Source organism: Cinclus cinclus, chromosome 5 (assembly GCF_963662255.1).
Source record: "Cinclus cinclus chromosome 5, bCinCin1.1, whole genome shotgun sequence".
NCBI classification, from domain to species: Eukaryota; Metazoa; Chordata; class Aves; order Passeriformes; family Cinclidae; genus Cinclus; species Cinclus cinclus.
The window spans coordinates 12,966,738-13,110,916 of NC_085050.1; the positions used below are offsets into that span (position 1 = coordinate 12,966,738).

The following is a 144,179-nucleotide window of genomic DNA, read 5'->3' on the forward strand; positions in this document are numbered from 1 at the left end:
CCTCAGTATGTCAGTGCTATAATTTCTTTAATCTGTGCAATTAAGGTGCATAAGGAAGAGTGTAAAAATCTGGTGCTATGTATTAAATGCATATATTCATTGTGAAAAGCTGATCTGTGGTGACTTGTAACATGATGATACGGAGGTGACTCTTAGTGAGTCAAACCAAAATCTGCTAACATGTAAGTACAAGAGATGTGGGAGCTCTACTTTCTGCTAAATGAAAGTATTAGCAATATTTTTTTCGAATATAGAGGTACCAAGTTCTACTATTGTTGCCCATTGAATAAAGATAGTTTTGTACAGTGATGAGACAGCTGGAAATGGGCCCGAGAGACAGAAAGCTTAACTTCATACATAAATATTTATATACCATGTAGTATCTAATAGGAAATTTTTCGTATATGTTAGCAATGCTCACACTGCTTTACATATTTGCAGAATGTTTTGGTTTGTTTTTAATCTTTTAGTATCTTCTTTCAGGATATTCAGGTGATGGTACCAGCCTGCAGACATCTGCAGAGCAAACTCCAAAATTTAAATGTTTTGCCTATGTACTGTTTGAAAGAGAGGTGATGATACCTCTGCTTGAATATGTTCCCATGATAGCCCAAAGACCTGCACCGGGTAAAGCTCAATATCTCAAATCTGCACTCTTCCTGGATCTGTACACACCCCAGTAGTGCCCCAGCTTTGAAAGGAGGAGACAGTGCCCCTGCTCACCCTGCTGCTCTCCTTGGAGGTTACAGAAGCTTAACCTGTTTTCAGCAGGATCTCTTAACCATTAGAGTGTGATAGACATTGCAAATAACTCTCCTTACTGGATGTGTCTGAGTCAAGCCAAATGTCAGGTTCTGGGTGTGCTCAGTAAATCAAGTGGGAGCAGTGCAGGAACACCTGGTCTGCAGGTGCCAGAGCTGGTGGGAAGACACCTCAGCAAAAATGAAGACCAGTGGGATGTATGTGATGGCACAGATTTAGGCATATGGAGACAATATTGCCCTTAAAATCATCTGGGTGTGGAAACGATTTTTTTAAAGACTGTTGTGCTGCCCTTAGGCACCTAAATGCCATGTAAATGAAAATGTAATAACTTTAATACCTTCTAGGTTATAGATGTATTTACCCAAGTATACCTGTAGATATTACAAATGAATCTGGATCCCACCTGGTCAAGATTTTAAATACAGCATAAGTGTTTATGTAGAAAGTGGATGACTTTGTAAATTCGGATTGGGCAGGATCATTCCTTCTCATTGTGAGCATCACCTGGTTCAGCATCTGCTTTAAATTCTCTTACAGTAAGCTGAAGCAAACCACTGCCTCCCACATACTGCTGCACTGATTCATGTGCAGAGTTTTTAAAAATACCCTGGAGCAGGATTTTACAGCTCTGGGACCAATGGAAGTAAAATTGGAGGACCTTCCTATGTGATGTGGTCCGCAGCTTGAGCTGGCTGAAGAACAGCTTGTGTTACATCAGTGCCCCTTTGCACAGTATTCAGGCAGCCTTGGGGAACCAAAGAGATGCCCTTAACTTCACATTTCTGGGCTGAGAGGTTTATTTTGTGACTCAAAGAGGCACAACTGACATTCAGTTGCTTTTTTAAAAGATAGTATGCCTCAGTGCCTTGTGTATAAAAGCAAATGGAATGAACACAGCAATGGCAGCAATACAAACTTTATAACTTTAATCTACTAGGACAGATCATTCAGTGGTGAAGCTGATTTAAAAGGGGTCACTGCCATTCTAAATTTGTCTTCCCTCTCCCTCTCCCTCTCCCTCTCCCTCTCCCTCTCCCTCTCCCTCTCCCTCTCCCTCTCCCTCTCCCTCTCCCTCTCTCCAAGCATATCAGCTGAAACACTAGAGACAGTTGTTTGGTACAGAAAGAAATTTTTTTTCCTACTTCATCAGATATGATAAACTGTTCTGAAAGTGTCAAATAATCTCTTTAGGGACTGCTGATCAGTAGCTGGAAGAAACATCTTTCCACATCTTTCCTGTAGCCAAAATCTCATCTTTCTTCTCTCTGTGCTCCCTTCTTCTTTCCAAGATGACTTCTTTTTGGGAACTCTATTTTTCTGCATCACCTCTGCTTTCCAGAGCCCCAAGCACCACAGAAGCACATTGCATGATCAGCCAGTTGGTGGCTGGTTTACACTTCTTTATTTCTGGAGTATTTGGGATGTGGCACTTTAGTTCAGTCCAGGTTTTATCAAAATTTATCTGTCTGTATTGGTTGCAGTAACAGACTTCTTGCTTGAGATTCAAAAGTTTGGATTCAGATGCTGGCTTTCCATACCAGTTTTATGCAGCCTATTGATGATCAAGTTGAATTTTCTTCTTTTGCCTTCAAGGTCTACAAAGGATTGTCTGCTAGGAATTATCCTTCACAAATTCTTTTTTCCTTGTGAAGGAACTCCAGATTCAGAGGAGACTTAATTCTGCATGTCTCATTCTGTGTTCAAGTCAGTAGCTTCCAGGTTATATGAAAACACCTCTTGGTGCATTGTTTCTAGTTGGCAAGCAGGCATGATCTCAGGCCAGACTGGAATTGGGTTTCTGGCTTATCTGCAACTGACCTGTGACTGAAGTGAGGATAGAACATTTGAGGTCCATCAGGGTTGTTTTGTCCAGTACTGGAGCCAGAATATATAATTTTTAGGAATCTGTTCTCCTTTGAGAAGACATGAGCACATGTTTATGAGCCCTTGGAGGTCTCGTTGTTGCTTGTGTAAGGTTTTGAAGTTCCTGCTGCTCTCATCTATTCAGTGAAGTGACTCTGACTCTGTTGGAGGAGGGGGCACCTGCACCACCTGCCTGCACTGCAGACTCAAATTGTATCCATCAAGGCTCTGAACAGTGGAAGTGTCTTCCCATGTGCTCCCTTTCTGCCTTCTCTACAGGATAAACTACATAATATGGCCAGTGGCCATCTTTGTAAGTTAAATATATGTACAAAAAGAGATAATATGGGAAAGAAGGATGAAGTATAAGACAAAGTGAACAGCTGCACAAAGACTTAACAATTTGTGGTCCCAAGACCCCATGCAACACTGGGTTTTCATGAGCTGGTTACACCTATGTATCTCCTTCCTTCAAGGACAGGCTTGGAGGCAGCTCCTACCCAGACTAGCTTTGGCAGCAATTCTCAGTCCAGCTGTCCTCTCCCAGTGGGCAGAGTTCAGAAGGTCATGGTGTAAATAATGTCCTTTGCAAGATTAGCCCAGCTACAGTTCCCACCTGTTCAAACACCCAGTTAAGATCTAAAATCATTGATATAAGTCGTTGTCTGGTATTCCCACCCTGTAACTTCCACTCATTTTTGCTTTTCCAAAACTGAGAGTTAAATGGAAATTGCAATGATTTTTTACCCTCTTGACTACTGTGCTATGCAGCCCATGTTTTTCACACCACTGGCTTAATTTCCTCCCTACTGGTAAAACTCTGAATTTGATTAGAAGGAAAGATGAGATGTCCAGGCTGACAAACCTATGCTTAAAAAGTTAAAGGGAAAAAAAAGCAGCCCAACAAAAAAAAAAAAAAAAAAAAAAAAAAAAAAGTAGGCTTAGCAAGCAATAATTGGATTGCTTTCTGGCTTCATTTCAGCCTCAGCTGCTTCCTCCCACTCTCACCTCTTAGCCAATAATTCATACAGCAACACAAAATACCTAAGAAGGTGGATTATACAGAATATCTCTGTATTTGGCCTCTGGTTGTAATCCAGACGTGGCTAGTGATTACAGGATCAATGAAGTCCATTGAGTGGCCTATATAAGATACACTGTTGTACTCCCACAGCATGAAGTTCTTCCTGTAGGGAGAAGTAGAGGAAAAGCACAAAAAAGTGACTTAAATGTCACTTGTCAAACTTTTAATAAGCCCTAACGTGGGTGTGGTGAAGTGTTAGTTTTAACTTCTTCCAGAGTTTATGTCCTAAGTTTATGTCCTGTCTCCCAGTCTGCTATTGAAGGCATTTGAAAATGAGCCAATATTTCTTTCATGGACTGAGGAGGGAGGTTCCTGATGTCTTCATGAAGATCTTGCACTGAAATCCCAGACAAAAGAAACTGTAAGTTCTGTGCATGGTTTGTCTAACCTTTTCAAATATTGTAACTCAAAAGGAAGACATTTCCTTTTCTATAACTGCTCCTTGTTAAAATCTGCTTAAAATACTGGTGTCTGATGCATGACATTTTACACTCCATCTCTGATTTTTGTTGCTATTGTGTATTATAAATTTTTGCTCTGTATCTAGTGAAGCAACCTGTGTGTGCTTGAAAGTCTCTGTTTTTCTTAGAGGATAAATGATATCCTGATCTGCTACAAATATTGGTGTGCTTGTAGCCCTGATGAGCAGAGATTCTTCTACAGCTGTTACAGCTGTTGTAATTATTGCTGAAGATTTTGTAAATCCACAACTTGGTCTTAAAAGTTGACTACGGTTTCCGTTTCAAATCTGAGGATGTCAAACTGAAAAATTAGTTCCTGTTATCAGCTTTTGATTTACTGTCTTTCTGTTTCATCTTATGCTTCCCTATTTCTTATGTCACACAGCAAAGAGAGCAAACCCTCCCAGTCTAGTGTACTTGTGAGCTTCTGTGTTTTTAAAACAAACGGTTCCAAATTTTTCAGTTACACTTTACCATGGAATTGTTAATGACTCTCATAGTTCTTGTGCAGAACCTGTGCCCTACTACAGTTCTACCTCCCTAGTTTATGTAAAGTGTCTTGTGCACACTGCAGGCCTGTGTTCAGAAGTGAATTATGGCACTTTTACACCATCTTAAAAGTGTAAGATGTAAATTAATCTCAGTAAAAGCACAGGTGTAAATTTGCAATAGATTATCAGGAATCATTAGTTGATAACAAAGCTGCAAGGAGACAAACCAAACAAAAAAAAAGAGAAGCGGGGAATGTGGGCCAGACAGAGTTTGACTCACTGATGCAACTCAAAAACACTGAACAGAGAATTAATTGTTCTTTCTCCATGTATTTTCAATCTTACGGACATTTTGTGAGTAACTACCGTGTCCTGTGCAGATCTGGGAAAACATTGTTTTTAAATTATACATGTAGGGGGTGAAAGGCCAGATAAAAGAAAATGGCGAATTTTATTTTAACTCCCCATACATCATTAACAATTCGAGTCAGTGCTGTGCAGATAACACGGCACTAAAAAACCTTCTTCAGCCAGTGTTCTTTCTTTGCCTGGGGGATTATAGCTGGAGGGTTTAGGAGGGGAAAAAAAAAAAAGAAGTATTAGGCTGAGGAAGGAAAGCACTGGTTTTTAATGACAGAAGGTGCTGCAGACAGTGCTCCATGGGAGCCCGTCCGGCGCTGGTGGGTGTGGAGTGGCAGGAGCTGCACGTGTGCAGCTCCCTGCAAAGGACAACTGCTGTTTGCCTTCCCATGGCTGAAATGAAGAAGACCATTTATTTCAGTGTTAAAATTTGGAGGTAACTACAACAACAAAAGAGTAACTGCAGCATCCTGCTCTAGTAGGAGTAACTGACTAGTTTTGTAACTGAGTGGGTTTTTAATTTCCATATCCTTCTTAGGACAAATCTGGTTCTAAAGCTGGTGACGTATGACGAAAGTGAACTTGTCACGCATCCGTATCTGCACTTGTCACGGATCTGTATCCACAGATTTGGAGGTGCAGCTGACAGATGAGTCTAGATGCTCTCCTCCCCCTTCCCATCCCAAATCACAATAACTCGGACTCCAAACAAGGCACTGAAATGTGAGGATTCAATTCACTCAGATGCATTTAAGTAATTGGTGTTTTTCCAACTGATTGCCAAATTTTTAGGACAATCCATCAGCAGTATTATGTTTCCCCTAGCTCTTTTCCTCCCGCACAAAAAAATGCAAGTTAAAGACAACACTGTGAGGGGCAATTGCAGCTGGGTGGGATGGCCCCAAACCCAGGGAGTTGTGTGAAATCAGTGGGGCTTGCAGAACCCTCCATGTCCCCATCCTCAGGCAGAGGCAGCTGTGACTGGGCTGGGCAGGGCACAGTGTCTCTTACCATGAGCTTCTGGGACCTGTTCTGTGCTGGTTCCTTGTGGGCAATAATGGCCCCTGTCACTTTCCTGCTTGTACAGCAGTGTATCTAATCTTAGCCCAGCGGCCTCCCAGAACTGGAAACTTGCCTTAAAAAGAGGAAAAGGAAACTGAGAAAGTGAAGAACTGACAAATGGTGTGTTTTGTAAGTGGGAAGAACAAGATGAAGGTTGATTTGAAAAATTTGCTGTTTGGATGGATGATCTGATGAAATTCAAGTTTTTGAATATGCCTCAAATTTATGGGTCATTATTATGTCTTTAGTGATGCAGACATTTTTCTGAGTATTACCTCCAATCATGCATTGAGAGATCTTTAATGCCAGTGGAATTATCATTGTGTTACGAAAAGAAATCTATTTCTTTTGCCAGTTTGACTCACCACTCTATTAAGTTACATTTGTTCTTATTTAGAAGCTATTTTTCAGATACCCATTTCAAATCCAAGTAAAATTATTTTCAAATTTTTCTTTCCAATTCAGATAAAAATGACACAGGCTGACAAAAGTAGACACATTTCCAGGTAATGTTTGTCTTTCTATCTTTGTTAATCCCCTGATGATACCATTGTTTTCCCCTTACCAGTTGGTCACACTGTAGCCATCATTACTGTTTACTGAACAGTAGAGGAGTTAAATCACTTGTTTTAGTGCAGTACCAGGGGCAGAGGAGACTGGGTGAGAGCAGGGTCAGACATTTTGTGCAGTCATGCAGCTTCACAGTGAAGTGCAAACAAAGAGTGGACTATGCACGCCACACACACACACACACACACACATATATATATATATGCACGTGTATCTGGTAAATCTCACACTGGTTCTAAGGAAAAAAAATTAAAATAGAAGCAGCAGCCAGGATAGAAAACTCATCAATTTTTCATTCATATCTATTTTTTCAAGTCTCTACAGACAAAAAGGGTCATGTTCCATGGCAGGAACTTCTGAAAAATTGAAGCAATTGCTGTTGTTGAGGCTTGTGAAAGATCCCAAACATTGGTCATATTACATGAGTGCCATCATGCTGACCTTGGTCCTATGGCTGCAGGTACAGCTGCTGCTCAGGACAACAAAGGACTGGCTGTAGCTTGGGGGATCAGCGTGCTTCTTTTTCCCTTCAATGTGAATTAGGGATATGCCCATGGCCAGTGAGGAGGTGAAGGAGGGAGGAATGGGAGAGAGCAGAGCATGGCCCTCAGGTGAAGGATTTGCTGTTGGATTGGCATTGCCAGGGGCCTGACTTGCAGGCAAGGAAGAGTATGGAAAAAGACAGGGGGATATTGGAGAGGATGTTCACACACTGGAGGTAAGAAACTAAGAAGGAAACTAGTCAAGTGAGTAATTGAAAATTACTGTAATTTTCTTTTGAAGGGAATAAAAGTAAACTCACCCTCTGTGCAATTAGCAAGGAAACGTGTTAACAGTTATCACAGCTATGTGGGAAAGGAAGGGGAAGTAGAAAGGTAGAGAGACTAGTGATGAAATTTGATAACTTTTTCACCATCCTAGCTTCCCCTAGACTAGAATGTGGTTTTTCTGCCTCATGATTGTCAGGTTTGAGTCATGATCGGAACTGAAGAGCTGGCAACACAGCAATTCCTAGCTAGGGCTAGAAAAACACATTTTTTTCCTTTAGTTTGAAGAGATAAAGATCAAGAAGACACCTGGGGCATGTCCCCAGAACCCTCAGCAATATTGTAGAAATCTTTAGCAGCTTTGTCTATATTTCTCCGGTGAAGTTGAAATTTGAACATCCTGTCTCGCACAAAAGTAAAGCAATAAATCCAGGTCTTCTTCCTGTGCTTTAACCAGGTTTCTGTATGCCAGGTGAGAGACAGAGAAGGGAATGAGCTTAGAGGAGCTCTTTGACATGTTCCCAGCAGATATCAGTCTCTGGACCCCAAAGCTTGAAAGCTCATCACCCATATTACAGTTCAGAATTGAGGTCCAAGCTTCAATCCAAGAACATGTATTTGGCACCAGCTCAGGACACCTCTCTTCCACGTGCTGTGGGCTTTTTGTGTATCCATTCTGGGGAGTCCTCCCACAGTATGGAAACCAGACACCCGTTCCTTTGTACTCCAGCCTGGAGACACAAAATCCTTCAATGGCCTTAGACCATAGCAGCTCAGGTGTGGCTTTCCTGCCTGGATATTTTACACTCAGGTGCTGGCCATTAGGAAATCTCTATGATGCAAATTTTTGCAACAGTATTTGGGACTTTTGATCTTCAGAATGAAACAAGGCATGGCTAAGAAGTATGGAATTGTTGTTGAATTTATTCTTATTATCTAGTCTAAACCTATTCTCTTTTAGTTTAAAGCCATTAAAATGCCCCTGCAGTACTTGCTGCTCTGCCAAGGATGGAGAAAACATAAGTTCATGACTTAAACCTTGCCAGGTAGGCCTGCTCCATAACAGCCAATTGACAGAAGACATACCTCATAACTAAGTTCTCTTTCTCCACTTTGTTTACAAAATGCCACTTGTCTGTGTACAACTGCATGAATTTTCAGCTTCAGCTTGTGGAGAAGATAAAAGAAGAGCTCACTAGATTCCTATTTATGCACATTTTTTCAGCCTTCCCTATATCACAGGGTTTTTATGGGGTTTAGGAAAAAAAACGTCTGTGTATCTAGCTGTCACCATGCCATTCACTCACTTGCTCTGGAGTTCTTATCCATGCAAAACTTTCTTTAGTGAAGCTGTCTGCAAATTCTTTGTCCTTGGTCTCTTCTTCACTGCTATGTCTGCAACAGGAAGGGCTGTCCCTCAGCTGGACTTCTCTAGCCTGGGCAGCCATCCTTAACTTGCAGTGAGCCTTCATAAGATGGTTCCTCTAATTTAAGATAAAATAAAAATAAGCGAGTTCACAATGCTTCCACCTCATCAGCATGAAGCATCAACTACTGCAATAGCAGTGCATTACTAATGAACTTTGGGAAAGATGTTTTTTTTTTTTTTAAGCTACTCACTTTGAAAGACACAATGGTTCTTTGAAAGCTGCTGACATTTTAAAATGTTAACGATGGTCGCAATGGAAGATAGATTAGTAAGTGAAGACAAAAATTCCCAGAGAGCCAGTAAACTATATTTATTACATCATTCTAGTTACAATTTTTTACCAGTTAGCTTGTTTGAGGATATTATAGATAACTTTCCTTATTCTTCCACAACTTGTTCTTTTGGGCTTCTCGTGCAACAGAAAGTTCATGCCCACTGTATGCAGCCAAAGTGATGCTTTGTTGCATTTCTGTTTTAAAGCTGTGTTTGTTTCTGCCCAAAATGCAGGTGTTTTATTTTGCTACACCTGAGCACTAACGTAACCTCCCCCAGGAGTGCAAACCTACTTTTCTAGAAAAGTTGATTTTTCTTTTCTAGGTGTTGAAATCAAATCAGGAAATGTTCTTGGAAAGATTATCATTCCACATGATGGCTTTCAGAAATATATGAATGTAATAATTTGATTAAGGACTTGAGAAGATACCACATCTTACAAGATGCAGAAAACTTCACTGTTGCCAGACAGTACCTTCAACAGGTGATAGTTTGCTTCTAAGTCTATTTCCTCAGAATACCTTCTTCAGGAATGTAACTGGTTACTCTGCATTGCTTTCACCAAGACAGATGCCCATCTGAGAGATGAATCATCTCATTTTGATTTTGAGATTTTGATTTATGCACCATTGGAGATACTCTGGAGAATGGCAACAGCTTTACTCCTAGGGAGCAGACTGAATTGTGTACTACCCCACTTTTATTCCTGTTAAAAACAAAATGCTTGTCTGGTTTGTTAGATTTATGTCAGAATGATTCCTCTCTTTTTCTTCTGTGCATGCAAATGCCTTGTCAGTTCTCTGTTTTGCTCTCCACTATGTATTTCACTGGCCTGACCTGTGCTTTGCTGCTCCTGAGCTAAGCAGAGATGCAGTTCAAAGTCTGGTGAAGAGTTCTTTCCACTCATGCTTGTCAAATTTAAAGTCATTTTTGGAATGCTGAACTTGGGAACTTTGGTGTTTTCTTTCTTGTTTTGTTTATTTTTTTTCCTTTTTTTTTTGCTAGTTCAAAAATGAGTCATCTCCAGCCATTTAACGATCACAAAGAATTAAGGCAGTTGTCTTTTAGAGAGCTTGAGTACAGTATGAAAAATGCAGAGAACAGAAGGGTGGCTCTCCTCACCCTCAAACTGCAACACTGTGCTTGGACAACAGGCTTTAGCCTGTGTGTGGTCATGGAAAGTACATAGACGTGTCTAAGAAAAGCAATTTTCCTGTCAGCGAGCTTTGTGTCATACACGAATCTGTAGCCAGTGGAAAATTTTTAGGGACTAGCAAATAGGAAAATATTGATGACTGTGAAGCTGGAATTTGTTTTCTGTTTTTCTGCTCCATATAAAAAAAAACCACAACAAACCAAAAACCCAAGAAAATCTTGCATATGATGTTATGCACAAATATGTTCTCCAAAAATTGACTTATTATCTAGATGCATGAACTCATCACATTGATCTCCTGTAAGGAATGACAGAAAAACGAGAAACTGTTTATCAGGAATTGTCCTTGGCTTGCCTCAACTCCCAGACTTGGCCTGGGAAGTTTTTGGGAGGCTGCTGGTCAGCATGGGTCAAGACTGAGCCAGGCACATCTGTAGTGATCCTGTGCTAGACAGCTGTAAATTTAGAGTGTGTCTGGGCATGTTCCCTTTCGATTTACAGTCCTAGACTCACCTGTCAGAGAACAGAAGGGATATTATTATTTTTTGGACCATCTCACTGAGATGAGTACCATTCCTCTGTGCACCTCTGTTGCCACCTGACCCACGAGGGTTTTGCAGGAAATGTGTGCATGGAGGCTGTGCAGCCAGGAGAAATCCCTGCTGTGGGCCAGGAGCTGAGGCAGCAGTGGCAGGGGGTCCCACCAGCAGCTTTTCTGTAACTGTGGAGGAGCAGTCAGAGTACAGTGAGGTATTGCAGGAGGTTCCCCTAGAGACCAGGCAGCTGGTATGAATTAGAATTTCAATTAAAACACAAATCTGCAAGAAAGGTGCAATTCAGAGAGTTAAATAGGACTCGTGTGCAGACCTTCATGAATGTCAGGCTTTGGACAAAGCCCAGTAAATATTGACTTGTTTAGGAAAAAATTTAGTGGCTAATATCTTTACCAACAAGAGGGGCAAGGTGATGGTGTCCTCTAGAGTTTAAATATACTCTGCTGGAGTGAAAAGAGAGATATGCAGTAAAGGAAGACATTTTTCTCCTTTTCTGGCACAACAGTGTCATGTCCTCTCTGAAGTGATCTAAAAACTAGTTTCCAATACACAATAAATTTTACCTTTATTTGTTATTTTAGTAGTGGTCTTGGGCCAATCTGCAGAATTTGCCATCTTTTACACAGTTTTGCTTTGGAGAATGTGGGGAATTTACTAGCATAGAATTTAATCCTAAGGGACAGAAGAATGATTCCAGAAATTACTTGAGTTATAGTGTATAGTAACAGCATGTGCGTTGGGAGTTAAATTCAAGCCTTTGTAGGTAATAAATTGTGGACCATAGTGCACATCGATTACATTCTGTAAGACACTTCATGAAATGGTAGAAAAATATATTTTTTTCCTGGCAGCCGTAATGTTACAATGAAATCAGTTCCAGATATGTGGCTGTTACTCTGAAGTGGCTTGGGAATGCCAGGATTATTCAATTTATTCCAGGTGTTTCAAAGCCTGTTTGTACATTAATGCAATGCACACCTTAATTTTTAAAAAGTCTCTGGCTCTGAAATATTTGAATGTTGGCTTTCCAGGAACAGCACATAGGACCAGAGATCCAGAGTTTGGTGTAGTGCTGGGTGGGTGTCAGGACTTAGATCCACTTACTCCCAGGAACACCTTAAAATAGATTACAGATACAGTGGTAGGACAGGGGGGAATGATTTTAAGATGAAGGAGATAATGTTTACATCAGATACTAGGAACAAATTTGCGAGGGGCTGGTGAGGCACTGGCACAGGTTGCCCAGAGAGCCTGTGGATGCTCCATCCCTGGAAGTGTTCAAGGCCAGGTTGGATGGGGCTTTGAGAAACCTGGACAAGTGAAAGGTGTCCCTGCACATGGCAGGGGCTTGGAATTAGATTATCTTGAAGGTACCCACACCATTGTATGTTTCTATTATTTTTTTTCAGGTTTGGATAGATTAATAGAAAGAAATCACAAGACAAATTCTGTGGTGTTAGAAGAGGGAAGGAAAAGGGATCAAACAAATACAGGTTCATGAGGTCTGATCCCAAAAATTTCAACTATATCAATAAAGATGTGCCCACATATTCAAACCTACATTACTCAAATATTTACTTATTTCATTCTTGCTTATTTATTGGTGCTCACTGAAAATCATGATAGTAGAAAAGGGATTTTGATAGTTGTGATAACAATACTAATTATTCCATTGCCAAATTGTTTTAAAAGCACATTAGATAAATGCCATAAGTAGATGGGGATGGTTTTTCCTGAAAACCAGAAATCTTGTTCACTGAATAGTTTGGTCATCTGTGCTTGCAATGGCAGTAACTCGCAGTAAACCATTACACTTTAGTGTCTCCTTTAGACAGAATCAACAGAGGTTGATTAATGTTAAGAATCAACAAAAAGATCCAGGAAGAAAAAAATGACATCTAGATAAGTCTATACTTATTTGAAGAAAACAGTAGATGGAAAGAAACCCCATAGAATCATAGAATGGCTTTGATTGGAAGGAACCTTAAAAGGCATCTATTTCCAGCATGGACAGGGACACCTTCCACTAGACCTGGTTACTCAGGAGCCTGGGAAGAGAGGATGGAGTTGGGGTTTTCTCTCCCTGCTCATCCCACTGGGGCTGGTCTGAACTGCCAGGACATGGATAAAGCTCCTGCTCAAATCAGGATGGGATGGGGTTCCACAGGTCTGTTCAAGCATGGCCATGGCTGTAACCCATGAAAGACCAGGTGCTCATTAATCAGCTGCTCTGTGTAGGTTTGATCTTTTGACACCAGTTTCAGTATGGATTACTGAAGAAGGGTTGCACCTCTTTGGCTTTGTGGTGGCATACACTTACCACACAATGTGTATCCTTTTGTGAGGCAGTTTTAGAAAAAAAAAAAAGGCTCACTTTCATTTGATTGGACTGATTTTCTTGGCTCCCCTATACCAAAGGGAGGGAAGGACTCCCTATGACACAGTTTGAGTAGCAGGCAGGAGGCAAGCAGGCCCAGGACTAAGGGCAACCTTTGTGGGTGCCTCTCAGAGCCTTGGAAAGACCTGTAAGTCTTTTCCCCCCATGAAAATCCTTTGTCATCAGAAAGTTTCAATTTTTCACATCTCACCTTAGCAGAAAATTTTCATTTCTTCTTGGGGGTGTAAAACACCATGACTTTATCACCATTACAGTGATATACACCCAGGGCCACTATATGCAAATTTACATAGGCACAATAGCATTGGGAGTCTCACCAGAATTTATAGGATCATTTTTACTTCAGGAAAATACTATTTTAATTTTTTTTTTAAGCTATTGATTTAAAATTTAATTATGTGACTGTGGAAACAAAGCCCTGCATCTAGCCCTGGTAACTGCTGGAGCAATACTTTTGGTGGGAAGCAATGTAATGCTATCATTCACTTATCACCATGGCATCCAGGTAGTACTTATTTTTTCTTAGTCTTTCTGCAAACTGCACACATTTGTCAGCTCTCCAGCCTGATATTCCTGGCACAAAGTGATTAAAGGTGTGACTCCAGCAACCCTGGTATCTCTGAAAAGCTAGGCAATGTCAAGATAGGCAGGGAAAGTATAATTTAGATAATTCTCAGGTTCATTTCTCTCCCTGTCTGTCATATCTTTCTATTTAAAAGTTATTTGTGTAACCTGTAAAATTGGAAGGTGATTATTAGATTGCTGAGCAGTTGGGCAGAAATTTGAGTGAGGCAGATTTGATAACTGCAGGAACTTTGCTACAAAAAGCTGGCACTTGAGTTTACTTTCTTAAAGACCAACTCAAAGAATAACATTTAAAAAGTATTTTGAATAATTTAGAAGAGACATATTTCAAACCCACTCTGCTTGCAGACCTTTTCCCATTACTGAGGTGCTGACAGAGTAGCCCTTTTTAAAGGTGCTCATGGTCCAACTTGCCATACTCATTTCATGTCAAAATCTAACCACCTCTGTTATTGCTCGTATGTTTTTCAAGGTCTCTGGAAAAGCCTGATCTTTATCACTAGTATTTTATAGAAGAAAAAATCCAACTAAGTAAGTATTGCCAGTCACTGGTGTTGTTCTGTGTGCAGTGGATGAACTGAGCACAGGAAATGTGAGTCCAAAAGTGGAATTTGGGCTTTGGGTGGGAGGGAACAGTTTTAAAACTAGTCCTTATTTTTCTTATCTTGTTAGAAGAATTCTTTCGGACTTTATGAGCAGTAAAACTCAAGCCCTAATTTTAGGTGTCCTCTGTTTTCTTTGTACAGTCTAAGTTGTTTTGGTTGGGTTATTTTTTCTGTATTTCTTCAGTCCTACAGATGTTTTAGATAAGTTGTAACTGCCCAGTATGAGACATGGGCCATAAAGGGTGGATTTGCTACTGTTGCAACACAAAATACCTTTTATAGCAGCGATAGGAGAAAGACATGGCAGAGAGAAAAGGCTCCTTCCACCCCAAGGGTCGCTTGCACTGAAGGGGGTCCTGGCTTTGAATGTAATTTACAACTGAGCATGTAAAATAATATACTTAAATCAGGATCTTCTAGAACCTGAGAGATGATTATGGTGAAATTTGCATACCAAAAGGTAAGCTGGGGATGTTAGAGGTTTCCTCTCCCCTGTCTGTGTGTCCAGCCCCTGGCGGGGTGCTGTGCTCCCAGTTGAGAGTGGGGCCAGAGCCATGCAGTCCCTTCTGCCTCAAGCCACTGCCTCCACTGCAGTCTGTGCTGCATTCAGTTTTATTCTGCTGCTCAGAAGCACTCTGGCTGTGATGGGCATGGCCAGCTTCCCTGACTCCTTTCAGCCTCATCTGACAATCTTTATAAGGGGAAGATCCATCAGATCTCCCCATGCCTCCCAATGCCCTCTCTGGCAGGACAAAAGGACCTTGAGCAGATGATGAGCGGAGATGAAGCAGCTCCCTTGGAGTCCTGTGGCTCTGCTCCCAGAGGAGGACGAGAAGCATCTGCAGATAGGCTCCTGAGTTTTCTCAGCCTCCCTGCAGGCACATTTCACCCTTTACTGTTGCAGCAGCTCTTGCAGGAGTACAACTTCATTGCTTGTTGTGTGGCGTTAGCCATCGCCACAGTGACACCTGAGGTACTGAGAGAGGTCATGGGGCACAGCTCACCCCAAGGCAAACATCACAACCATGACCACGTTGGTGTTGATGCTGTAGAAAGGTGATCTTTAAAATGTACTTCATAGGCTGTCTCTCTTCCAAGAGAGCTATTTAAGGTAAAGCATTATGTAACAACTGGAAGTAGATAGTCAGCTATTCAAAGCTGATTACCTCTGCTGATGAAAGGAGTGACATTCAGCAACTGTGTGGTGTATGTTTATTGTGGAGCAGATGTTGGGAATTGGAGTATATATTGAAGATACTCCATTTTCTGTTTATTTTCAACATGGGATAGTGTGAGTGTCTATTCTTGTGAGTTATTTGGGAAGATTAACTTGTGCCTCCTAAGTTCCAATGCCCAGCAAGGCACCTGGAAAGTTCTCAGTGGGTTTTGGTGGAGCTTGTTCATTTACCATTGCCTTAACGAGGAGCACATTTACACCACTCACTGGTTCCATGCAGATGACAGAAACTGGAGTCTCCTGCTCCAGAATATCAACACAAGTCACTGCTTCCACGAAAGTTGAGCCAAGAGAATAAAATTATTTAGCAGCAGCTTTATTTTATTTTTTTGCCACATGGCTTTAAAACACAGTGTAACTGAGTGTTGTGGCATTTCTATATTGTGATGCTCAGGTGTAATCACTAGAGACTTTCCAGACTGATATGTGTGGCATTTTGAATTTTAGATGCTATTCAAAACTTTTCCTGATTCCTGTTGGTTTCCTTTGTTGGACTTCTTCCATCAGCCGGGAGGAACGCAGTTAAACACTGGCTCTGTGGATAATGTATAAATGAGAGAAGGTAGGCCCATTTTTCAGGGCTGTTATCTAGAAGTGATACACTCAGGATGGCTATGGCTTTTTCTCTGCTGCACTGTAAAAAAAATCAAGGTAAAATGAGTTCTGAGCAAATAAAAACCCTCTCATCTGTACAGCATGCTTCTGTTGGAGACAGAAATATATGGATTAAGAGGAGAGAGGCTTTTCTGGGTGAAGTCACTCAAAGATTCAACAATTATCTCTTGTGCTCTGTCAGTTAAGAAAATTGCACTTGAGAGGCTTTGATTATAGTGTGGAAAAAGAGAAAAGGGTAAAGGGAGCTGAAGAACAGATTATTCCACGTGGAATTAGAAACACCTGTGTCTACATATTTCTCACTCCCAGCCAGGGTTGGGGTATTCAGGGCACTTACAGAGTAAGAGAAATTGTCATTACACTACTGCTCACTATGTGATTTCTGGCTGTTCATAGTCTTGTGAAAAATTTTTATCCTGCCTCGTATTAGGTTGCCAATGATTCAGTCCAGAAGACTGAACCTTTGAGCACCAGAAAACTGTTGCAAAAGGCCATGGGAGAACCGTGGAACTAACCTAGTGCCTTGTTAGAGAGGGGTTAATTGCAACTAAATCACCTTTCTACCATTTATTCCTTAGCACAACCAGACAAAAACCTTCCCCAGCTTCCACAGACATCTAGTCTACTTGCATGAGGACCTTGCTGGTATAAAAAAAGAAATTTCAATTGAACCCCACTGGTTCTGGTTGAATCCAGCAAGAGCACAGTTTATGTCTTCCATTTCTGCAGGAAGCTCTTCTCTCCTGGCTCTTCTCTGTGTGGTGGATTTCTTTACGCTGAGCCCCAGTTCTTTCAATCTTCCTTCAGAGGCTGGTGTCTGTCAGCACCACAAAACCTTCTTCCTCAAAATCTCTGAGATGAGACTCAGCCACTTATCTGGGCAGCCTGCTCCAAAGGGCTGTCAAGGGTTTAGTGTTGAACCTGACAGTGCTGGGTTAAGAGTGGGACTTGGTGGTCTTAGAGGTGTTTTCCAATCTAAATGATTCCATAACTCTTGGATTCTGTGGATTGGTTTCATTTCTCATCAGTGCAGCTTTGGTTTGTGACCTGCAGGACTGAGCGGCACCTCCGTATGAAACTTGAGCAGTGGCTCAAACACACAAGTGGTGGGCTTGAAGTGGGAGTGAAAATGTGTAAATGACAATTCTCATCAACAGCCTGCGGGATCACAGACCTGATAATGTTGTTTGCACCAGTGATGTATAAGCTGATAGAAAGCAGAAAACAATGGATTAGATGGATATTATGAGGAATGGGTTGGAATTATATAGGGAGTGAATGTGCTGTGAGTATTGTGCTTAAAAGAAGTAGCTGAGACTAAGAAAAAGGATGTTCTCAATGCCTTGGTGTCATTTTTGAGTCAACATGTAGGCTGAATAATGTGATTTTCCCCCTCTGTATCCTTAGAGTGCCCTGAAAATTCCCATCAGAAGCCAGGATTTTTAGCTGGTCAGGCAGGCTGAGAACACCCACTGAGCAGGTCTAAAGTTGTTTGGCAAATTCAAGCAAGGAAAACAAATTCAAACAGTTGCAGTTTGGGAAAAAAAAATAGTGGATTTTGCTTGTGAGACTGAATAAAAAAAATGTTTTACTGTATCTGAGCTGTCTTGTCATGTAAAATCCCAGGCTTTAGCTCTCAAGACCCAAAAACTTGGAATCTATATTATCACACATGTTATTTTCTATGCACGTTTTGCTGGAGTACATAAAAAGATGCAGGCATCAATACTCCTCATTCTACTGCCAATATAAGCCAAGCAATATAGAAAGGACTCCACTATTTCAGTATTAACAAGATCATAAAAATTCATGAGGCATTCAAAGCCGCTAGTTAAGCTGGGTGAGAATTTCTGAATATGCTCTGTGTAGGACTTGACTGAAAATAACTCACAAAAACTTCATTTCAGAGGTTTTTAAGCTGCTCTAAGTTCTGCAAGAATTATGATTTGCCTATTGTTATTTGTTGTTGTAATTTGGCCCTGGATTTGCATAGACAGCTCTCACAGAAGGACATAGATATTACAGATTTTGCATCAATAACTGGGAGTGAATACAGGGAAAGCCAAAGCAGCAGGGACCTGGAATCCTTCTTCACTAATTGTACACAGTTGCATTTCTATTTGAAGAACTAGAACTATTCCAGTGATGATTTCTAGAACTTCTCCTTTCTAACTAAAGAAAGCAAAACACTAAACTCTTGACAGATACATAAATAATTTATAAATCTGTGAATTGGTCTGGAGAAGTGCTTCAGTTTGTGCAATTTAATAAAGACATATGCAATCCACATGTGCAAGGAGATACAGCTTACTGAATTACTACTATTAGAAATAGAAAAAAAAAGTATTTAAGGTTGTACAGCACATAAAGTCATATATATATATATAAACTAAATATAAACAACTCTGCATGAAAACACATATATAATTATTCCCTTAAGCTGCATATGATTTCCATTATTCTGGGAATGGATTTAGTAACTGAATACAATTATTAAAATGAAAGGATATTTTTGTATACACTGTTTTGAATAAAAAGATCTCTGCACATATAATTTTGGCAATGAATCACATAGCTGCACTATTGACCCATAAGCAAGACTCTCCTTGGGTCTGAGGTGCTTGTTTCTCTGTGCATAACTATTATTTGAATTTATTGCAGAAGAAACATTTGGAAAGAGCAATTGTCTGAAAATCATTCTTTTGAAAGATCAACTACCATCATAACAGTAGAAGGTACTTAAAGTCTGTAAGCATTCTTCATACTCTGCTGAATGTATACAAAGAATAACTGAGTAATATCTAGCTGTCTATTGTATGTTTTGCACTGGGATACAGCTGATGCAGAATCATTAGTCACCACAGTGACAGAACTCTTACTTGCTCCGCCAAATAACAGTGAGGTCTAACCAAACTGGCATATGATTGCAGTGTCATTGTCACTGGGATATCACACCTGAAGAAAACCCAACTTTTGAGCGTTACATACAATTTTTTTCCGAGTACTGTTTTTACCTTGGGCTAGAAAAGCTTGTAGGCACTTATGCTGTATGTTAAATCTAATGTGCTAAGGATGCACCTTAGGTTGAAGGGTCAGCTGGCAGAGCCTGGCTGGGCAGAGCCTGGCATTTAGCTGCTATTTCTGCTTCTCACAACCCTTTCACAGTTTTCTTTTTTTCTGAGAAGCTGTTGGAAACATTAACAGATGCAGTGAGGGAGAATGGCACTGCTCCTTCTCGTGATGTGGAAGGAGCCTCACGGCCCCCAGAGCTGTCCTGCAGTTGAGCTGGCTCCTTCCAGGACAGCACCAGCTGCAGGACACAGAACTCTTCCAGCTTCAACACCTTTGTAAGCTTCTATCACATTTGCTCTTATGCTGCTTCTTCCTTTTTCTCTGATAACCCCCCAGCTATTGTTCAACTGACAAAAGCATAGACTTTGAAGGTGGTTGTGAAAATGTTATTTGATGATTTATTAAATAAATACTATGCAATATTTTTTTTTTGTTTTCTAATGTGAGAGAAATTGATTTCCCAGGTTTCTAAAGCTTGGGAAGAGGAAAGGGTGGGATTTTTTGCTATAAAAAAACATATGTATAAATAAAGAGAACACCAAAAAATTAGATTAGGCATTTATCATAATCTCAATAAATTGTATGATTTTTGTCCTTTAAGTGTGAAAGGACTAAACTCCTTCTGCCAGGTTGAGGAGAGGGAGTGGGTCTGTGACCTGCTACCAGCAATGACCCTGTGTAGGAGCTTGGACAAACCCAGTCAGCCCTAAGGAGGGCAGGTCACAGACTGGTTGAGTTGTGCATGTAGGTCAGATAAAATATTACAGATAAATGCCCAGGGCAAATCTGGCCATTGTACTAATTCCTGCTGAGCACATTCTCAAAACAGAAAGCAACTTGTAGGATGGTTTTCCTTTCACTCTTCTTAGGTGGAAGCAGTAGTATCTGCTTAGCTCTACAATAAATCTATTGGACCACAGACTTGGGAAATTGGTAATATCCTCTGTTTACTGAACAAGGACCCAGTCCTGCTAATTTTTAACCTTGTGACTCGCTGTCATACGTGTTGCTTATCAATCATGTTCTCACCAACAAAAGCATTTATTTGAGTATTCAGTGCTGTGTAAAGGTTTTTGAGTGAAATCCTGGCCTGTGATGACAGGGAAGGGTTAAATGCCAAGCATTGCCTAGCTCAGATCCCACCTGCAATATTTAAAGGTAAAACCTCTCCAAGATCTATGGTGAGGAGCTCCAGAGAGAATGGCTGTGATACTTGACTATTTTGGCATTTTTCTTTTGATTCTGAAATATGAGACCTAAAGACAGCACATTAAGTGGAGCTGGAAAGATTTTCTGCTGTTTACCTAGTGAAGCTGTGCATGGTATAACTGATCAAAAATGGCCATTAAATTAGTGTCCATGATCTAATATTGTGTACAGAAGAAAGCACTGTCAATGTCTTTCATTTGAAAGAGTAAAGAAATATCTTTTCCTTCAAAATTTGATTTTTAAGTATTATTGAGTAACTTAATGACAGTGAAAGCATCTATGATGTGTTACAATTTTCTGTCACTTCTAAATTTAAACCAAAAATTGTCTTAGAGCTGAGAACAATTTCGAATTCCAAAGTGATCATCTCTTCAGCACCACCCACATCCTGAGTGCCAATGTCACCTACTCCCTTTGGACTCCAGATCTTCAAGTCGGTACTTTGGAGTACAAAGCTGACCCCATTCAGTAGATAGCTTGAGAATATTTAGCAAACCTAATAATTAAGTTTTTACAACTTTAAATAATCAGAGCCACCTGTCCTGGTTCATAGCAAACACACAAGCTTGCCAGACATGCTGATTCTCCTCCTACTATTGCTGAATTTTTAGAATTTTTTTTCTTACCAACATTAATTTCTCGTACTTCTTAGCCAAGGCTGTGAACAATGAGAAGTTGGAACTTCTACCAAGTAACAGCTGTGCAAAATCTGTGTTAATAAAATGTAGCAAAGTTTTCAAAAGAGCTAAAAAAGTTGAGAACATAATCTCCCAATGGTTATCACTAGGCATAATGTTTCAAATTTAACATAAAAATTCCCTTGTATGGAAACAACTTGAGGCTTGGGTTTTGGGTATTATTTTTTAAACAATGTGAGACTTATTTATAAAATTTATAAATTTAAATAAATTTATAAATTATAAATTTAGAAAATTTATTTTAAGGCATAAAAGGAAAACATCAAAACTCTTTTCATCCAACCAGAGAACAGTTTGTATTGAAGACCCTCAAGAAGCAGCAGGTATCAGAATAGTGCTCAGGTTGGGCCAAGCTAAATAAACTCTTCCAGAATCTAGTGATGTACTTTGTACACCAGAATCTCTCAGCCTTTCAGTGGGGAGGCCTCACTGCCACCGTCACCTCTATCTCCACGTTCCTCAAGTCTTTGTGGTGGTTTTTGTGGTTTTTTTTTCTTTCTTTCTTTCTTTCTTTTTTTTTTTAGTGCTGGGGTTTCCCCACTTCTATTATATTCTAGGTCAGGAAATAGTGGTCCCTGCAACCTGTGTGAGGAATGATCCAGAAAAGCATCAGCTTGTGTTACATAGTTTATCTGTACATCTCAAAAGAAGGTGATGTAATGTCTAATTATAGGCAATTCAGCTCCTTAGAGACATTCCTTAGCTCTTATTAGCTATGGATTTTCTTTATTTCTGGTGCCTAACTTAAATAGGAAAGTTACCATAAATTTAAATATCTACTATGAAAATTCATTAATTCTAATTTGTGCTAATGAATTCTACAGGTTTGGTTATAGATTTCTGAACTTTTCTATTACCTTTAAATTAATATTTAATTGCTCATTGAATACGTGTCATGTACTGAAAAATAAGCTATGTGTCTTTCTTGGCCATATTTATTCTTAACTGATATTCCATTAGAAAATGTAATTTGTAATATTAGATTTTCTTGTGATGACCACTGTTATCCCTTTTGGCTTCTGTTTGATTGCTATTGCAAAATGAGCAGTGCTTTTACTGTTACCTCAGAGTGATACCTCAGCTACTTACCTACATGTTTTATACTAATTAAATCAACAGCAGCAATGTCTAAGCCACTTGGATGATTTCTCAGACACAGATTTCATCTGTCAGCAACTGCCCAGTCTCAAACTCCCGAGTTTCTTCCACCTTCCTTGTGGTTCCATTGCTCACAGCCTCTCTAAAATCCTTAAAAGAAGTTTAAAAGTGCAGCTGTACTTGTCTGCAAGAGAGCCATGGTTGCATAGTGCCAATCTCTGATCCCACTGAGATCTACCTTTGGTCCTCCTCCTTTCTGCCTCTTGAGATTCTTTCACGTTTCAGTTGATGAAAATGTTGTTTCTAAAGATGTGCTGGCACACCTAGAGGAAAAGCACAGTCCATGTCAGGGGAAGGTGGAAGTAGAGGAGGGAAAAGAAAGGAGGGGTGGCAGTGAGGTCTCCCCACTGAAGGGCTGGGAGATTCTGGTGTACAAAATGCATCTCTGGATTCTGGAAGAGTTTATTTAGCTTGGCCCAACCTGAGCACTATTCTGATACCTGCTGCTTCTTGAGGGTCTTCAATACAAACTGTTCTCTGGTTGGATGAAAAGAGTTTTGATGTTTTCCTTTTATGCCTTAAAATAAATTTAAGCAAAATAGCATCGTAGTCTCTCCCTAGAAGTTTAGAAAAGAGAAAAATGAAAAATCTAAGGCTGGCCAAAAGGAGACAGCCTTGCCAGACAACTTTTCCAAACCTAAGATCATGCAAACTTTGGCTAAGTTTGTTAATGCAAGTATTTGAGTCCCAGTGTGTCTGATCTGTCCAGTTCACAACTTGATATAGTATCTAAGTGATCCAATTTATTTTATGCATAAAAATTAAATCTGCTGAACTTTTTCCATGGGGCAACATAAAGGTCTCTCTATATGTACACATAGGCATATGCACAGACAGTAAAGTTTAATTCAAAGAGATGAAATTATATGAAATTTGGATTTAAAGGATTAAATATTGAATTCATCTTTGAAAATATCAGCCTGTAGAGAAAATTTTATTTATCACTTTTGTAATCTTTGTCATGTTTGTGTTTCCTAAATAACTATTGCTTCCTGATTTTCAAGTGTGAACTATAAAATTTTTTATATAATTGGGTGGAACAAGTCAGAAACAAAGGTGGAACAAATGCAGAGGTGAGCATTGCATTTAGCTTGACTAACTTTTTAAACTGAGAAGGCCAAGAGAAAATGAAACAAAAATCAATGTCTCTGCATGGCACCTTACACAGCAGCAGACAAATTACCTCCTACATCTGCAAGATCATGCTCTTAATGGATTGTGTTTCAAGGGTCTGACAGAGTTATATTTGTCTTTATACCCTTTGGGAATAATAAAACAACCAACAGCTCCAACAGTCTCATTCTTGGTACTCTGCTTTGGAGTATGAACCAGACTAAAAGTGTTCTCTTAAAAAAAACCCAACAAATCTTCAACCAACCAAGTAACCAACCAATCAACCCACCCCCTACTTCCAAATTGTGAAGAAATGCCTCAGATCAGTGCTTTTGCAGCCTCTGAATTATACCATTATTTTCCTAGACTGAGAAAACCAGCCACTGGTTTACTACCTAAAGAAGATAAAAAATGTGCTGGGTTTCCTGTACGTGTACTGTGTCTTTCTTGGGTACACTTGTGTGGTTGAAACCGCTGGAGAAGATTGCTATTGACGTCATTTTTCACTGTGTAAATGTCTCCTGAAAACTTTTCTTACTTTTTTTTTTTTTTAACTCAGAATCCAAATTTAAAAGAGTTTAACTGTAGTGAAGCTTTAGCAGGAACTTCTCAAAAACCGACTCAATTATCCACTGCCCATGTTTCTCTTAGGTCATGGCAAAAGCAAGGTTAATGCAGCTTAGCCTGCAAGGAAGAGGGCTCTAGTGACTCAGGTTATGCATGATTGCTTACTGAGCTGTGATAACTTGATTAGGAGTCCAAGTACCAAGCACTTGCCATGAAATTCACCTTTCTACAGAGCTCACTTTCAAATAAGATCAGTTGCAGAGAGAATTAAATATGGACTCAAACCTGAACGTTTTAGCTGCAGAAATGTTTACCTTAACAAACCTGATCAGTTTGGGCCTGTGTATTTCAGGCTTTTAGATTTTATCTGAACTCTGTTTACTGGAGTTAGACTGGAAGGAAAAGTCCACAGGCATTTCCTAAGAATGCTGTACTTGGATCTGTTTGTCCTGCTGTGGGAGGTGATCTGAGCTCCAATAGTTCATATGGTGATGTCTGTAAGGAAAAGCACATAAAAATAGTCAAATGAAAGAAAGCAAGGAGTTGGCTTTGGAGTGCTTTTTTTTAACTTTCTTTTTAAATTTTTAATTTTACTCTGAAGATGGAAATTATCCCATATGGATTATTACTCACATCTTCCTCCACTAGAAAGCAGATCCTTGTGGAGTGAAAATTGGCTTCAAAACCTGAAGTATGAAATTCAATTTTTTATACATATTTCAGATTTCAGTTTTTTGCATATCCTTGTAGCAGAAATAGTCACTTGACTGAATTTTTCATCAGAAAGAGCTGCACCAACTCAAACTCATCTATTGCAAATGACAACTTTCTGCAGAAAGTCTCACCAGTGTCAACAATTCTTATAAACAGTTATTACTACCACTAGGCAGTTTTAATAATTTTCTTCACACCATTGTCTGCACTTTTATTTCTAAAGCCCAGTATAAACATATGAAAGAATGAAGTGTGGAATCTGATTTGAGAATCAAAATATAAATAGTGCTTCAAAAAGTATACAGGGACCATTTTCTTCCCATAACGCCAACCACCCAACTGTGGAGTTCGCAATGACTTGGGTCATCCAGACACAGGACTGAGCAGTCTTGTACTGGGACATACAAAACCCCCAGGGAATTGAAACATGCACATGTGGAGGTTCAGATTTACCCAGAACAAAATCCACATAATTTTAGTTTTATTCCAAAGGTTTATTTTGCAATCACTGTGCATGGACATAGTTGATCACACGGACTTGTGGTACCCACACAAACACCACCTCACAGTACCTCACCCCCATGTCAGACAGGAAAAGGGAATGTGGCACCACACAATACTTGCTGACAACATACAGGCTATAGACAATTTGATGCATTCAACAAGAAAAAATAAACTATAATTTGCTGATATTTTCCTCTCATTGCTGGAGAAATCATTGCAGCGTAACCATAGTAAAAAACTTTATGGAACAGGAGCAACACAAAATTCTCATTAGGGTCAGAGACGAGAAAGTTAATGAAGTACTGGCACATGACAAACTTCCACAACCCAAAGACATCTCTACTTATGCCTTCAAAGCTAGGCCCCAGATGCAAATGTAAGATGATTTAGTTTTGTTGCAGAAGCCCTGATTTCTGATACAACCATTGTATCAGGTCAGCATGACATTTAATTGAAGTTTTCCAATGGTAACATTTTCAACAATGTCTATAATGGACATTAATGAACAGCACTAAGCGATAAATTCTTCTCATTCTAATAATACTGGTTTAAAGTCTTGCCACCTTGGCTCAAGGCACATCTTGTCATACCATGTTAGTAGTCCTAACTACAAAGTAAGTTAATTCCCAGTCTGAAGGAGAGGGTCTGAATTTTCAGTCTTGCCCTGCAGGCAAAAAAGGAAGGAAATTTTTCCAATGGTTTTCTGTAGGGCTGGTATTCACACTCAATGTTTACATAGCCATTCACTTAGCAAGCATCATGAAACTCTTGGAATAGGTTACTAAAGGCACTGAAAGGTAATATTTTCATTTGCTGTATATATAATTTCACAAGTGGTTATTAAAATAAATTTTTTCTTCTTCCACAGTATTTGATTATCTTCCATTTACGACTGTCAGTTCGTATAATTGTGCTTCACTCTCTTTCTTAATAGTAGCACCAAACCCACACATTTTTAATTTTTTATTCTTGACTGTCTTTCTCATATATATTTCATTTTCTTACTGCTGTACCTCTATCCCAGTAAAAAAAAAAAACAAAAAAAAAAACAACAACAAGAAAAAACCCACAAAGTCTGGCACAAAATTACCCATCAATTTTTTGTCAATTGCCCATCAATTCAATTGCCCTATTAGGTCAGCTTGCAATGTCTGTGGTAAACAAACCACATAAAAATAAATCACAGTATAAAACTATATACATAAATTAATAGTAACAGCTGAACATTATGATCTCTGATTTTAATTTACAGTGTAATGTACAATGTAGAACAAAACAAAAAGCAGCTTATCACTTGGAGAAATACAAACAACCCCCCCTCAAATACCAGAAAATAATCATCCATTGTGTGTGTATGTATATATATATATATATGAATATATATATATATATATGAATATAAATCACACAATCATAGAATATCCTGGGTTGGAAGACACAAAGATCATCTTGGTCCAGTCCTCCATCATGGGCAAGGACACCAACCTTGACCAGGTTGCTCAAAGCCCCATCTAATCTGGAATTGAGCAATTCCAGGGATGGGGCAGCCACAGCTTCCCTGGGCAATGTTTTCCAGTGCCTCATCACCCTCACAGTAAAGAATTTCTTCCTAATATCCAATCTCTACCTACCCTCTTCCACCTTAAAGCCAATAATATTTAGCCATTGAATATTAATATATACCTATACTTGGAATATATATATTCATATATACATACAAATATGAATATATATGCAAATTTTCTCACAAAAAATTGCTCCAAATGCATGAATTTCTAGATTAGTGAATGTAACTTGTGGAAGCAGTTGACTTTATTTACATGCCACACTTTTTTCTTTGGTCTTACTCCTAACTGAGAGCAGCTCAAAGACTTACTGACTTTTCATATGAAACAGTTATTTAATTTTTAAATTCTTATTACCCCTCAACATCCAGGTACCTAGAGGGATCAAGAAAAACTGTTATCAAAATTACAAACTGCAAAGATGACATTCATTGTGAAAAACTTCCATGAATTGTTCACCGAACCACTGAGAGCCTGCTGAGGCTTTCTCTCATGAAATCAAGCAGTTTTACAAAAATTTAGACAGCTTAAAAACTTATTAATGTGAACTTCAGAATCTAATGCCCAAATAAAAATTAGTGTTTAAGTAAGAAATAGGCACCCAAATTCCTATGCAGAGATCTGAGTGTTAAGAACTAAGTTATCAGGTCTCAGGGAAGTTTGGGCTCCTAAGACTTGTTTTAAAAGGAATTTGAAAATAAAACCAATAAACAAACAAAACAATTAAAACCCCCCAACCCTTGGAACACTTCATATTTGAATTTTTGTTTCAGCACTGTGTCCTACACATACCATCAGTTCTCTCACTTCACCATGAAGTTTAGATTTCTTTTCATATTAAGCTCCTAAGTTTATTCTTTAAAAATAAAATTATGTAAATATATATCTTCAGAGAAATGCAGTGCCAGCAAACCCAGAAACGAGGGACAACTCTATTACTAGTGAATCAGGATTTGCAAGTGAGACAAGTAAACTCATCAGGACCCAGAGCTGCCCATTTGAGGGAAGGTGGGAGATGTTGCAAACAATGCAACTGAAAGTCAAAATAGCTAGAAAAGGAATGGGAAATCAGGGAAGTGTCACGTCAGGTCTCATGGGCAGCTTGAATGACCTTGGGAAACATGGAGAAATACCTTCTGGTTCCATTTCAGGTTTGCTTCTCAGCAGATCCCCACTGGGATCTCTTCCCCTGTCCCTGCCACCCCCTGCTCTTGGAGAGAGCATGCACACCTCCCTGAGGGCACATAGGGGTGCTCAGCCTGCTGCTGCTCAAACCCCTGGCTCCCCACTGCCACTTCACATCTCCAAGTCTGTATTCCCCTTCCCACTCAGCACAGCACTTGCTTCACAGGTGCCAAGCAAACTCCATCCCATTCATTTTATTTGTTGCTGCTCCTCCCACCCCTCATTGTCTCAACCATTACCCCAGCTGCTAATGAATTTACCCATATTCACTTAGAACATTATCAAGGGGGAAGCAGTTCATGAGGTCATAAAATATACAAGTTGTGCACTGCTATAAATGAAAAGACCACGCTTTCCCCCATCCCCTGAAAAAGCATCCTGGCTTTACACAATCCCTTTCTTGGTTTCCCCATTGTCCACTGAAGATGTGAAGTTTGATTCTTGCTCTTCCCTTGATTTCCCCTCCCCTGGGTAGTGGTTCATCTCTTGCATTTCTAAAGTTACTTTATTCCTTTTGGCAAATGCTTGGCTGATCTCCTGAAATGTCTTATTTTTTGTTTCAGGCAGGACAAAAAACAGATAGGTTGCTCCCGCAGAGCAGATGCCAGCAAACACGAGGAAGCAGTAGGTCTGTAAACCAGCCTGTGAAGAGAAGACAAAGGAGATGGTCTTTACAAAAGAGAAAAAAATCAGAAGAAAGGCAGGAATGGTTTGAAAGAAAAAGTGGGGTGTACAGAGCAATTTTTAACCAAATACAGTACATGTTGGCACTCATTGCTAGATGCAGTGCTGAGAGGCTCATAAAAATGCACAAAATTTTGGTTCTTCCAACACTGCCTGTGGCCTGTGGACAGCAAAGCAGGTTCCTGGCAAAGGCACGCAGAGCTGCAGTCTGGCCAGGGCTGGGAGACACCAGGCTGGGCTGAGGCAGTGCAGGGAGAGCAGGTGGCAGCAGGAATCCTGCACTGTGCTCAGCTGAGCCTGGCACTGCCCCGGGCTTTCTGGAAAGGAGGCAGATGTTTCACTGGGTTGTTCTGCACGCCGCCTCCCAGCTCTTAGGCACAGAAACTGAGGCACACTTTAGCAGTTCTGTGCACCTCTACAAAACCCAAGGAAAAACTGCCATAGCCAGGGGCATCTTCATCACAGCAGTTACAGGCTTTGAGATTTGCAAAATAACTGAGGAAAAACCCCAAACAGTACACATTTGCTATCGCTTTTATGGTTTCCGGAGTTCACAGCAGGAAAAAAAATCCACAAAATGCATTTCTTTTCATGCTAGAAAGTAGTAAGAGTTAGTTAAGGGAATGTGAAATACAGACCATATTGAATGTCATGGATTTTACTTCACTGCAGAAACAGAGAGAGTAGATGTAAAGAAGTTAAATTATAAATTGATTATAAAGGCTCCAACCAGCCAGCAGGAGTTGTACTTCACTGAAAAGTAAGTATTTCTTGCCTGGTGATTATTAGTTAATTTAGCAGCTACCAGTTACCTTTCAATAGTACAGTTGTGAAAAAGCATATGATAATTATCCTTTGTTGAACTTGGAAGAGGTTTGATATTATGACTGCAGGGAAGTCACTTGCAACATTTGAGGAAACCACCCTTCCTTTATCAGTTTACACTCTCAAACATCCAATGTACCCATATTTTTCTAATTGCTTTTATTAACAAGCTGAATTAAACCAGAAAGAGTATCTCCAAATCCAAAAATCGGGCGACCTTCCTGTGGTGTCTCACGTGAGGTCATGAGCAGCAAACCCAAGGAGAGCCAGACTCTTCACACATCACCTCAGGTGCTGCCAGGCTGAGGTCACCCCAGAGGAAACCACTCAGGACAGGGGAAGCAGACCTGCCTTCCTAAATGTACATATCTGTAGCTGCCATTAAAGGTATGGAGCTGAAACAAGTAAGACAGAGCCAGGCAACCTTCATTTTTCACATTTTTGTAATATATTCTCATCACCATTAGTCACACCAGTCCTACACTGCAGGTTGCTTTAACTCCCTGCTTTGGGTGCTCAAGGTGTATGAAATTCTTAGCAGTATTTTTATGTTTCACTTGCTCATTATACATAATGTGTGGTGTGCAAGGAGAACATAAATTCCTGCATGGAACAAGAAAGAAAAAGTGCAAAACCCCCTTTTCTGCATCTGCTTTTTAATATCATGGCTGATTTCCAGCCTGCCTAGTCACAATGTTCTCTGTTTCTGTGGATAATTCATTACCTAGTTCAGAGCTTCAAATCATGCCTGTAACAGGAAAAGCTAGTAAGTGCATTCTCTGATATTGTCTATGGACTCTAGAGATCATCAGTGCTTTTTCTTTAAATCCTTAGAAGCATGAAGTCCTGAAGCATGCAGCTGACAATCACAAGCCAAACAGCACGGGTAACAGGGGAGAAATATTCTGGGACGTGACAAATAGAACTTCCAGGGTTATACAGAGGCAAAAGCAAAAGGACAGAGTAGACAGGAGAAAATAATTTTGCAGTGCCTCATAAATCATCCTGTCAAGCTAAGAATTTAAATTTTACATTTGGATCATCTGAATTTGTAATTGTTTTTCAGCTGAATGGTAGAGTTTCAACCCAGAATCATGTTTTTCACATTTAAAAATTTCACTGAATTAAATGTTCTCCATGATGAGCATGAACCATTAATACCTAGTATGAATAAATACAGCAACCAAATGTAATGTTACTTGTGTCTCTTGGTGGTCCAGCCACAACTTCTAATTCCTACTTATTTCTTTGCTTTCCATGAGCTAAATAAATTAGTGCTTATTCTCTTTGATTCATATATCTTTAAACCTCTTCTAATCGGACTAAACACTCATTAGTGCATGTTTTATTTGCAATTATTTTACCTAATGTATTTATATTTTTTTATAATAATCATACTGTTCTTAATTTCTGTAATCCCCTAAGAAGTAGCCCTCAAGGACCCCAAGTGAAGTTTCACAGAGAATAAGCTAAAAATTAAATTTTGTTATAAATCCTGCAAGTGGATTTTGTAGGGTTTATACAAGGCTGCGCTTGTGTCCCACAGGTCCATAATTCCCAGGCAGGAGTACCACAGGGTGACCACAAAAAGCCCTTTTGTCACCAGCCATTCTTCAGTTATAATATTTCCTTAAAGCTGGTTATTATTTTACACTCACAGCAAAGAAAACCACTCATTCATAAACCTTTTATAACTCATCTAGAATTCAGTTTGTACCACCCAGATCTGCATTTTGCACAGAACAACACACTAATCAAATTACTCATTATAAGCATGAAACCTTCTATATGAACTGCACACTGATAAAGGTTGTAGGACAGAAACGCAGGATAAAGGGGGAGGAAAATGTTAAATCACAAATCCCAACTCAGTAAAAACTTTTAGTGGGACGTAGGTGGGATATGGTTCAGCCTAGATGTTTAATTCATTTTTATCTGTTTCTGATGTATTTTGAATTGCCTGGTGCTGGAGGGGAGATCTGAGGTGTGAAACAAGTAAAAGATTAGCCCAAACATATCTGATGTGCCTGTCAGGGAATCTAGAAAGTGAGATAATGCGGTGAAAAAACAATAAATGCTGAACTATTGGACAATGGCTACTACAGAAAAGGTAGTGATCGACTGATGTGAGAGGAAACAGGATCTGTTCCATGAGATTATTGTACTTTCTTTTATTTATATTGGATATTATCTATATAATGTCCATGAAACCGGCATACCTCACTTACTATCTGTAATCTTCACAGTCTCCTAACTAACCTGTAGTTTCTCTTGTTTTACTCATCCCAATGGGTTAGAGATGAGCTTGCTGCTGCTACTGTAGAAGTAAAACTAAAGAATATTGCTTGTCCTGGGCTGGGAGTAAAAAGCTGAGGAAAATTTCAATTAAAGTTTTTGGTCAAAAACATGGATTCCTCTGGGTATTTGGGTCTACAGGCATGGATGGCCTCAAGAGTCTTCACTGATTTGTGCGCCGTCAACGATACAAGAATAATGAGGACAAAATTGAGAAGGTAACTCCTTTTTCTATGCTCTGTGACAGTATTTCACCTACTACATGGAGTAGAAGTCCCAGTTCTCAAAAAATTGGATATGTATATCCAGCAGAAGAGTAAGTTGACTTTTTAGCAAAATATAACAGAGCGAGAAGGGGCAGTTAAAAGAGGAGGGGAACATCAGGGGAAGAAGTAAAACAAATCCGTTCTGGATGGAAGTTCTAAGGAAATAGAGAGAAAATTCAAGGAAAGCGTGTGGTTTCTGTAGTTCTGCTGTTCCTCACATAAGGACAGGCTACTGCCTCACACTCTGCTCCAAGCAGCAGCAGCAGCAGTCCTGGTCATGCAGGAAGCACCAAGGCAGCCCCATCCATATCCCATGGGCACATCCACTCATGCTGGTCTCTTCCCACTGCCTGCACATAATGCTCAGGTTCAGAGCACGCTGCCACCTTCACAAAGCTGCTTCTCCTGCCCCAACCAGGCAGCCTTGCCAGAGCTAGGAACACGTTGCCTTAGGAATACCTGAAGCCAGGCTTTTTTTTTTTTACGTGCACAGTTAGAAACCCAAAGGTCAGAAGGAAGTCAGAACAAAGCTCTGCAACAGTCTGTGTTTGGCAGCTGCTTTCCCTTAGCATTTCCTTAAGCATAACCTCCTGCAGGAGCAGCCAAGGTTCAAAGGTGAGCAGAGTTTTAGGTGGTTTCCTAAATAGCAACAGTCTCAGTCAATATCTGATAGATAGCCATTCAGAGCCAGGGGCAGATACACAGGTGAGGGTCCTTGAAGGGGCCAGGCTTTCTGGGGTTACTGAGGGTCACCTGCCCTATCAGGTGTGCAGGAGAGTGCAAAAGAGCAGCAGACACATTTATTGATGTAATCTCCTGAGGGAAGCACCTACTAAGTCAGCAGATTGAAAAAGCCTCTTCAAAGCAGGATTTGCATTTGATTTTTTGAGGCTAGTGAGGGCTATTGCTATATGGGATACTTATTAGTTAAAAATAAACTTTTAAATGCATCACCTTCTGTTTTAATACTAGCTTTCTAAGGAGGGATTTGGAAAACAGCATTTCTGCAAATTCTGGCCAGCTGAATCCTGAATTTCTCATTTTTGTCTTCTCTTTTCTGCAGCTGATCAAGGCTTTGTATTTGTGGGGGAGGGGAAAGAAAGGAAAACCAAGTGATTTACCTAAGACACACATGCAATTACCACAAAAAAGAATCAAAGTTGAAGTATTCAGGCAATTCCCTGAAATCACATCCCAGGCATGGCAAGCAATCAGGTCTGATTCTGAGGATGAGACAGAGCTGCATAAGTGAGGTGTACGAATAAGTAGGTGCAGCTTTGCTACATTTTCTTGAGCAAAGAGGTGAACAAACATATCCTCAGCTTGTGAGGGGCTCCTATACACATTAGAGAAAATGTACAGTCATTTCCCTTATCTCCCTTTAAATACAATAGTAAAGAATACTTAATTTGTAACATTATGAACTGACTTTAGGTGTTCAAAATGAATGAGCAAAAGAGCTCATTTTTTTTTAAAGCTAGAGAGTAAACTGAAACAAATAACCTAACATTGAAATGATCAGAATTCTTGTTTTAATTAAACAACCTATGCAATTTGCTACTTTTGAAGTAATCTAGCTGAGAACAGTCTTCCTGTTAATAACTTGCACACTGTGAATGCCATACTCTGGAGGAATCTAAAAAGTAGTTGAGAGGATCATTACATGCTATTTAACAATGGTTGCCTACTGACTTAACACACTGTAACAAAAGTTAAATTCTAAGCAGGACTGTGATATTGGAAACAGGAAAATAGATATTCTAGGGCAGATACAGAAAAACAAATGAGCAAATGAACAAATTCTGAATCAATTTAACAAACACAACACATTAATATTTTTAAAACAAAACTTCTGGCTCTTTCCAGCAAATGCCAAATGTGACTCTGAATTCTCAACTTGCAAAGTCACAGCCCTTGACACTAGCAATGGGTCCTTGCATTTGGAAGTTGCCATGAGGATTAGTGTCATGAGATGTGGGTCAAACTGGCTTTTGAAGTAGTGAGGTCAAGTGATAATAGTTCAATATCTTACAAAATTGATCAGCAGAAAAACTGTTATTCATGTAGACATTTGACTTCACTTGGCTTCAAATTGATATAATTCAGTGAAACAAATGTATAAGGGCCTGTGTCCTTTACCCTTTGTCCTTCTTCTGTTCCAGACATAATTTAAGGTTCTGCTGAAAGTGCAGGACAACAAAGAAGGAGGGAGCATACTGAAGTATAATGTATGAAACATAATTTCTAGGTAAAAAATAGAGACATTTTTAGAAATGACCTGCAATTTCAACCATGACCCTCAGTCACACTATCTCCTCATAAAAATGTAACAGATCCTTACATTGTATCCCTGAAGTGGGCTGCTTGTAATTAAGATAAGCACATCTAACCCTCTGATAGCCCACATTTCATTTTCTCAACTTTGAGGGGAACTTTAATAATTTCCCCTGATACATGGACACTGCCGTTACATGGAACATCCAAAGTATTTCAAGAAACTTAAAACAGCTTGGCTGAGGGAAACAATGCAAGGCTTTCTGTGCACACCTGTTGTTGAAACCCTTGTGCTAAGTGAAAAGGCAACAGATACACAGTAAGGAAATAATAAGTACAACCAAAAGACAATCTTGCTGAGTAAATGAATCTTGAGGCATGAGAATGAAGATCTCTTGCGTAAAACTAATGAAGAAATAAAGTAGAATTAAAAGAGAACCTCCAGAAACCAGTATAATGTCTCAGAAGTACTATTTCACAGGCACAAATGAATTCCTTTCTTAAAGGAGGAAAATAAATACACATACAAGTCTTGGCATTGTACTAGCAAGCAATCTGAACTAGGGCTTCAAGGCTTGTAGCACCTTTAGCCCAAATGATACTGAGCTCCTTCTGGATCACAGATCCAGGGAGATTATCTTGGTCAAACCCCAGCTAAGAGTAAAATCAGCTTTCCATGTAGGAGATCTCTTCTCATAATGGGATATTCCTCTGCATTCCCCAGTTATTGGAAACTTTTGTATTAGGAGGAGAGTGTGAAGATGGGCTGTTCTTGAAAGTTAAAAATATAAAATACATAGCAATTTAAATATTTCTTGAATACGTACTGAATATACAATGTGGTTTTGACATCAAAAAAAGTCTGCACAGTCTTCTAGAAAGAGAAATTATTATGACAGAATACTTCTGGAGAAATCTGTTATGTTTTCCTACAGGATATTACTAATTTACCATGTAGTCTTTAAGTGCCTCATAACAACCTAATGTCTCAAGGTGAAATATGAAATAAAAAGGCATCAGCATGTAATGAAAATAGCACGTTGGGAAATTTTTTGTTAATTATTGATGTTTAGAAATTGTTTGTATTTATGCAACACATTACAAAAAGCAAACAAACTTCTAGATAACATGCAAATTAACTTCCTACTACACCATTGGGTTACTGAAATCTTATCCCTGCAAACTTGTTGCTAATGAACAGTGTTGCTTTAACACACAAAGCCTATTCTATGGCACCAGAAGTTTTCCAGCCTTTTAGATTATACTTTTCTGCTGGTTTGTTTTTCCCTGTGCCTGCTCAGCTCATTGCACCCATTTCCACATATATATATACATTCTAATTTCTGATTTACTGTGTCCCTGTTCACATTTTAGCACCTCAAATAGGTAGTGATGAGGCCTGGAAGAGAAGGCACACTCAATCCTTTTTTTTTTTCTGTTTGTCAAAAATTGATTTGTATACTAGCTTTTCAATCTCATCCATATATTTTAATGTGTGACTCAAGCCACTCTTTGATTATATTTATCTACAGATGGTTGAAGGGCAAAAATCTTGTCATTCAAATTAGTTAAATGGTGACATTTGGAAAACTAACTGCTGGTTGATTTTTTTTAGTATCTGTAAACTTACCAGATTTGTTTCCCAAATGTTTGGGATAATTTTGTAGAAGCACACTAAGGATCAAGAAAAGTGGTTGCAGTTTCTCAAGCAATCAGGTTAGTAAATACACAGACAGGATTATGCATTCATCCTGTGAAGGTATCTTAAAGATTTTTTTTCCTGTTTTAGGTTTATAAAATCAGTTAAGAAGAAGATATTGCCTTTATGTGAAGAAAGTGGTGACTCATAAACTGAATTTTGAGAATGAGGTTGACTGAAATAGGAAAAGAGTTAAATCTTAGGAAAGAGATGTTCTAGTCTGATCTTGTGAAAAAGCTTTAAAAATCAAAGTCTGAATAACACTGCTTTCATCTTTAGGTGCAAACTTGAAGACTTTTCTCTTGTTTATTTCTCTTTTATTTAAAAGAAGAAAAAAAAAAACCAAAAATCCCTTCAAGCTGGAAATACAATTTATCTTCATTAAAACTAAACTGGATGATTTTATAATCACACAACTGGATACTTTTATGACACGTAATGATAAATTCCACTAGGTTACAGCAAACTTCATAAGGATGCATATGAAAACATTCAAAGACCATTAATATGCATGCGGAAAATTAGAGAATGTAGTTTGCTTTTTAATTTGAATCTACTGAGGGTCTTTTTAAACAGTTTTCAGCAGGTGATCTGTCAGGTAGCATTAGCAGAACAAGTAGGGACTGTCCTGAGTTGCATGAATTCAAATTTGAGAGCTAAGCAGAGCTCAGGGTAATCCCCAATTCTGTGCAGAAGGCAGAAGCTGCAATTTTAGACAAATGTAATTATTATTCTCTAAATGTCTCTGGATAATTTAAAAAAACCAAAACCAAATCCCCCACCCTGCAAAACAAAACAAAACAAAACAACCAAAAAAACACACCAAAGAAAATCCAACCCAAATAAAAGTATTCTGATTAAATGCCCCTGGATTTGAGACCTTGTTCTGTGTCCCTGCCCAGCTGCCCTGGAGGCAGAGGGTGGAACCTGAAGTGCCTGGCCAGCTGGGCTGGAAGGGAGGGTCTAATGCTACTAAAACAGTCACTCATCTTCTGGAAGAAAAAGCTATTAAACCACGCAGAAGCATCCATTTGCTGGATGACTGGGGGCTGCCCCATGGACTAGGTCAGGCTTCCAAAAACTCAACAGAATTGCCTAATTCTTTCCATCATTTGGTAAATTCTCCAATGACCTCGGCAGAAAAGGAATTATGTCTCTACCTCCTTTTGAAAATCTCACCTGAGAGTGTCTAAGCTGGAAAGGCCTTCACCATTAAAATGGTGGAAAGCACTCATCAATTTCAATAAGCATGAAAAGAAGTTCTTAAGATGCAGTTGTGTAATTGCAGTTAATGTTATTAAATGTATAGAGTTTGGAAAGATTTTATACTCATGTTGAATTTTGAAGGTGATCCAAGTAATCAAAACTACAAGAGACTTGTGCCTGTTAGAATAAATTTTAAATAAAGTGTCAAACTTAGATCATGTGTCAAACTTTATCAAGCTTTCAAGTTCTCCCATCAAGTACCTCATACAGATAATTTAAAACAGTACTACATAGTAAAAGCAGTTCTATTTTTCAAATGAAAAAGAAATATACAAAGTTTTAGGGTATGATCATTTTACTGTATCTGCAAACAGTTAGGCATGTGGGATTGCAGAATCAAATAGTTTTCAGTTGGAAGAAAGCACACACAGCAGTAACTCTCATTACTCAAATCTCTTCCTTGGTGATGATTTGAAGGCCATTCCAGAATCTCTCTCCTGGGTGTGAGGTGCAAGTATCCCAGAGGGTTTGCTCTCCCTGCATCTTTCCTCTGCCCCTATTATTCTCCTCTGTGTGTTTAAAAAACCCCAAACCTAGAAATTCTTTATTTTGACCTGTAGTAGACTTAGACTGCTATCAGTGGAGCAGGATGCCTCTTAAGAGTTTGGATATGGCCAGTCAGGCCACGACCAGCTGTATTTCAATTCCTGAGGTAAAACACCAGCTTCTGAGTGAGCTCCAGAGAGTGCAGACAATCCCTGGGAGAGGTTTATGAGCAAGAAAAGAACCTCAGCTTGTTTTCTAATTAGAAGCTGCTTGAAGCCTTTTTGCCATATAACGACACAGCAATAGTGTTAAAGAGCTCTTAGGAATCAGAGCAGGAGAATGTTCTGTGTTGAACTTTTAATTTTCTTTTTGCAAAATTTTAAAAATAAACTTATCTTGATAAAGTATAACCCCAGTTCTCAGGCAGCTTTTGAGTAAAGTGTCCTCCATGTGACTAGTGCAGCCATGCAATCCATAAAAAACAAACCTTATGAGAGTCTGGGGAAGTTGGGACAGGACAGATTAATCCATGCAGCAATTAAGCTGCAGGAAGAAGGAACCAGCTAAAGAAGATAAAAGCCTGACAGAAGTGGAAGAAAAAAAAAAGAGCCATGAAGCCAAGCCTGTGAAGGGAGGTGCAGAGAGCATATATTTTCCCATGAGACTAACATGGATTCTCAAAGCATAGGGTAAACCTGATGATGGCTAACCTAAAAGCTGAAGAAAAAGGCAGTGACTGAATCACCATCAATCACCATCAGTGACTGAACCCAGACAAAATCATCAGATTGCATAGCTTAAACATTCCTGTGGGGAACTTGCCATAGAGGGTTGTCCATGGTTACAATATTTTTTCTACTGCAGGACAGCTTTTTTCCACCACATTCCAGCAAGGAGACGTGGATATCACAACTGATCTGCATCACAAACATTGTGGGAATGTCATCCACTTCAATAAAAGGACAGATACTATTACTGAAATCCCTTCTCAAATGTCAATCGTCCCACTATACCAGCAATGTCACAGCATATGAGTTACCAAGGGTGCTGAGTACCTGGATGAAAGGGAAGAGCAGTCCCACTGCGAAGTTGGAGAGCCAGTTGACTGTCCCAGCTATCATGAATGCTGCTGGCCTCTGTGACTGCTGGAAAAACTCTCCAGTGAGGACAAAGGGAATCCCACCTGAAACAGGGTCCAAAAAGACAGTGGTTTTAGTACAGTCCCCCAACCATCAGCAGAGATGACCAAGCCTCGGGATGCACACCTCCATGACTAGCATTGCTCTGCAGGGCCTTCTGAAACAGATTTGTCAAAATCATATTTTAGAGAAGTGACACTTCTTTCTTTCATGCCATCACATACCCTGTTTTACATTCTTTTCAGATGTGACAAGCAGGTAACAGAGCAACAAATCCACACAGCAGCTTCTAGAGCATCATGTGATGAGCTGTTTATTAAAAATAAGAATGACTGTTTCTACTAAAATGCTTGAAATTCAAAAAATTCAGACTTCCAGGTCTTAACAGCTGGAAAAATGGCTCCAAAGAGATTAACTCCTATTTTTTTTCTAAATATTACCCACTTGTTTTCAGCAGTAAAAAGGACAAAACTTTTGCTTCCCTATGAGTATACTTGTTATTGATGCTTATTTAATACATTCCCTTACCAGATACTTCTGGCACTTCTGGCAAGGTCTATTTCTCCCATCAGTCAAGGACTCTGACCTTCATAATAACAATTCTGAATATCACATTTGTGACTCATGTTTCCTTCCAGTTAAGCAGTGGACTATTTTGTACAGCACTGGCATATTGCTGGCCTGACCCCCAGGGAGTAGTTGTCTAGTAGCAGAAAGGTCTCAATTTGTGATCTTTGGCTTCCTTCATTCCCACTGGATATTTCAATAGAAATATTTCTATTTTTAGAGAATAAAACCTGGATTTTATTTGCTGATCAGCTACATAATTCAGTTAATGTTACATGTCAGACATATATCTACTTGCAGAATTATTTCATTACAGTTCAAAGAATTCTACAACTACTAACATCAGTATTCTGCTCCTACCAGTTTCTGCCTCTAGGTCCTGCAGTGTGCTGGTATTACCTGTCTCATAATTCAGCTTTGTAGGCAAGACCCATATACACTGTAGAAGATTATGTAAGTCCTTTCTCATTTTAACAAGATAGTTAACCAACCAAAACCATATTTATAAATACATTTACTTCCAAAAACCTCTATGGCAGTACTGACTGCCAAAAGATTTATAAATTAAACAACCCTACAGACTTATCCATCCACTGGGTCTTCTTTTTGCACATCTGTCCTTGGTCTATGTGCTAAACTTTTGCATTACCTTTACCCTTGGACATTTGTGAATACATCTCTTAGTGCATTATAGGGATGCATCCTTGTGTAGCCCCTTGTGCTCCATGGCCCTGAGCTTAAACATGTGTACCAGAAGCTCCTGTGAGCAGTGTCAGATAAGGACATGAAAACATGTAACATGACATGCAGATGACACGTGTTGTCAGACACTCTTCCAGATGCAGAAACCATGAATATGTGCATAAAATAAAGGCAATGAGATGCAGCAAACAGCTACTCTCCATCATGAGCTAGTGTGACTTCTTGTGAGAACATATCTAAACAAAGCCTTCAGCTGAACTTTTTGTGTCAAAGATGCCAGTCTAAATTACACCAAAAAATGTTATTTACTCCTACTTTATACATAGGAAACTGAGATTCTGAGAGTTTAAGCCATCCAAACTTCAGTTTTGTATCTTTCTACAAGACATAAGTAGTATCAGAATTCTGTGACTAAAAGGAAGTAACCTCTCCCAGCAGCAGTTTGAACATGTAGATTAAGTATCTGAATCCCCCATAACTTAATAAAATTCAAGTAACGTGGGGTCTATCAATGCTTGTTGGCTTCTAGTGTCCATTCTATCATACCCTTGGGATTTGGGTTCAAATGGCAGCAATCACATCTGTTCTGTCAGCAGCTGGTTTGGGTCTTAAATGCCATATGAGGTAGCAGTTTGCCAGGACACTTGCCCCTTGGAGGGAGGAACTGAAGGGCTGGAAACACAGAAATCATGTAAGATGACTTATTTATGATCATTTCTTCTGTCATGCCTTTGCTGTAGGACAATCTAAAGAGGTGTTGCTGTTCTTGTCAGTGTAATAAAATATGCTATTGGAAACAGCATTTGGAAAAATACATACTGTACAAGAGAGAAAAAAGCCAGAGGCAAAAAAAAAAAAAAAGTACAAAAGGACAGAAACATATCAGAAAGCATAAGTGTAATGGAAATAAAATGCATGGGCAGGATCTTGGAACAGATTCCTTGAAATTGCAATTTAATTTCTAAGAACATAACAATTATCACTAACTTTCAAAATTCTGTGGAGGAATAGGAAGTGAGGCACAGACAGACCTCCCAGCTTTCTCATGGTCTAGAGTGGTATACCCACAGCATCACAAAAGAGAGAAAGCCAGCTTCTGTAGAAGGATGACTTAAAAGAGTCATAAGGAGAAACCAAGGAGCCAAAAAAGTGAAAAGTGGTACATGGGTTATGTGAAAGTCAGGTCAAGGAACACAAGAAATGGAATGAAGCCAGGTCACAGCTGTCTATTGCTGTATGCCTGGAAGAGCACAGACTTGACCTTATGAGGATGAAGAGGAGGGCATGTGAATGCCTTCCAAGGCCCACACCACTGTGAAAGACACACTCTGCAACTGAGTGAAGTGAAAAAGACATTTGGGAGAGTGAAGTAAAACTGTAAAGCCTTAAAGTCACAGCCAGTGAAGGCACCTGAGGTCAGCTGAACTGATAGTCCCAGGATTCGACCCTCATTTCAAGGTGCCAGAGATGTGCTCGAGGACTCCCTTTCTCCTGAACTCACTGTTCTTTGAGATACACATCTGAGTGCCTGGGGCTTAAGGAAGCTGTACTATGCTTTGACTACAGAAGTGGGGTCTGAGCAGAGATTATAATACTGTGACATCTTACCAACCACTTCTCAGTCTGCAAAGTACCCTAAATAATCATTAGTCCAGATACTAGCCTATGTTCAAACATGGAAGCTTGGAAACCACTATCAAAAGAAATCCAACCAAGCTACTCTATCTTTGGAATAGTCTTTAAACCCTTTGTCATGAGTTTTGCAACTTTAACACGTATTTGAATGTGGGTGAAATAATTCACCAAAAAGCTACCTGATGATCTTTCTCATGGAGAATGAACCTGGAATTGTCTTTTCCCCTGGAAGGCTTTCCATACAATTTTCAGTGAAACAGTTTTATTTTAGCACTGATCATAAAAAAAAAAATATGTATATTAGGATTTCCCGTAGGAGATTTTCAACAAGGTAGCTTCCAAACATGAATTTAAATAGGTAATGCATTGACCAGATAATTACAGTGATTAATTTCTAATACTTTCTAATAAAACTCTCGACATACTGCAGTGCTAGTAGAGAAAGATTGTTGTATCTGCTAAGATTCTATTTCTATTGGGAGCTACAAATGTCGTACTGCAGGACTTTTAGTTTAATAAAGATTACATTAAACCCACATGACACAATTAGACATGCATAAATACTTCTATTTCTCTGTTCTTTATTAATTTATCATTGTAATTAGTCCAGTTACACATAGAATCAATGTCATGTGCTGGTAAAAATCCAGACTCTCAATCCAGTAGTCTTTTATGCATGATATTGGAATGTTAGAACAGAAAAAAACATTCTTGGTTGGATTGGAGATTGGATGGGTTTTCATGTGTGGATTTGCAAATACATATTTAAATTTACACATGTTTTCTTAGGAAAAAATTAGGTGCACATTTTTGCTGTTCCGTTCAGTGAGAAGTTTGCATAAATATTGCTTAGCAGAAGTTACATGGGTCACTGCAAAAACCTGAATACAGAAAACATGAGAAAGGAAGGAAAACACCGGACTTCTCATTCTGTTTTTATCTTGCACCTAACTGGGAATTTATGTTATGGCTATATATATGATTTATGAAATGAGACTGTTACAAGAATAAATGCCTAATCCAGATCAGGGAGATTTATTACAGCGGTAAATCACCTCTAAAGGTGAAATTTTGTGCCCTAAGAACCACTAAAGAGAAAGGAACTCTCCCTGAGCTAGCAGTTCATCTTCCAATACCCACCCAAGCCAAACCCTTGTGTGTTCAGGCAGTGGCCCCATGGCAGCCAGAGGGATTCCAGCCCCACCAGAAGGACCACCCATGGCCACCCAGCCTAGTGACTCCTGCAGGTCTCAGCTCTCCAAAATCTGCCCATACAAAGTGGAGTCTGGGAATCCTGCAAGGCTAATCAGGGCAGGAGCTCCCAGATTTTCCAACTCCATGCTTTGAGACATGGAGTCTTCAAAGGGAAGTGTTTTGAGAAAACAGACAACTGCCTTGTAACAATGTTCTGTTTTGGGAGGGGGAAAGAAGTCTGTGGAGCTCTAGACATGATCAAGCAAAATGGCTTTGTCTGCAAGGCAAGGCACGTAGGGAAGACTGATATATCCTAACAGGGCTGAGGGACAAAGCACTATCTCAATGAAAGGTTTTGCTATTTGAAATTCAACGGCTCTCTAAAGAGCAACTCTGGGAGAGAAGCACTGGAAGGGAGACAAAACTCCTGGAAGATAACTGCTGGAAAAACAACATGTCATTCTTCAGTGAGAGAGCAAAAGGCTGCTAGTTTCTACTCAGACTTTAGTTATTTAAAAACCTCAAACAAACAAACAAACCCCTACCTAAACAGTGAACAAAACCCTACAAAATGTGCAACAAAACCCCCCAAAATGTTCAACAAAACCCATGGGAAAATATACTTCAGGAATACTGCTAGAGAGAGATTCAATACAGTTACTGAGTTTCTTCCATTTCTGTAGGTCTACAGATAGAATAATAATTTTTCAAAAAGATAACTCAATCTTTATAAAAGGTGTTCTGTCACCTGTTAGGTTATTTTAACTTGCACTTTGTATTTGATTGAATAATACCCCACCAAATATGACATTACAGTCAGATATGACAGCTGTACTCCCAGCTAATCCTGCTGAGAGAACTGGGAACAGAAGGTGTGACAGGGGTGTACTGAGTCACAGCTTCATGCTACAGACTTTTCTAGCTGTCTGCATCTCTTCTCCACAGGATAATTAAGTAAAACAGGCACTTTGTTTGTAGAAAATTGTATAGTTCATTAACCACATTAATTTGTACCATTTGAATCTTTTCTGCCTAAGATTAAAGGCCACTTGAGTGAAAAAAAATTAAAGCAGTCAGTCTATGGCAAACAAAAAGTGCAAACCATAAGACCAAATTAAAACGCACAAATAATACAAAACCTTGCAAACGCTGATATTATCATAAAGAGTATTTACAATTATTAAAGGACTACTTTTTAATGCAGTACTGTCTGAAAGAGTTTTGAATTGATTAATTGGACTTTGGTTTAGCATCTATATAAAACCTGCTATTTTAACAGCATTTACAAAGCCACTTCTGGAGGAGTTCTGGAGGTGTTCTGAACTTTGTTGGTGCAAGGCAACCCATATCATTCAGGGTAAATAAAACAAAAAAACCAAAGCAATGGTACAGAACATAAAATATTGATTCACTCTGCTCGTAGCAGTTAAAATGTTATTTCCTGGTTCTCAGGTAATTTACACTAAAATGCTTGACATACAACAACAAGGCTATTGCACAAAATATAATAAATCACACAAAATTATTTCTAGGTCCATTAACTAGCTAGTTCTACAGCAGATATTCCATGCAAAAAAGACACAATACCTTTATCTGAACCACCTGATAATTTCCTCTTCAGTGAACTTCTCCCTTCTTGAATATTAATTAGTATATTTTCCTATAATTTTTACTTCCATAAGTCAGTGCACTCAAGCAGAATTTTATGAGCAATCCTTTACCAACTGAATAATTTTTCTCTGAAAATTTGTTCAACAAAATACTTATCATATAACTGATGAATCCAAATAAGTTCAGTAGTTTTAAGATATTTTTCCTTAAATGAGTTATAACAATTCCCTTTGAAATACAACTCTTGGCTGTATACATGAGGAATATATTTAAATTTGAATTTATTTATATTTATTAATTTAATATTTAATTGTTTTGCCTCTTTTATTGTAAGATGAACCTGCAGTATGTAGGGCATTCTGACAAATTCTGAACAAAATGAATTGCTTTTTTGGTAACAATTTTTGGTTTATTGGGATATTTGGTGAGTTTTGCTTTTTTTTTGTTATTATTGCTGTTTGGTTTTGTTTTCTTATTTTTTGGTCTTGGCTTTTGTTTGTAAAAACTGAACATCAATATTAAATGTCTCATCTGGTTCTTAACAACATTTCTTTTTGCTTCACAATTATAATGCTGCATAGCTACCAAAGAATAAAATGCAATTTAAAAAAAAATGCACTAAACTTACAACTATATAAATAATAATTGTCTTTTAAACATTTCTGCCATATATTCAGATCCACTTTATAAAATCACAACCCTAATTATAGCCCAACTTCCTGTTCTATTTGAATGTGAACAAAAATTTTTTTACTGAGCTATGAGTCTATATAGTAGAATTAAATTTATAATTATTCTCAGTAACAATGATGATTAAGCACTTCTGTTCATATTAAACTGTTAAATTATCTCAACGATGAGAACAATGATGAGAGAGTTTTTACTTTATTAAAAGCACAGAAGTGTCCCTTGTATATTCATCCACTATACAGATGGAAGTAGTGTAGAAATAACCTGAATTAAAGATTCACAACTCTGTTCAGTCTTAGGTAAGAGAAATATCCATACAATTGCATCACTGTATGAGGACTGGAAACAATAAAAAAACCCAACCCCTATCTATTCTAGGCTTATTACTTCTACTATAATCTTTTGAACAAAATATAAAGCCAGCAGACATGATTTCCTGTCAGGAATTCAAGTTGACAGACCAATAGCACAAAATGCTGCTGGTTGTGAACCTGCAAGCTAAAGCAATCTTGAAAAGTCAGTATATTTTAACAAACAATTAATGCAAGCAGTGCACAATTATGTAATTGAATCACTGTATTCTTCCTCAATGATGCTAACAGTAAAAAGAGTGGGCCAAATTTTCAGAGAAGCTGGGGCAGAAGAGTACTCCCTGTCCTTCTCCTGTTTAAGATGGGTAACAAACTATGTCTTCACTGTTAATGATTTCTGGAAACTGTTGGAGTTTTTAGGACAGCCTCAACTGCCAGTGATTAAAGAAATTGGTTGCTGCTACAGAATGGTGGACAAAGTATGAGGAGCAATAGTTGTAGAACTAATGAATGCAAGACAATAACAAAAAAATATTTTACTTACTGTGGCTAAAAATGAAAACAAATATAACAAATGGCAGTATTTGCCTGCTAACAAACAGAAAGGAAAAGGAAGAAGGACTCAGAAGATGCACTTTGACTAGAAGTACCAGCTGAATGATAATAAGAGTCTTGTTGTGATGAACAATATAAGCCTTCTTTCTGATGAAACTGAGAAAGAGGTCACATAAGCCATAACTCAGTGTTTCCAAAATAGTGAAGCTTGTGGAGTAGCACAGGTAACATCTGGAGATTTAAAGGAAACAACTGCTTTGAGTGTTTGCTTAGTCTAACTGACACTGACTACCCTTGCTCTGGCAGGTCTGCTATTATTTTCCTCTGGAACTCTGTCACTGTTTATTTCTTTTTCTACACAGTATGTTGGCTACCAAGAAATATTGTCTGGGCTCTAGAGCAGTGTTCATTGCAACATCAAATTAATAAGCTTTTGCATTTAGATCTTAGCCATGAAGATTAGTCAGAAATAGATGAGATGAACAGAAAATATTTCTTTGCTGTGCACTGTACCTAGGCCTAAGGGAAATAAAATATTTTTATTGCCTTACATTCATTAATTCTACACCTACCGTTCTATATATTTATTAGTTTTCACTTTTGCAAGTATTTTATACAAATTCACAGAAACAACAGTATTTTTTTGCTACACATTCAACATCCAATCCCTATTTATCTGAATACTGTACCTAGGTCACTTACACAGCTTTTCAATGAATGATTTTTTTTCATGGTTACATGAACCTCTAAAATGTATGGGTACATTTTTGCAGCAGTGAATTTCTTCAGGGCTGGAGTTGGGAGCCATCAGCAACTAATTAATGATCATTCAGGAAAAGCTGCTAGCTCAGGTGGGAGGAGTGCTGTCAAGAGTCAAAGCATTCACATTTTGAAAGCTTCAATTAAGCAAATTTTTAAAATCTATTGTTAGCAGGATAAAGTTCATAAGTTTTCCTGCTGCTGAGAACTCCAGGTGTCACCTCCAGCAATTCCTTTATTCAACAGATAAAATTACCTTTCAAATACTAGGGGTTCATTTTTCTTTAGAACTGCCACTAATTATAAAGAATTGAAATAATTTTTGCTACAGAACTGTTAAAAGCTACACATTTTCTCTGTGCTGCTCTTTAAGAGAGAATTCAAACAAAACGTAAAACAGGTTTTAATACCAAAATATATGTTGAATGACATTGTATTTAATATATTCAAGGGGCATGCTATCCTCCCCCCACAAAAAAATTCAATGAATATTGAGGGCAATTCTAATCCTGTTTCTTAAAAGCCTAAAGAATCAGTTTGTTCTCTCCACGGGCAATCAAAAGAAGTTCTCATCTACCTGACTTGGTAGAAGCAGTTGAAAACACTCCCGCCCCTTGGCAGGCTGGAGCTTATCCCACTGCTGGAGAAAGCCAGGAAAGGACAGGAAAGGTGAAAGAGCCCTGCTGCAGCAGTGACAGCAGTGGCATTGCCATGGCAGGCTGTGCTGGCTGCAGCTGGGAGGCCAGAACACAGTCCTGGGATGCTTGCTTTGGGTGATGGCAGCCCACAGCAAGGCAGTGTCACAGCAGGGCAGGGATGGGGCCAGGGGTCTCAGAAAATCTTCAGCTGAGACTGTCTCCAGGTTATTACAAGTTTCTGAGCTGAACCATAACTCACGTTTGGAGTATTTAATTGATTATTTATGCAGCATATATTAATTCTGCTGTTGTGCCCACAAAAGCCTTACAGCTATCAACAAACCAAGCATTTTCCCAAATACCTGGGAAAACTAAAGGTTATTTCTTCACAAATACTCTCCACATCCAATGCAGAAACTACTTGGCATTATCAAAGAATGCCTATCTGCTGTAAAGACTGTAATGGCTTCTAGTTCATAGAATTAAAAAAAAAAAAAAGAGAAAACCTAACCTTTCAAATCTACAACTTTTTAACAAAATATAGAGCAACATGGGCTTATTTGTTTCTTTTCAACCTCATACACTTTTCTGGTGCAGAGAGTGGTTTGGGTTTTTTTTTTGCACTCAAGCAAGCTCAAACTCTTTCTCAAAGTGGACTGGCATAATGCCTCTGTGGGAGGCCATGCGTGTCAGAAGTTCTTACATCCCACTCCAAGTGGAGAAGCTAAAACATCACACAATGCTTCTATAAATGCCTATTTCAGGCAATAATACTGATGCTGCCTTTCACTGCAGTGCTTTTATGTCTACATGTGTGCTATCACACCTTCGGTTGTGTCACATCCAAGAGCTGATTTTTATTTTCTTCACTCATGACATTTCAGGCTGAACAAACCTCGTGACTTTCAGTGACCCTCTTCTGGAAACAGCTCTGCTGTCAATACAGCTGCACAATGGCATTCAGAGTAAGAGCATGGACTGATTTAAATTTTAAATACCAAAATATCTTTGATACACCTCAGGGCACAGCAATGATTCTGAGTTTTCTTTTGTTTACCTTATAATGCCAATTTAAAATTGTATTCAATTGTATTCATTATATTCAGCTGTGCTAGGGAAGACTTCATTCACATTGCATAAGCTATGACAATTATAAAACTCTCAAAAAAGAGACAAGCATAAGTGAAACATTTTTCTGGAATGGCCTGGTTTGTTGATATTTCTCAGCTGCATCTGAGTAAAAGTGACAATTGAAAAATTAAGATCTTGTTACCATTAAATGACTATTTTTTTTCAAATTCATCTGAGTTTGAATTTTACTGATTTCTCTTTCTTATAATCAGAGTGTGACTAGAAACATACAACTGATCTGCTTTTTGTCATCTTTATGTGTACTAATAAAAACCTATTTTAAAAGTAGGAATTTAAGTCAAATCTCACCGACTCATGTTTGATCACAGCAAATTCAACCTTATCTGTGCTACACTGAATTCAGCAGGACTTCTGTGGGGAAATGCTACTCACCCACAGAAATACTTACAAGATTAAAGACCAGAATAACTACTTCTAAAATATTACATAAGAGTGTAAAGCCAAAATGCCTGGAGCCACTGTGTATGACTTAGCCAGAGACTCCTGCTTTCTTCTCTCTAGTGCCACTGATTTAAAAATAGCAGCTATTGACAGAAATGAAGTCAGGGGCTGCATTTTATTGCAGTGACCAGCTAGAAAACCCCTCTGGCTACATATACATCTTTGCAGACACCTTTAGGTGGGGTGGAGGGCTTTAAGACAGGTAGAAACAAGGTAAGACTTTTTACAGAGAATTGAGCATCGCTCTTAGAGATAAAGAACACAAGATTTGAAGATAAAGGAATCCAGGATCATATTAGATCATCTGGTCCAAATACAATCCTCAGTTGTTTCAGGCAGTATTTAATTCTCAGCCTTTTCTGTGAGACACTATGAAGTTTTTAATATATGTTATAATATATAAAAATTATATGCTATAATACATAACATATATGTTATAATGTTTTATATATATATATGTTATAATATATGTTATATAACATATATTTATTAATATAGAAATATATTTTCTTCACCTCCATGGTAGCCCTTCTTTTGCATCCCTTCTTTGCTGCCTGAGCAGTTTTGTGATCCAACATTCAGCTCTAAGTCATCTCAAAAACGATGACATGACACCTGACAACAAAGTGAGCATTTTTCGCATGACAGTACAGTGAGACAATGCATGGCAGTGTGATGTATTAGGTCTTTAAAAATACATGCAACAGAATGTGCATACAGAGTGTTCATATAAAACATTTTTTCAAATTACTTAAATAGAATATAATCAGCTATGTGGAAAGTTTCCATGTGATGCTTAGAGATATTATTCTTATATTTTTCCTTAACTAACTGGCATTTTTCAGACATTGTTAAATCCTCACCCTGTTCTGACTTTCTAAGTCTTTTTTTCTCTCTAGGTCATGCAAGTGTATATGTACCAATCTTAGACATGGGCAAAATCAAAAAGACTGCAACAAAATAATTTATCTCTAAATTGAAGTGCCACAAAAAATAACACAAATTTTCAGCACAAAGATGGCTTGAGTTATCGTGATCAGGTAATGTACATAAAATCAACTCCTCAGATTTTTGGAATTTCTATGAGTATTACTGTTTGTTTACAGTAGTAAAAGGTAGTTTTTATCTTTTCTTTCCAAAGGGCTCTAAGGAACTCTGGAAGAAGGAGCATTAACACTTGCCTTCCTGTGCACACATGTGGCTGTTCTCCCTCTCAGATGCAGTGGTCAAAGGATGGGCAACACGCTTGTGCTACATAAACACTTTTTACAGATCTTACTGCCACAATTAAGGTCTGGGGTTATTTCTACTCATTTCCAGTGATAAAAAAGTCCAGTACTTCAGTCCAGCACCATCTTTCCAGAGCCAGAAAATTTGCAGAGATTTGAAAACAACAATACTTATTCAGCTGCTGAAAGAAGTTGATGGAAGATGGATTCAAAGCTAGGTATTTTATCAAAACAGTCTTCCTCCTTCCACCTCCCCCTATCCTTCCATTTAGTTAGAGACAGGCACCATACCTAACCATGTCCACCATGGCTTCCTGCCCCTTCTCTGCAGCAGTGCTTTTTCAACTTATCCAAAGCGGGTAGAAAGGTGTTACACTTAAACAGAATAGGCTTCTAAGGAAGAAATACCAATAAATCACTGCATACAGAGATAATGCATGGAAATTATTTATGCCAGGTTTCCAAGTTCTCAAGGTCCTGACTATCTTTTTGTTACACCTATTTTCACTAGGAAGATTAGACTGAAGTTCATGCCAATGTTTCTGTAATCCCCAGTTAATCAGTTGATCAGCTTTTTTCTCCATGTTCCACTACCTAACACATCTTGACAGATGGCAGAAAAGCCATTCTCTGGTTCAGAGGATGAACCTATAGCTGTTTTATATGAGTTGGAAAAACTTCAAAACCAAAACCTGCAAGCACCTCATCAGAGAATGCATGACAGACTCACTGACAAGTGTGGTCAACATCCTTGCAGACAAATCAGGAAACTGAATGGAACACATTCTGTGTCAGTTTTTGGGTATTCAGCTGTTTTTTAAAATATTTGGTTGGTGGGAAAATGGGAAAATCTACAGCAGGTTTTCTGAAATTACAAGGCACATTTTCCAATTCTCCCAGAAAAATCGAAAAATCACTTGCCAGCACAGCTGTTGTAAAGGTACAATGGGTGAATGGGGAGTTCAAGAAAATAGCTAAAAAAAAAGCAGAACCTTCTCTTCTTTCTGTTTAAGTCAGATTTTAGATCATCTTTCCTTAAAGAAATTGATTCTGCAGGCACAGTTGAACATGAGTGTTCAATTCACGAAGAGGCAGCCACACAGGTTAAATGGGAATAAATCTTAGTTTTCCTTTTCTCTTAAATATTAACTAAGGCAAAGTTAAAGAAGGAAGACATTTCACATGTACCTAAACCTGTCTATCACTATACAAATTTCCAAGAAGCTGCATATTATTTACCCATTCTGTAAAGGCATTACAAATCACTGCATTTTCTCATGAGGCATAACCTGAACAGCACAAATGCTCTCTGCAGACCCTGAAAATGTTATTTTACTTTTTTTCTTTCGTTAGTTTTCTCAGCTTTTTGCTGTTTTTCTCCTTAGGAGTCAGAACCAATTCCTTATTTTTTTTCTATTTACTGTTTGTTGGATGACAATTCTTCATTTGAAATGTATTTTATATTTATTTCAGGTCCAGCAAATATCTTAACTTGTGCAAAATTAACCAAATAAGCACAATGAAGAAACTGTCTGGACTAGCATGGCTCCCTAATCTATAGAAAAATAAATTATTTTCTTTTAGATCACAGATTGACTATATTAAACATAAGGGCCCCTTTAATTTTTAGAAAGTGAAAGCTTTCTGCTGTTTGTCTTTTAACAAAAACGATGAAGTACCAAACCACACATATGCCTGAACATACCTGTTGTTAGCATTACTGCTTCAGTCCTCAAAAATATCTGCAAGCTGAAAAGCCGATCTCAGGAAAAAGAGACAAATAAAACACCCTCCAGAGTTTATAGTAACAGCTGATTCTCACTATAAAGGAGCAGATGGGACTCATGCAAATGGTATCAGGAAATGGTTTGCATAACATCTAAGCTATCATGAAGATATTAGATATTCTAACAAGAGAGAAAACATTATACTTCTAAAGGCAATTTTATGCTCTAGAAAGATAAAGCACTATTTTTATAAACTCAGTTCCTCATGTTATTTGTTATCTTTAGATAGGATAATTTTTCCAAGTACTAATAGTTCAATTGACATAAACTAAATTTGTCCTAGCTTAATATTTGTACCTATTGAATCGTTACAAATTGTTTTTATAGTGTAACTACAGGAACAATTAAGATACAGAGGATTAGTTGACAATGCCAACTGTAAACTGTCCCTGTTTAACCAATACAAATGAATGGCAAAACTTCTACAAGTCTAAAAGTATAAAAAATATGCAGCTTTATAATAAAGAATATATCTTCATTTTCTTGAGGAAAACCCTTTTTACTACAAGAAAGGTGGGAAAGTTATTCCTGAACTTCAGTCCTACCTCATTAAACCATCAGAGTGCTACAGAAGAACACCAAAGTGCAAAATTTTCCTGCTAAAGGGGTGTTATAAAATATCACTGAGAAGTGGCAATAAGAAATAGTTGTTAATTCCAGAAGCATCTTTGTTGATAAGGTAAAAGTTTGCAAGATCAAAAGGCAGTTGAAAAGGAGGAAGAGTATCATTTGCTTTGTTTCTGGAAGACTTAGAGGGTGTCACACAAAGACTAATAAAGGATGGTAGACATGTAGTTTTCTTTGTCAAAGAGTACTAAAATTCTGCTGTTTCAGAGATTTAACAAACCCATGGGAGACTACAAAAGTGTTAGAAGCTATGCCTTAAAAAGACCCTAAGCTGGAAATAAATGTGCACTGGGTCTCTAAAAATGTCCCACCTACTTGCCCTGTTTGTATTTTGTTCTGGACACGTCCATACAACCACTGTGATGGAGAAAAACAGAAGTACAAACTATTCAGTTTTGATCTCTGTGCAGTAATTAAGGACTCAGTATTCTTTGTAGCCTGCTCGACTGCCTAGAAACGAAAAGCTTTTCCTTACAGTCTCTCTGCGTCTTTCTTTTTTAACACCTGCATTCCTCCTCTGAAACACCTCACCACACAGCAACAGGAGAGTGGCTCTGTCATTGCCACACCCTTCTCAAAGGAAGTGGCACTGCTCTTAGGTCCCCAAAGCTCTCTCTCCTCAGGCTGGACGAGTCCAGGTCACCCAGTCCCTTTTGGTCTCCTATCACTGACATACTGGCTCTCCAATGGACTTGTCACAGGCTATTGAAGTCTTTCCTGTACAAGGAAAGGGGGACAAAACTTGACACAGTAGCTGCGCTCAATAATTGAGTTGTGCCTTGTAATACAAAAAGCAGTGGATGCAAAGTGGACTTCTTGGTAATAATTTCTTTGTTCAGAAAAAAAATATATGCTCTCTTCTTATTCAATCATCTTAAACCATTGCTAATAATGTAAGTTGCTTAGCTAAAAGGTAGTGGAATATTTCAAATCTCCTGAGCTCCTCTAAAGAGAGCAGAGAAGTTTCATTGAAGGTAAATTGGCCCCCATCAAAGTCATCTAAAATATTGCTATTGATTTGCAGAGATACAGAATATGATTCTTCATAGCTTCCTTACAGCTGAAGAGTCAAGTACCAAGATTTTTATTAAAAGCAATTCAATGTGAAGTGCTACCCAGATATTCCCACTATTGTCAGATATGACAAATGTTTGAACACACAGAGGAAAGGTAGAGAAGCCAACTAGGCAGCTGCTAGTACACTGATAATGTTCTTTGGCTTTAACAGCACTGAGAACAGTGAAAAACACAACAGAAACTTTACTTTTAATGAATTTCTGTAGAAAGCAAGCAAGTAACTTCAAACAACAGCTGATTGTCCTGGATGTACCTGCAGACACTTTGTTCCAAAGAGATTGTGAAGTACAACACAAAACCTGAACATCAGTAAAGAGAAAGAATCTAAAGGAAGAATGCTAGAATCTTTTGAAGCATGATGAGGTGAAGAAGAAAAGCAGAGTGTTAATAATATGCTAGAAGTATAACATGTAAAAACATATTGATCTGCAAGTTCTAAAAATTGGTGGAACGTATCTGTAATAGGGAAAAAACTTCAGTTTGTTTCAACAGAGATTTTTAAAAACCCCAGCTGCACTTAAACCCTCTGAGCCACATAGAACACCAGAAGGGAAGTTTTAAAGAACTTTCAAGTCAACATTTGACATTCCTAAGGTATTTAAATTTCAAGAAAAGCTCTACTCCACAGAATTCTTTAACACCCACCCCCCAACTCAGTCTAAGAAACACAAATCAGCAGTACAGTGGTCCTGGCTGAACCTGAGATTAGTTCTTACAGAAGGACAAAGGGATTGCTGACAGAGGGACTTTTTTTCCAGGTATTTTCACAGTATTTTGCACAGAAATTGCAAACACTTTTCCCAGAAACAGGTAAAAGAAATATCTTTGTCTTCTCCCCATTTTTCTCTAAAGCATCATATTTTTTTCTCAGCTTTTCAAAAGAGGATCCACAGAATTACAGCAGTATTTCATTAGAGTCACATCAAACATCAGCAACTCTTCCCCAAATAAACCACAATCAATCAATTAGACCACTTCAGTGGTAAAGATGTTAAACAGCTGATTAATGTTTAATGTCCAAATCCTTACAAAGAAAAAGAGGCAATAAATAACACATAAAAAATCTCAAGGGAACAAAAGTCTTACTTTCTGTGAAGTTCTGTACATGTGATTTGCTTACATAATGTCAGTGCAAAAATACCTGTCCTTAGATGTACAAAGAAACTTGAAAAAATAGATATAAACATACCTGGTCCAATGCAGAACGATGCAATGATTGCAAGGATACAAAATATACTGAGGTAAGGAAGCCAGTGCACAGTATTCTGGGTAGATAAAAGACATTAATTTTAAACTTATTGTACATATCACAGATATTTTTAAAAACTTGCAGATAATAGATAATGTTTTCCATGATTCTTGATCTACTTCAGAATTTAGTCTGGGTTACTTTAGAAAATCACAGCATTTCTGTAGGGCCTTATTGGATGATTTCCATTTAAAGGCCTTGGTTCTGTGAAATCGCTGTAGAGAAACACCAGACAAGTGATGTACCACAGAGTCAGAACACTAAAAAAATCACAATTTCTTGTGCTTAAGCTGTAGGCATCCTGGAACATCGAACACATTCAATGTCTCCATCCACCTCAGGTATTTCAGTCATGTTTAAAAAGAGCATCTAGGATGCCCCACAGAGTTTCAAAGTTCACCAGTCAAAGGCTTGGCTGAAGACTATACATGACAGGCTGACATTTGGTAGGAGAACCAGGTATCTGAACCTTGGAAAGCCACAGTCCAGGGCTTTTCAGCTGTAATCTGATTTTGCAGTCAAGGAAGGCTATATATGCTATCTTTATTTCTAAGTATATTTTTGTCTATTGAGACCTCTAAATGCCAGGAACTTGAAATGCAAAGAGCTATTCTTGTGGAGTTTGCAGGACATTGTTTCTTAATCACATACGTGAATGCTCGATTCTAATACTAATAGTTGAGAAAAAAACCATGGCTGCCCTTTCTTTCTTTCTCAAGCAGGTGGGGTTTTCCCTCAGCAAAGTGTGAATGATATTTTCATTAGTTTTGCTATTTTTGAAAGGTTTGTTAAGATACACGTAAGTGTACTATCGCTACCTTGAGTGGCGCTGTAAAAATATTCTTGCTAAAGAAAGCAATTATTTTTTCCAGTGTTAAGGGAAAGCCCCTATTTTCTGATCTTTTCCAGTTCTAGTCTGGGTTATTTCCCTAGTTATGTGGAAACCATGTTCTCCTGGACATTAACATTAACCAAAAGGGTTGTAGATCTATCAAACTTACACAATCTAGGAAGCAAATACAAGGTCTCTGAGAAGGAGAAAGTGTAAATATACAGTAGATAAAAATTTCTCTAAGATTTAGCCTATTTGTTTCGTGATCCTTTCTTCAAAGCAACACTCTTAACACATTGAGATCCTTTCGAAAAAGGTAAAACTGAAAGGCATTTAGACTTCAGGGATTTAAAATAGCTGAAGGTCCTCACACCCCAGCTTGGCTTAAAAAGATCTGGAAGGGAATTTTTCACTTGTCATACAAAATATACAATAACATTTCTCTTCAGGAGGAGAGCTGTTTCACAGCTGTCCTGGCAGGTGTGTGAACTAAAGCTTTATTGTGATGTACATACAGGCAAATCAAATAAAAATGCAATGGTGTGGCACAGACCTGCCAGTCAACCTGACTTAATGACTCCTTTCAAACAAGAAACAGGATTTGGAAGTCAGGTTAATGCACCACACGTGAATCAAAACCAGCAGGAAAACACCTTGATGAAACACCACCCAAACCCACGCCATTGCAAATATCAGTTTCACTTCTCTAAAATCCTTAGGAACACGAACAAACCACATTACTACACAGGTGGAAGCCAAACAATGAAAATTACTCAGGACCAGAGTTTAAACTGGTTTTATAAATTCTGCTCTGATAATTTGAAGCACCTGTGGAACTGAGTGCTAATAACATCTGATAACTTAGAACCCTATCATCATAGACACATTGATTGAAAAAGACCTTTAAAGCTCATCAAGTTCCAAGCCCCCTGCAATGAGCAGAGACATCTTCAACTAAATCAGTTTGTTTGGGGCCCTGTCCAACCTAGTCTTGAATGTTTCCAGAGATGGGACATCAACCATTCCTCTGGACAACCTGTTCAACGCTTCACCACCCTCATTACAAAACATTTTTTTCTTATATCTAATACAATTTGACCCTGGTTTAGTTTAAAATTATTACCCCTTGCACTATCATAACAGGCCCTGCTAAAAACTCTATTCCCATGTTTCTTCCAGGGCCAAATGTCCTCCAAAGGATAAGTCTTTATATTGCCTGTACAAATACCAGAAAAGTGACTTGACAGAAACATCAAACGTGGAAAAATTTCACTAAAAAAAAATTTTAACCTAAAATATGAGCGATATATAAAGCATGAAAGAAATCTCAGAGAGAGTTAATTACAAACCAAGATGCACCCACAGAATATGGATAAACTGTTTATTCAGCTATGGCTAATATTGTCTTCATAATAGTTCATGATATGCATAGATCTTTGTATTAAGGAGTCTGAATGTGAGACTTTAAGAAAGTCCCTATAGCTTTTTAATGCAAAACTCTGAAGCAAACAGATTCATAAATTAGTGCAAGTGACCTTTCACTCCTCATGACAAACTGATTAAAAACAGTGGCTTATGCAGGAATGTTGAGACAAACCAGTATCAAGCATGTTTAAAATAAGTAAAAGAGACAGTAAAAACATGCAGTGACCCTAGTGTTACCTGTAAAGTCAGGGAGACGGTGAGTACTGCGAAGAAGATGATCATCAACCCAAAACCCCCAATGAGGAGAGGCCTGCGCCCAAGCCGTTCAATAACTAAACCCTGGAAAACAAAAAGTGACATTCGACTTTCTTCAGAAAACACTGAAGAACTTGGACCATGAAATATGTTCTACTAGTAAATATGAAGATCTAAACTAAAACCATGAGTGTTGATTTTGCACTGTTCATAAGTTATGATGTTCATAATTGTGCTCGCATTTATATCTGCAAAATTTAATGTGTTTGAAACAAGTCAGCGTGGCATCCTTATCAGAAAAAAATTGTTCATTGTTTGTCTGGCTTACAAATATGCACTAAATTTCTATGATAATATTCTTACAAGATGTAATTTTTAAAAGTTAGTATGTTGAAGTGAATTATAGTCTCTTGCTTTTGCATTTTGACTGTTTCCTAATACATCTATCTGAATTTAAGCTTAAAACATTTAAAATTTGAGATTTAAACTTTTTAGCATAAGTTACTTAAATTTATTAACTCAAAATTTATTTTAAATCTCTTTTTTTCTCAAATATAGAATAAGCATTTAGTTGTTATTTTGGATAATCAGCATAATTAGAATATCCAAGAAAAAGAAATCCACGCAGCAGAAAACTTTGGCCACACAAGTGATTTTAACTCTGATATTTGTGCAGTTACACCCATTTTGAATTTATAATTAGCATCTGAATATAAGACACAAAATCTGAATATTTATCTGCTAGAGAAAAAAAAATGAAGAATTTCTTAAAAAGCTGTAACTTGAAACTCTGTTAGTCTGACTCATTACAATAGGCTAATACATACTTTGTCATAACAGCTGATGTACTTTTCATGTTGGTAACTACTATACACTCAGCTCAGCTTTCTTATGAGAAAAATAAAAGGATTTAATGAAGATTAAAATATACCACTTCAAATAAGTTAAAGTCAGAATCATAAAACTGTTTGCTGTATCATTATTTACTGGAGACTGAATGCCATCCTCTGCACATCCTTTGAGGAAAAAATATAACGGGCAGCTAAAATGAAATCTGGAGTAATACCCTTGATTTTGGGAAACAACACACATCACTCCACTGGGAGCATCTAGAAGAAATGTGTTAAAGCAAAGTACGGAGACAGCCACAGATGAAATGCCTTGAGATGCAAGTGCTTCTACCTCAGTCTGGGGCTCACCAGTAGATTTCAGGACAGGCTTGTCTGTCCTAAACACATGTTGATGTTACACCCTGAGCTGAACTTCCCCAGCAGAGGGATGCTCTGTGATGCTGCAGATCACTGAAAGCATCTCTGTGACAGGATTTTGCATTCTTTGTTTCTTTAAATGGTGAAATATGCTAACTTGGACAATTTCCACCGCTTCCATAATGGAATTTGGAATTTTGGAAAGACCTGCACTGATATCAGTAAGATCTTATGAGGTCCAAATGTTTCAAAACTGCTACTGCTTCACTGTAAAAACCTTCACAAGACAACAGCTATTTCCCATTATGATTAATGAATCCATCTTGCAAACACATGTGACCCCACAGACACTGAACCAAGAGACAACTTCAATGGCTTTGAGGGCTAAAAACTTATTTGATAGGTTTGTAAGACCCATTTTCTGCAAATTCTGCAAGAGACTTCTGCAACAGATGTTTTACATGTAATTTGGAGTGGATTATATGTTCAGCAATAAATGCTGCACATGAAATTTGACATATGTGCAATATATCTATTTTTTTTTTCCATTGCTGGATTGATGGTCATGATCAAGCAATCTTGATGTTAAACACCTGGGGGGTTTTGTATTAAAACAGGGTCAGGGATGATGCTTCTCTTAGAGGGAAAATGTTCATAGATGCCCCTCATACAAAATATGGGAAAAATGTATTATATCATTTTCTCTTGTAAAACTCAAAGCAAAACAAATTCCAGTAAGGAAGGACAGTTTGGACTTAGTCTCCCATATCAGCAAGTTTCACTGGTGAAAGCAATGCTGGTTTTCAGGTTGTAAACAGACAATCTGAATTTTTTAGTTATGATTATACAAATCCATAACTTGTTCACTTGCAAAACCCACTAAAATGCTTATGACTCATAAGAAGAGGAAGATGATTCACCACTTTCCAAGTATTTATAGTTCTGAATGCTCCACTGCTATGCACTGGTAACTGTTACCTACTGAAGATCTCTAGCAAGTCAAAATATACTGTACAGTAGAATAAATGAAATAACAAGAAATCCAGTGTATGCTCAAGTACAGACAACAGAAGAACATTACAACTCTTCTGTGATAACACCTGAGTTATGTGCTGGGCTGTGTAGGCTGATGTTTGTTTCTGTGTGATCATAACCATGCATTTGTAGAAACCTATACCCAGTCATGATGGTTAACACAGCTGAAATTACTGAAAATGTGCAAAAAATATTGCAACAAAACATTTCTCAGCACAAATGTTTTGTGATAAAAAGGCAACTGATATACAAACTACATTAACAGTTCACACAACTTACTTCTGTCTGTCAGGAAACACTTGTGAACAGAGTCAAAGAAGCAAATGTCAACCTTTTTGCTTGAGTCAGCTGCAGATACCAGGGCTGACATAATGAAAGCAGAGTGTGATAAAATAGATCAGACAAGCTTCCTTGGACGAAATGTATGTGCAAACAAATCCTGCAGTCCAAACAGGAGGTTACTGCATACTGTTCCCTACTTATATCCTGGCCCTAAATTATACTAAGCAAATCCTTTCAGGTTTTCCTGATGTCTCAGCTCTATGAAGAAGTTTGCTCTATAAGTTAATGTCAAGAATAGCCACACTTTCTTTCTCATGTGTTTTGGATATAGGTCTGAGTGAGATTCTGTGACTAGATTCAAACTTAACACGGCAAGCTAACACTGTGTTATTTCTATTTTAAATATCGGGATTAAAACGGATAACCTCATTTATATCACTTTATGGCACAAAGTGTAATATCTTGTACCCAGGAAAAGGAGAGGAACAGCAGACTGAGAATTATAAATTGGGGGGGTTTGATTCATATTTTGATGTTTATCCATTAGTCAACTGTATGAATTATTCATTAAAAAAAAAAAAGGCTATTGTATTTAAGTACCTAAACTGGAATTTACAGGCCTAGTATCAACTTTGACTACATAAGCAAAAGCCTTAAATAAATCTCTGTCTGCAAGGCTGTCTCATCCATTTGCCTGTATCTGTATTAAAGCCATGACAGGACAAGATCTTATACAACTTCTGCAGGTACCTGTCAAGTTTACTGTCAGTAAAGCATGGAATTGATTGCTACATTTCTAAGCTCAGTCTGAAGTATTTTGCAGTAAGGCATGTTTAATCAGCTTCACTTGGCAGTGAAATTTTCTATTCACTAGAGATGCTTTCCACACTCGATACCTGCCAAGACCAGCATAGCCAAGATGTAGCCCATGAAAGGACTTCTCTTAGCCAGCCCCTTTTGCTTCAGCAGGGCTTGGCAATAGCCCCTAGGGCAGCACAAAAACATTAATTTCCTTATTCCTATTCTGTCCCTTCAGTAAACTGTAGATATTTCTGAAGCAAAGCTCCTTCTAGTGATTTAGTTGTTAAATGCATTAAGCTATCATGTTTATGCTATGAAAGTCAGACTAGACTCAACCTTGATCTGTGACAGCTTATTGTGGCTGATGCCTTATTTTCTAATGATGGTATTTGAATACCCTAATGCAGATAGTTCTGAATAGACTGATAAAAGGATTACTCAAACCCAATGCTTTTAATCCTCAGCAGCAGGAGATACATCTTTAAAACTTTCAATTTCTGAATATATCCTACAAAAGATTTTTTAACTACATAAATGCAGCCTTTAACCATGTACACGCTGGGTCTGGTTGAAAGGCAGACCTTCATGAGGAGAAGGTCTTGGAGAGGACCTTGGAGAAGGTCTTTTTCTTCTGGAAGGAACTACACAGATACTTCTACACATGTAGTCCTCATCTATTCAAAAGTCCATAAGACAATTAAAAAGCAGTAATGTCTTTACCTAAAGGCAATCCCGTTGATCACCTGTGGGCTAAGGCAGTGTGTATTAACACAACCTCTCTCTGCAGTCCACCCTGCAGAGAAAATATGCCCAAAAGCCTCTGGCCTTTGACAAGCACCATGATCTGAGACACTGCTTGCCCAATCTCTTTTCTACTGCTGTCTCTATCTGGGCTACTACAGACCAAGATATTACCCTCAAATTCTGGTAAGCCTTGAGCAACAACTTGTCAGGGTGAGGAGAGAAAGAGGGAGAAATGCCATGTTTGCCTCATCCTTGCTCTCTCTACTTAAATCCCGCTGGGAATTATGGGCATGTGAAGGGTGATTCTGACTTTGTGTGAACAATGTCACAGGAGACTGAATTAAAAGAATTACTAAAAATCAGATTCAAACATAACTTCCTAGGAATGCTTTAGATTCTAGTATTTGTCACCCCATTTCTTTCACTTGCTAAGACTGGCTTTTACTGGAGCACATTTCTTTCTCTTCTGACCACAGTGGATTCAGAGTTTCAGAGGAGATACCTTGCATCATCCTGTGGAAACCATGGAGAAAATGTGTCAGAGATGAGAACACCTATGGAAGTGTCTGGAATACTCTTTATTCAAGATGTGCCGTGCACTGAGCAGGGAATACTTCCTTTTATATTGAGATTTAATAACAGTAAAAAAATCAAAGAACAAGTCTAAGAGCTCTTTCTCATGACATCCTAAAGCAGGTTAAAATCATTTTGCTAAAGAAGGCTGGCTTCCCTGACTTCTGTGTGATACTGCAAAGTATTTCCCACATTTTTTAATGGCCTAGTAATGCAATTATCTAAAATCATTCCAGACTTCACACAGCTTGTTTCTGTCACAGGATTTTAGTAACACCTTCATGCATCATCCTATGGGAAATACTTAGGGCACAGTCTTCTCAATATAGTTACATCTAGACTCTTCCTGTGAATGTTATAAGAAAACCAAATGTGGTGCCACAGATGGCAAAATTGGATGTGGGATGCTTAATTTGAATAACATTCCCTTTTATTCTGTGCTAGCTTCATGGAGGAGGGAAGGAATCTTTTCAGACCTTTACTTCTGTCTCCCTTTCCATTCACCTTGCTGCAGTGCTGAAGAAAGGCACTGGAAAATTGCTCTCTTTGCCCACTAAGAGTAAGACAACAACTAAATTAACCTGAATTGCTAAAAATTAGAAAACTGCAACAGCAATTAATCTTACTGGAGAATAACTAAATTTGTGGTATGCCCTTACTTTAGAAGTTATAGAACAGACTTCTAATAAACAGGGAATTATTTAAGCATATTCCATCCTGCTTCAAAGAATTGCATCAGGTTACATAACTTACTGCTGTAACATGTCTATGAGTAGTAAATCTATTCAGTACTTCATTCCAGAGGATACAAAACTTCAGAAACAAACTGAAATTAATGGGTACCCCACTAAAAAGTAATTGTCTAGCCAGTCCTCTAAATCAAATCTGTGTTAAATACAATGGGTGGAATTCTGTATCATTAACCAAAAATTATGCAGGAAGTTTATATTGTCTCCCTAGAGAGAAGACAGGGCATCAGGTATGCAATGCTACAACACACGTATTTCATGAAGTAAATTAGGAAGTGTTGGTGGAAGCAGAAGTTGCAGCCACATTATGTGAATCAAAGGAAAATTATGATGCATGTTTTGTCTTTCAATGTCATGTTAATATGGCTTTTGCTGGAGAGGAAGAGGGATGGAGCTGTAGGCAAAGCATTCTGCAGGAGGGCATATCAAGGGATGTGAGGCAATACAGAGCTATGAGAAGGATGGAATACTAATTGTCTTTCCTCATGGACCATATCAACATTATTACTATTGTGCTGCTGCTCCCAAGAGACACATTAAAGGGAGACTTTCAAAATTTTTCACAATCTCAGTATTTTATCTCCTAAATATTGCTGTGCCTCTCCATGAAATGCATTTCTATTTCACTGTTTTCCTTTGGCATTCGAAGGGGTCTCATCAATGGAGGTCATCAATACCAAATGTTCTTACTGAGGCTCAATCTCATGACCACCCAGTTTATGCATAATGTTCACAGATGGTACATGATTTCTAGTGGACATTCCCAATTCTATTTCATTTAAGAGGACAGAAACTATGCCTCTATAACTGATTACTGAAATCCTGGCGTTTGTTGTGAGTAAAATCTGATTTTTGCTTGCAAACACAATGTATTAAAAATACCAGAAAAAATAAGTTTTTGTCTTGCTTTCTTCTGTTTCTTCCCTGAGTAGTACAAAAGGCATGTACCTGGCTTAACATTTAAGGCTGTGAAAGAGATTTTTAAAAAAATGTCAAAAGGAGACAAAGGGAGAGGTTGGGAGTGGGAGGAATCCTCTGTCCTCAGTGCTAGGTATGAAAACTTAATGGGAAATTACTCGAATAAATAAGCTGCAAAACCTTCAACTGAAAAACTAAATTCATTTTGTTGTTCCCTTAAACAACAGCAGTGAAATATTTATGAAGATTAAGGAAATAAAATTAAGGCTAAAAAGCAGCGTGTCTTGTACTGAGAAGTTGGAAGGGAACAGAGATAGTGGTACATCAGCATTTCCAGAGGCACAGATGATAGAATTAACATGAAAAGTATTAAAAAACCCTACTCTTGAGTACAAAAGGTTACCACACATATCAGGAGCCAAAGCACACCCATCGACCTCCTCATATGTGAAGAGTGTGTTCAATAAGCCCTACAAACTGACAGCACATAAGGAATTGGAAAGATAACAGACCTTATTTAATGAATGGCTTTAATATCATGGAATCATCTCCATACAATTATCATCTGTTTTCACATAAAATAGGTGTATTCTTCACTTAAATCAGTGGTAGAATTATCATTGTTATTTTTCCATATATCTTAAACAAAGAAGCATGTGTGCAGTATCACAAAGAAGAAACCATAGGTGGTATGCACTTTCATATTTCTCTATTTCTACCTATTAAAATGAATCATTGAATCAGTCTCTTTAATTACAAAAAAATATTTAGCCGAAAGCAGATATGTGGAAATTTACAAAGAATTGTAAGAAGAAGATATTTGTGACCCTGTAGAGTCCTTATAGTCCTAGACTATAAGAAAACATATCTGATAGCTGGATTTAGTTTAACATTTTGTAGTCCACAAGCATTTACTCTGCCACTGAAAAGGACTCTTTTCATAAAACCATTCTTCTGGCATTTAAAAATCTTTTTGCTGTGTTCGGTATTGTTCAAATACAGTTGGTATAGAACATACGAAGAAAAGATTCTAACAAAGAAAGGACTGCTTGCTTGTTTGCAACTTTCCATTCCACAGACTTGTCCCATTGCTTCTTATTTATTGCAGTGCAAACATAAATGTAGTTCCTATAGCAATTAATTGTGTAATCACCTACTAAATTTGGAGTTTTAGTTTGCTCATTTAGTGCATTTTTTTTCCCTAGTCAACTTTTCCATTTTGAAATAGAGAAGAAAAAAAATGTTAATGGATGAGTTTTTCTATTAACATCTTCCTCTACATTCAGAGCAGAACAAGGGACCTGCTCTGGAGCTCCTGTGTTAGGAAAGGATGCCTGTTTGTCCTGAGAAAGGTAGCAGAACTGAACACCCCATGGGACTCCCTTGTTCCAGCAGGCTGGCTTTACTGCTCCAGCCCCATGGGTGGCTGCTCCTGCCAGCCACACTGAACACCTGCAGCACTGCCTGAGCCTTCTCCAAACAACACTGCTGCTGCCCAGCAGGCACATGAGAAGACTGAGATGTGAATAAACTGCTACCAGGTAAGGTTGCTCTATCAGGTGAAATAATTTATGCGTTACCACTTAATATATGTTTGCCCTTGCTGTCTCTGCCTTCCTCCTCTTCATTCACACAAAGAACTGCAGGACATACCAAATTTTTCTGTTCCTTTTATGGATTTAAAATTAAAGAGCATCTTAAAAGATATTAAAAAAATATTTTGGTTTAAGATTAAAATTAGAAATAATATTTTGAATTGCATTATCAACCATTACACTTAATCAACATACTATTCTTTTTCTATTTTAAGCTGTGTAAGAAAATAAAATCTAATAATATTTAAATATCAAGCTTTCTAATGGATTTTGATAACCACACTTACAGAAAAAACAGCAGCCAGAGTCTCAACAGCACCAGTACTTAGTGTAACGTACGGGATGGTTTCACGATCAATCCCAGATTCACTAAAGATGTTGTTTGTGTAGTACCAGATCTGTATCAGAGCGAATAAAATGAGTTATTAATCATTATAGGTTGAACTACAATATGTCAGTATTCACTTCAACCATTTAATCTGCTCTAGATGAGACTTGTTAAAACTCTGAGCACTCCCAAATCACCAAGGCCAAACAGGACCAACAGATGTAGGGAACCTGCAAATTCCAGGTGGATTAGACACAACGCTGTTGTAGTTCCACTTGAAGACCCAGGCAGAATTACAAACAGCTTCAACTCAATTTAGCTTAATTCACTTTAGGAGTAAATAAAAGAAACTCACTTTAAGCTTGAACAACAGGATACAAATAGGTATTGTGTGGCTTACCAAGCAGGTTCATGTAGCTTTATGGAATACTTCAATAACATGTAAGAACACAGGAGAGAAAATAAAGAGATGTTGTGAGGTACTGAAGGAGCTGCTCATTTTTGGACAGAAGGTGTGAGGTGTTATTTCTGCTTTAGCCTTACAGGAGTGTGGACATCTGCAGCCAAGACATCCCTCCCAGTCTCTCTTTATTGTCCACAAAAAGAAAAGATACTTTTAAGATTATAGTTGCTTGGGGAAAAGTAAAATTATGTTTTTAGGATGAAATTAATCATATGCTTGAAGTAGGTGTCACTAATGGACAGAAATACAGGTTGTATGACTTTGAGGAAGTCAATCATGCTTAGTCAATAAAACCATATCCAGCATTGACAATATCCAGGCAGAGAATATATAGTGGCAACATTCTAAAATAGCAAGTCTGGTAAGCATCAGAGTGCCATCTACATCAACTATGTTCAAAAACCATATATTTATGTTTGACTCAAAATGACAGGAAAGAACTAGCTAGAGATTTTGGCTGCCAAAAGCATGCAAGAAGAGGAGACAAAAAGATAATTGATTTGGTAGAATGAAATGAAAAATGGCTGAATTAACTGTTTATCAAAAGAAAATAAAGTTCTAAACCACAGGTAATTTATCTGTGGCAACAAAACTCAAAGCTCTAGATAAAGAGGGCACTAAACATTAAAATAGCAGTGTTATTTTTTTCCCATATGCTCTCAATGGTACAAGCCCTAACAGGGAAAACACTGCTAAATACAAGATGGATATAAATGCTATGATAGCATGAGGAAAACCCTGTTACCTGCCAGCATATAATGCACTTGTTAACTTGCTACAGCTGTTTGTCAAGAAACTAACTCAGCAGTTCCATTAAAAAAAAAAAGTAATTCTAATTTCCCAACTAGCCTAAAGTCACCTTATCACCTCACAGATAAAGAAAACTGACTGAAGACTTATGCAGTGACAAGATGCAGTGACAAGACACGATAGGAACAAAATTCTCTACATGAAGTAATCTGCCTTTGTGCAGCACATGCTGGAGTTACTGGTGCACTGCCCTGCTGACACAGAGCACAAACAAATCCAAGGATCAGTTCCCAGTTCCCTCTGAAATTTTTATGTCCACTCACAATTTTGGGGGGACCCAGTGCTCTGATGATGTATTCACTTCCCATATAATGATATAGTATATAAGCAGAACAAAGTAGCACAAAAACTGTGACAAAAATAATTTTCTTCCTCATACTACAAGATTGATTTGGTGCAGTAAAGTCAGAAAATGTAATTTAGGCATTTCATCCTTCATGTCAGTTGTGTATAGCAGCTAGATCTTCTAAAATGATAGAGATATTGCAGGTATGCACAATTTAAAAGAGAAGAAAGAGGCCAAAGAGACACTAAAGCCATTAACTCGTGAATGAAATTTGCTAGAATGCATCAAGAGCATAGGATGTTTTGCAAGTGGTTTCACAGAAGAGCATGACTGACCACTGATAGTAAGACTAAAAAACTGGCAGAGCAAAACCAGGATGAGATTCACAGACTTATTACTCTCTTATTACTTATTACTCTCTTATGACTCCCTTAGAGCAATATGTCATACAGTGTATTTTTTGATATGAAAAATTATAACCTTCACCAGTGAAAACTTCACCTTAGTTTTGTGACTTCTTTAGAGCTGAGGTGAAATGTGGGGGCTAAAGAAATTTATTATGGTTTGTATGTATCAGATAAATGCTAACAGAGTAAAAAAGACTATTAAGAAGTCATTTATGTCAGTTTATGTCAGGCTGTCTAGTATTTTAATTGAAAACATTAACATAATTGGAGCGTAACCACGATTTCTGGTCCATGTGGTAATAAACTGCTTTAACCAAAACACAATTTTATTTGAAATAGAATCCTTAAAAAGAAGCACATCTTCTCAGGTACCAGCAGAATGATTACAGAAATCTGCCAGTGGCCAATTTCCCTGGAGAACAACCTGAGATTCTTGCCTGAAGGAATCTCAACTTTCCCATATGCCCTGTCCAGATGGTAGTTGTGGAAAAGACCAAACTGACTGACAGGGCACTGCAGAAAAAGCAAATGAGTTAGAAGGAGCCTTCCCTGCCAACAAAACCTGGCTGGTGCTGGCTCACAGCCAGCAGGTTGGTTCAGATGCACTCAGGCAAACCAAGACCCAGGTCCACCAGTAGCTTTCACACCTGGACCTGTCCTCTCATCTTGGAGCTGCAGGTGACTTGAGCAGCATCAGCCAGGAAAGCCAAGAAAAAGAGACAAGTTTTCGAAGCCTGGTCTCTTAAACAAGTGGTCCAGCTATTTCTCTTGACATATTTTTAAACATTCTTGGTTTTAATATTAACTAACAATTTAAATAATTTTATTTAAATAATCCATTTCAGAACACAGTCTTTGTGTGAATACTTTTTTTTCATGTTTGGTGATACTGCATGAGAAGAGAAACAAAGTAATAATAAAAAAGAAAGGCTTGAAATAATCAACTCAACACACAGGTTTCCTGAAAATGACAGTTTTTCTGAGGCATATTTTCAGAAAGTGGCCATCCAATGATACTTTTAAAAAACTCTGGCATCCATTTTGGACTGGACATGTCCAACTATCCTACCACACCCTCACTTAAACCACAAGAGTGTGGCTTTATTTCTGCCACAGAATACTGGACAATTTCTATCAACTATTAAGTATCCTCAAAGTCACAAAACTCTTCCATTTCCCCTGAAAATTTAGCTGTGACTTATTTTTTAGGCAACGTGCTCCATCATTTGAACAGTCTGTTTGTTACTGTAAGTGTCTTTTTTTCCCCTTATGTGTTGATAAACCTTAAAAAGATTGGATGACAAGATAATTCTGGGGGTTTTTTTCTCAGAAATGTATCCACAATGAGGAATAAAATAACCTGCCATTAGCACTGAAATCCTACCATTAGAAGAGAACACCACCTATACAAACATTATTATAGTTTACCCCACAGGATGAAAAAACTCTTCAAATTCCCTCCTAGTATTTTGCAAAAAGCTTTTAGATCCCAGAGTTCCAATTGCATTAATCTTTTAAATGGTCTTGGACAAATTACTTTTATTTGAAGTCTTAAAGCTATAGAGATACCAGAGATAAGCCTGAGCTATAGGTACAGAAGCACATTGACTTATTAGCCCTGGGGGGAAAATCTAGCTGGAGTGTGTTGAAGAGCTCAGGGAGAGTTCCTTGCAGCAGTGAGAATATCGTTTTTCATATACATAAGAAAGTAATGCCTTTGAACTGTGACAAAATAATCCCTTTTCTTTTGAGGTGTTTCATGAGAATATTTGTTTTGTGCACCGTTAAGCATCTAAGACAAATGCACAAGCTGCAGCAAGGATAGTTCTGGCTGGATATAAAGAAAACACTTTTCACAGTCCAAGTGGTATAAACACCTGGCAGAGGTTGCCCAGGAGGGTTGTGGAGTCTTCACCCTTGAATATGTTTAAAACTCAACTGCACAAGGCTCTCGGTAGCCTGAGCCAATGCTGAAGTCATTCCTGCTCTAAGTAAGGGTTTGGACCAGGTGGAGGGATCTTCCAACCTAAACTGTCCTGTGACCTCCTCATATAGGCTCAGATAGGTGGTGAAGGAGACTTCTGATATGAAGATATGAATTTCCAAATTGAAATGTCGACTGAAAAAACTCTGAATTAGCATGGGTCATATCCAGAAACAGAGAATCTGAGTATCAGAAGTGAAAGCTGCATGCTTTTTCTTTGCTGATCTCTTCTACCTTTTCATGTATTCCTTCAAAGTTAATACAACATGGCTTTCCTCAAACTTTTTTGCTTTGAAAGCCCCCAAAGAGTAAAGGTCTCTGTGGATCCTCCCACAGGCTGCTCTCACAGAATCAGTACTAATAAGAAACAGCCAAAAAAGGGAACCCATAGGGATGGGTAAATGGTATAACTCAAACCTGGCTATAAAGGAAAGCAGCTCCCCAGGAGATGCCATGGTCTGAGGAAGGACACTTACAGCATTTAGCCCACAGAGCTGGTAGCAGCCCATGGTGACGATCACGGTCACGATCTGCCACCGCACCGCGCGCGTTCTCAGGAGCTCAACGACCGACACCAGCTTGGTGTTCCTTTGGACTCGAGACTCTGCCAAAACTTCTTCTATTTCATGAGACACGTCATCTTTCCCAAGGAATCTCTGAAATGCTGCAAAGAGAGGACATGTGCTTTAGGCCACACTTGGCACTGTGGGCATTTAGAACTGTCTTGTTCCTTTAAAATGGAAATGTTTGGCACAAACAGGAGGAATACATGGGCTGCAACTTAATTATTCTTCTGCCAACAATATCATTCTGCTCTGGATGTGATCTGGTTCATCCCTGCTATTTGGCTTAGAAACTGACACAAAACCATAAATTATTTGGCTCCCTACAAAATCTCTTATGTTATTTCATATATAATACACCCTCATGTCCAGTGAAAAGTGAAAACCCTGTGTGACTTGAAAATATTTATTACAAAGCATCTCTGAACATTATTTGATTTGACTACTTTTGCAGCCTAACAGTATAGCTGGCTTCATTGTTGGAGTTAGATTGTAAATGTAAAAATGCATATAAGTCTGATAAATCAAGAAAAGGCAGACATTGGAAAGGAGTAGCTACCACTCTTCCTATTACCTCTTGTTTTTACTAGTGTATAGGCAAGAATTCACTTTGTCAAGGTGATTAATATTAGAAATAATTACCCAGAGCATTTCAGGACTTTATATTTGCCAATGCTGGAGTCTTGTGAACAAATTTACATGGCTAGTGTAAGCAAGGAACCAACCTTATCTCCCCAGAAAGACACCATTTAGTATTGCACACTGACAGCTTACAGAAATATCCTTCCACTGTGAATAACACAGCCTTGCCACTTCACACCTCCTCCAAGATACCTCCGACTGGACATGATGTGTCTACACAACCTTGTTTGACAGATACAGTCTATGCAGGCAATACTTTAGTCTCAGTCTAATGAACATACCCCAGCGGTTGGCATTTTAAGAGATGTTTAAAATGCTCATCATCTCAGAGTGACTGCAGAGAAACAATGACATTACACACACCCCTGCAACAAGGCTTTGTGAGCCAGTAGGATGCTAACACTCAAAACAATCCTTTACACAGCAGGTCACTTAAAATTGTTATTTTCATTTAATGAATAGGTTCATTTAGTGCACTTAAGAGCCAAATCAGTTTTTCTTATCCACAACTTTGCATAACACTGCCTATAAACAAATGGCCACTTATTTCAGTATTTTTACACAACTTTACATCATAAAAAGCACTTTGATGGTCAAGAAAACTAGAGATACTGACTAGTCATGGTTAATACATCCAGGCTCTATTTAGATTTTGAAGTTACAAAATTTTATCTTTGCCCAGTAGGTGAAAAGGCCAATTAGTGGCATTTCATTGTTGTGAGGGATAGGTCACCTGAATGAACTGGTGTTCTCCCCAGAGCATCCCCCTCTGACACTTTGGTGAATGCACAAGGCTGCATGTTCTGCCTGGCTCTCAGTCTGGTGGTGCAGGGATCTAACTTGAGCTCTGGGCCAAGTTTTTATAAGACACTTAGCACTTGTAATGCATTTTCATGGGCCCCACATGATTCTGCTTAACAAGAGGATGATTTTTTAAAGGGATGAACCACCTCTGTGTGTTGAGGCAATTCACAACATTCATATATTCTGATAACCAGTTTCTCTCTTGTGAGAGAAGAGATAACAATTTTTACATCTCTCAGTAAAAGCACAAGATTTATCTTTTCACACAGACTGTACGATCAGAAATGAAATAACAAATGGAGACCTCAGAACTAAAATTTAAAGCTGCTTAGGTTTGTCCTTTGTTATTGCCCAATTTTTAATAAATGTCAGGCTAAACATTCATTTTACTTAAAGACAGTGATAAGAAATGTAAAATTAGAACAATGTGTGCCTAAAGTATGTTTAAATTAATGTCTCATGCTGAACTTACACTTTCCTTAGTACTACCAGAGCATGGATTGAGAAATATTCAGGTAAAGATGAGGAGAACCAGACATGTATCACTATAATCTTCCATGAAAGGATTCTCTTGGATTTTTAAGCATCTGGTTTATCAGTGTAAATTAGGTCAGTGCACAGTTTTCTTTATTTTTCCTGTCCTTAGAATCCTCAGCATTACTTTAGGGCACACAAATCAGAAATCTAGGTGCAGTCAAGTAAAAATATAGCAATCTGTCTTTACTGCACAAGGGAGCTTGCTGTATTTCTAGAGGGACCAGGACCTAAACTGCAGGAACTAAAAATCTACAATTACCAAAATTGTCAAGTACAAGGCAGGAAAAACATAGACACACCATTTATTTTCTTTCCTTCATGGGATTAAGTAAAGAGCTGTAAATGCCACTAGGCAACTTTGATGCATACTTGGAACTACCAAAAAGTCAAGAAATGCTAAGAAATTACTTGGCTATACATGCATAGTTTTGAATAGATATCACCCAACCTTCTTGGAAAAATATTTTCCTGCTACTCAACGTCTTTAATTTTCTTCCATTACCAGCTTTTCAGTACTGTTGTATCACAATTTCATATATAAATAATGTGGAAATAAATTCTGCATTAGCAGGGAAATAGGGAAACTCAAAAGTCTTTCAATATGTGATGTTCAGTTTATTAGTTTTACATTCTAAATCCTGGCATTACTGGCACTGAGGAGCACAGCAGTTGTTCCTCTCCTTGCTGCAATGACTCATTTCCCTCTGTGACTGGCTGCTTCTCTCTGCAGGGAAGCCTTATTTTCATGCAATACTTTAAACCATCTAAGGAGTTGCAGTTCTAGAAGCTTTTAAAACTTCCCAGATTCCTATTTAATTCCCTTGGATCAGAAGGTTATAGAAGCTCAGCCTTCAAAAGTTAGAATACTGCCTTCATAAATAGGAAAATAACTGGATAATTCCAGTCAAAGGGAAAGAGGTCAAGAAACCCTTCCATTCACACCACCAGTTCTTATTCATCTCATCTAAGTGAAGGTGAAGCACCTGAAACAGGTCCAAAGATCTGAAAAGAAAGTCAGTTGTTATCACCTCTAAAACCTATCAGGCCTTTAAATTACCTGAAGATGGACACCCAACATCTCATGGGGAATTACTAATTCTTTTTCCCCTATAGTACTTCCAGGACTATGTGAAAAGAGCAGCTGTTATCAACAGAATTAGCATGTGAAATTTGAGAAGAAATTTTAAAAGATTTCTATTGAGGGGTTTACAGCATAAAGCCAGCACCAGGCAGGATGAGGCGGAAAAAGAGTGAAGTGGTCAAAGTTTATTTGGGTTTATCCTTTGAAAAGAAACAGACAAAAAATTAAAATAAGCTGCGGGAGTATTATTGTCATCTGTTTCCCACCAGTGCATTCACTTCCCTGATGATTATTTATATTAAATCCAGTGTCACACTGTCTCACACATCTTTGTCTAAGTTCTGCTTAAACAAAACTGCTTTGGCCCCTGTTGAAGACAGTGGAAATTTCCCTGTAATAACTCTATGTCAAGACAGAAATAATTTACAAAATGAATGGTTATTTTCATAAAAACTAATTTTATTAGAGTACTGAATATCCAAAAGAATAATTCAGGTGTGTCTTCCTATAAGACATATAAGAATGTATTTAAATCTAGAAATATATTGATTATCTACTAGCATGCAGCATAGCAAAATTTAAGAAAAAATCTCAGGAAATATAACTGCAGGCAAATGACTTTAGGCTTTTCCCACATGTCACTTCCCTCTACTAAGTAAAGAAAACACTGATCTTTTTTGAGTCATTATCCAGTTAAGGATTATATCTTCACCTGTTTCTATGTGTGGTTTTACACATATCAATAGGCCTGCTCAGTTTCACCTGAAACTAGCCAAGATGCACAGGTAAAGCAAAACATATACATGCCACTCTAAAATAACACAAGAACTGGTAAACAGAGTTGTATTAAAGGTCCAACGACCTAATATCCTTTCTAAAAGACAGGAAATTTAAGAACAGTCTAAAACAAATCAGACACACCACAATCACTCCGGCTTTTGGCAGGCAAGCATGTGAGATGAAGCCTTTACCATATGCCATCAAGTGTAGTAGTCTATCTCTTGGCCATCTCTTCCTTTCCAGAAAGAATAGTTTATAATCCATACAGACATACAAAACCCACAGAGAAACAAAAATAAATCACATACGTGCTTGTTGTCAGTCATAACAACTTATTCTAATCACTGGGTTTGCAGTAACTTGCTCCTGCTGTAATTTTGGGTTTAACACTTCTCCAGTCCATGTGGGCCCCTTGAAGGGCTTTCTAAAAAAATGGCTACCTGTTTTTTTATTTTTAAATCAGGAGTGGCCTTGCTCTTTTGTCACATGAAAAGGCATCCACCCTAATCCATCTTCCTAAAAATTTGAATCTATGCTTCTCATTACACCTATTGTACTGCTTCTTTCATAACCATGGGACTTTCAATGTATGACTGAACATACTACATAAACAGATTCTGGATGTCACCAACAGATGTTGCTGCGACATTTTATACAAGTTATATGACCCTTAAGACATAACAATATTCTTGTTCTCTGGCAAGCTGGGATACTAGCTGAATTCCATTATTGATTTATGTTACCTGCTGCTGTAGCTGCATAGAAAATGCAAGGCTCCTCCTTGTAACAGTGCACTTCAAAAAAGACACCTCAACTTTCCAACTCCAAGTGTTTATAACCAATGTTGTTAGTCATAACAAATGTTCCATTTTATTGCTACTACTGATTTTATTTATATTACATCATTGTGATACTCACAGATCAGGGGTGCACTTGGCATGCAACTAATAGACAGCTAGTGTGAATTCCCAGTCTTACTGTCCTAGAACTTGGATGGTAAACTGATACAATTATAGCAGAAGGTTTTTCTTTTTCTTCCTGTTTCCATCCCTGTCACTCTTCATTTCCACAATCTCCTTTCAGAGTCCTTCTCTTCAACCACTTAAATACCCATTTGTACACTGCTGCCTGGTCTTGATTAAGAAGATGGATCACACCAGTTAAATGCCAGGCAATTTCTTCCCTTTTGTTCTTATCAAAAGAGAAGAATATTAATTATGTGACCTGGGAGAGGAGCTAGAATGGTTCTGCCCTTGCCTCATTATCAGACTTAGTTTCTTGGGCAAAACAGATTTACAGATTGTGCCGTTGTTCCAGTGGACTGCTCTCTGCCCAGATCACATGGATCAGTTCTCCCACATTCAGCAGTGAGAGGAATATGAGGGATAGTTCAGTTCCTTTGGGTCTCAGGGAGTAGGATACAGGCTGGTGACCACCAGGAAGATGAGCCAAGCCCATCTGTCAGTGCTGCTTTTGGCAGCAGGCAGCAGCAAGTCAGGCATGGTGTCTGTATGTCCAACCGGACAGACACCAGCTCAGCGCCCACAGTGTTCACTGCCCACACTGCTGGAAAGGGGAGAGCAGGGGACTGGGGAAAACCCTGCTAATGGGGCTCAGGAACCTCACTCATCTGAGGCATCTCTGCCCCAGTGCCCCAAAGAATTGCTCCTCTCATGGTGGTGTGGTTCAGGCTAGCTCATGATGCCTCTCTATTCTAACCCTCTACCCTCATCCCTTCATTTTTTCATTGTTTACACAACACGTTTTGCTCCTTCCCCTTCTCCCAGTCTATTATCTGCTCCTTAAAGACAACTGCCAGAAAAGAGGTTGACACTGCTTGTATTTGGGTAGTTATAGACTGGTTATCTCCTGAGACAGAGAAGAAAAGGAGGGGGTGAAAGCAGGGGCAAAACTTCATGGAAACTCCCCGACCTACATTATCTCACTGGATATTATTGCTCTAAAACAATTAGGAAGATTAATGTCATCAGCTCCATTTTAGGAGCTTTGACATACATGCATACTTTAGAGTATTTCATAAAGACTAACATAGTCATCTGCTTTAAAATCAGCAGACCTTTTTCAAATAATACTTTTATGTCTCTCTGACAAGGTATAATCCAGAGTGAAAGATATATTTGTATGAATAGCCTTGATCCATTATGGGAAAGAAAAGGGATTTAGTCAGTAGAAAGAGTTGCAAATATTAAATATTCCAATATTAATATGCAGATTTAAGCTAAGAGGCAAATAATTTAAAAACATTACTATAGTCATCATTAAAATGAAGAATTCCGCTTTGTCATTGTATGACTTACAAGCAGGAGGGCATTTTAATAAATCTCAACTCCTCCAGTCTCCCTAATACTTAGATTTTTCTTCCCCCATTTCTGCTGATAATGCAGTATCCAGATAATTTGTCTTGATTGTTGATTCACTCTCCTATTTTTTGAATTCCACTGTACGCTACACTCAAAATCAATTACACTGTGTACTACAACCTATCTCAGAACTGAGTATTTTTTCTAGAATTAATGAAATCCAAAAGCATATATTCATATACAGTTACTTTGAAAAGCTTTTTATATCAGTTGTCTCTTTCTTGCAAGAGTATCTAAAGTTATGGTCCTTAAGGTGGCTCATGAAAACTATTTGTAATCAGCAAACCAGTGGCTAAAGCTCATTTCCCCAAGCAACTTCTCCCCTGATGGCCTCTACTCCAAAACCTACGTCCAATGCCTCTGGCTTAAATTTTGAATTTTTTTCAGGACATATATACTGAAAACATCCCAGAGTGCCACTGGCACATTACCAGCAACAGTAAATGGTGTGAATTTCAGGGCAGGTGGTGTTATTTTACTTTCATGTTTTATAATTTTTAAACTCTTCCTAAGAGAAGTCCAGTTTCACTGGTAGTGCTGAGATCTCCAGGTACTGTAGCAAGATTTTCAATAGTTTCTCATTGCAAGTGTGACATTATGCAATAGCATTGCAGATGCAGATTCTTTGCCAGCCATAGCTCTGGAAATATATCTAGAGTTTTATCAGGCAGAAACGAGCCAGTTTAAACTTAACTTGGCACCCAAAAGCATTTCTTCCCTGCCCAGCCGTGGTGCTGCAGAAGTTTCCACCCAACAGCCAACCTGAGGTGGGTTCCTGCACCACTGCTGGGTACTCTGAGCACAGCTGGCAGGGCAGCCCTTTCTTTCATGGCCCTTGGAAAGGCTCTTCTCACCTCCTCAAAAACTAAAGGACTCTTCCCAAAACCTTGTTGCTTTTTTTTTTTTTTTAAGCATTGAACTCTATCTCTAAGTGTCTTTGGCTTCAGTGCTTATAGAATTCTTCATTCAACACCAAATTGAGACAATGACACGATATGGGAGTCTCGTCATTAGTGTGCTATTTCTTTTTTCAGAGGGCTCTCCTTTTTCAGAATAAAAAAAACAATATTTAGTTTCAAAATAGAAGAAACTGGATAGAGTTGTATTGATTTAATGGTAAAATATTATTAAATTTAAATTTCTGGTATTAATACCTTTACAAGTAATTTTGCAAGTAACTAGTTCATGACTGAAAATGTTAAGGGTTGTATTAAAAGTTTTTGAGAATAATTTGTAAAGCAGTTATGTTTGCTATGCTGGTATTATAATCAGACTCCTCTTTTGTACATTCCTGTTTTTCATATATCCTTATAATAAGCTAAACCAAATTTTTAGCATTCTCTCAGCTGTATTGGGATCATAGTAAATTTACTTGGGTGGAGAATGCAACTATAATCACACAAGCTAATGTTTTATACCTAGAACTGAAAGTAAGGACAAAATATTCTGTGTCTGTGAAGCTGAAGCAAAGTGGAAGCACTGGAATTTTTCAGTTAAACAGATGTAGGGGGTTTTTATAAGATCTACAAAGGTTATTGAGTTACAGAACACAGAGTCAAACACAGTGACTACTGGGGAAAAAAGGCAGCAATAGAATCAGTGTTTTTATTAGTCAAAGTGCAAAGAATGTAGATAAGGGAGAGTCATGATGACTGAAATCACCTTTCACTTCCAAATGAACCCTGAACAGAGCGGCTGGCACACAGCAGCAGAATGATTTGGTTAGTTCTGTATCACCTTGTGTAATGTTATATAAGTTAATTTGCTGGAGAATCTAATTTATAAAAACTTCAAAGCTACAGCCATATTTACACATACAGAGGCAAACAAAAAAGGGGAGAAAAATTACTGCCAAGAGAAACTCTCCTATAAGAATATTCTGTTATTACTGTGGTATCAGAATCAGCTATCTGCAGCCTGAATCCCAACAATAAACACCCTTTATTGCAAGAAAGTAACACATCATACCTTTTTCTGCCTTGCTCCTGTTATGCTTTTCTAGCAGGAGGTACCGAGGACTTTCAGGAAGAAAAGGAAGAATCACGACTTGTATCAATGATGGAACAACGATTGCTCCAAATAGGAAAGGCCACCGAGATTCCTGAAAACAGATGCAAAAATGAGTCAGTAATACTCTCCCATAGTGACATTTGGAAGAAAAATACCTTTGATAGGAAACACTGTAATTTTTCATCATTCAAAGTATCATCTCCATCACCAGAGTGGAAAGTTCCTCCTAAGTTAAGTGAGTGGTTTGAACACTTCCCTCTCAGATCACCTTACCCAAGGGCCAAGCCCCCAAACTACTTTCTGTTGACAGATTTTATTTTACATTCTTTCACTTCAGCAAGGCCTAAAGCACCATGATCTACATGGTACAGGATGTAATCCACACCTCAAACCTGAAATGAGGCTCAAGATAACCAAATAACTCCCAGAAATAATGGGTGGGGTATCTCCTAATCTAACTTTTCACTTGCTCTTTTAGGAGAGAGAGGTGGTTTTAAAAAATTCTCCTGGAATGGGAAAACAACTTGAGAAAGTTTTTTTCAAGCAATTTAAAGCTTGAGGTAATCGATCTCCCTAAGGACCTGCATCACCATGAAGGCTTCAAGACCCTATTTCTTTATTCCTTTTTACTTTTCTTTTCCCACTTGAGTGGAAAACTTTATGTAATGTAGGTGAAACTAAAGTGGTTAGTACTGTTTGTAGACAAATAAGCCTGGATCTTATTTTAAACACTTGAAAACTAAGGTTAAGACTCTAAAACCAGTCAATAATCCCATAATCAAAGTGGGTACTGGTTTGTAAAGAATATCTAAGGAAAGCAGGCAATATAACTTGTCACCTTCATTCTATATTTGCCTGGAATAATTTCCTGTCATATGAACCTCTTTGCTCTGTACCATATGAAAAAAATGTATAGGGTGTTAGAATTTTTGACAATACTTCCAGATAAAAATCTTACTCTTGATCAGCACATTATATGTTCTGTAAATTCTTTCCACAACATCAAGGATGCTTCTTAGAGGAAAAAATATTCTTTATATACTGTTATTATGAGCATTCTGCCCAGCTATGGAGACTTCCACGGAATAAGCTTACACTCCTTTTAAAGTCTCCTGTAGCATATGGTTTCTAAGTTGGTCATGTTTATCTCAAATAACTCTTCTTGAAAGCATTATTTTGAAAAAGTTGTGAACAAGACTGAACTTACCCTTCACAATAAATAGCAAACCTTGCTACTATAACGAAAAGCCCTTTATTTTTGCCACATAAGACACCAAGTTTCCTTTATTAAATATTTCTGTTTTAATTTTTATCATGTTAACTTCTAAAACCTTAAGGTAAACTCATAAATACTCATAAATATGCTCCCACTTGCCATTTTAGCATGAACTGATCAGGAAGTCACTGAAACCAATGGAAACTTCTCCATCCATTTCAAAAGTTTTAATGTCTATTCAATGTTATGGAGTGTGTGTTCTACTTGCTTTTCTCTTATTTTGCATTATACAATCTTAGCTCTTTCTGCCTGCTACAGAAAAGAAATAGTAGGACTAATATAAGTTTAAAGGATTCATTAAAATTGCTGGAAATCAGGCTGAACTAGACCCTATAAGGAGAACTAAGAGAAACAGGGAAAAGGAGGGGTTTGTAACCTCTTTATGCAGGAAAGGAGCAGGACATATACTGGGACAATGCTCAGAAGCAGTAATAATATAAAGGCAAAAGACCATGTAGCTGGCTTAGAAGACATTTAAAACACTTTGCCTCAGTTGTCAGCAATAAGGAGAAGCACTCAGGCACTGCTGGGAGAAATGAACATAACTACATTCCATTTTATTTCAGGGAAAACTTAAAAGAGCATTAAATGTTTTAATTACAGGGGACTTGATTTCATCACCTGCACAGAATTGGTACAAATAGCATGTCAAGATGGTAAAACTTTCATTTTAAACTGTCACATTATGGATATTTGCTTAGGCTGAAGCATGAAAAACCTGGCTTTGATGTATTTACAAAAGACAGTTAAACAGTAGAGCAAGTTTGACAACCACAGACTCATTCAAAGATTGATGTAATAAAGTGCAAAGCTGCAGAGACAGAAGACTGGGTGGAAGGGAGGGAGATAAAGCGTGGCATGGATTTATCAGCTATGAATGAGACAAGATCATGGTGCACTGAAATATAGAAAAGAAAATGTTGCCATGTCAGAAAATCATCAGCTAAAATGTAGAAAATGGAACTTACTATAACCATGAAAAGGTGGAAAAGAAAGTGGCATGGGGAAATGTCAACAGGCTAGCTGAACTATCCCTATCAAACTCAATAATCTATTTAAGCAGCAGTTACATTTAATATTCTCAGCAATTAGGAAAACTTTGATAAAATGTGAAGACACTCTCAACACAGACCAGGTTAACAATATACACATAGATAAATTTTAAAGGGAGAACAGAACTGTTAACAGGGTCATGCAACAGAGGTGGGAAGAAGCGCGGTAGTGCCCTGGACATGGGCACACATTTTTTGAAAGATTTAGTGTGGCCAATTAAATATCCCAGTACAAGATGGATGATAGGATCAAAAAGACTGAAAAAGGAAATAAGCAAGTGTGACAGGCTTCACTGTCTCTGTTTCTCTCTAAATAATTTCACAGAAACAGAGAAGCATAGAATGGTTTGGAAGAGACCTCTGAGATCATCTCATTCCAGCACCCTGCCATAGGCAGGGACACCTCCACTATCCCAGGTTCCTCAGTACCCATCCAGCCTAGCCTTGAACATTCCTGGGGCTGGGGCATCCACACTCTCTCTGAAGTCTGGTCCAGTGTCTTACCCCTCTCATAGTGAAGGATTTCCTCCTAATATCTATGTTAAACTTCACCTCTTTCAGTTTAATAAATAGATTTTATTTATTTATGTATTTATTTTAAGAGCATAATCTGGACACAGATACCATTCCCAACAGAGTATCAACCAGTGCTGCACAGTCAGGCTCCTTGTTTGCTGTCTGCCCAGTTTGGGTTTCTGTGCTGTGGAGATCCCCATGTCTCATTGAGCATCCTGACTCCAGCTGCTCCTGAGCAAGCTTCCCACATCCTGTCCCCTGTCCATTCTAGAGCCACAGGGTAATGCCCATTGCCCAGACACCTTCTCCTAGGCTCAGGCTGGACATGGGGTAGCACAGGGCACTCCCCAGCCCTGCTCTGCATCCCTGTGTAAGCACCATGCTGCCTCACAGAACTGTCAAGGGCTTGGCTACCTCTACTGCTTGAAACATGCAGGAGATAGTATCAAAATAAATACTCTTTCTCCCTTTTTGGCATTCAGTGCACAGGATGAATTCTGATCTCTCAGTTAGCAAGTCTGTTTACCAGACACTATTAAATAGACACCACTGAAATATTTATTCTGGAATTAATTCCTTGGGAATGGGGTGGTGATAAGACAGTGCTGAACAACTTATAAACAGAAATGGCCTTTTTGCATAACTTTCTCATGTAAAATGACATACTTTACCCATTTTATATGTGGGGGGAAAAGAGACAAAAGCCTCTGGCATCCAATACAAGATACTGAAAATATTCAGGAAATAGTGATTTGGTGGTCTTTTTCATGTTCTATAAGAAGCAGGAACTCTTTTAAAATTTTAGTTTGACAAAATATAATCACACACACAGACAGAAAGAAATTTCCCTAGTCTAATTTTTAGATGCCCTGAAGCATCTTGCCTCAGCCTCCTGCTGCAGCTCCAGGGGAATGCAAGTCTCTGTGATATTCTGTGTCACATCTGTCAGTCCCACAAGGACATCTAAGGTACCTTAGGGCATCAAGGTGATACTACATGCTTATATTCAAGCAATTGAGTTTTGTCCTTACTTGCAGAGACTTGGCACAAAAAATGCATATCAGAAATATTCCATTTGCCTCAAAAAAAATTGCATCCCTACTCAGAGCAGACTGGGTAAACTTACTTAGGCATGCAAGTCCCAGAATACTGCACAAGTTCAGCATTTCTCTGTTAATCTGCTACCATACCACATAAAACACTCTTAAAAGTAAAGGACATCCACTCTGGCCTGCAGCCAAGGACTGAAAAAGCACTGAGATGGAACTAATTTCTTGGAATTAGGTCCCTCTTTTCTTCCTTTAGTCAAGGGTATGGCACAGTGGTGAGGATCATGAAACATCTGAGAAAAGAGAACTTCTACATCTCAGGCTTCAGAGCAGCTACTCAGGTAAGGTACAGAACAACTGCCTTCCTCTTACCTTCTTTGTACCACTCCAAACACTGCTCTGCAACTTCCTCTGGCTGCAGAGGATGCTAATCTCACAGTTATATCCCTGCTGGACACAATTTTCCCTTTGCATGACCATTTCTGTAGCCCAGTTTGTCAAAATGTATTTCAACAACAGAACTACAAATTGCTTCCTTCCCGTTTAAAACAGGGGCCACTCAGATAATATGTGTATTTCACCTCTGTTTTGTACCCAGCTGTGTATTTTTACAGGTCACCACTACAGCTATAACTCTGACAAGGAGATTACTCAAGTATCAGTATCTTCCCAGGTAATAATCACAGTACACAAAGTCACCAGACTTAAGGCTGTACAAGTCTAATGTAAAATTCACAGAAATCAGCAGGAGATGTTTGTTACTGAGTAAATGGCCTTTGGATGAGAACTTAAAACAGCTTTAAAAGTGTCTGGTGTCTGAGTCCCATGATCTTCTCTTCACTAAATGGCATGTTAGATCATGTACATATTGAGGGGGAGAATTAAAGTATCTGCTGCAAGGCCCCCAGATGGTATTTTGTCCAATTTTCATTGGAGTAACAACTAACTTTTTACTGCACACTTATGTGCCATATAATTTGTCTTCATTTCATATTCATCTCCAAGAGAAGTAGAAATTTCAGAGAAAAGCAGTGGGAAATGGGAAACTTTCACATGGGATTATTATCAGCAGCCAGCATATATACTTGAGCTTCTTTAGGAAGAAATATGAGAGGTATGCTGGAGCTAGGAAAACTTTTTGAAGAATTGCCTTTCAGTGATGCATTTAGACTCAGGTTAGCATCCATAAATAACAACAGATAAAAATAGTAAATTAAAATAATTGAGGAGGATAAGATTTAGTTTTTCAAACATGAGAACACATGATTCTGATGCCCCTGGGTACCTCAGATGTCCCTGTGGGACTGGCAGATGCAATACAGAACTCCAAGACCTTCGTTGTTTTGGGACTGCAGTTGGAGATGAAGAAAAGTGCTCCAGGGCATCTAGAAATTGCATTAGATGCAAATCTTTTTTATGTGATTATATATTGCCAAACTGACGTTATGAAAGTTAGACTAAGGTATATCAAGGTTAGGAGAAAAATAAACATAAAAATACCCAAAGCACGTTTGCTGTTTTAAAAACAACAGAAATTGTTGAATATTTAATCTTAACATTTCTTTAATGACAACAAATCTGGTTTGGATTTAAAAAAAAAAAAACAAAACCCAATCTATTTTAATTTGACATTTACTTCAAGCTTAAGAAAATCCCTCAAAATTCTAATCAAGAATATACCTCCCATTTTTTTGCTTTTGCCAGCAGTTTCAAAAGGAAAGACACTCAAGATTAGAAAACACACCCTCTTATTCAATATGATGACTGCATGCTATCCTACAGTGCTTGACCAACTTAACATGGCATTAATACCTAATTTGTAAATGACAAATTTACATATTAGGACATGAATTTGCAATAATGGGTGGTTTTACAATGTGTAATAGAAAGTAAAACTGAAATGTTAATCTTGTAGGTTAAGAACCTTCAAAAATGTTTAAGTGGTGGCTGTCTCCCCAGTGTGTGAAACACACTTGGAAGGATGTCACAGGTCAAATAGTTTTAGATTTATTGCTTAATAACAGATTTTTAAATATTATCATAAACTCAAGGACTAAGGAAAAAGGCAAATCTGAAATGTTCACTTACTCCTAAACATCTGAAGCAGAATCCAACTTACCCAGGGTAAGATGAGTTTTACAGACAGACAGACACTATTTGATATTAGGTCAGCTACAATAAGTGAAAAACTCACCTTTCCAAGTCTGATAAAGTAGCAGAAAGTCATATTTTAAATACTGGTATCAACAAATGCTCTAAGTTTAGTTACATGTGATAACTGTATTTCAGTGGATAAGGATAAAATTATAAGCAACTGCTATCAGCCTCCACGGTGTTTCAATGTCTTTCTTTCCTTCACATCAGTTGAAGGATATCTTTCCAGGAAAGCTTGTCTACTGCTTTTCCAACCTAATTAAGCAAAGAACAGCTACATAGAAATTTTTTCAAGAGTCAGGTGAACACTGTTTCACTGTCTATGAGTAGCAGTCCTCACTGATGATAAACTGTCATCATTAGATGTTCTGTCATTAAGTCTTTTGTTCATTGTTGGACCTAAACTATATATCTCCATAGTGCCCTTGTTTCCATAACCACACTTCCACTTTCAGACAATTCCTGTCCTGTAAGATGTTCTCCTTCCCAAATGCAAAACTGCAACATTTCAATATTACATATGGCCCATCAGACATATGTTGTTAAAACTTCAGGAATTGAAGCCTCATAGCACAGCTTTAATGGACTGAAACTCATCTGCAAATATGAAGACACACAGCTGTTTTCCCTTGCATTACTTAATGAGTTCCGTATAGAAGAGGGATGAATAAATACCACTATGCCTGCCTCAGGGAACCAATAAAAAGTTGATTTATAATCTCCAGTAAATACATAATCTCATCTGATCCATGATAGATATAAACACAGTACTTCATTTAATGTCTCCTTTAGAAATATATCAGCATGCACCACATTCACCCAGCAGGGCTGGTATAACAGAGTAGACCTCTTCCCATGGGTCCTACTGAACAATGAATATTCAACAACCCAGAGGATCCTGGCACCATTCTGTACTTTTACCAACACCACTAAGGCTGTGCCTGGTGCCTGCACAGCATCTTCCCTTGACTGTATCACCTTGGGTGAGTTGATCTTCATGTCTCTGATCAGCAACTCACAGCTTGTATTGAAGTGCTTGTGTCTTGATAAAAGACTTGGAAATTGGTTCAGCAATAAGAGATTTTGTGCCTTATGTGTTAAAGTGAAAAGAAGATGAAAAAGTCCCATTGATAGAAAAGTGAAGAATAGAATAGGTAAAAAAGAATCGCAGTCTTCCAAATCACTGCCTTAGGCAGTTCTTAATTGATGTATCTGCTAGCAGTTTGCAGGCAGCATCAAACCTTCTGAAATTAGTGACTACCTGATCGAGCCCTGAAGTATCTTTTCTTTCTGTCTTTTCCTTCCTTCCTTCCTTCCTTCCTTCCTTCCTTCCTTCCTTCCTTCCTTCCTTCCTTCCTTCCTTCCTTCCTTCCTTCCTTCCTTCCTTCCTTCCTTCCTTCCTTCCTTCCTTCCTTCCTTCCTTCCTTCCTTCCTTCCTTCCCTCTTCCTCCTATTGAGAAATTCCTTTCTTTGTGAGGGTGTTTCTCTTGAGTAATTCTTAGTGATATCATCCCCTTAAGGATTTGAGCAGCCACTTATAAGCACCAATGCGTCTCCTGTATCCTTAACAGAAGTTTTTAAAACACTCCTCAGGGAAGGCTTTAGCTTTTCATTCAGAGTTTTGCATTTTACTGCACGAATATGACACAGTTTTGCTTCTGTGTTTTTAAGAAATACTGTACAAGCGCAGAAGCCCAGTGAATTGGCAGGGACCAGGGTAACTTGGAGTCACCTTTTGCAAGCCTGGCTCAGTTGCAGAGTGGTTTCCAGGAGTACTATGAGACCATCTCCTCAAACTCTTGCTCGAAACTTAGACAAATTCTGACCAAAAACCCTCACAACTGGGAACCAGAGGTGATGTGAAAAATTCCCATGTTATTTTTCCCCAAGTCCTACACTAACCTTTGCTTTTAAGAACTCATTAAGAACATAGCAATTTATACACTAAAACAGACTCCACAAAGCTGCATGTTGCTACAAATACAAACAGCTCCACCATCATCCAGGTCATTAAAGAAGATACTGAACAGCACTGGAACTCTGGGCTGCACCACTAATTACTGGCTTCCAAACTAGACTTTGCTTCAGTTCACTACATTTTAGAATATAACTAAGCAGAGTGAAGATGTTACAGGATTTTTTATTCTACATAGCCAGATGTTTGAAATTATTGCAAACAGGACACTTCAGGATTTCAAGTGATCCGGGAAAATGCTAAACTGGTGGAGGCATTTGTCCTACTCTAATGGAAAGTACAATCACCTTGTTATATTCTGTAGACAGCATAAGGCATAAACTGCTTTCATTTCCAACACTCTGCATGAAGCTGCAAGAGTTCACCTGTCTCTTATTGCCACAAGAGCTCTCTGTTCTGTACTCTGAAATTGTCCCTTGTATTTTAAAAAAGAATATCTTTAACTGTAGTCACTATCACGGCTCAAGGAGAAGATAAACATACAGATCAAAAGAGCTGACAGAAAAATATTAAGGAACTGGTCGATTCATACTTTGTGTTATCATGCTAAAGTGTCATTTCAAGAGCATCTTCAACAGACCATTTTGCTGCTGGTGTCCACCTGCAGGCTTCAGGTGCCTAGAGTGATTTGGAATTGTTTTCTCTACTCATTGACAATTTTTATTTTAGACAGTTTTTGAGAAATCCTTGAATCTGAGTCAAGAGTCTTAGAAAGAAGGATCAGTTAAGAAAAAAAAAAAGAAAAACAAAGGAAAAATCACACTGAAAATGGAGCTTTGACAAGTAATATCAAAGCTTATTTTCAGAAAAGCCTTCAACTGCACAGGCTGTACAACCTATTCCATCACTGTCTATTTTTCAAGCAAGTGAAGGAATACTTTTAAAAGACCATGGTAGAGCAAAATGAAAAATTCCTATATAAACTTTCCTAAACACACAGTTATCTATCACACTAAATACATCATTTTTAGAGGTCTGGTAAAGAAAATTAGGGTTTTACACAACATCAACAGAAGTTTTTTGTTTTATTATAGCTATTCCTCTGTAAGGTTGATTGAGTAATAAAAAATTTTTGAAGGGGACTCATCACAGAGATGTTTCCTTACTAGGCATACAGTACTGTGTCTATGGAGTTCATTGGTCCTTTTCCAGATTTAGCTCAATTTGCTGCAGAAATTGATATTGCTATTTAACTCAATAGCAGAATTTCTTTGCTAAAATAATGAAATGTGGGGAGGACAGTTTAGCCAGTGTCATCATGTGTCACAATCTTATTTACAGCTAAATACCTTTTTTAAAACAGGTATTCTCTAGCCAAATATGCATTAAAGCAGCTAAAAATCCTCAAAAAAGTGCAGTTAGACTAATTCATGTATCTTCTATGACAAAGACAATATCCAATTAATAAAATTTGTAGCTTTAACCATGAACACAAGAGTTTTGCAATAAATTCCAAATGCTTTTAACGAAATATTGAAAAGAGTCTAAAAAAGCATTACAGAAAAATGCAATTTCACAATAAATTCTTAACCTTCAATGTTCTCTGGTGCACTTTGTTTCTGGTGCACTCATGCTCTCTGAGTGTTTCCCCAGCACGGCGTTACCCGTAAGAGCTGTTTGATCCTGATTTTTCTCAAGAAGCCACTTCCCAAATCATTGCTGCTCACTCCTATACCTTGTACTGCTTGATGAATTTTACATTTTTTTCTGTTTAGTCTATTTATTTTTTTCCCCCTTGAAACACTAACACAGCCATAGGATTCATGTTCCCCTGGTGAGTCTTAGGATGCAAGCCAAGCAAAGCTTTTGGGGTAACATACTGTCCATTTGGAAACAATGCCACCATGCAGTTAGACAAGGTCCTGGGTGCTTGAAGTTTGTAAAACAGGGTTGCCAAAGCAAACAAAGCAAACCAAAAATTCTATTTGTCCATTGATGTACCAATGGCAAGCAGCTGTTCAGTCAGAGAAGCAGCCAGAGCTGGCCAGCCACCAGGGCCAGCTCCAGGGAAAACAACTGCAGCTTGGCAAAGCCTGGCACACCACACACAGGGAAAGGGGCTCAAAGCAGAGGTCTGAGGGAAGCATGGCAATGGCAACTATTTCAGCTTTATCTGTCCTTAATAAATATACACACTGTGAAACAATTTTTCTCTCTGGTATTGATACGTAGATGAAAGAGATACTGAGGCTCAATGTATATTGAAAATAAGAGCACTGTGACTACTGCAAAAGTATTCAGAAACTAAATCCTCTAAAACCTAAGGAAAGACTAAAGCCCAGCTACATTAAACAAAATGAAACATAGAACAGACAGTCTGATAGTTTACAATGTTTAGAAGATATTATCATGCTAAGGAAAACTCGTGGAGCAGGACATTCCATGCAGGAGGAGCTAGATGAGTTAGCTAGAGAGATACCTAAAGTTTCATGGAATGTACCAGAATCAGGCCAGACAATACTTCCCCAAGAAAATAAGTGTAAATTTGAACTTTCAAAACTGAAGTTGACAGTGCACTGGCCTTTGCTTTGCAGGAGCAATCTCTCAGGAAAAATAGGCTGGGTGATTCAATTGCAGAATCACAGAAACAGAGAGAATGGAAGTACCTGAAGGGCAGTGTTTGAAGCAGTGACAGGTCTAAGATAGTTTGTCCTTATCTTATTTTCTGTTTTTTTTTTTCTTCAGTCAGATAAATGGAAAGCTGCACATGCTGTACAACCAAAACTGGCATGAATTAAATAACCATGTAGCCAGCAGCAATAATTCAGTGCCCATATTGCAGCAGATAACATCATTGTACACCTGTGAGCTTGCACCAAGTTGTCATCGACAGAAGCCATGGCTTCCTGAAGAATTAAGGACTCTGGCTAACAGAACACAAGATGCCAGCATGTGAAGATGAGCACACAGCTCTCAGCTGGGGTGGTGGGGAGGAGCAGGTCACCAGCACTGAAGTCACTGTGCTCTGTACTCTGCTCAGCCTGCTTTACCATGGTGGAATTTCCCAAATCTCAGTGGAGACACTGCAGATAGGTTTTCTCATAGGTTATGACCTATAAGGATCAGAATCTTGAATAAAAAGCATTACTGAGATTTATTGGATGGGATGCAATTAGGACTGCGGAAAGCAAGTAAGATTATCAAGTCACTGCAGCAGAGGACTTTTGTCACAACTGCACCTTTTTCCTTCAATAATCACTCTTGGTATGCTTTGCATACTGAAGAAACACTAATTCTAAAAATAATACCTTTGGAGACAAATAAAATTAAATTCTATATATTCAGATTTTTTAAAAAAATGCCTGTATTTAGGTATTACAATCTCTATTAGATTGCAAATTTTTTGTTGCATTTGCTCTTTTATACTATAATTTAAAAATTGGATATAGTCATATTTGTCCAGGTTATGTCAATATGGCAGGACACATAAAGTAATTAATGCATTTCTGCAATACTTCAGACAAAACATTTCAAGGAAAAAATGGGAAATATTTAATATAATTCTATTTTTTAAAGTATTATTTCATCTGGGTTTGCTGTAAAATGTTTTTCTCCTGGATTCAAATTTAAACCAAGGATTATTTGAGAGAATGGCTTACAGGGTGAAAATGAGATTAAAGAACTTGTGTTACTAGAGGAGGTGAATTTTAACCGGGAATACGAAGATCACAAGTGAAGGGGGGAGGAGAGAGGAAACACACTGTAGAAGGTGGTGAAAAAAAAAAAAGAAACAGAAAGGTACTAAGGAAAAAATAACAGTTGATCAAAAGAATAATAAGTTGACAGAACTGGCATGAAAAGGTATTAGAGGGAAATGAGATTGTCAATCCTCAGCACTTCCAGTAGAAAGCTTGGTAAAACTGAAGGAATAGGAAACAGCCAACCAGCCTTAAGCCAGTAACGCAGCCAGAGCTGACCACGGCCCCTCTGCACTGCACCTGGGCCTGCCCACCTGCCTCCTGCTGCACCTCGACCAATCTTGACAAACAAAAGATTGATAAAAAATCAATTTAGGGCTGCTTAACCTACTTCATACAAAAAGCAGTAAGGACTTTTGAATTGCCTCCAGTAATACTCATTGCTTTAGAACTATTTTTATCACAATGTCACATTTAAGAGACACTTTTGCATTTGATAACAAAGGAAATCGTCACTTAGGTTGTTAATAAATGCTTATTAACACTATGCCCCACAGCCAATATAAACACTTTTCTGTGGAGAGACTTCTACAGAACCACTGAAGGCAACAACCTCACATAATCCACAAAAATGCATCAAGCTCCAATTTGAAATTTCAATTTTCTGCTCAAGCTACTTCGGGCAGGAGTCTGTTCCAAACATCACTCTGATGAATTTCAGTGCGCAATTATTCACACAATATTTATAAAAAATCATTTTTGTATTTCAAGCCACATTGTCTTTGAGGTTAAGCCACTCTGTTCCTTCTTTCTCATGTTAATAAGGTACAGTCAGATCCTCTCCCTTCCCTCTGTTTACTTGTCCACACAGCAATGTTGCTATTACCTCCTCTTATAAGAAGGACCTCCGTCCTGCTCACAGCCCTTCTCATGTCCATCCCTTTTTCAAAGAGTCTCTTCCAGCAAGACACTCATCTCTGTTTTTTTCTCTCCTTTCCTCAAATCCATCACTGCTTAGATGCTATGGTTAATAGCCTCTTAGATATTTGCTCAATTTACAAGTAATAGACACATAACAGATCTCAGCAGAAAACTTATGAAACCATGACAGAAGATAAGTATTTGTAAATAGTATTATTCACAACAACTTCTGATAAGAAAAAAAACAACAAACTACAGAGCAGCAAAATAAAAACTACGTAACACTGAAGGAGTTTCAATGGGACCCCCACAAACCTAGGGAAAAAAATCCTGGCTTGACTGAAACCAAGAGAAATTAAAAGAAAAAACCCACCCACATACCCAACTAGAATATTCAAGCTGCCTCCACTAAATTGGCTGGAAATATTGCAATTCACATCAGGCAAAATTTTGCTTCTTTTACATGCTGATGTTACCCATCTTGAAAAATCTAATTCTACAGATAAAGTATATTTCTTCTTACATTATTTAACATCTGTCTTTAATAGTGCAATATTAATTAACTTCACAGTAAAGCAGGGTGCAGAAGCAGAAGCACTACATCCATAATTTGGTAGCAGCAACAATGTTGAAGAAAGGAAGGCAAGAAGAGAAATAAAACCGGCAAGAATGAGCTGTAATTAAGGAATAAGAGCTTGCGTGATACTTCATCTTTCAAACTGTATGCATGTTACAAAAAGAAAAATTAAAAACAACTACTGTTACATAAGGGCTGCCATATTCTAAGCAATCAAATTGGCCTCTTGAAATTTCATACACTCATTTGTAAGAGACTTGCTTCCAAGGCAAGAGAAGGGACATCTGTAGAAGCTACACAATAAAAGCCTTTTTAAGTTTTTTCCTAAAATCTATTGCTTTGGACGGGCAGGGGAGAAATCTATCTTTCAATAAGGGGTAAATTGAATCAAATTGTTAGCCTTCAGAAGAGCTGAACAGAATAAATGGACAGAATAAGAAAGCTGCTCAGGCAAAAATAAAAGTGTCAGGGAGTTGCCTTTGAATGGACAGAGAAGGACAAGCTCCTCTCCTTTCCAACACTTTACTATTTTTCCTGGTTGTTAGAAGGGACTCTGTGTTCAAGTTTCAGTGTGAGAGGATTGCTGCAGACCTTTCCTCCACACTTGCCTTGAAAATTTATCTCTGAATGAAAAGCACCTGGTCGCCTCAGATGTCCCCTGTGGTTCCTTCCAACCTTACTTGTAAGATTCTGTATTTCCAATTGCCAGCCTGAACAAAACTCAAGTTCATTTTTTCAGAGTAATGATGACATCCAGTGGTCACCAAGTTAATCTCAGCCTATGACAGCAAAACAAACTCTTATCTAAATAGATACTCTTTCCATAAAGGTGTGTGTTAACTGTGTGCTTCTACCACTTACTCTAAAAGCAGGACAAGTAAGGATTGCACTAAAAGAAACAGTAAAATCACTAATCAGGGTCTTCGTATTCAGGTTCTTATAATGACTCTATACAAGCCTTTTTCAGTTCTATCTCACATTGGAAAATTAGAGATTAAAAAATATAAAACCTCATAAGCATTTCCATGGTGCCCAAAGAAACTGGAAACCAGCAAAAATAGATGCACATGGAGAAAGGGGGAGAAGGACACCTGCAGATGGACACACAAAAACCACTCAAGCTGCTGAAACTGCTGGCCACATCTACCAAACTTAGTCATGCTTTTAGTACGGGCTTTTAAAAGACATGGAGGAAAGTAGTTTTCAAAGTGCTTCAAAATGAAAAAGGAATATTTCTGTTTTCCACTTTTGTAAAGAATCCAGTCAAAATATGAAAATATGACACTTAGAGCACGCTTGGGTTCTTTGACAGAAAAGGTCTGTTAAATACTTACTTGCCCAAATATTTCTGGCAGCCCCAAAACTTGACCAGTGAAAACACCAATACAAATGAAAATCGCTGTGACCTGACCCAGTGAACCACGGATTTCCTTAGGAGATATTTCACTCAAATACATGGGGAGGGCACTTAAGGAAATACCTACAAAGAAAGAATAAACCCCATATATTAAATTATAACATTTTTATTATGCCAGATATGCAACAAATTTCTATTGAAAGGATCCTGAGTGATAATCTGCTCACAAGGGTGGCATAAAAATATGTAAGGAACAGAATTATATCTGTCCATACATAACGTGAATTATTTTCCTTGCATATCTAATTACTCTTACACCATTTAATAACTATGGGATTGATTATCTGTTACACATCTACAGTGATGTGCATAGGCTGCTTTTTGATGTGGAGCCCCAAAGGTTACTCAGAGATTAGAATCTCCAGGAGAACAGCTTTTATGTTTTAAATTTACTCATTCCAAAGCGAGCAAAATCATGTTAACACTGGTGCAGGTAAGGGAAAAAAAGACCAGTGCATCAGTCAGACAGAGCAGACATTGTCAGATGAAGTATTTTTACTGTAAACAGTATTAGCAGATGTTCCTCTCAATACAGGCTTATAGCTGCAATGAACTCTCCACAACAGGCATAAAATAAGAGTTGGAATGCTGCTCAAATCCAGGAAGAGCACAAAGAAATGCACCACCTTGGTCAGTACAATGGCAGTGTTTGAACGGCTCCAGAAGTTTGGTTGCTTGATGATAATCTGAGTTCAAAATTAGCAGAAACCCTTCCTTCTATCTGCAAGATTATTCTGGTGTTGCAGTGCCTCCATGGTTTACATTCAAACTGGGAAGACCAGATTGCTAGGAACAATTGATGAGGTACCAAACCTTCCCTAGTCCTGCAGGTATCAGCATGAGATCCAACAACTTCTGTACACAGCAAAAAGCAATGTTAATAACAGAATACACGCTCCTAGTCAAGGGATTTTCATGGCATGGGTACACTCTACCACAGCTGGAAGAGAAAAGGTGGGGGAATAACCAGCATTGTTAGCAGTGGTGAGAATGGTGGCACATCCATTCAAGTGTCTACTCCAAACATAAGATCCTCCTGACCTTAGTGTGCCATTTTGCCCCAGTGAAATCAGTGTTGCTACAGCTAGTCCCTGGAACAACTCTTTGGTATAAAACAAATTTTAACTGGGGAAGAGGAGAAAGTGTGTGCATGGCATAAGCATTTCAGACACATAGAGTGTGACCAGAGCTTACCTGCATCAACACCCATGATAATGCGGCCCAGGATGAGCATTTCAAATGACCCTGCCAGCAGGGAAAGGGACATCAACAATGCAGCTGCCACTGCAAACACATTATTGAGCACCAATGTGCATTTCCTAAAAGGCAAAAGTGGTTTAAGTAGAAACCAGCATCATGGCAGTTAGATCTAGCTATATTACAAGCACACTAAGCCATCGTTCTTAAATATCTATAAATTATAAGTGCCTAACAAATGCTGCCTCTCAGATGTGTAGAGTTCTGAAAAACAATGCTATACCCAAGTGGATACAGTTTCATACCTATACCACAGTTTAAAAGAAAACACAGCATAGATAATTAAAGAGCTGTACTTCAGAAGCCCAGCAAGGAGCCAGCTTATGCATCCTAAAAACCCAAGTGCCAGGCCTAAGGCTCTGTGCATGAATATAAATAAGCACACTCTGGATAGATGTCTGTATGGAGAACCCAAAGAATAGACTTCAAATAACAATAAGCTGATATAACTACATGCACTTTAATTTTACATACAGTTTTTGACACTTCAAGAAGTTCCCAATTATGACATCATCTATGTCATTGTAATTCATCCTTAAACTCTCAATAATAATACCATACATTGAGGAAAATTAGCTCTTACTTGTAGAGTTACGAAAAACATTTTGGCTCATTCAAGCAATAAAAATCAACCCTTTTCTAAAAATTGTTGGAATTAACCAAAATGTAGGTTTACATTTTTCTTCCCCTCTTTTAAAATTATTTCATTCTATAACAGCTAAATAAAACACTAGTTTTATTTTTCAAATAAAAGAAATACTCTTCACAGCAAAATTATGCCTTTGTTAAAAAGTATAAACAAAATCACAAAAATATATTTCAAAATTTTCAAGACATCTAAATTTCTCATTTGCCAACAGCTTAATTCCTTTTTGTTTTCATCTTTCAGAACTTTCTGCTCAAGTCTGAGGGATCAATTAAAAAGAAGAGGAGTGACCAGGAGGGCTGTCTACCCCTTTCCTTTCTCGAGCAAGTGACAAACTGTCCCACCAGTTCTATTTTTTTTCAATGTGTAAGTATTGACTGGAAATTTCACACCCATTGAAGAAGTCACCCAACTTCTCACAACAGATGTGTACCTTTTTGAAAGCAAGTATTTTTAACACTTCTGTTTTTAATTACTCTTCCAGAGTTTTGAACACTGAATGAATAACATGGCTTGAAGATTGAAAAATGAGATAAAACTAGTTTCAAGTCTATGCAACATAACCATCAGAGTAATGACTGTACTATTTGGAATAGATTTTTCAGATGGATATACATTCTGAGACAGCTGAAGTGATAAAAATAATGACAAAAATGGGAAGAAAATTAGTTCAGGTCAAACAAGTCTTATCCATTGAGCTGAAGACGTAGCTTTTTTTCTCCTTTAATTTAAATAAAAACTATAAAATACACATCTTTTGAGAAAAAGTTGGTCACCAAACCCTTACACTATGCAGGCTGAAAACCCTTATACTTTGGGAGGCTGAAAAGGAAATGAAAACAAGAAGACACTCTATTTAGGGTGTTAGTATGGAAAGTAGTGTCTGTGGAAAGGTTTTGGAAGTGTTAGGGCTGCAGGGGTGGCTTCTGTAGGGAGATGGAGTGAGGGTGTAACAAGGTCAGTGGAGGAGAGGGTGATCCAGACCTGAGCAGGGACATCCCCAGAGGGACTGTGGTCCATGGCCACCCATGCTGGAGCACAGGAGTGAGGAGCAAGGGGTGGCTCAGAGCAATTGCTGCTCACTGACCCCAACCCCTGGCACTGTCCTTTCTCTCACTGAAGGCATGGAGTGTGACTACTGGCTGTGGTACCAAGAAGAAGGAGAGGAGCCCATTGTGATGCTCAGCCTAATATGTCTCCTTAGAAGTGACCTAAATCCCTTGAGCATACTGGTCTGCATGCTCAGGATAAACAACAACAGAAGAGGAGAATTTAAATTACAAAGTGTCAAAGCCACATCTGAACCTGGGAATTAGGTTTATGTGGATGAAGGTTTCCTTTCAAAAAATTACGTGTCTCTTGAAGTAAATAGGGCCTAGGAATCCAGTAATTTGGAGTTTATGTTTTTCACCTTACAGCAATATGATTCAAAAGTGTTCTTTTAAAATCATACATTATTTCTGACTAGAGCTTTTAATCCCCCTTAGCTCATTATTCTGTGTCAGTGTAAATGGAGCTCAGCTTCATCATGCACACAACCCTCCAACCTACACTTGAGCAATTTAACAGCAAAGTATTTTATTGTTCTGCCAACATTTCACCATGTGCTCCTCAATTACCATAACGACGTGTCAGTCTGGGATCCTAGGCCAGACAAACACACTGCAGTATGAACAGCAAACTCAAGAATCCTCTCTTTATTCACAGTACCCCTTCCCATCTCAGCTCCAGCACTCATCCACTGTGCCTGAAACAGAGCTGTTACATGGCTTAATGGAGATAAACATACTAAACAGGGCCAGAGTCTGCAAGTGTAAAGGTGTGCTCTGGAAACCTGACCAGCTCCAGTAGAGGTGGTGTATGTACAACACAGTCCAGCCACCATTTTCACAAACCTGCAAGCAAAGCTGCTCTACTCTCTGCTGAAAATTCAAACCTTCTGTGAGCCCATTTTTACTTTCCTTTATTTTAACAAAGACTCTGCAATATTCTGAGAATTAATCGGTCTGAGTCAGGCAAAGTTTCATGTTTCTAACAAGTGTGTTAAAGACAAATGTATGATTTGGCAGGAAAAAATTGAAAACCTAAAAAAAAAATAATGTAACTATGGAAAATATTTTAAAATTGGAAATCAAGTGCTGAAGTAACAAAATAAATTCATGAAGAATGGCTTACATCTAAGAATACTGATTTGTAAGCATGAAATGGAAGAACCTGAAAATACACCCTTTGACATGAAAAATTATGTATGGACAAGTTAGGAGAATGAAAAATAGAGCTAGGAAAGTACAATATAATAGAAATAGTGAAAATGTAAAACAGGAAAATAAGGACACTGGAGGTTTACATTTAAGCCTCCATGATGATCTTCTTCTGTGATTTAACTGACTAAAAGATATCAAAAATATTGAATTTACAATGAAGAAAAATCCAAATAAGCAGTTATAATGAATGCGATAATGGTGGGAATTTTTTCATGCCCCTCTAAATATAGATAAATTATTACAATTCTATTTGAAAGACTGTATGACACAAAATTTTGACAGGAATACCTAGTTAGTATCTGCAGCAAAAATGCAAACACACACCAACACAAACATTCCTAAAATACTCATATTCTCCATGGTCAAGACTTGGTCAAATACTGCATCGAACAGAATGGATGGCATACCCCCTTCTTGGGGAAGGCCATACATGAACTTCATCCTAGTCCAGTTCTTCAAACTGTGCTTTAGGTTGATACAAGGATTGAAAAAAAGAGTAAATTTTTATTACCATATGACAGCAAATGTTGTTAGCAAATATGTTGATAGCTTTGTTTGTTTACAGTAAGATACTCAGCAGACTCATGAAACAAGATTCTGCCAGTCCTTTGTGAAATCATTTCTAGTTTATGGTATTTTCCTTTGGCACACTTGACAAGTTACACTCCTTGACGTCTCAACCCACTGCCCATTCAGAGCAAATGGCTTCTGTGACTCAAATGATGCACAGTAAGTTTTCAGAATTTAAATTGTTTTGTTTTCCTTTGTTTTGTTTGTTTGTTTTAATTTTTTTTTAATAAAAGCAAAACCTTCTAGAGAGACTAAGTTTAGAAAATGCAAACTTACCTTCCAAAGAACTTCACAATTGGGGTAACAATAATGGCACCCACAAGGCCACCGATGGCAAAAATAGAAACAGTTATGGACCAGAGGAGCGTCAGCGTGCCTTCATCCACTGAGAAACCATATCTCCTCTCCCAAGTTTCATTGTAAAACTTCTTGATATACTGAAAGAAAATATAATAAAAATATGTGCGAAAAAAAAAAAACAACCAAAAAAAAAAATACCCACACTTTAGGAAGATAACTGAGAGAAACAGAATTAAAAACCCAGAAAACCCCCAGCAGATTTCTTGCAGGAATCACTCTTGCTTTTCTGTCTCCATCCTCCAAAAATTGGAGTTTCATTCATAGATACAACTACAACCAAACTGAATCAGTCCAAGCATATGTGCATGGAACTACAAGACAGTACCAAACCAGGTGGGGAAAAAACCCCACAGGTAGACAAGAATGTCCAGGACAAGATCACTCTTTAGCCTTTAACATGCCACAGTTTACACTCTGCTTTCCTCACATGAGAACAACTCCAGGTGTTTGAAGGATGCTTTCTAACTACTTCCCTTCCCTGATGTTTAATTAGACTAAGTTCTTAATCTTTTTAAAAGGTAAAAATGCCATAGCTCCAGGACAGCATTTTAACATAGTCTCTGTACTGCCTGCAGAGACATCACCTATTTACTTTCCATTTAATCAGGCTTCCTTGGTTTTATGCTGCTCCAATTTCAAAACCAAGGCAATGCCACCGTGGTGCCTGATGCTCTGGTGAGGAAACAGCACCAGGAAGTTGCAGTCACTACAGCAGAAGGGCACAACACACTTGGGAAAACCTCTCATGTTCTACAGTATCAAAAGTTTAATCTTGGCACTTCTCCACAGTTTTTTCTCTGATTTTCTTCAGAATGTAACAGCTCCTAAATTATCCTGGGACAGGACTCAGCATAAGAAGCCACTACATTTTCCTTGTTCAAACGAGCAACTTCAAACTTTACCTGAAGTCTGAAACACATGGAACGTTTTCTTTGAGGGCTTTTAGTTTGAATCATCACCTCTCCATCTATAAAATATCTAAGAAAGGTGAAGGTAAATTATGCAATTCCCTGTCTTCCATCTATCAAATTTCTAGTAAACTTCTTGTGCCCTGAATTAAAAGGAGAGCAGGGTTATTTCTCCCATCCTATCTTAAATGCTTCTAAATAGACAGGGGGGAAAATAATTAAAAGAAAATAAAAATAAAAGTAAAAACAAAAAATAAAATAAAAATAAAGAGTCAATTTGGTGCTTGAATAATTTAGAAGTCTCACAGTAAGATTCCAAATTAATTTACCATTAAATCAAGTACTAACATCTTTGTTCTTTAATGTCAGTATTCAGATTCTTTTTAGATTCAGACACCTTCTTGTCTATTTGAAATTAATTTCTGATTGTAATGAATACTAAGAGAAAACACTTTTAGAACACCATTAGCATGTCTTGTTAATGATACTGGCTAAAAATAGTATGTAAATTACTCTCCCCTTGTGCTATGACTAATTTTATCAGCATAGCAAATATTCAAGAAAAGAAAGTACAAACTAAAATACTCACTAGTAACAGATGGATGTTCTGACATGTACTAGCACCTCTCTCTGGACTCCTATTGCCAATAAATATGAAGCTATAACCTACAACACCTATAAAACCTATAACAAAGATTTTCAGAAGATGCACATGAAACAAAGCAAACCTGGTAGACAAATCCACTGGATTTGAATCTATTGAATTTTGTGTAAAAGCTCCTTTGGGATTATGATCAGATGTCTCAATAGCACTAAAGGAATAAACCTGTATACAAAAGTTTTAGCCCCTAAACAAAACCTACAAAAAATGCTGGCTGACTGATATCAGTACCTTATTTTCTCAACTGCCTCAGATCTTAACGACAGAAATGCTGGGATGAGAAATAGGAATATAAGGAATATTTAATTTTTTAATATATTAATCTAATGGATATATTTTAAAAACAAGAGAGACATTTTCCTTGTCTTACCCATGGTTACAGAGGTCATTCACAGGCGGTGACAGCCACTGAAGCAGCTGTCACAGCAGGCTGCATGTTTGTGCTGTAGAAACTCAGAGCTGCAGCCTCCTGCAGGAAGAGGGCAAGGGCTGCGATGCAGAAAGTAGCAGGGACTTTGCTTCCCGCACAGAGCACAAAGAACATCATTGTTTCACAGGCATTGCCCACAGTCAGCCCATGAAATGAACTGCAGAAACTCAGCTCAGAAAAAGACAGCTTCATCTTGTATTCAATTAAATCTTTTGTCTTCCTTCTGCCAAAAGCTCACGTATGTTTTTAATAATTTTTGGTAACTCTTTGAACAAGCCCATGGAAACTTGTAATTCTGGGTTTCTCAGGGAATCATACCTGTGATGGGCCACACTCTTTCCCACAGAACTACAGGGAACTGAGTGGAAAGCAATCTTAGCTCTGAACAGAGTATGTGCAGCTTATTTCCCCCTTGCAACAGTCAGGAGGTTAGACTAACTCTGCCTCATGAGATGACCAGAAGTAAAGTCCACCAGTGAGAACTATAGAATTCCCCTGAGGTCTGATAAGCTGACTCAATTTGTGGCACTGAAAGAAAATGGACACAAGAATTTACAAATAGCTCTTGAACACTTCAGATGTTGACATCCTGCTGATATGCTCGGTTTGGGAATCCTAGAAACATTCTGTGTTTTAGTCAACTGTCACTGTTAAGCCTTTTCCCCATACTTCTAAAAGGTTTATACAGTCCTTCTCTAAGGCTGGAGGACTACAGCATCAAGATGAGTTGTACTGAAGTAAACAGGGGCAGAAGATACCCAGCATCTTACAGAGAGAAGGACAATTGACAGTGTCGGCTGTAAGCTTCATGTCACCACAAGAAATTATTCGTTCTACCAAGTTTATAAATGAAAGTCATCTTGTAGGAATTACTGCACTCCAAGTAAACCTCTTAAAAGGTTGCTTTTATCTACAGCTATAAGATACTCTGCTTTGGTGTTTCTCAGTCATCTCATATGAGTATTCCAAAGGGTCACCTTGCAGCACCGATTCAGCAACACACAGGTGAAAACAGAAGGAGTAAAGGTTCCTTTTCTTGTGCTGCAAGAAGCACAGCTTTGATATGGCTCACTGTTCCCCACCATGGCTATGAACTCAGCCTATGCTCTTCCCTTCTGCTGCTGGTCACTGCTGCTACAGGGACAGGGACAGGGACAGGGACAGGGACAGGAAAGTGGTCTGTCATAGGCAAATGGATGACACACATTAATCCTGGAGCTAGAGAGAGGGCCAGAGGACAGAGTGGTGCTTTATTCTTGAACTACACAATTTCCTTGTCAGTACAACTGCTCCTCAGTGCTAGCTAATGTATAGCTTAACACGAATAAGAGAGATATGAAGTTCTCAATCAAACACTGAAACCAAGGGAGACTTCATGCATACCTGTAATGGTATGACCAAAGCCACCAGCATAGTGCACAGTTTTAGCCAAAAAGCCACACTAAAGATTTCAAGCAAAACCAGACAATCCTGGAAATGTTATGAAGTACAAAACCTGGAATTTAGCAGTTGTCACGGGGTTGCATTTTCAACCTCCCCCCTATACCACTGTAGTCTATTGCATGATTCAAAGAGAACTTTGTGAGTGCTGCCAAAGAGCACATCCCCATCATCCTTTCTTTCCCCTACTCCTCTAGAAAGTGACAGGAAAGCTCCGACTACCAGGACAGTCCATTTTTAAAATAGTACTTAAAAGAAGAAAGTAGTTTAGAAATCAGCTTGTTCTCACTGCTCTGTTGACAGCCCCAAGGCAGTGCAGAAAGGATTTTTCCATCAGGATAATCAATACCATTGCTCACAGAATTATGGCTTCTTGCTGATTTTTCCTAAGCTGTGTTTATCCTCTGATGGCAGCAAGGTGAAATGATGCTTGGACATGCCATGCTAACATCCAGTTTATTCAACCTTGAGTTATCAGTATATAAAACACCAGGAACTTGAAGAAAACTCCCAGAAGTTATGAAGCGAGCAATTAAAAATTTCTATAGACTGAGTCTCTTCCTACTCCTTTGAGTCAACAGTTTACCAATTAAAATCCAGATATAAAATATAAATTTAAAAAAGGCTTATTTCATTGTTTGCATAAATATAGCATCCACCTTTAACATCAAAAAAACTGTTTAGGTGGAAATCTAGCCACATACTTTAATAGGAGATTTTCATAAAAGAACGAGCTTAGCTTTGGAAATGAACTATTTTAAGATGTAATTTCCATAGTTAATTCCCTGTATTTACTAGCTACTTTTCAAAGTAGTGCTGCTTGCAACTCCACTGGATTGCTTCCTGCTGTGCTTGACTGAATTGAGGCTCTCTAGACAACCAGTGTAAAAACAAAATGTTCAGATTTCCATTTGTAATAACTGATACTTTAATGAAATCCCCACAATTTCTGTATACTGATTTCACAGTGCTCTATTAATCAAATCTATCCCATATGTTGCAGCCAATAGATGGCCAACACAGGAGTTTAAAATTCCAAACCAAACAAGGCATGTCAACAAAGCACAGAAGAGGAGGTCCATTATCTAAATGGAAACCAAAAGCATTATTTATAATATCAGTACTGTGGGGATGAAATGTGCAGCCCTCTAGAATTGAATGACACGAACAGAAGTTGCTGAACATGTGCATGCAGCTACTGAATACCCACCAGCCAGATATTAAAAATACTTTATCACATAAAACTGTGCAAGGAGATTCAGGATTAGCCTGGACCTGGGAGAATGAGAAGCAAACCACACGCACCCATTCACCTCAACAGCAGCATTTAGCTCTCTGGCAGTTACTGGATCCATGTGAAACCCTCATGGGAAGCAGAAATAAAGTTTTGGGCAAAGGAATGTCACTATATGAGATTTAATCCCCTTCTACTACGTAATCAGGACTGTAAAGGCAGGATGCTGAGGAGCGCAATAGCTGGACAAGGCTGCCCTCTACTGATGTTAAATTCCACTTTAGTCAGTCACTTACCACTGCGGGAGCGTTCACCACCGATAGATTGTAACCATAAAGAAAAGACGACCCAAAAGCACCAGTTAAGGAGGCTACAATAAGACTTCCAGACCAATTCTGGAAAACAAAGAAAAGATGCAGCCATTGTTAATACTCTCAAAATTAATGTACCTGGGGTTTTAAATTCTCCTTAGCGATCTTGCATAGCTCCTGCAGGCAAATGTCCTTGCTGCAGAAAGCCTGAAATACTTTCCCTTGCTCAATCTCAGAAACATTACATTTGAAGTGACAGCATGTCGCTTAACATCTGTGGAGGCATAAGTGAACATTTGAACTTATTTCAACCTCACAGAGTTCTGCTGCAAGCATTCTATTAGCTCCCACTCCAAAAAGTAAAATGATGGGGAAGCATAATCTCAGCAAAGGAAATTGTTGACAGTATACATCAGTAACACAGTGAAGTAAGGTATAGCACGTATGTCATACAACAGGTCTGTGGGTAGGTCTGACTTGGATGAAACTCATGAGATGGTGTGTCCCCCCCACCAAAAGGATTAATGAAACTGTGACCAAAAACTGCTTTGGTTTCAGAGCTTTTCATTTGCATTCCTTTCCAACATCCCCACTATTACTTTCTGACACTCACTTCTGCTGGATTACAGAAAGCTGAAGAAGAGACCATTCCCAGCCATTCCAAGAGACATTGAAGTTAGTGTTTTGGTGATGGGTCAGTTGCAAATACCATTGTGTAGATAATGAAAGATGACTCTGAATGTGTTAAAATGGATGTATTTTTAATGTGTTTTCAATTTTAAAAACAACTATGGCAAGAATATAGAATTTCGGGCACAGTTCACTGCTGTTTATGCCCAGCCTCAAACCTTTCAAAAGGAGGAAGACCTGCTTAAGCAGGCCTAAGAAACTCAGCTCCAGTTACATCACTCACCATACTACAACGAGGGACTAGGTTAATGACTAGGTTAATAAGTGAATACATTCTGTTAACTGCACAAAGCTGTGTGCTCGCTTTGAAAAATGCAGGTCCTGAGCCTGATGGGGGTTTGTGTAGGTGGCTCATGGCATAGCTGCAGTGCCAGTGGACTGGAACGAGCTCCACCAGCCTTGAGGGCACAGCAGGACAGGTGAACACACCGTGGATGTTGGCATGTGCCAGAGCTCCTGTGCCACACTGTTGGCATGGACTCTGCCATCTGTGGAGAAGGGATGAGATACCCAGGTGCCAGGGTGGGGAGCGCAGTGTACAGCCCAGCATATGTGGGGTCTGCCACACTCATAGCTGCCAGCTCTGAGTGTTCAAAATGCACCCTGTAGGATGGCTGAGTGTTTTTAACTTCTTCCACATGATGTGGGAACCTTTTAAGAGATTACACAGTTCATTAACCAGCCTGGTTTTGGTCAGGTCAGGAGGAAGTATGCAGGGGGTGAAAAGCCTTGTGTAAGAATTATATCCTGTTGAGATCATTACAAAAGCCAAATACAATTTATTATTATTAGCCACCTTCTTAAAATGAGCAAGCCACACACACACAGGGTTTGCACCATTACTTTGTTAATAAAATGTAGAAATTTGACATAAGGATTTGTTTAACTTCTGATGATAACACCTCATAATAGGTGCTTATTTTTTCTCGGCTATGCACAAGCATTCCTCCACTTAGAAGAAATTGCTACTACTCTGAACGAATGATGCTGGGGAAAATATTTCTGGTGGTCTACCAGGCTGCTCCCAAAGGGTTCACAAACAATAAGCATGAGTTCCCAAGTGTTGGGCAGTAATCTTGATGTAATATTTCTAAAGGGTTCTACTGCAACAATATTAGACACTTCATAAAAATCCTGCAAGTAAAATCATTTGGAACGCATAGCCTCATGGTCATTAAAAGTGCCAATGTATGCACAAAACTCTCAGTACAGGTAAATTATAAGCATCTGAGGCTAAGTGGAAGATAATGCAGGGCAAATCACAGAAGTGCTTAGAAAACCTCACACTGTAATAACTTGGTTTAAAATCTTGTTCAGTACCATGAAGTCTTCAAGTATATTGGCTGCTGTAGAAAACCTCAGGCTCACTCAATTCTGAGGTTTTGGAACTTGGAACATGAACTTCAACTTCTCCATGACCTGTCTCCTTGTTCAGTATTTTAAATATTTGCTCAGGTTTCAGCAATACCAGATAAAGAAAAAAGCAAAATGAAGCAAGAATGCAACAAAACAAAAAAAAAATCAAACTGTTGCTCCAAAAAAATTTACCCTGTGGCAACATTATTAAAAGGAAAGGAAAGATAAACACAACCCATAGTGTCTTTAAAAATGGCCAGGAAACAAGAAGGCAACCACGCCTCCTTCATAGGTGTTCCTTGGCTTCACGGCCATGCGTGCGCTCATGCGTCGCTGCTGCCAGCCCGGGGGCAGGAGCGTGTGGCCGTCACCACAGCAATAAGTGCTCAGTCAGGAAAGCTGAATGTCAGATCACAGAAAGACCTGCAGGTACCCGAGGACTGCTTACCAGTGAAAGCCCACGTTTTTGATCTAATTACAGATCTCAGAGCGCTGTGGTCTGCAGACGCTTTCCTCAATTCCAGTCCGTGTTCAGTATGCAGTGAAATATTTGTGCTGGCTACCATGAGTCTCAAATTGTCTTTTTCTTTTTTTTTTTTTTTTTTTTTTTTTCATTTACTGCATGACAGTTTGCATTTTGCATTTCAGTTTTCAAAACACAGTTTAGAGTACTGTACTTTGGTTAGTTATGGCCCCCTCCTCAGACTAAAATTAAACACAATTGTTAGCGGTAAACATTGCATACAAGCATAAGGAAGTTTAATATTTTAAAATAGATATTGCTAATCGACACAGGAGAGCTGGACTCTGGAGCACCATACTGGGGATAGATACCCTTACTGAGACCCAGGTCCCGAGGCCAGGTGCTCCGGGCAGGCGCCCGCGGGGCCGGCGCCCTCCGGTAGCTCTGTCCTCGGGGCTGTGAGCGATGAATGGAAACCTCCATCCCTCTGTCCCCGGCTCTGCCCTTGCCCTGAGGGCTTGCCAACACGGGTGGTCCTGGGGAGCAGCGAGGAAGCAACAGCAGCGCCCTCGCCTTGCTCTACTAACACCGGCCAGCTCTTCACCCGCGGCGGCGGCTGCGCTCCCCGGCCGGGCACTCACGGGCCCCGCGCTGACCCCCGCCCATCCTCCGGCTCCCGGCTCGGCGGCTGCGATGTTTGCAGCTCTGCCCACCACCGGCCTACCCTGCACCGGTACTAACAACTTTCCGAACGGGGAAGGGCTACGCAACCTGAGTTCCTCCTGGCTTTGGGGGTACCCCCGGGCTGTTAGTCCGGCTCCCGCAGTTTCCGCCCACCACCCTCCCCACCACGCCGGAGAGGATCGGAATCACCCCCTCTCCCGTTAATCCTGCCCGAGGCGTGGGAAGTGCGGGCCGAGCTCCCTCCGCCCGCCCCGCCGGTCTCGCTCCCGCTCCGCGGTAAGGGAGCGAGCATTCCCGCAGCACGGAAAGCTGCCCCGCGCTACTTACGCCCCGGCGGGCGCGGCCGCCGCGCCCCGCTCCCCTCTGCACCAGCGTGCGCGCCTCGGGCTCCGCCGCTCCGGCCATGCCGCCTCCGCACGCGCGCAACGGCCGCGCATCTCCGGGGACAGCGCGGGGCAGCGCGGGGGCGGGCGGGGGGCGGCGGCCCTGTCCCTGCCCCTGTCCCTGCCCCTGTCACTGCCCCTGTCCCTGTCACTGTCCCTGCCCCTGTCACTGCCCCTGTCCCTGCCTTTGCCCCTGTCTCTGCCCCTGTCACTGCTCCAGCCCCTGTCCTTGCCCCTGCCCCTGTCCCTGCCCCTGTCCCTGCCCTTGCCCCTGTCCCTGCCCCTGTCTCTACCCCTGTCACTGCTCCTGCCCCTGCCCCTGTCCCTGCCCCTGTCCCTGTCCCTGTCACTGCCCCTGCCCCTGTCACTGCCCCTGCCGCTGCTCCTATCCCTGTCCCTGTCCCTATCCCTGTCCCTGTCACTGCCCCTGTTCCTGCCCGTGCCGCTGTCCCTGCTCCTGTCCCTTCCCCTGTCCCTGCCTCCCGGGAGGGGACAGAGCCGGTACGCGGGGCTGCGGGCAGGACTCGAGCGATGTGGAAGGCGAGCTCACTTCTGTGCGTGCTCACACATAGCTTAGGAGAATGTGCCCGCCCGCCGCCGTGCCTGGGGCTGCACAGGCCCTGTCCCTGCGCGGGCTTTACCCAGCAGCGCAGGTAGGGCAGGGCAGTGTCACCACTCGGGGTCCATCGCGGCCCCGCCGCCGAGTGGCACTGGGGCTGGGGGACCACGGCTTGCAGGAGCCCCTGCCGCGGTCCCGACTGGAGACCTGGGCAGTCTTTCTGGGGGCAAGGCTCTAGACTAAGGAGGGGAAGACTTTTCCCGTGTTGCCGAGGCTGGAAAGTGAAGGTACTGCAAGACTTGTAGCCAATCAAGATGTTAAGGATGTTTCACAGCCTTAGGAGGTTTAGATCTGACATGCCACACTACTGCTGTGTTAAAGATGGGGATTAGACATGCCACCTGGGGAAGATAAAAGCTTTCAGCTATTATATTTGAAGGTACATACTTGCAATCATGGAATTTTGAACTGCTAAGAGTTAAATGACACCTTCTAGATGGCAATGATGAGTATTAAGTGCATCTGGGAATTGTTCCCAAGTGACTGCAGCTGATATTGGTGTAAATCTGAGCAGTTTTCACTTCTGATATGTTACATACCCCAGAACTAGCTTAGAGCTCTCAAAGACATAGTAAGTAGTGGCATTGAGCAATGCAGGCTGGAAAGCAGTTTATGATGCAGCAGCTTTGGAGTGTCATTGGTTCAGATCAAGATGACCAGTGTTTGAATAGGAAGACAGTTGCTACTCATTAATGTGTACAATTATTGTACATGTTGATAGAAGTTCTGGACAACATTTATAATCTCTGAATTGTTGTGAGCAGTAAAAAAGTCTAGTCAGGAGAATCAAGCCCCTGGAATATATCGGTTGTATTTGAGATTAATCAGACACCTCTGTTTTGTTTTGTTTTATGATAAATAGCAGTGCAAGTTGTTCAGTTCATACTCAAATACAAATACCATGCCTACATGTGATTAATATGTACATAATTTCTCACCTTAACACACAATTTTTGACCCTTTCCAATCACTGTTAGTTAGTTACAGAAATGAAACATACACTACTAGAAAAAAAAAGAAGAAAAAAAAGAAAGGTAACTATTCATATAGGTTCAAAACAATTATTTCATAATAATTGTCTTCCTCCAGTCTCCAAATAGCAAACAAATGCCTTGACAGGAGATTTGATGAATTCACTCACCACTTTTTTCTTTTCTGCATTATTTTCTTTCGTCATGCTGTTGCTTTGCTGTTTATTCTCCATTCTGTTACCTTGTTAAATAATAGCTGAGGAAGAAAAAAAGGGAAAATTGTGCTGCTGTTCAGGAGGGAAAAAAGATACAGGCTCTTTAGTAAACATGCTGTCACTATTAGAGGAGGAACATCAGACCCACAGCAACTGCAAAAGAAGTTTAGTCAGTCAGGTGGAACTACATTACTATGGCTGGGCTCCAGCCAGGGCATTTGGATTAATTGTTGGTGTGATTCTAATGATTATTAGACCATATACTAGCTAGGTCATTGTGCATTTGAAAAGGAGGGGTCCATTTATTTACTGTTCTGTCAAGCAAATTCTTGGCTGTACATCACCATATGTACTTAAATAATGTTAAAGGACATTTCAATCTAAATTTATTAAGAAACTAAACTGGTTTCTGGTGTTTCAGAGAGGATCTGATGCTGTTGTTTACGTGGTGCTTCATTGTATGGTCTCGGGCAGTCTGACAGTTTGTTCAGTTAAGTTGGAACAGGTATTACTCTGTTGTTCTCCTTCAACATGTTGAAATGACAGCACATTTCAAGATTTTTGCCTATGTGGCCATTATGGTAGTGATAGATCCAGTCCTGAATACACGTTGTCTTCCAGACAGGAGTCTACAAGACAGTGAGCTATGGGCCGTGGGGAGTAACGGGCAGTTTGGTGAAGCAGCACACTGGATTGTTGAGGCCATCACACTTACAAGAGATTTTTAGGATGAAATCACTTCTATGAGACATCAGCAGTACTGGGACCGTTATATCAGATGGTTCCAAGCAATCAGTCTGAACTTTTAAGCAAGAGAAACCAGAGATACAACACCGTCCTAGTAGCACTAAAGCCTGAAAGTTGCCTTCTTCCCTCTCTACTTACCAGTGCAATCAATACTAACAACCTGCAAACAACTTCCTTTTCCTCTGCTTCAAGGGGCCTTAGTCAATTCCTGCCAAATTGTTCTTCAAAAAGGGCTTTCATGGAAATACATTTCACTTTATAGGAGAGAGGCTTAGTCTCATCAAACAGTTCTCCTGTCCCATGCCACATTTAACAAGTATATGAAAAATAATGTCATGACCTGTCCACTGAAGCTCCCACATCCCATACAGATTTCATATATGGATAAATGTAGATAATTAAATTAATGAAGGTTCTGACAGAGCACAAACAAAGCATCATCAAACTGGAATTTAAGAGCTGGCAAGATAAAAACTATATGGGTCACAGCACTGAAACAGAAACAACAAAGTCGGAAACAATGTGCTAAGCATCTGAGGAGACATAACCTCATAGCCAAGCCACTAGCAGGGAAAACTTGTGTCTGCCTTCCCTCTCTGAACTTATTTTTATGTGGCTGAATTTATTTCAGAACATCTTTAAAACATTTTAAGATATTTCTGTTATGTCTGGAAAGTTTAATTGCTAGCAATGCACCAATGCACCATCAGTGGAACTGTTAAGATTGAGCTATCCTTCCTGTATTTCAGGTCACCCTCTTTTACTTTTTTAAGATATCAACTTGACTGTAGCAAAAGGAATGCTACCATATCCAGAACAGACATTCTAGTTGATGCAAAAAATAAGAAATCTGGACTGGAGATGGAGTACAAGACACTGAAATCCTGCATGGATTTGTCAATGTTATTTTTCCATCTGATTGACTCATGTATGCAGGGAAGAGAGACATGATTTCAGCGAGCAGAAACCTGATCTTCAGATTGCAGAGTTCAACAAAATCTAAGGAAATGATGATCCACTTAAGGGGATGAAAAGTTCATATTTGCTCTGATGCTGTTGTTTAAAACTTACTGAAAAATTTTAATAGATAATGTGGAAAAGTATTTCTTCCCTCTAAAGTTCATGTTGCTAGTACCAGCTAAAGTTCTAAAGCTGTAAATCCAAATATATGAATTCATTATTTTTCCTTTGTCGCAGTAGATCAGATTTTTCTGCTCCATAGCTTATACAGTTAGTCAGGAGGCGACTCAAAAATCAGGAAGGGCTCATTTATGTCAGGCCAGGGGACATCTTCCATTTCAGCTACAGTTTGCTTATCTACTTATCCAACAGTTTATTTAGCAATGTATGGGTTGTGTTCACTGGTAGGACATGGAATCCAACTGAGTTCTATGAATTGTTAGCCTTGGCAAGGAAGATTCAGCAGTTCACAAAAACGGGACTTTATGACTGGCACAGCAAACAGACTTGGGACAGATATGAATAAACCTACCGTAATCCAGGTTTAATTTGGAATTTCTATTGAACATTCAACTTTCATTTACTGACTGCAAGTCAGAAAAAAGAAAAGCTGTTGGAAAGCTGTTGTGTCCAGAAAAAGCAAATATGCAAAGGGAGTAGTTCAGGTGAACTAAGATTCTAAACAGCCATATTTGCTAAGTAAGATGATGAAATCACCAAGGAGATACCGCCTCAGAAAAGCTGAGTTAAAGAACACAGATGTTAAAAAACACAAAACAAAATAAAACAAAAAAAAAAAAAACAACAACAAAACCAAGCCAGACTAAGAAGTGCATAAATTAATCTGGACTAGATCAATTATTGTTGTCCAGTCTGAGCATAAGGATCAGTTGCCAGAGAGGGTCCATTTGCCATCTTCATCAGATAAGCATGGACTAACACCAAGGCCCTGGTCACTTCACCCAAAGCAAAACACAAACAAGCTTCAAGCAGTTTATCTGTGATATAAAAGATTCTCCTGTCATAAGTTCCTCATGATGGACATGCACAGCTTCCCTATCTGTTTCCCAGGCACAAATTATACTATCTCCATAGGAAAACAGTGTCAATGTCAACACTGCACTACTATGGACAGAAGAAATGTGGAAGAACAGCCTCCAGCTGACAAAATTCACTTGTAATTATAAACTAGTACAACCTCTCAGGGTTGAAAAGGGCTTTTTACCCCTCAGGGCACACCTCTCTCAACTGTAGCACAGAACAGTTTGATTTCTTTTAAAAGCAGGAAAAAAGAAGCACCAAAAGAGACAGCACCGCAGTGGAGTAAAAATCACCCAAAGAGACTCAGTAGGTCTTATTGTCCGTGATAGACTGGCATCTAATAATTTTTGCCTTTGGGAGGCAAAATTGACCACTAAAACTCTGGCAAAAGAGCAGGGAGGAGAAAAATTTTGCATTTCAGCCTTATTCCATAGCTTGTGTGCTGCTATCTTTTTTCTTCTCGGCTATAACAGAAATTTTATATGGCTGAGTACTTGTGCCTTTCAAAAACAGAGCTGTTCTTGCAGTGTAAGAGATATAAGATGAGGACTTGCTTCAAGAGAGATGCTTCTGCCCTTAGTTTATGGTGTGTATTGCAATGGATATGCTCCTATCCCTGGTACTGTAAAGCACACATACACACTCACATAAAAGAAATCCACCACTGATTAATTAAAAGATTAATTAATTAGAGCATCCAGAGTGAAGAACACATTTTGAGTTTCTGTGTCCCCGAAGCAGTAACACTTTATGTATTAGATCCTAGTAAGTGACATAACTATCTAGTTAAAATAGGTACAATGGAACTCCATTAAGAACTGGAGGGATTATTATTTCTCGAGCAGTTTTGTTAATCTAGATCTAGTCTGATTCTAGTGAGAATGTATAAGTCAATGTTTTCTATACTGTTTACTAAAAATGTGTAGCAGTCCCAATATTAAATAAAAAATAATAAAATACCATTGATGGAATCAGGTGGGGTATGACCTTATTTAAACACACAGCATTCCTATGGTACTGAACTATTTAGAAAAAGTTATTATCAAATTCCCAGCTCCCAGAAATACCTGTCTCATAAGTAATTAGTTAACATAGCAGTAAAAAACACATATGCCTTTTTTTCCTGTATCTGTAGTATCCATCCTAAAGTGCCTTTGCAAAATGATGAATTATTATAGTTGCATTTCAATATTTCATACTAGTCACAATCTGACCTCTTATACTGAGAAGTAGAAAGATTGAGTTTCTATCTCAAAGTGAATTGTTCTGTTGTAGGCTGCTGTTTGGTTTTGGTGGATTTTCTTCTAAAAAATTCTGGTGAAAATTAAAGCTATTTCCCATAGCTTTAATTCCATAGAATTGTGTTAGACTAGGAGAGGAAGACAGATTTCAGAGTTAATGACTAGTTTCATGGAAGCTGAGTACTTGGCTAGCACAGGAAATTTTTTGTTTATAAATTTCAAAACATTGGTTTATACCGAGATAAAGCTATTCTTCCCTACTCAAGTCAGCCCCTTGAGAACATTGTCAAATTTGCTGCAAAGTGTCAAGTCCAGCTTCTGGATGCTACTCACCACGTATCTGAAGTATTCTTCACTTCCAGTGAAGCTCAGTGCAGTTCAGAAGCAGCCCTCTTCAGAATTGCTGCTGTTGCCTTCTTCTCTAAAATAGGGACAACTAAGTAATTGAATTAAATGTAAAGCCAGATTGAACTCTTTTATACCATTTTAGAAGTAATAAATAATTAACAGTAAAAACAAAGAATAGTATGACGTTGCAGCTGGAATTCATGCAATGTCTCTTTTTTGCCCAATAGAAAACAAACTGCCTTGTATGGCTGTGATACCCCACAAGAGGTCTTTGTTTCAGACACCATAAACCATGAAAAAGCTTTGCTTCCTAAAGTTGAACCATTAGACATTTGAAATGCAAGTGCCTAAGGCTAGGACTTGCATTTTTATACTTTTACCTGATTACAAGTGACTATACTAAAGGACACCCACATCATTCCACGTGTTATAGTAGCTTTTAACCTTGATGTCTTGGGCCAATACTCATAGCTTTTAACAGTGCCCAGTACCTGAGCAGGTGAATGGTGTGTGGTACTAGGGAGGAGTCACCCCTTTACAAGACTATAGAAGGCTGGGACAGTACTGTACATAACACACTGTACACTAATTAACCTCTCAGTAGTTAACAAAAAGATTTACCTTGTCTGCTCTTCTGGCTTTGTGCCATAGAGAGGAGCTCCATATCAGTGTTAGTTTAAAAATTGAACAAAATATGGATCGGGACAGGGGTGTAGCAGTTCTGACTTTGTTATAAATTCCTTACATCCTAAAGCTAAGAGAGATAAGAACACGCCATTGTGAAAAGGTGCTATCTGCTTTGGCTTTTCCTGGCTCATACACATGTATTGCACTCTTGGAAAATTCAAGGTATGTTAATCAGTCTAATCAGCATTTTTCTAAGGACCTTGAGAGGTGATTTAGTAGGATTATTCCTAAATTTGCAGATGACATCCAAGATATGTTAGGTGGAGAGGCACTTGTACAGAGGTGAGTTGGCTGAATCTAAACTCTGTCTGGGATTTGAAGTAACCTTGTTCTATCGGGGAAAGTGGGATTATTGAGCATGTGCTACTTGGTTTGTATTTCAAGTTGTGATTGTTCTGGCAGCTCCTACGGATCACCTCTGACCCTCTTACATAAACCTTGCTGAGGTTCTCAAAAGATATTAGCATCAGATTTACTTCAGCTTAACATAGGCATCCTTCTCCAGTTACAAAACGCAAATCAATAAAACACCACTTTTGAGCAACAGCAAAGAAATTCTCCTTAAAATCCCCTAGCATATTTTATGTAAAAGTGTCTATTGGAATCCAATATCTTGTATTTAACAGGAAATACAGTCTTGTACTTTAGCTCTATATAACATGGTGGCTAAAAGAAAACAGGAGATTCATTCTCTGGAGTGAGAGTGAGGGAGAAGACAGGTGAGTTCCAACCAAATCTTATATCTTAGCTACAAGGGAGAGATTATAACTTCCAGATTTGTATATGTTTAATTTTCATTTCAAATAATCTATATTTTAACAGAAACTTTTACAGCTTTAAAATTAATCCAAGGTGATTAGGTTATGAAAACTAAAACCAATATGCTCTACTTCCTAGTAGAATCTGTCACTACTGGAAAGGACTTGTTGCTCAGCATGTCCAATGATTAGTGTAAGGACAGGAAAATAAGCAAGAAGGGCTGTAAAGCTGTCACTGCTGCATTGTGAAACCAGTTTTACGTAGTTATGTATGCTTTGGACACACATGCATGTTCAAAGAGCATTAATTCAGTGATCATTGAAGAGCAGCTCATTCTATGATAAGGATAATCCTTCCAGACTAAACAAACTACCTCTTTGATCCAAGTTTTCCCAAGATATAGATTCAGGTTTATGTTTGCCCTGTCTCATCTTGAGCAAGAATACAAAGAAACCATCTCAAGGACAGCTTATACAGACATGACCAAGAAATAGCACAACCAAAACTTCTTTGAACTTCATTGTTAGATACCACACAAGAAATAAATCATAAAAAACCAGAAAAATTAGACTATTACAAGCAAGCCTATGTTAAAAGCTTACAAAGTAACTATTCAAACAGAAGGCTGTGAAATATTAATATTCATGATTTTTCATTTTTTTCATTGTTAGGAAGTTGGGAGCACAAATGCTAGAGAAAATGTGATAACAGAGAGTGTACAGTGTCTGTAACTATGTGTGTGAATGATCATCCACACATAAAGATGTAGTTGGTTTGTATGCAGATAGGTCCCTTTGGAAATGCAGGCTCAGACTGATGCTAGGATTTTGGGTCTACAAAAATGTTCTGATCTAGTAAAGGAGTAGCATACAGCTTAGTTTTAAGATAATTCCATAGGAAAATTAACCATATACATAAATACTTTGGTAGTGAAAGAGAGAATATCTAGCTGCTCTCTTAGTCAAACCACCAAAACTTGGAATTTGGTGTCTTTTTATGGCTGCATGTCCTTGATGAAAATGCACTGCTTCCTGCACTGCTAAAATCACAGTTTTGAGAGAAAAGACAGGACACTGACCATTTTTATTTAATCGTCCTTTAATCTTAATAATCTCAAAGTTCCAAATACTTACGCTTCTGTACAAGGAGATCAAACAGATCTGGGGGGAACAGACCAAGAGTATTGAATATTTTAAAATAGTTTTTGCTGATTTTATATGACTGTTTATTGGATTAGCTACAGCAAAGTATTTTCCAGCTGTTTTGCAAGAAAAAGTGGTTAATAATTACCCTTTGCTATGTTGGCCATTAGTGTTGTCTTAACCATTTTTTCTTATATATGCAAGTCTGGTATGTCATCATTTAGGAAAAATCTTATGAGCCATGAGTTTAATGTTTTTATTATGTTAGGGTTATTTCCAACATTACCCTCCATGTAGAGTAAAGCTAGTTAAATCTTTGCAAAGTTATTTCCAGTGAAATCAGCCTAGCATCTATGTACCATTTAGCAAATGTTGAATTAAATATTGACAAGTGAAGGCTTTTATGTTGGGAGGTCACGCCCTGAGGTAAGACCAGAGCTGCAGCTCTGTACAGGTTCACTCCAGGGGAAAGGAAACACTTTTAAAGTAATTTGTGTTATAAAGAAGGATGATGCCACAAAATGAAGCCCTCCCAGGATGAGAAATTTAGACTCAAACCTGAAGGCAGAGTACCCAGCATTTAAGTTCCTTTTGGTTGAACATCAAAGAATATTAAAAATTCTTGAGGCCAATGTATTTGAGCAGTGCTATTCCACTCAGGAATTGTTTACTACTTCTCTTGAAATCTTCAGAGAGCTGGTGATCTTTTTGGAAGATCACTTGAATTGCTAACCCTACAGACCAAGCTCTGTGTTCTGACTCAAGGATCATCCTCACTGATGTAATGACTTGTAGCCTTAGACATCACTCTTGGTCTCTGTGGAGAGGAAAGAATCAAAACGCCTTTGCATACATTGCAACCTCAGACAGTCACTAGCTTGCTCAAATCTTGAGTTGCAAGGCTCCAGTCCCCTGAGAGCAGCAAGCACTGCTTGAGCCTGGAATACAAACATTCCTCACAAGGCTGAATGTGCCTAAAAAGGATGCAGAGCAAGCCCAGGGTAGAAATATATACTCATGTTACTTTCTTGTGGAAGTCAGTCCTGGAAGTCAAGCTAGGAAAATAAACTTTGCCAAACTTTGCCCTATCCAACCAGTCCAGCTATTTTAAATAACCCCAATGCCAGCTTTGCTTCAAGCTACAAAATCCTTTTAGTTTGTCTAGCTGTAGTTTTAGGTTTGAAGTTTCATTTTTCTTCATCTAGGGACTAAAAATAATCAGAGATATTTGTGTAACAAATTATTCTCCCATTCTCAGATTCATGAAACCTGGCAAGCAGTGGTTCACCATTTATTCTCTTGAAGGTTAAGAGATATTATCAAAGTATTCCACTCTAAAGGGCGGGGTAGGTAATGTAATACAAAAAAAGGCTTCAATGTATGTACCTTAATTTTTGTAATTAAATCTTGATATGTAAATATGGTTAAAGTCTGCATGTTTTGGACGTATGTGTTTTTCTCCCACTTTGAGGAACCAGAGAATAAAAGACAAACCTAGTAGGGTAGGTCCTCCCTCCACTCTCAAGATTTAGCTCTGATTTCCAGAAGCATTTAAATGTCTTTTGTTGCAGTTTAAAAAATGGTACAAAAAATACTTCGTCACACTCAGAAAGCTTCAATTGTATGAACATAAAGATACAAAACTTCCTTAGATTGCCAAGGCTTATGCAACATGGAAAGGCTGGTGACTGAAATGCCTGCTTTGCATTTCAAAAGATATTGGGATCAAAGTCTGTTAGTTATTACCATTTTCAACAGCTCATGGCAGCCAGCCGTAAGGAAACAGTGGGGACTCCCCTCCACTTCCCTCAGCAGAGCATGCTATGGTTCTCAGCCACTGTCCTCAGTCCAGGAAAAACTGATCCAGACCTTTTCCCTGACTTTGGTCTGACTAACTCAGACCTGCCTTGCCACTGTGGACTTGCCTGTTGATGACAGGACTGTATCTGTCCCTATTTGGTGACTTCAGTTCACACCTGAACACCAGACCTGCCTCATCACCAGGGCAGGTTGGGCTTCTGGCTGAGCCTGATCATTGGTACCAGGTGACTGGAAGTTAAACAAAGAAATTGTCAAAGAAATAGTATCTAACTTGCATAAAAGACACAATTATATCATAAATTAAGAAGCTGTGGACTTGCAGGCAAAAAAACCCCAAAGGACTTGGAGGTACAGGTGAGTTGTCATAACCCACCCCCCACCAGGGTGAAACCATCAACATTGAGAGGAGCAGGGGATGGATGAGAGTAATGGAAGGGAGAGGAGCAGGATCTGAGCAGTGTGGGGTAACATTGCTGACGCATTGTTGTTTTCTCCTTCTCTGTAATAAGCAGATCTGAACTAATAGCGAGACTTAAAATCTCCATTATAGAAACAGGCTCAGAATTAACAGTAAATTCTTAATAGATCTAAGGTGTTTTTCCTCTTTGACAACAAAAAGTGCTTTGAGCATGTTTCTGTTCCGTGTTTTTCTGCTCTGAAAGCCGTCATTTGAACTGTGATGTCCAGACAGGGAGGCAGAAGATACTGCAGAAGTTTAGAATAGTATCTTTATTTGTCAAAAGCAGAACTCTCTCAGCTGGTGAACACTAGTGATAGCAAAAGGAATTCTCCATAAAAGATCATCTTTGCTTCAACTGCAGTCAAATTTTAAAACAATTTTTCTGCAGTGAACTTCATTGTCAGTCTTTGCTTAGGATGGTAATACTTTTTAACCACCTAATTATTTAGGTGGTCTAATCTTTCATAGAAATAATTATGTAAGCAGAACAGCATATCCTAGGAAGATGTTAGAAATTAAATTAATGTCAGTGTAATTTTGAGTGAATGAGATATCCTTTTTCTCATTTTATGACATAAAAGGGCACTGTCAGAAAACCATAATTTTGGCTCCAGACTTTCCTATGTGGAGAAAGAATAGGGCTAGAGCAGGGGTCATCCCCTGTACTCAGCCCTGGTGAGGCTTCACATGGAATCCTATGTTCAGTTCCAGGCCCTCAGCTCAGGAAGGGCACTGAGGTGCTGGAGCAAGTTCAGAGGAGGGCAAAGGAGCTAATGAAGGGGCAGGAGCTCCTATGAGGAGCAGCTGAGGGAAGAGGGATTGATTAGCCTGGAGAAAATGAGTCTCAGGGGGGACCTTATCACTCTTAGGTCTTTTCCAAACTGAATGATTCTATGCTTCTGTGATAGCCTACTCTGGAACTGCACAAGTATCCAGACAGATGTATGCATAGCTTCTTAGGCAACATAAAATCCCCAAGTCGTAAATTCATGTAACATCCTATGTAGCCCAATATCCTCTGTTTCCACTGTCACTGACAGCTACTGTATTTCAGCTTTTCTGCTTCCCTTGTACTCAAGCATTTCCCATTGTAGCAACCTTTTGGTGTCTTCAGTGTTAGGTACTGATTTTAAAGTTCAGTTGGAGTTGAGCTCTGCCCACTCTTGCTATTAAAGGTCTGAAAATTGAACAAGCTACTGTAATTTCATGGTGTAAACCAGAGTGTGAAAGCAAGAACACTGACATAATGCAAGTCACTAGCAGTGAGATTGTTCCTAGTTTTATTGCCAATTATATGAACAGGGTCCAATAGTGACTGAATTATGTCCAAGTGCATGACTCATGCCATGTATAGCAAAGAAATCCTGTAACAGCACTATGTTATTGCATTCCACTTTGCTGTTGGTTCAAGGGGCATTACTTTCATGTTAAGATTTATGTTGTCAATTAATAAAACATTAACCTGAGAACAGAAACAGGAATTTATAGGTAGCGCACACTAAGCCATTGAGAAGAATATTCAAAGTAGTCACCTTATTCCACAAGCCATTACTGAAATTACTGGTAGCTGCACAGCAGAGTTTTGGGTATAGATCCACTTACCTCCCATTTATGGTTGTAATAAAAATCAAGGTTTTCAGTACTTCCTGTGGCCTTGTTACTTGAAAGGTCATTCACTCTTCCAGACCCATATAGGATGCAAGCCAACACTATCTAAGCACATAAACAACTTACACAAGTGCTAAAGCACCATGCTAAACTGGATCTTGGTTATACTGCTGAATTGAGCTACTTCTGTGTCAAATTAACTCCATTAAATGAAGGAACAACACACAATAACATGGCTACCTGAGAATTGTATTGCTCAACCTATCATTGATTTATTTTGAAAAGGAGGGCAAATGTGAGGAGAAAGTTCACATAGAAGTGTACTGGGGACACTCAAATCTAAGGCTGATTACAAAGAGCTGTAGAAAGTCACTTTGTGCGTTAAGTGTCCGATAAAATGAATTGCTTTACATGCATATTAATGTAGAAAAACCCTTAATAAATACACAGAAATGGACTCATATGTAGCTATTTTTAAAAGATCCTGAAACTTTTGCAAATAGTCTTAGAAAGCTGATAGTTGAGTTCTCTAAAGCAGAATAAACCAAGAAAAACAATAAATGAATCTTAATAAAGGAGTCCTTAGTCTGATACTGTTTCAGACTGTGGCCAGCAGTATATTTGGTAATGGGCCTTTACTCTCCCAGCAGATGCAGATAAGGACAGAAATTATGGATGTTAGACTAAGAATGCTGATTTACAAGGAAGATGTGTCCTTTTCCCCAGGTTGTCCTTTTCTTGCAGAACCTTTGCAAAGTATAGACAATTACACAAAGAATCTCATTTCCATAAAACTTGCCAGAACTGCCTTTGGTCCAGTCCTGTAGTCAAGTCTTATAATGGCTAGGATTGGCTATTCAAGTAATGAGAAACAAAGAAAATTTCTGAGTCCAGATTCTGGTAATAGATTTCTTAACAACTTTCTAAATTAGAGTATGTATTTGGATCCAATTTCCATTATTCTGTGTCACTTGCCCAGTTTATTTATATTGTTTGTTCCAGCTTCCTGCGGCAAAGAGTTTGACAGAATTCATACATCAGATTGTCAATTTTAACTCCTCTTCCTATTACTCATCTGGGATTTCCCCAGTTCTTGTGTTGTGAGACTTATCAGCCATACCTTTCCTAAGTGAAGTTGTGCAGCTTTACCTGCACATTCCTCCATTGTCTCCTTGGTTCCCTGGGCACACTCTTATTGTGATACATTAGGCAATTACACCTCACAGGCTGTGTCCATATTAGTCACTAAAATAGTTCTCATTTTCCTAAACTTTATGAGACATCCAGTTCACATGTTCCAAGACTACACTGCCTTACAAGCCCAAACACATCTTGGTTTACTAAAATTCAAACAAAATCACTACTGTGGTTGCAGCATAATCTCCCCAAAGTGCCCAAGGAATCTCTCTGTATCTAATGCTGTAACAGGCAACCTCAGCCTTACGTTTCTCATCTGCTAGGAGTGTTGCGATGTGTTTACTTTAAAAACAAATTGCTTCTGACAGGAAATGTCTGTTTTGGTAAAATTTTTCACTTTTTTTCCTGAGCTGCTGCAGTAGTGCCAGGAACTGGTGCAAGAGATCACTCAGAACAGAGACAAACCTGAGCAGGAGCCAAATACTCCAGAACTGGGGAAAGCAGGGCATCAGAAATAGCAAAGGAGAATTATCAACAAAATGGAGCACTGCAGCCTACAGAGACAGTCTATTGTTGCTAGAGTCCTCAATGTAAATATTCTCTTAGAGCAAGAGGCTGAGAATAAGAAGTGAAGAGCAGAGGCAGTCAATCACATCTTGAAGACTGGATTTCTATCAGTCTACTCTGAGTTATTAGTTTGCCTTTGGGACAATATTTATTTAATTTCTTTTTTCTACATATTTTTCATCCTCTCAAGATTCATGAAAAAATTTCCTTGTTCAGGTGTTTATTTCCTTTTCAGAAAAGATTTCATTAAAGTTCTCTCCCCTTCACTCCCACTTTATTTGATGACTCTTTATGCTCTTTTTCCTTAATTTGTGATACTACAGGTTTGTAGTGTCTTTGGAGGAAAGGGACACAGTATTCTGACCATCTATGACTAAAGTCCTGGAAAAAGAAATAGTGTAATGAAGCAAAAATATAGATATTCTTGTACTTGCCTGGCTTTGTGGCTGACGAATACAACCCACCAGGGTGTTACATACCACCAGTGTCTGGATTCTTTTTCCCCCTGCCCGACCCCTCTCCAAGAGGGCAGTGTGCACATCAGGCTTTCAGAATGGTTTTTGTTCACTGGCATTGTACAGCAAAAGTTTGTGTACGTCATGAGTGTTGAGTGTGCTCTGGAGCCCCACAAACTGCTGCGATACTGTGGCTCACAAATCTCACTATGGAGGGACACAAGGGAAATAGGCAAACTCATTAACATTTTTCCTTTCATTAATTTTATTAAATAGAGTGGATTGTCAATTAGTGAGGCTAGGTCTGGTCAAAAACAAGAGGTCAGCTGGGCAGGTAACTGTAGCAGCAGAAACAGACGTGTCTTGTAGAAACTGTTGAGAGCTTTAGAAGTAGGTATAGTAAAATCCTTCTCTGGTCCTATGCACATTTTCTCTTCTTCTTCTCCCCACTCTCCTGATAGCTAAACTGTGAACATAAAACTGTCTGACATGCAACCGTGAGGTCTGCTCCATAGATGGTTAATTCTAAAACAGTTTGTCGATGTTCCATAATCCGTCATGTATCAATTAACCCTGTCCCTGAAAGAATCTTCTGTGTGGCATTTAAGCTTCAGACTAACAGTTTAATATCATGTTCTGAAGAAGTAGTGAGAGCAAATATTCACTAGTAGTTTAATAACTGATTATCAACATATGCTACGACATTTATATAGAACCATTACTGCTTTATCAGCTGCATGAAAGCAAGCTAATAATCTGCAAGCAAACATGATAATAATGCCACTGCATTCAGTTTTTCCAACTTTGTACTCAAGATTTTAACAGATGTTGAGAGAAGAATCACCACAGAAGAGGGAAACACCATGAATTTATGTAAACTGAAATTCATGATGCTGTTTCCCTAGTTAGTACAAACTCTGTTTGATATTTCATCTTCTTCAAAAAAATCAATTCACATGCAGTTAATTAACAGCTGAAAACTTGCCTGACTGTTTCATTAGACTGCAAAAACCATAACCCAAGGAAGCAGGAACACTAAAAAACTGACTTGTGTAATTGCTGTTGCAAGAGAGGCTTGCAGTTTCTATCCAGCCTGTGAGACACAGCTGGTGTGCCAGAATAAGGTAGGCAAACATTTAATGTAGTCTCTCTTGCTCCTGTATGAATTCTTACTGTCTCAAAGGAAGGAAAATTATGTACTATAGTAAATTTTCTTTCTACAAGACCTGCCATCAAAGCTGCACAGGGTGGACAAATAAACTCATACATGACAAACATATATGCAATTTTCATGGAATACCCCAAAGATATGTAAGTGCTTGAAATGGTTAAATGATGGTGTCAGCTGTAGTTTGATATGCTCTCAACAGTCCTCAGGGCAGCAAGGTATGGTAAATGCTATATTCTTCAGATAGAAGAGATTTTGCATCTCTCTTGAAACAGAAATTTGGAAAATTTTTGTGGTCTTCTCCATTCATTCTCTTCTTCTGTTACTATAATTTCCTGTCTACCCCTCAAATGATTTATTTAAGGCATGAAATTCAATCATGGAACTCTTTAAGCTGCTCTCCCCATCTTGTCTTTCCTCATATTTCTGCAAGACCATAACATGGTGTTATTTGAGGCTCAGTTCTGCCTCATGGCCCCCCCATCCCTGTGGCTTGAATTGCCTCTTGATCATGTTGATTAATATTTGTTTCCCTCCAGGTGAAAAGCACTGGCCCAATATCCTGCTGTCTGCAATTATCCCAGCTTCAATTTTGTTTGAAACCCTAGCTCTAACTCTTCAACTCCTTTATCTGTGTGTAAGTAATTTAGTTCCTGCTGGAATTAATACATACTATGCTGTTCCTTTTCTCTTTATGGGGACATTACTGTGTGCTTAATCTTTACCAGAAAATAAATCCACAACAGATACAACAGCCAAAGACTGTGTACCTTACCAGGCCCTACTGCATTCAGGCCTCATTTAGTGACTTCTGTCCTGACCTACACCAGCTGATTAAGATCTAGTATCCTTTGCGGGTAGGATATGTCAAGGACAAGATAATCTCTCAAATCAGAGGTTAGATTGCACCACATTTACATGTACATCTTCGCTATGACTCATGCCTGTACACATAAGTTACACGTAAGCCACAGCCCTCTGGCCAAATCAAGACTTGTTTGTGTCTTGTTTGTCAGTCTCTGACTGACCACAGATTTTAAAGACAGCAGATTGCATGAGATGTTACTTCTTGGATCTTCTTGGATATCTTGGATACACTTCAACTGTGGTAAGCTTTAGGTGAAAGCAAACATCGAGGAGATTCTGACTGCACTTGAACATTGACCATCCAAACCTATCCTAATTCACTGTTGCCTCTAAGATGAGGTAATCTGAACTGTTGATACACAAGGAATTCCAAATTCCCAAGGAAATACTTGGAGTTCAAAGTGAGCGATCTTGTAGATATGAAAGCAATGAAAGGGATAACATGACAGCTGCAAGCAAGTGTGGAGACTGAGAAGATCTCAGAACTTTAGATCACATATGGTTTAACTTTTTTTTTTCAAAAATCCAAGGAGGGAGAAATCTGGCTGTGACTTTCAGGTTGCTCTCTTCTCTATAACATGTTCTTTCATGTTTTCAGGTATTGCCTTGAAATACTGACAGCTTGGCAGACAAAACATTTTTTAACTACCGTTTCTCTTCTTCAAAGTTACTGTTAGGTGTTTTTGCACAAAGTTAAATAAATAACTTGGTTTCTGTTGCTTTGGAGAATGACTCCAAGCCCTTTGTCCAAGTCTAAGAGTTGATATCACTCCCTCTAAATTTTCCTGGCTCTGTGCTGTGATCTCATTCTATCTGCTTCACTTGCTCAAGAGCTCAAATAGGGTCTTTTTTAATCCTTTTAAAAACAGCTTGCAATCAAGATTTGTACTGGAATAGCTTCCTCATGCAGAATCTGAAGGGTTTTGTTTTTCGGAGGAAATCTGGTAGCTTCCAATATTACCTATTTGTTCCTCCTTTTAAACTTAAATTAAAATGTTTCATTGTTGGATGACCACAAAAGACTCTTGCCAATTTGTAAACTAAGAAGCAGTAATAAAGTAATGGAACAGTAATAAACATCTTCCCAAACTTTGTGGCAAACCTCAAAAATCCTTTTGTAATTAGGGAAAGCTTGTTTGACACTCCCTTTCTAAACGAATCTCTACTACTTTTCCTTCTACCCATTGTCTGTGATGTTTGTTCATAAAATTTCTTCCTAGTAAAATTCTAGTAAGAGTCAAAAGCTTCATTTCCCCCTCCACTGTAACACACAGTTTAGGAATGAGGAACAACTTATATCTGCTAAAACAAAGCCATGAGAGAGCCATATCCCTTGGTAGGAGTCCTCTGTTTCAGTGCAGTGGAGAAAAGAGGGAAAACCCCATGTTTCCCATTTTCTTCCTTCTCATTCATGGACTAGTTTTGTCCTACTTGAAATCCAGAAACAGAGATTAACTGCCTTTAAGGAGTCTTGGCTATAGACTAGCGGCAGAAATAAGCAGTTAATTTCCATTTCTAATAAACCCCTTATTTTATATGAAGAAGGGCTGTAGATTAATCTTCAGTGGTTTGCTGTACCTATACATATGCAAAAATTATAGTGCCTATAATTTGACTTTTCATTTCTATAACATGGGACTCACTGGGAAACACATATCCCTGAAGTACAGAGAGATAACCAGGTGTTTACGATGTGGCAGTAGAGGAGGGCCACTCCATATTTCAGCACAGTGGTATTTAGAAAGCTTTGTTTTGGAAAACAAAACAGAACAACACAAACCCACTACACCATCACACATACTCCAGATTATGAGAACTGAGAAGCAGACTTTTCCTCATTTTTTTGTTTTCTCCATCTAGCCATTAGCTTCCTCCTCTTCTACCCTTGCCCTCTCAGCAAAGTGACTGAGCAACAAAGGGCAAATCTCACCTTCAGGCAGAGGAACAAAAACCTTCCTCACATGAAGAGCAGAGGAAGGGAGGAATGAGAAATATGAGGTTAATGAGGCTAGAACAGGGGGTTATAGGGAGGGAATCAATCCTGTCTGGACTAGGAACCTGGGAGGTATCAGGTTGCTTCAGGAGCAAGCAGGGTAGCATGCAGACCCTGGCATCAGCTGGCTCTCCAGTTCCCTGATTGTGGGACTGAGTGAGTCAGACCAACCATCACAGGTACTTGAGACTATAGGATTTGGATTTTATACACATTTTGTATTCATTTTGATTCATCCTCTTATGATTAGCATGAAATACACTCACTAGGAGAGTCCACCAGTACAAGAGGGAAGCACCTGCTATCAAACCAGGTTCTTGACCTGCCTAACTTGAATTTTTCAGCCTTTGAATTTTGAACTCTGTGACTTAGTAGAAGTGGAATTTCCAAATAAAAAATTGTGGTGACTTAGCCATTATGTTGCACTCCAAAATACTGGGGATGACCAATTAGACCATAGAACATTAGAACTATTAGAACAGAAACATAGAAACAAAATTCAAAGCAAGTAGGTAAGAAAGTCTGTGGTATTGCCAGTTGTCTCCTACCTCTGAGGACAGATGATCCAAAAAGTGCTTGCAGGAGGAAAGTATTTTACAGGTATTGGGTATTGGTATGTATATTCTTCTCAAAAATCTTGAAGCAAAAATTTACTCCAAATCAGTTAATGCTGAAGGTTATTGTAAAGAGATGGGTTTGCTCCTCTGATATTCTTGACAGACTTGAGGTAGTCTGTAATCTTTGCCTGCCTTTCACACTATGCCTAAGCAAAGGGTACTTTCTGTGAACTACTTTCTTCTACCTTTGGACTCAAAAAGATAGTGGGTAAAAAGAGATAGAGGATCACAACCTCAGCTTAAGCCTACAGTACTTCTCAATGTTTTCAAGAGATCACTGTAAATCTTTGCCTCCTGAGTTGCCTCACCATAAGTAACATATGTAAAACAGAACTAGGACCCTTGGCTAAGTAAAGAATGTCTTAATTTATTTTGTAAAGAAGGATGTAGTGCAAGAAAAATATCCTTCACAGTTCTCAAACTGTATTTACACTCAGACTAGATCCCATAAGATTGAGTGAAAAATTCCCATTAACATAAATATTTGATCATCCCTCTTAAATATAAACAAACAAAGATACAAGGGTCCACATCTATCTGTGGTGAGTTTCCACATACATTACTACACATGCTAAGAAACCACCATACCTTTTCTTTGGATCTTATTGTTACAAGATTGTTCCCTTCTATGTTGGTTAGAATAATTATGTCAGACTCCAAGATTACAACTCAGAATTTGTGCCATGAAGCTGAAACTCCCCATGAATTTTTGTTTTCTTTTTATAATGAGCTTTTTTACTATTTTTTTTATAATGAGCTCTACTGTCTGAAGACCAAAATGATTTTTAAGAAAGCCACTTGCCAAGTTAGTATATGATTAATCTATACTTACATCAGTTAGAAAAAACACTAAAGAATTTTTTTGCCTCCAAGGAATGCCATAGTTACAGAACAGTTCCTCCAGAAGATAAAAGTTGTGACATTACATGCAGAGACTCCTCTCAGTCAGAAGATTCCCCATAAAAACAAACCTTTTGTGAATCAGTAAAAGGACGGGGGGTTGCTGGGCATCCTCTGCTGCGCTGGTACTCAAGAGGAAGGATGACAAAGAGAAGAACCTCTTCCTTCCCTCCCAGGGAGCTGAAAGGGCTCTGGACAGCCAGCCCCTCTGCCCACAAGTCGAATTTCAGCAGTGCATGGCTGATGGGGGCGTGACTGCCCTCCCAATGGGGTAGAGACTGCTCAGGGCTCGCTCTGTCCCTCTTGTGTACAGCAACCAAATGCATCACCAGACACACCTCTCTGCTCCCCAAGGAAGCTCTTACTGTGTCCTGCACATTCCCTCCCTGCTTTGGGATGATAAGTACTTAGCTTTAACTTCCTCAGGAGGGAAGAAACTGAATAGTATGTAAGGAACAAAGTCAGCTGATCAGAGAAGAAATGCACAGCAGATAAGAGAATCTGTTGCCTTAATATTAAGCCATTAATTATAGTAAAGTCGAAAGAAGAAAAATCAGAGAGGTAATTCCTCAGAAAAAACAAGCTTTTTTTTTTCACTTAATTTCATCTGTGTTCATGTCAGACAGTCTGTTTCACTGCAACAAAAGCCTTAGAAAAACAACAACACCGGTCTTAAGAGACCTTTGTGCTAAGAAAAGAACGGGCATTTAAAATAAGCCATTAATACATTAATACGGTATTATTATTCATTTAAATACCCAGTTCTGTACTTGCTGTTTTTCATTCAATCTTACCTTACAGAGCATTCTGAAGAACACACAAACTGAGTATTTAAAAAATTGACACATCTAAGAAATTCTGCATTTTTCAGCTTTAGTCTCATGGATGCTAATAAATTTAGTAAATTCAAAACTGACTCCAGAATCTAGTAGTTTTACTCAGAATTCTTTTCAAACCAGTATCTTTCTCTGCCTGAACTCTACTGGAATTCAACCTTGGGTTCACAATAATCACAGTAACTTCCTCAGACTCAGCACTGTCCAGTCAAAGGGACAACACAGTGCTTGAATAGGCACTGACAGAGGACATGCTGTTGTATTTACATTAGTGCCTCACTTAAGGGTCTAAGTGTGTTCCCTCTAGCATCTGCCAGACCTCCTGGCTTGGATCCAGGAGATCGTAATAGCAATGCCAGTAACAATTATGGGTGATACACCCTTTATTCCCAAAGAACAATTATCACTGATATTAAATATTTACACAGTAGTGACTACAAACTCCAGGTTTGGCATTCTACTTCACTATCCAGCAGATAAAGAGCTTCTTGACAGGGAGTTCACTGCACTTCGGGTGAAGAAAATAATATGAGAAAAACAAACAAAAGAAGAAAGGGCAAGTCCCAGTTAGTCATGCAATACACTTCCATCTTATTCTGCTGGAACTTTCTGACCAGCATAGTAGGGGATCATTCTAAAGCATCAGTAAGGTATTTCAGAAAGTACTGAACAGTTGTGCTGGTTTTCAAGACTGTGGCTGAGCCATGAGGAGTTTGCTGAGAAGTTTTCATCTCAGGACTATGCAAACATTATAAAGACAAACATATACCATGGACAGTGAGTCGCAGTGTGCTGCTGAGTTTGTCTGTAGTAACAACAACATACATATAGCTTCTGAGATTTACAGCTCAGAAACCTGCTGTGAGGACAATACCAGCTGTCATTCTTTGTGGGAACAGACTAACACCTGTTTATTTTTCCCCTAAAAAATTAGGGCATTAGCACTTCTAGCAATGCCACTCTAATCCTGTAACAGCATCAGGAAATGGGAAACTTTGCTTCAGTTTCAAACTCAGCATAAGGAGATTCAGTCCTATTCCTCTAGTTCCTATAGATCAGGCTCAGACTAGTAGAGGTTTGGAAAGGCACTGCCACAACCTGTCCTGGAAAAAATGGTACTGAGTGTGCAGTGATGGAAAAAGCATAGCCAGAAGAAAGCTTGAGGCTGTGGCATAAATGTTCATGGCACTGCAGTACAGAGCCAGGTTCAGAGCCTTAGAGTCACTCTCACCACACAGAGTTAAAGAAAGACTGCTTTTGGTGTGACTTTTGCAGAGTGAAGCAGTCCTAATCCCTTCAGCTGCTCAAGAGCAGCCAACAGCCTGTGTCCTGGGGTGAGCAAGTCTTTGAAAGTCACTGGAGTGAAGAGGTTATTGAAGCTGCTCCTCCAGCTCATGTCCATGGCTGCCTCTTTTTGTCAGGTCTGCTCCTAGCTGCTGCATTGAGGCATGCAGTAAATACACCTATTTAGAGAGCTTTTCAGTGTGTTCAGAGCAGACTCCTACTTGGTACTATTTCTATCACCTCACTCCAAACTGAGCTCTACGGCTACTGCAGAAACAGCAGACAGCTACAGAGCTGTGTACTGTGTTTAGGGCTATCCAGTTCACACAACTGAGTTTAAAATAAAATTTATAAAGTCACTTTTGAATGTTCCAATTCCATCCTAGTCCTGTGTTGAATTTAACCTAATATGCCAAATAAACCGCCATATAATCCTGTTAATCTGCAGCCACCAGGTGATCATCATTCCACCCTGGAGCCAGATTTACAGGAGATTAGAGTGGAGAGTCTCCAAGCTGGCTCAGAGACAAAGGGCAGTGTTAGGCACAGCAGCCCACAGCAGCCCTGTCGTGTGTCCACGGAGCTGCACCTGGTTCTGCACAGGACAGAACCAGACCTGAGAGCTCACCACTGAGTCACACTGGGCTGGGGGTTTGTACCAGCTCGCTCTGTGGGTGCAGGGGTCTCACCTCTGTGCTCCTACAGGCACTGCAGAAGTAGCTGCAGATTGGAAAAAATAGGCTGTGGGAAGACTGCACTGACATAAGTCTTAAAGGAGTTTTCCTATTGACAAGACACTGTGGTGAAAATGTTGAGCTAGTAGGGTGAGGATTAAGGGCTGCTAAACCCACATTGGTTAAATTAAACTGAGCTTAGATATACCCTGGAAGGACAGAAGCCACAGCTAAAAAAATCAGGTGTTTAACCCCGTGATTAATCTCTGATCTTGACAGACAGCATGCTCATTTACTTGATGACTCCTGTACCAAAATGACTTCTCTGTGGAAACACACAAGAATGTAATCCAGAGAACAAAACTTTGATGAAGAAATTTCATGGACTTCAATATTCACTCAAATATATTTGCAGTCCAGCCACGTGTTCTTATTTTAGACAGGGAATCTTTTTCTGTATATGTCTGAATCTTGAGCTGAACCAGAACAAGCCATACTTAATCCTGGAACACAGACCAAGGAGAAAAAGATAACTAGAAACCTTGAAAGATAAGTAGAAGGCCAAACTTGTTTTCAGTGTATAATATTTATACTTTGAACAATAGAGTACCTGGTCTTTAAAATTAATTTGGTTTCTATTTCAATAATCACATTAACTATGCACAAATACTTACTTGAAAATATAAAAAGGACAACCTACAGCCATTATTTCATAACACAACATCAGTTTGACAGATATTTCTGTTCCTATTAGTATTTACATTGTTTGTTGTTTTTCCTTCTTCTTAGGAAGCATATCTACCCCTAAAGCAGAGTTTAGTCTTGCATGAGAAATTCCATTCTAACAGTTCTCTCTGATCCTACCAAATACATGCTAATGTGAGAGGTAGCAGTACTAGAGTAGACTATGCAAAAAAATATGTTCCATTGTGCATCATTTGATGAACTAAGATTTTGTGGAACACAAATATGCCTCTGGGATTTTATGGCAAATGTTAAGTTTTATTCAAGAATAAATTGTGGTTAATTATCTGTCTCAAAGGATGGCAGTCCTGGGGTTCTTATGGCTAATTCAAACAGCTGTAATATCAGTTATTCAACACTGATAGTAATTAGAAAGATATCCAATAGAAAAGATCCTTCCTGGAAGTTGTCTGAGTTCTGTAGGCAGGAATATAAACTTTTCATAGTTGTAAGTTATTTTATAAATAAAATAAAATAAAATAAAATAGAAGTTTACCATCTCTTAATGGTTTTTTTTGGGTTTTCTTTGTTGTTTTTTTTTTTTTTTTACATAGAAGTTATATCCTGAGTTATTTGGACAGAATAATGGCTTAACAGAGGTGAAGATGGACTTAGAAATAGAAGAAAGACCTGGAATGTTATGTGTGCCAAGATAATTGTAGTAGATACATTAAAAAATGTGCAAATACAATAAATTAACCCAATAGAACTAAGGACGAAAAAAATATGTGGAGTGATTACAGTGATCCAAGTGATTATAAGAAGATAGTATTTAGTCACCTCATAAAGAGTCTGGTCATGCAAGCTTTAGACAGATCAAAATCTATGCAACATACATATATATTATATATACAAACATACTCTATTTACACACAGGTGAAGATGGCACAAACCACCCACTTTCCCCTGGCACACATACACTCTTCTCTTAACTAGTTCAGAATGCCCCAGTTTAACATCCCAGCCTGTAAAATACACAAATATGTGGATAAAAAACAAGGGGCTTTTTTTAGATATATTATTCTACTTACTAAGGTCTTAATTCAGGCTGAAATTTATTCTCTTACTCATTTTTCCAACAAGTCTTCAGTTTTTCCTCTTCATCATTGACAACCCTCTTTTATACTATTTGTTCTGAGAGTGCTAGACCATCCTTAATTCAGATAAACTGACTAATTAAGCAAAGCTGTTCAGCTGCATTCCTCTGCTCAATTCTTCCTGGAAGGGGAAGAACTCAACCCACTCTGAGAGAAAGGGTCACACTTTTGTGGCTGTTGGGAAAAATGGAACAATTTCCTTGAGCATTTTCCTATTATTATTGCTCTTGAAAAAAAAAATAAAATATTGTATGAATTATATCCAAGTTAAAGAAAAAAAAAAGCGTAGGATTCTGCCTTTTATTCAGTATTTTCAAAAGTTCTCTGATTCCAAACAAAGCAAAATTATGCAAAAAAACCCTATAACAAATGGTTTGTGATTTCTTTAGAAACATCATAAGTCAATCCTGGTTTCTTTCATAATACCTCTTATATTTCAGCATTAGTCCAGGGTAGGGATTTAGCTACTCTGAGATATAAATACAGATCTTTAAATTCACACAATCTAAAGAAATTCCCAAACTATATTCTTGAAGAAAAATTATATCTCTGGGACCTTTTCAATAATTTGTTAGTTTAATTCTTTAGAGTTCAATGAGATTTCTCTATGTGCAAGTGTTGGCCTTAAAAAGTGATTACAGGAGAAAGACTAATGGCAGGCTCAGCAGTAAGTCAAAGGGATGTGATAATGGGTGATCTGGCACCTGCAGTGCTGCCTCTGCCATACCCTGACAGGCTCTGGGTCCCCTGGGACCAGGGAGAGACGTGCAGATGGATGGATGCTCAGAAGCTGCTCCAGGTATTGGAACATCCAATGTAGAGGCAGAGTCTGAAGGAGTTCAGTCTGGAGAAGCAGAGGCTTAGGAGTGAATTTAATTACTGTCTTCCACTTCATGAGGTCAGGGAGGCGAGAAAGGACGTGAACAAACTCTGAAGCAGAAAGGGAAACATGGTTGTACATGGGAAGGATAATGGATGATTTAAAGAGGTGCTCAGAGAAGCTTCTGAGAAAACTGTTTTAGCATTGAAGTTACTTTCACACTGCTACTCCAGAAATCTGGCTTAGGTGAAGCACAGAGGCCCCTTCCAATGTAAATTATTTCATGATTGAATGACAAAACAATTTTAGTAGACATAACCTTTGACAACATAAATTATACAAATTCCATTAAGGAAATAAATTATACAATCAAAAGTGCTCTCTATTTGGCAATCTTCAGTTTATTTTAGGTCTTTTCCTGTATATAAAGACCAAAACATCAGTCAGACTAATAAAACCATTGAAGACATTGTCATACTGACAACTGCCTCCTGCAGGTCCAGTCCAAATCTCTAGTCAGTGGTCACCATGAGGATAGCACATGTGCAAATCTTAACTACTTCTGATTAAGTGAAGAAATCAAATCCAGTCCTGAGGAAAACACATTAACAGCCACAGAGTATTTCAGGCTATTTGCCATTCCCCACTGGACTTTGAGCTACTGGATTTCTGGCTAATGCATATGTAAAGCTCACTGTCATCAGAACTTCCTACATTTGCAAGAAATGGTTAATTTGTTATCTATTCCTAGATTTCATTCTGCCAAACATTTTCTGCCTATCATACTTTGTTGTGTTTTTTTTTATTTTCTGTCGCACATGATATGCCTATAACAAATAGTCTCCTGGTGATATTTTATTTTAATCTTGAACTTTGCCAAGGTAAAGTGAAAATTTTAGAACTTGTTTTTATCCATATCCATATCCATATCCATATCTGTATCCATCCCCAAGTCCATAGTTTGAGGAGTTATTTCCAGGCAACTCACACAATTATTCTAGAAGTAATTGATTCAATCATATGTTTGAACTACAAAGCTTTTTAAAATGTAGGAAGTTAAGGATCTGGATGCATATTCCAAGTTGATACTTAAATTGCTTTCCATATCATTTAGTAATCTAAAAGACAGAACAGTCTGTTCATCTATTTATTAGACAGACTACAAAAATATAATTATCTGTCAATAAACTTCAGCTCAATTAGGTTTGGCCAAAAGGGAACAGAAGATTAGAGTTTCCAGTTCCTATACACTTGACTGTGTTTGACATATCTTTGATAAATTTTAAACACAACATGGATTCCATGACCTTAAGGAATTTTTGTGTCTGCTCCAGTTTGTAACTTTGCTTCACTGCAGATAAAGCCAGTTATTGGTAAAGTCTGTAAACATAGCCTGTGATAAAAATTTAGAAATAGTCTGGATATTGGAGTTAGATAATTATTAAAATTTTTCATGTTAAAAGCTATTTTGACTATACAGATGATGAGCTGGAGCAGATCATAGAAAGCAAAGATCTTTTCCACTCTAATATTAGCCTATTTATGGTTTACTCTCTAGAGTTTACCTAGCTTGCTCAACTGGAGAGTTATCATTATCTTTTCTTTCCTGCTATTTGTGATTTTAGTCTTCTCTCTGTCTAGTCCAGCTACATTTAATACTGCTTTCATATCCTCATCTCCATCCTTCAATGGAGCTGGGCATCAGTATATCACACACGCTTAGGAAGAGCCCTATCCACTGAATTCCTGACCTTTCTAATGTAGTATTAGCTAGCTGTCCTTGCCCCCCACGGTCTTAAGGTCTACCTACCTGATTCTGTGATAAGCAAGGAGCTGGCAGGATGGCCCTCTTGGCTGCCCAGTGCTCTCTGCTGATGAGGACTCTCACACCTCTTTAATCTTTCTCACTTGGTTCTTAATTACCCATCTCCCCTTTCCTTCCCTCTCTGCACACAAGCAGCTTTCTTGCCTTCAGAGGTTCAATTCCTTCTATTGCCATTCCCAAACTGCTCTGGAATTTGCAAATGCTAATTTCTACTCTGTACTGCACAGCAGCCAAAGTCCCTGGTGCCTCAGCTACCATCCAGAACTGTGTTGTTCAGCCAACAGCTTGCCAGCAGCAATATTTTGATTTTGTGCATATCAATGTAGAATGGAGGAGAGACTTCTCCCTCTGATAGAAATTAACCTAGAGAGGTCCTTCAAGTACCTTTTAAATTCAAGAAGTCTTCAGGCTGAGAAATTGCACATTTATTGGATGCTTGATTTACATATAATTTAAGTACATGGACAATTTTGCCCTTATCAACAAACCTTGTTTAGAGATGAGGAAAGGGAGGCATAGCATTTGTAAAGTCCACAATTCTGATATTCACTATCATGCCATGCTGCACAAAGAAGTTCAAAGGCTATGAGCACTTACTGGCCTCTCCTGCCTCTCTAGCTCAAAGTATCTCTTTTGGGTACATAAAAAAAGGAAATTTAAGTTCAAACTCAAAATCAGAGTTTCTCTCAAAAAAAAAAAAGTAAAATACAGTATGTGAAGAAAAAAAAAACAAAATGAAAGCCAAAGGTGGAAATATGACTCTCAGATTAAGAAATAGGCTTTTGTTCAAATTTGAAGCATAAGCCAGAATAAATGCCTACTCTTCATTAGAGACCACCCCAACACCTCTCCCTTGAGAAGAGTGTCACATGGAACTGTAACGGCATGCCATGAACTCTTAAAATATGAAAAAATAAACAGATTCTGAGTCTCCATATGGGCTCCTTTCAAATCATGCTCCTCTGGTTTGTATGTGTTGGATTTCTCCTGGTTTGTCAGAAAATAGCTTGGGAGGGTCACTTGAAGGCTCAGAGTATTGGTGTCTGCACAAACCAGAGCTTCTAGAGAAATCCTTGGCATCCATCATCAGCCTCTTGTGAACACACACTAATTTTCTTTGGCGTTGTCAGTGCCCATATGGTATTTCTTTTTCTTCATTTTCCTCTCAGAAAGGGGTGTCTCTGTTTCATAAAGATCTGTTTTCTGCTCCAGGGAGAAATCTCCCAGGATATTGTTCCTTCTCATACAGTGTGCAGAGTGACATGTCTGATTTTTCCCTTAAGGATAGAGGCAGAGTAGGAAAACTGTGGAAGTTTATGCCAGGAAACAATGTCTAGACTTCACACACCTCTGTTTTCAACCTGTGCAGGCTGCTCCCATCTATGAGTAAATCACGATCATCCTTCAATTTACTTCAGTATCTTGTTTACATATGGAGCTTCTTCATTCTTTAAATTCACTTCTCATCCATACAGGCCAACTGGCCTATTTTTTATGTTTAACAGCCATGATTGAGAGGCGATAATTTCCCTTGATTATCTGTAGATGTGACTCATTGAATATTAGGACACTTTGTAAGCACATCCGTCATGGTATTGACTTCCTTCTAGAGCTCAGACTGGTTAGTCAGACTCAGCATTTGTAAAGACATAAGAAAACATGTTTACTAGAAATGTAGCTGTTCTTGTGCTGTTCTTAAGTCTTAAACATGTCTAAGAAAATATAGGCACGAGTTAATGCGATTATCAGGCTGGAAACACCCGGAGTTCCCTAAAACCCAGGTGCTGTGACTGTGGGCTGCCTGGGCTAACTGGTTGCCTGGTGAGCTCAGAGCTGACAGTGCTAGTGGTGCATTCACTCATTTAATGTCCAAAATGCATGGGAGGACAAGGGCCCAAGGGAACCACTCTCTCCTTTTCCCTTCACTGGAAGATAAAAGTATGGATTTGGAAGAAGTTGCCCGTACAGAAGAGGCTCTGATAGAGAAGAATAAGGACTGTGCATGCTCTCCCTCACCTCACCTGTACCTTATGATTGCACAGTAAAATACTCAATTAATCAGAAGTTAATGTTGAATGTACCACTTACATTCCTGGGTGATCTTTTAATGTATGTACTATGCTTTAGTCTTTTACTGTAAAGTCATATACTGCTTCAATTCTACAGTACAGATATTCAGTCTCTCACCAGTCTTGATCTTATATTAGTGTTCTCAATATGTCTTTATTCATATGGCCTTTTGGCTTTGTGAACCCCTGATCTTTTAGCCTGTTACATTTTTTGTGAATGACAATTTTGGAAATAAAAATACCTGTGGATATGTATCCATATATATCCATATGTATCCAGCAATATGTAGCCATATTGCTCAGGAAGTTTCAAACACACCCAAAATTCAATTCTTGAACAACAGGAGGGGGTTTTTTTTACAAAAAGGTAATTTTTGAGAACAGCCTAGGTTGGAAGGGACATCTGAAGACTGTCTGATACAGCCTTTCATGAGAAAGGGACCCCAGGTGAGATTGTCTAGCATCCTGTTTATTTGCAGCTTGAAAACTTCCAGTGATGGGATCTCTACCACATGGGGAGGTTGTTCCCATAACTGATTGTACTCACTGTGAAAGATTTCTTTCTTGTACAGAAACCTCCCCTGGAACAACTGGTATCCCTTGCCCCTTCTTTATGTGGCTCCTTGAGAAGGGAGAACCTCTACCCTCTTTGTAGCCATGCTTCAAAAAAATAAATTCTGTGGTGAAGTTCTTCCCTGAATATTCTCTTTTCCAGGGACAGAAAACCCGACTCCTTCAGTCTTTCCTCACAGGGCAGATTTTCCAGCCCTCTGATCATCAAATGTATCACTTCAGAATTATAGTCACCATGCAATTGAAACACAGCCTGTTTTGAGTCAAGTCTTGCTTGCTGTTGTTGCATAACAAGAGTAACATATACCTGTTTTGTATAAAGCTGGACTTCTATATTATCCATTGTCCTTCTGGTAACAGTTTTCCAAACACAGCTGTTAGTAGATGAAATATTATAGATTGCAGGTTAAGATACAAGGTGTATGACTGATTGTTTCTTGTTGTGGGATCAACAGATTTTGCCAGAACATGGAATGTAATTAATATTACAAATTGCCCAATAAAACAGTCATGTAATGGAGCTCAAGGAAAGAAAAGTAGGAAATGGCAACATTTATATATTGAAATGCATACAAAAAGAGTTAGTGCTTTGTTTTTATACAAATATTTCAGCCCCATTTTATAGATAATAAAATCATAAACTTTGCTTGCAATGTCATGACTTTCTTTTATACACAATTCTTCCCTTTGACATCAACAACCATACACTCAAATTACACATGAGCTTCTACTTCATGAAAAGTGATTCCTCATTTGTACTTTTCCATGAGGTAACAAATGCAGACTGCAGCTGAACTTCATCTCCTATTTCCAGATTTAAATTACGCATAGTCCTTCATCTTTGGTGGAAGACACCAGGACTTTTTCTGAGAGTGTTTTGGGACTGGAACTTTATAGAGGCCACAGTTATCATTGAGGTCATATTAAATAGTGAATAATAGACTTTCCCTCTAAATTTTGCAAGTAACTGGTTAATATAGTATCCAATTCATTCTCACTGAGTTTTTATCAACTAAGGTCTGAAAAGATCAGTTGTGGAATAGCCTGCAAATTGTGAAAGTTGGGTACAGCATTTTAGCATGTTGGATTCTGTAGAAAAAAAATTTTCTATGGCTTAATACGTTGTTATGTTTTGTATATGACAATTGCAATCTTGTGTTTCAAGGCCAATCAATATTAAAATATATAATTCACTTATATATTACATTATCTAATGCATTTTTATATGTTGTATGATATAAATGCTACAATTTATTCTGGGAAATATATTCCACAGTTTTCAACTGCAGAATTCAAATTATTGGCTGAGTCCTACAGTTTCCTGCCAATTACTTTAAATTCATCTGACTCCAAAAACATCAAGATAGAAATGAAAGATATTTAGAAGCAAAGTTAACTGTACTTTCTAGCATCATGGGACAGTGAAACATTTCTCCAAGTCATGGAAAATAATGCAAAGAGGTTACTGTTATGTCAAATCTCCAGGTAACCATCTCCAATATTCTGGGTGAACTTCCCAGCTGAATATTCCTTACAAAAATACTACCACCAACTCCCCAAAAAGTTTTGGCCCCCCCAGGTTGCAAGCACTTGTTTTACCAAATAACAATCCTGTCTCCAGTTTCCACCTGAGGCACAAGAGTCTTTGAACCAATTACCCATCCCAAGGTCCAGTAATAACCACTCAAACTGACACAATCCTCTTTAAAATTTGAACATTCTCATTTGGTGATGATCTTGGTTTTAGAGATGACTGATGTAAATAAGCAGATTAACAGACTGTCTTCGGATGGAGTTTTTCATATTTTAATATTTTTTTTTTTTAATTCTCAGGATAGGAACAAGAAAGTAAAAATTGCTAGAAATGGTCCCCTTTCCAAAATGCAATGATTTTTCTGTTCACACTTCATATCTAATTCCTTTTTAGAAGCCCAGAAAAGCCAGGCCTCACTCCTTTATCAGGCTGCTGTAAGCACAACTTAATTCTCTGTTGAACTTCTGTCTGGCTGAGAGCCAAGCCCTCTTTATTATTTTTACTCTCTCTCAGCAAATTCTTTCTCTGCAAGATATACTCCTTTCTTAGTTAACATCTACTTTCTTTGTTCATATCTTGATAATGTCCTATTACTCTAAGGCCTCTTCTGAGGGGAAAAAAAATTCTGATTTATACTAACTTCTGACAATTCAGGTACTCTGTTTATCATGATGCAATTGTTAATTTTTTTTCCTCTTGGAGGAGTACTGTTTCACTATGACAGGCAGTATGACTGAATGGGGCTGTTATGGGGCTTGGGACTGAAGGAGAACTTGGGGAGCAGGGGAAAGCACAAATGTAAAGCAGATATTACTGTAAATCAGGTGGCAACAGTGGACTGCTCTAGGGACCAAGACTTCAGTAATCTGTGAGACGCTTTGCCTGGCTCTATTTTCAAGCTCATGATAGGAATTTCCTTCCTAAGACTTGCTCTTCTTTTTCCTCAAATCCAATTTCTAGGCAAAGGAATGCAAGAAAGTTTTCCTAGGGTAGTCAGTTCCCAGCTAATGGAACAAGCCACAGCCATATCAGGTACTAGCATTGGAGAATGGAGTAGCCATTTCTATCACTTTGTACTTATCAACTCAGATCGCAGTCAAAGCAGGTTCAGAAATGTGGCAATTTAACACTGTGTGAAAAAAATAGTCTGGTGTGAATTCTCACAGCTCACCTTAGAAGAATATATGTAAAATTAAGTGCTTCTTACTTGTAGAATAAACTCCTTATAGAGTTTCTAGTGCAGAAACTACATTGTAAATAGGAGGGAAACCACTCACATTGCTACTTGTTCTCCTTTTAATAGGTTTCAGTAAATTCAAATAAATTATTCAGGAAAAAAAGGAACACTGGCCTTTATCTATCTGCACTGAAAATACACTTTCAGAGATGCTGCAGTCAGTAAAGGGCTCATAGGTACACGCCTTACACTGAACAAATAGGATCAAATTGTAAAAGTTTACCTGCATTAATAACAAAGTTCTTCATCCTTTATTTCAACTGCTGAGTCTGTTAGTCAGAATGATAATGTCAAGAATTCTTTACTGTAATGTTTTTGGAAGAAAGCCCAGGTTAAGAGATTAGAGCTTTGTACAAGCCTTGGCCATACAATTTCTCCCTGAAATGAAATTCTCTCCATTAAAATATCTTCTTATCTCCTGCCCTTCTTATACTAACAAGAAACCACTTCAGTGACTTCTGATATCCTAAAGAGCACTCCAGTGATTGTGTTGTGCTCTGTCCTCTGCAAGCAAGGCAATTTTCTCCTGGTTCTCAATGGAAGTTTAGTCCAAATGAGGATATTTTTAGAAATTTTGAATTTAAAGAAAATCTATCAGAGTGTTTCTGCCAAATAGTACCAAGCAAATGAAGAATCCAGAAAATTAGAATAAGCCATATTTTAAGAGAAATATGTCAGTAGTTTTTTGGGGTTAATAAAGGAGTAACAGACCTGTAGTGAACAGGTAGAATGCATCTCTGAATACTGGAAAATGAGGAAGAACTTTACTGTGAGGATAGCTGAGCATGGGAAAAGTCTGCCCAGAGAGATTGTGGAGTCTCCTTCCCTGGAGATGTTAAAAAGCTGTCTGGACACAATCCTGAGCAACATGCCCCCTTCTTGAGCATGGAGGTTGGACTAGTGATGCCTTCCAACCTTACCTCTTCTGTGATTCTTTGACTCAGGTCTACATCCATACCTGCTACTTTCCTTGGGGTATTTCTATATCACATTACATGTCTTGAATTTCCTTTCTCTTACACAGAGTAAATGACACAAATAGAAAATACAAACATCAAGGTAACAAAAAGTACCCACTCCTTTTTACAAGGAGTGAAACGAAGACTGTGTATTAGTTTCGGGAAACAACTGCCTGGGGAAAACCTTTTTTCCTACCTTTTACAACTCTGAACCTCTTGTGGCTGTATAGCATGACGTCAAGATCCTCTGAGTGGCTTTGATCTATGAATTCTAATCCTACCAGCAAACAGATCATTTCATTCTCTTGTTAAGGAGAAATCTGCTGATGCCAAAATGACTGGGACAGCCAAGGGGCAGAGGCAGTGAGCTCCTCTCTGAATTATTACCCTTTTTTACCATTAGAATATTTTAAAAATGCAGGAAAACACTGGAAGCAAATAAAGTTAGTGACATCACTTTAATCTGGTCTGAGACCATCTTTCTTACCAGGTATTTGGTATATATTATAGTTAATGTCCACTTCAAGCTGTCTTATAAGGACAAATATTTTGAATGAAAGTGAGGAACACAGAATTACAATAAAGAAACCAGGCAAAAATAGAAAATTAGATAATTTTTTTTTATTTATGAACAGGAAATACAAATCTTCTGAATTGCTCAAATGCTGAAGTTCAGCAGAGAGAAATTTCCATGAGTTCACATTTAGTTGATATTTGCATGCTTTACTGGGTCTAATTTGTATAAATGAAAATTGCTCTTTAAATAGCAGCAGTAAGGTTAAAAGAGGACAAATTTCAACATAATAGCATGTTGTGTACGGCTGTCCATTTACTCTGTCAAAATGAAGAATATTCTCTCTCTAAGTGCACCAAGTAGCTGCTGTGGCAGACATAGCATCGAAGAGGCTGAGCAGTAACAGGAGTAGGAAATTTCCACAGAACTGGCAGGTCAGATTTAATCACAAGACCTCAAAAAGTGAGTGTTGCTGGACAGAAAGCATGGATAGTGAAGCTGGGAATAAAGCAATTCTACATATAGTCTTCTAGTGAAACCCCTGTTGATTCATTAGTAAGGATTAAATCAAATACTCTCTTATGGATTTTCCCAACTGTTCTCCAAGGGCCCAAAAACTCAGCTCTGCAAGAAAATGCCCCAGTTACAGCATTTGGCAGCTCACAGGCTGAGTTTGGTTTTATGTGTTTTTTTAATTAATTTGAAAAATTTTCTAGAAAATGAGAGCTTTGGGATATGTTTTAAGTTTCAAATTTACCCTTTAGAACAGGCTTTCTATGTAGCATCACAGAATCACAGAATATCCTGGTTTGGAAGCAACCCACAAATATCATCAAGTCCAGCTCCTGGCCCTGCACAGGACAACCCTGAAGTTTGATGCAACTTTCTTTTTTACAGGAGAGAATACGGACGAAATGGTTGCATGTGCTGTGTGGCACTGATGTCTCCCTGGTACTCCTGTCACACAGAGCATACAGGTCACTTGCTTTCAGCCTGCTGCTCCTCCTTAGTGCAGCACTGAGCCACTGTGACCTTTCTCCTTTTGGTACCTGAGGCAGCTCAGCTGTCCACCTTTGGCACTGCTGCTCTGGGCAGATCTGCCCCAAGGCACAAGAAGTACAGATTTTAATTGCTACACACAAGCTCCAAAACAGCTGGAGGTGGAGCCCTTATTTTTTTACCTTTAATGCTTTTGTGAAACTTGTTAAATATGCTGCAAGTTTCCTAACAACGAAGAATTTGCCTGTCTGTAAATGTGGCCCCATCTGTCTCTTACAACTGAACTGAGTCATACGACATTGAGTTCTCTTTAAGTAGATTTGTATCTTACATATTATTATGCAGTGCAGCTCTGGAGAGAGACAGAAACTAAACAGATCTTTTGCATTTGTACAACATCAAAAACAGCAGAGCCTCGGGTTTGTGAGTCCATGATTTGTGATGAATAGTGAAATACCTATGAATGAAAATCAGACTACATATGAATCCAGGGCTTATTGAAACCAATGGATGCTTTGGTACTGGCATCAGTTACATAATGACTTCTGCATCTTTTCTCACATTTCAAACAAAATGCAATATTTCAACTCAATTTAAGAAGTGGTGGGAGAAGAATTCAATAAATTGCTAATTTTGTTCTTTCTTTATTTGGTTCTTTGTTAAAGCCAGTTAAGTGGAACCTATAAAATTCAGGATGGTATAAACAATGAAGAAAACATTACCAGTGAGGTTTTCTGTTTAGGATTAGCAACAAAAATTCAAAATCCCTGGTGTTTGCTTTCCTATCTGAAAAGGCTTAGAATTTGTGATGGTTTGTGCTGATTTTTGTTTAAAAAGGAAAACGGAAAATGAAGTAGGTATCCTTTCGTCATGCATAGGATATGGCCTCTTCACTATCTAACAACAGCTAAGTTATTGAAGCAAAAACTCTGCAGTGGGTGTGATTCATTTGCACAGTGAAGTGGCCTGTTCCAAACCTTTGCATCTTGTCACATAGCTTACTAGGGACAATCTTGGGTGGAACTCGGCAATAAGGAAAAATGATATAACATATTAATTTACTAAAAAATGTACAAGGGTCCTAATTCTTGTTTACTGATAGAAAGTCCAACATTTTATAGCTGTACTTCTTACTCTCCCATTTTTCAGTTTAAGAGTTCATTACTGTTATGAGGAAAGCCACAATGCTGAATCAGGATGGGTTAAGGCTAACATGTGACCTACATGCGAAGAGTACTTCTATTGCAAAATCAATGACCCTTTTTAACCTATAACCTGGCTTGGGTTTGCCAACACATATTTCACCTCAATACTTGTCTTAACCTTGCTCTGCCATGGTTGCACAAACAAGCTGCAGCTTTCCCTCACATCAGTTTTCTGTTGCTGCTTGTTCACAGGTAAGACCTCAAAGTTATGTGCTCTACTTTTATGTTTTTATGCTGTTATGTTTTGAAGCAGCTGAAAAACGAAGTGCACACTTGGACAAGGAATCTGGTTTGCTCTAGAGAAACATTTTTTTATTTTATATCTAGATAATTGTTTTTCTTAAGCTGTGTTCATAGCAGGGACAGCAGGACTCCAAATAGCTTTTTAAAACTGTTAAACTAGAAGGTACTTGGACTTGTATGGAAGCTTGGCTAATCCCTTGTGCAGTGAGTGGAGCATCAAGGGCCAGTGAGCTGTCCTGTCCAGCTGGGTCACCACACTGCAGAAGGAAGATCATGCTCTGGTTCTGTTGCAAAAGGATT

At 38.6% G+C, this 144,179-nt stretch overlaps 1 protein-coding gene across 3 annotated transcripts; it reads right to left on the reverse strand.

Moving 5' to 3' along the window:
- Positions 1 to 28,444: 28,444 nt before the first annotated feature.
- Positions 28,445 to 108,766, reverse strand: SLC2A9 (solute carrier family 2 member 9). Of its 3 annotated transcripts, none has more exons than XM_062493385.1 (12): positions 108,704 to 108,766; positions 103,353 to 103,451; positions 98,300 to 98,460; positions 94,481 to 94,605; positions 93,204 to 93,349; positions 78,670 to 78,802; positions 70,390 to 70,577; positions 65,923 to 66,033; positions 57,713 to 57,814; positions 55,159 to 55,234; positions 38,911 to 39,038; positions 28,445 to 28,702 (listed from the first exon to the last, which is right to left on the reverse strand). In XM_062493385.1, the coding sequence occupies exons 1-12, from the start codon at positions 108,764 to 108,766 to the stop codon at positions 28,445 to 28,447; spliced, it is 1,590 nt and encodes a 529-aa protein (XP_062349369.1). The 3 variants fall into 3 exon arrangements, with proteins under 3 accessions (XP_062349369.1, XP_062349368.1, XP_062349367.1); XM_062493384.1 differs by lacking the exon at positions 108,704 to 108,766 and adding an exon at positions 106,888 to 106,965; XM_062493383.1 differs by lacking the exon at positions 108,704 to 108,766 and adding an exon at positions 106,879 to 106,965.
- Between the last annotated feature and the right edge of the window lie 35,413 nt (positions 108,767 to 144,179).

What these genes read in the sequence shown, in the direction of transcription:
- SLC2A9 (XM_062493383.1), bottom strand. Translation starts at nt 106,965, where the DNA reads ATGGCCGGAGCGGCGGAGCCCGAGGCGCGCACGCTGGTGCAGAGGGGA. An exon ending in TGGTGAACGCTCCCGCAGTG is followed by an intron (nt 98,461 to 103,352) that starts GTAAGTGACTGA and finishes ATTTTCTTTCAG; the next exon opens with TATATCAAGAAGTTTTACAA. An exon ending in CCGTCTCCCTGACTTTACAG is followed by an intron (nt 55,235 to 57,712) that starts GTAACACTAGGG and finishes TTATCTACCCAG; the next exon opens with AATACTGTGCACTGGCTTCC.